The sequence below is a fragment of the Oenanthe melanoleuca genome, chromosome 5 (assembly GCF_029582105.1).
Source record: "Oenanthe melanoleuca isolate GR-GAL-2019-014 chromosome 5, OMel1.0, whole genome shotgun sequence".
NCBI lineage: Eukaryota > Metazoa > Chordata > Aves > Passeriformes > Muscicapidae > Oenanthe > Oenanthe melanoleuca.
Window position 1 is genome coordinate 14406152 of NC_079339.1, and position 133988 is coordinate 14540139.

At 40.9% G+C, this 133988-nt stretch overlaps 1 protein-coding gene across 9 annotated transcripts; it reads right to left on the reverse strand.

Annotated features, from left to right (window-relative positions):
- Positions 1–18471: 18471 nt before the first annotated feature.
- Positions 18472–92728, reverse strand: PTPN5 (protein tyrosine phosphatase non-receptor type 5). Of its 9 annotated transcripts, none has more exons than XM_056493707.1 (14): positions 92473–92728; positions 70843–70953; positions 51335–51501; positions 50308–50427; positions 48419–48502; positions 44589–44827; positions 41751–41940; positions 38827–38911; positions 36427–36506; positions 35801–35938; positions 32332–32442; positions 26719–26879; positions 23935–24048; positions 18472–20326 (listed from the first exon to the last, which is right to left on the reverse strand). In XM_056493707.1, the coding sequence occupies exons 2-14, from the start codon at positions 70940–70942 to the stop codon at positions 20233–20235; spliced, it is 1683 nt and encodes a 560-aa protein (XP_056349682.1). In that variant the 5' UTR covers positions 70943–70953; positions 92473–92728; the 3' UTR covers positions 18472–20232. The 9 variants fall into 9 exon arrangements, with proteins under 9 accessions (XP_056349682.1, XP_056349677.1, XP_056349683.1 ...); XM_056493702.1 differs by having other exon boundaries at positions 51335–51516; XM_056493708.1 differs by having other exon boundaries at positions 92453–92723.
- Between the last annotated feature and the right edge of the window lie 41260 nt (positions 92729–133988).

A 133988-nucleotide genomic window follows, 5' to 3' on the forward strand; every position in this document is an offset into this window, starting at 1 on the left:
TGTTTCAAGGTTGGCCATTTAAGAAAAAAACTCAAACATTTTGGCACAGAATCATCTGAGAATCTGCTATGAGCACTGCCCACCACTCACATGTGCTTGGAGGAGGTGTTTAGCATTAAAGGTTTGCTTCTGTCTCTTCCTAGCTGGCTGGTGAATTCTGCAGTACATTTCCTACAACCTGTTTTCTATGACTTTGAGACCCTTGTGTCTCTTCTTGTTTAATAAATCCCTCCTACAGTCCTGTGGGAAGTAGTCAGGTGCTATGTGGACTGGGATTAGGGAATGTGCTTACTGACTTGCAAGATCCTATTAATGTTCTTCAAGTTCATTTGCCAAAGATTACAGTACCCCTAATTAATAGTAATTTAAAAAAAATACAGATCTTGCTTTTTGCTCTTTAGTCCGCCTTGTAGCAGCCTCCATAAAATAGGAGAAGAACAAAAGATGGACTGTTAAAAAAGCTGTATGTTTTCAATCAAAATAACTGGGAGTTGTGTATCCAAATGTAAGTTCTGCTCTGAAATTCTCAGCTAAAATGCAACAACCTTCCCCCTGGCACCAAAAAAAAAATCACCCAGTGCAGCATGCCACAACAAACTTGATGCTAATGACTTTTATACAAAGCACATTTTGAGCACAGGGGTCATAAGGAAAATAGTGCATATGGGCAGAGGGTATTCTCCTCTCCTAAGCCTAATGTGAGATAATGCAAGTCTTCAAATAGGAGAAGGATCATAGCTCCAGGCTTTAAATTGTTTTTTTTTTTTTTGTTGTCTTCTAATGCAAAGGAGCTCAAATGCTTTCCCATCTGAGCAACTATTTAACCTCAAGGCTTTCATCTACTACATAGAATTCTCTGGTTTTTTAGCTTTACTGGCTTCCACACTTGGCCAATTTTTTTCTGAATTATGTGCAACTACTAAGGCCCTCTTCAGTATCTATTACAGGATTCCATCAATAGTTTAGGATATTTATTGATGGCATTGACAGTCTTTTGTCTGTAAAATGCTTCAGTCACATAGAGTAAGAAGCCTCTGTTACTGGCACAAAATAAAATTTGCCCATTTCAGCATTTCTGAGGCTACCATAAATCTTTTGGAATTTGTCTGTGGTATTGATCAGTTCAGAACTAGGCACAGACACTTTACTGCTAAAAATCCAGTATTAAAATAAAAGAATGTAAGCAACTTTCATTAATTTCATGGGAATTTTCTTTTCTTTTAAAAGGGTTGATAAGCATAGTAACATGTAGGACAAATTATATTCTTTGGCATACATTATGGCCTTTGGCAACCTCTATGTGAACCATAAATACTAAAGCTACCTACAACACCTCAGAACACCTTCATCACATTGATCTCTGCTGTTTGCAGATACTTAATTCCCCCCAACTGGGAATCCCTGTGTCTTTGTTTTAATAGTTACACAGGGATCACTAATTTAATTTTTTTATTGCTTTTGGACTGAGATAAATCAAGAAGATGAAAAGGAGAGAGAGAGAGAGAGAGGAAAATAAAAGCCAAGAGATGGCTACAGTTGCTTATCACCCTCTGAATGAGGCCCAGCCTGTCCCTTAGCAGTGACTGGCAGCCCCCAGACATTTCTCCCCAGTTTATATACCAAGCATGATAATCTATGGTATAAGAATATCCCTCTGGCCAGGTTGGGACAGCTGTCCTTGCCATGCTCCCTCCTAGCTTTCTCATGCACTTGCTCACTGGCAAAGCATGGGAAACTAAATAGTCCTTTAATAAGAGAAAACACTACTTAGCTACAAAATCCAAAGCAGCATTGTACTAGCTGCTAAGAAGAAAATTAACTTTATCCCAGCTGAAACCAGGACAATACCACGAGTGATTACAATTTAATTAACATGAAATCCCAACATTTTGAATGAGATAGAGGAAAGAATCCAAGAAAGAACCAAAATATTAACAGAAAGAGAAGAGCAACAGTCTCGTTAGTCAGATGCTGCTGCTGATAGGAACACTCCCATGTGTTGCACAAGCTGTGTTAAACATGGATCATACGGCTGCTATCTGATGGATAAAACAAAATCAGTCACTTCTTCAAGTCAGGTCTGGTCTAATTTAGTAAAAAGCAGTCAAAATTAGCCAAATCCATAGGTGTGACTTTCAGAGGTACTGAATTATCTGGTCTCTCATTGTTGATTGTGGGTAACAAGCCATTCAAGCAACTTTTGTGGGACATCACTCTCAGAGGCTCTACACAGAGGAAAATCAAATTAGCACAGAACAGTCACAATTCATTGACTCCAAATTGTGTGCATGTGTTATATTTGTGTGTGTAAAGAAATATATGTATGTAGAGCAGGAAGTCAAGGAGGGTAACTTATATGTTTAGATTTATTAATAGTCTTTTCTAAAGACCATTTCTTTGCCACCTACTTCCCTTGGTCATTTCAAACATTTAAACATTACAGTTATTGCACTTATTCTGAAAATAAACTCTTTCTTCAGTGCATTACAAAGCAGCTCAGAAACATCTTCCCTAATCCATAGGAAGTTTGGACAAAAAATGTGGAGCTTTAAGTGAAAAATGATATATATTGCTTCAAGCTGTTGATTTTCTTTCTTAAATGTTTCAATACCCAAACTTGCTGTTTGCCTTGTATATCCTGTGATGCACTCTGGTCTTGGAAATGGGGACTATAAAATTGCTTCCACTGGGGATGAAATATAGGAACAAGAGGTCTCACAGAATAGTTTGAGCTGGGACTTCTAAAGCTCATCTATCCAATCCCCCTGCAATAAGCAGGGACATCTTCAATTAGATCAGGTAGGTGAACTATAATTCCCAGAAGATAGTTCAGCAGTGTTTTCTAAGTAAATTAGTTTTTCATAGAATGGCTTTGGTTGGAAAGAATCTTAAAGATCATCTCCTTCTGATCCTCTGCCATGAGCAGGGACATCTCCCACTAGACCAGGTTGCTTAGAGCCCTATCCAACCTGGTCTGGAACACTTCCAGGGATCAGGCATCTCTGGGCAACCTGTTCCAGTGCCTCATCACTCCCACAGTATGGAATTTCTTCCTAATGTTAATCTAAGCTTACCCTTGAAGCCATTGCCCCTTTTCCTATCACTACATTCCTCTCCAGGCACAGTGAATTTTCAAATTCAGCACAATGGCTCCACTGTCTTTTCTCACCAGGGTTTTGGTTGTAACGCAGTCACTCTTTTTTTCCACCACCACATTTTCTTCCTCTGTCTCCTCCATGTTGTCCTTGATGTGACTTTGGGCCTTGGCTTTGCCTTGGAAGGGACCTCGATGCTTGCAGTGCTCTCAGTTCTTCACAAGAAGAACTTGTGTGTTGCAAGAAGCTCGAGGAGAGATTCTTCAATAATTGGAGAATCTGGAAAGAACAGAAGACACCTGAAGGTTGCAGGTGCAAATGTAACTTGGCATCTATACTGTATATGTGAGTTCCCAGAAAAGTGGTCCAAAACTGGGCCCTTCATACACTCCTTCATGTTTTTACTATCAGAATTTGTATTTTGTGAAAATCTTCAGGGACACTCAAAATGCTGTCTTATGCTTTGATTGATTATGTTTTGAATCAGCTGATTTAGTTCTGTTTCTTATACATTGAGTCACCTGCCCTACTTTAGTTGTTCACCTCAGCAGAAAAAAAGGGAACTCTGGGAAGTAGCAAATCCCAAAGCCCCACATTTCCCCAGGACATGGAGATTTGATTCCAGGCAGTTTTCTCAATTTTGTAAAGCATCTTTCTGCTGTTCTTCCCTGAAGTCCCATGGGTATATATCCAAAGATCATGATAAAGATACTAGAATCAGAGCTGGCAAAGAAAATGCTTCTCCTCATTTGTAGCAGAGCAATATGGGGGGCATGATAAGGAAACCCAAAACAAAACCAACATGTTCCCAGTACCTGAAGGGAGCCTACAAGAGAGATTGGGAGAAATTATTTACTAGGGCATGTAGTGTCAGGACAAGGGATGAAGGCTTTAAACTGAAAGAGAGTAGGTTTAGATTAGATATTAGGGAGAAATTCTTTACTGTGAGGGTGGCAAGGCACTGGAACAGGTTGCCCAGAGAAGCTGTGGATGTCCCATCCCTGGAAATGTTGAAGGCCACAGGAAGGATGGGGCTCTGAGCAACCTGGTCTAGCAAAAGAGTGGAAATAGAGGATTTTTAAAGTCCTTTCCAACCTGAGGCATCCTATGAGTCTAAACATATTTGTTGTTTTTTTTTATTTCTTTCTTTATTTTTGTCACACAGTGTGTGACAATCACAATTCTCTGCTGATACTCAGGAAAACCCAGTCTCCCTATACCAAAGTTTTGCTGTGGATGTATTTTCACTGCAGCACAGGTGTGACAAACATTCAGTGTGGCAGACACAGCACCTGTACTCCTGTTTGTCCTGCCTGTGGTCTAATCCATGCTGCCCTGCTCCAGCTGGTAGAAGAGGCTTTTTGCCATGCTGAACGCCCATCTGGCGCCATCTGCCTGCCAAGAGCCGAGTGATAAAAATAAAATAAAATAAAAATAAATAATAATAATAGAAACATTGGTCTCACTCTGTTTCAGCTGTAGATAAAGAAATAGGTGAAGGAATAAAATTTTCTTAATAAATATCCTCCTTGTTGCATAAATATAACAAGGAAGTTCCTTGCTTCTATTCATCATTTCAGAAAAGGAGTTTTGCTTGTTGCTCATGACATCAACGTCTGAAGCAAAAGCTCAGACCAAAATTCTTGATCACTGACTTACTGACTTAAAACCAACCAGTATGACTGTTGGATTTTCTCCCCTCAGGGAAAAAGAAGCAGCAGGAAGAGGTTTTTCTTGTTACTGGCCCAGGTGAAGAGGCTGGTGAAGCACTGATTCTGCAGGTGTTTGTGTACACCTGGTAAAGAACAGGAAGGACACAGGGTGGCTGTGTCCTCTGGCAGCTCTGCCCCCCTACTGTTCTCCCAATCTGTCAGTGATGGGTTTGTGGATGGTTCCCTGCTTCACTATCCAAATCCTTTTCAAGTCCATCACCTGACAAAAAGATTGAAGCAGGACACAACACAGACTGCAATGAACAGAATTTCCAACAGTGTCCCTGAATCCTCTGATCAGAGTTTCCTGCCCTAAGATGTCTAAGCTGCCAGGATTTCTGGCTCCTGCTCAGGTGAAGTGATCCACAGACAAAATGAATCCAGCATTATGTGGATCTGTACCTAGATGAACCATGAGGGTGTGCATTCGCATGCAGAGGACACATTTACTGATTACTCTGAAAATCAGAGACCAAAAGGAGAAGGGTGGGTGGTGAGAAGCCAGCCTTAAGGGAAAAAGTGTGAGCCTACAGGCTGAGAAAATAGGTTAGCAAATGTGAGAGCATCTTCACAGGAGAATGCAAAGGAAAATTTTGACAAATCCAAGATCCAAAGCCAAAACTTAGTAAGACTGAGATAGCAGTAGTGTGGGACAGGTATGACCTGCTTTTTGTCTGATCTGTCCATCTGTCTGTCCTTAGCTGGAAGCCCTTTATCAACACCAGGCAAGTCCCATTAGAGTTGTGCAGCCTTTCATTATACTGATCATCCCATGGGCATTTTACCTATTTGCCACCTTATTGCTGAGCCATATTCCTCCCAGCTTTGCATCATTCAGGAAAACACAGCTTGTCAGGACCCCCAGTTAAAAGTATGAACATCACAGTCTTAATGGTTGCAAATGCCATAGAATCATAGAATAGCTCCAGTTGAAAGGGACCTAAAAAGGATCATTGATTTCAATTCCCTGCTCCTTGCAGGACTAACCAAAACTAAACCATATGACTAAACATCAACCAGACACTCCTTAAACACTTATAGGTTGGTACTGTATCTCTGGAAAAAATCGCAGTGAAAGCATATGAACAAAAACTGTTCATAATTATCAGCTGAGCTCTTCAAACACCAAGGTGTTTAGCAGCAGGGAGATTTCCTAACAAAATGGATAGATCACAGGATGAAAGTGGTTTAGTAAACTGGAAGAAATCCTGTGGAGAAAGGGGGATGGAAAATGATTGTTACTAAGTAGTTTTTACTCTCCTTTATGTGTGTTCACTGAGGGGAATGCAGCTATAGAAATCCAAAAGCCGAAACTGAAAACTGTCTCTTGGCACTGCTCCATTCCCATAGCTGGTCCAGAGGAGCTGTCACATCAGTCAAACACTTCCTCTACTGCCTACACAATATTTGTATCTGAACCTGGACTCTGAGGGTCCACATCTAGCAGAAGTCATCTCAAAGAATAACACACCCTAACCTTGAAATTCTCCTCCAGCCTATGCTGAGAGCATGAAGCCTAACTTCCAGCTTTTCTTCCTGGTTTTCTAAATAGCTGTGTGTATATCTGTAAAGATCATAGACTGAAGTTTACAGCATCAAAAATGCTACTGCAAAATTAAGTCACAAAACAAATATGATATTAAATATTTACCAGCCTCCTGTTATGCTGCTGGTCCTCAGCAGACTGCAGTCAAGTCCAAGTCCCATGGGTCACTTTAAAGACTCAGGATAAGAACTCATTAGGGCAATCCTGACTAAAATAAAACATGCAATACATTTTACAGGTCTGTTTTAGGTGACAGGTGTAAGGACTTAAATGGAAGATTTACTGCTTTATGCTTCTACCACTTCATACAGCAAAAAGTCCTTCATTATTACCTTCATACTACCAATAGAATAGTACAGACTAATGGCTTATTCCATGCTAAACAATTAAAAGATTACAGATCAGTGTTATTTTACAAGTTTCCTAGGTTCCAGCAAAGCAGCACTGCTCCACTGGAGAGTTCACTGAAAAACAGTGTAAAGACTAAATATTCCTCCTCCTCTTCCTCTCTTGAGTCATCCCCACTTATCACCCATGGCTGCACTGGCACTGCTGTACTGCCCATGAGGGTCACTGACTTGTGCATCCTGTGGTCACTGTGCAACCCTCCCCAGTCACTCAGCTCAGCAACATTAAATGGTAAACCCTGCTCTCTTCCCTTCTTGCCTTCTGTACTCAGGAGACCTCTATCACTCATCCATTCTTCATCCCCTTCATGTTGACACCGTCAGGAGTTAGTGTACACTAACAGGCTTTTCCCTTCTTCACTTGGGTGTCTAACTGAATTAGAACCCCTGGGAAATGGGAAGGGATGGGCAAGAAAAAAGGGCACACACCAGCAAGTGCATTATAAACCAAAGTAGGTGTCTTTGTAGGATATCACATGGGCTCTTGTGCAAGAGAGATTCCTGGCTTGGGACTTTACTTCCAGTGTGAAAAGGAGGCCTTGATGCTCCTCTGCTTGCCTACCACACTAGCTTTAGGAGACTGTGGATTCCAATTTTGTCAGCCCAAGCTCTGGGGGTTTGTGTTTTCACTTTATGGATTTTGCAGCTCAAACCTTGCTGTCTCACATTTGATCCACCCACTGTGCAAAGATGTTTACTTTCCATCACTTATGATCAATGAAGAGCAGAGTGTTCTGTACTAGACCTCCAGTCTTAACACCCAAGCCTTTAAAGTAACTGGGCTGAACACTCTTAATTTTCACAGTGTGGGCCAATCCATCATCAGTTGAATCATCATTCATACTTATCATCCCACTTTGACTCTTTCCCATGGAATTTCTAAGTGAAGCTTTGCACTTTCTTTACCAGGGGATTCCAAGCGCTGCTGTCAGCTGTTCACTTTTAGTGGCTCCTGTTCTGTCAGGAGTTAGGGAGCACATCTGTTAAAATACCAAAAAGACGAACATTCAAAAAGACAAAAGACAAAGAATCTGTTATTTTTAGTTCTTGATATCCAAATTCTTACACTTAACAGCAAAATGTCCGTGAAATACTTTTAATTTCTCAACTGGCAGCAGAAAGATCAGTTCACTCCTTCAACTTCAGTAGAAATTAAGCTAACTATAGCTCTTAATGCTCACTAAAAGTTGCATGTAATCCTAAAAAGCTATTTACCAACAGACGCATTGTTTTTCTGTTCAGTTCTTCTGTCCCAGCTCTGCTCTTTCTCTCCTTGTCATTGTAAGGTAAATGGTTTCAAGCAACTGAAGATGACATCTGCAAGCAGACCTGGAACCATTTTACAAGTTGAAGGATGATTGCCATATTACTGTTTTACCTGCCAAGAGTGCTGCAGTGCCTTGAACAGGATCACTATTTGTTTAAATAAGGTAATCTACCACTGCCAAACAGCCTGTGCCCAAGCCCTGCCTAGGGCTTCATCAAAAAGGTAAGTATTATACTTAGAAGATGATGCTTATGGCAAAGCTTATCTTGGAGAGACGGTCCTGCTGTAATAAAAGGTAAGGCAAGCAGGCAGGCAGCATCACTGTTACTCAGCACTGATTAAAAGCTAGCTTGCTGCATAAAATGTGGTTGGTTTTATTTCAAAAAGCAGGCACACCTTTGTTTGGTCATAGGAAGCACATGCAGATGAAAAAAAGATAATTCTCATTATGCTCAGGCTCATCCAGTCACTCCAAAGTGCTGCAACAACAATGTTTGGGCAAATTTCGCTGGCACTTGACAGTGCCAGGGTGCATTTTATCATCCCCATCTACTTGGCTAGAACTGGTCCAAATTCAGTAGTGACTCACACCCCTTCCACACTGACGTCAGTAGAGAATTTGGCTTATTATGTGTAATAACCAGGCTTCAAACTGAAATCTGCTCTCTCTTGAAAGGTGTTTTCATATGGGTGCTGTGGTAATTGTGGGTTGGTTTATGACTTGTACAAGTTAGATTTCTGTTTGAGCCGAAAAAGACCAGTGAATCATGAGTGTTGTAGAGACATGTAAGAAAAGATAGTTACAGTTTGGTCCACCAATTCTGACCCTCATGTTTGTTTGCAGTTGATGCTGACATTGTACTAAGAAAGTCATGGGTCTGAGAACAAACATTACCTATCACTCTCTGCAAAACAGAGTTTCCTGTTAGCCACAGAAGACTGTAGGTGCTAGGTCTGCCCCATTCCCACTGGAGATGCACAACATGTATTTCAAATATGCTTTGTGTTATTTTTTTTTCAGGGAACACAGGGAACAAAAAGGCTCTCCTCCATAATAAGCACAATGCTTGCACCTGTGCAAACACATCCTTCTTTTTGTGCAGTGGGCTCAGAGGGCAAGAGCCACAGAGCTCAAAAGCCAGCAGGGCATAGATTATTCCATCCTGCTTCACCTCCCTCTACTTGGAGCAAATCTGCCCTTTGCCTAACTTTGAAATTTTTACAAGCTTGGTTGTTAGTAACTGGCCTAGCAATAGTGAAGCCAGACCTCTAGAGCTTATCTTTAGTCATGATCAAGGACATTGTGCAGATGGCATCAGTGCAGGTACAGGACACTGCAGGCTTGTAGTTACCTGTGTCATCTCAGGAGCAGCATTCAGATAGGAAAGAGAAAAAACAACCACAGAGAAATAATAAGCAGGACCATCCAGCAGGCTGGGGTGGTAGGTAGTGGGTCTGACAAATGTATAAGTGAAATCCTCTTTTTATTTGTGTTTATATCAGTGGTTTTTTAATCACTGAAGAAACTGACCTGTTGAAAATCCAGGATCTCTGAGGGCAGAAATTTTGAGGCTAAATCCAATAACCTCTCATCCCTAAAGGCTACTCACAGCCTTCCTAAAATCCAAGACACAGACATAAGTCTTTCCACTGATAGTGATGTATTTTGGATCAGGTGCATTCTTGGCCTAAGGCAGAAAAATGAAGCCACCTTTCTTCTCAGAGACAGCCTTTTATTCTGATGCTCTGCACTGGCAGTGAGTATTCCCCCTGCACTGCATGAAGAATACAGAGACCAGAGCAGGGGGAATGGAAGCTGTTAGACTTAAGACTCTGAAGTACTGTAGGAAGAGTTTGACTTGGCTTGACTGGCAGATTTGCAAAGGACTGCCTGAGAGAAGAGGTGAATTAGGATGAACTAAGAATTAAGGAAAGAGGAGAGAGAGGGACAGAGGAAGGGAAGGAAAAGAACAGAGGAAGAGCAGTATTTTTGCAACCATGGGACATCACAAATTAAACCAGGATGAACTGGGATATGTGTCCTGAATAATACTATGAATTATTAAGATTTAACATTGGTTTTGCCTGACTGACACTTGAAGGAAGGACATTGACCTGTTGGAGCAAGTCCAGAGAAGGCCACCAAGTTAATTAGAGGGATGGAGCATCTCTCCTGTGAGGAAAAGCTGAGAGAATTGGAATTGTTCAGCCAGGAGAAGGCTTTGGAAGGACCTAATTGTGGTCTTCCAGTACCTGAAGGGAGCCTGAAAGAAAGATGAGGCAAGACTATTTATAAGGGCAGTAATATAGTGACAAAATAAGGAGATTGGCTTCACACTGAAAGAGAGTAGGTTTAGATCAGATATTAGGGAAAAAAAAATTATTGTAAGTTTGGCACTGGCACAGGCTGCCCAGAGATGCTCTGGATACCCCATCCCTGGCAGTGTTCAAGGCCAGGCTCGATGGAGCTCTGAGCAGCCTGGGATAGTGGAAGGTGTCCCTGACCATGGCAGGGGGTTGGAACTGGATGATCTTTAATGTCTCTTCCAACCCAGGCCATTCTATGATTCTTTGACACACAAGAGGCATTAGGGCCTCACTATTTTTAACGTAAAACTAAGTAACAACAATAACCCACTCTATCCTTTCCAGGTTACATTAGGACTTGGTTTGCTTTTAAGTTTAGCTCAGAATATTGCTTTGTCTCCTAAAATTAAAGAAGAAACATTGGAATTAAGGAATGAATGAGTGAAATGGAGCAGTGGCCTGATACTTACTTTGAGTTTATTTTAAATCATGGTTTCTTTTCCTGTCTGATTTATGGAAGAGATTAGATTAACCTTGCTTTATTTTACTTACTGTACTTCTTACAACTTTACATCCATCACAGATTCCACTCTAGAATGAAATTCTTTCATTAGCAGCTCTCTGCACACTGACAGGAATGATTTGTGACTTTTTGTGATAATATATCTCAAAAAAATAAAGACTAATATGATCTTTCTGTCACTTTAGACAGTCACAGATCTGTCATATGGGAGAGATTGATTACACATGATGGAAAGGCTTATTTACTTATGCATTAAAGGTCACATTCTTCCAGCCCTAGCCAAATCACTCAATCATGAGTTCTGCATAACAAGCACTGCTGCATTTAAATCAATAAGGACAAGTCTCCAGCAGCTTAAATGAACAGCAGCTTTCCCACTGATCTGACTGATCCATGAAAAATCTGTAAAAACAGTGAGGATGGATATAGCTAACTCAGTTTGCACCTCTTTTTGTTTACCCTTCTTTTGGTTATGGAAGATGACAGACTGTATTTCCTTGCATGAGATGAGTGCATATACCTGAGAGCACCTGGAAATAGTCAGCAAATAGCATGTGCTAGCTAAAGGTCTCCCAGAAAAAAATATTTTTTACTCACCCTTGGGTTTTTTCAGTGGACAAGGTTTTTCCACAAATTCAGGAAGGGTTTCTTCAGCAAGGATCTCAAAGGCTCATATCAGCATGCTACAAGGCTCCAAAAAGGCAGAAGACTTCCTGGAAAACACTTCTTTGGTTGGGGAAAAAGCATGTTAATTAAATGAACAGCAAGGTACTCTTTGCAGGATTTATTTACCAGGAATTTCAAAGACTAGATACAACAAGAAGCCCCAAAACATAAAGCTACCAGAGAACTGCTCATCACCTAAAACTCCTAAGAGAGAAAGGTTTGTGCAGAAGGAAGAGTTCTAGCTGTCTGTAGGAGGCTGCTGATCAGCTCCTTGCTTCTTTCCTGAATTTCTGCAGGATTCTGGGCAAGTAATTTGCTCTCTCTATATATCTTGTCATCTAGACAATGAGAAAATGGGGCTGCCTTGCTGTGCAGGAGTGCTGTAAGGTGCTCTGATGTCAGATGTCATTCAAGAAGGCTTCACAGCTGGATGTGTCAAAAAATCCCATTAGGACTTACTCTGTTCTGCACAGGCTGCATTAAACTCTTCAGTGCTGCTCAAGCCCTATGTCTAGGTAAATGTTCATAATTTAGGACAAATACTTCTGCTTTAAACTGCTTAATTGCAGAAAGATTCAAAGAGCTACATTTTTCTATCAAAATGAAAATATTTAGTTTTAGTTTTACAAATTGTTTAGTAAAACTGGTTTGGTTTTTTTCCCCAAAAACTGATCAGCAAGGAGCTGTCCCTGAATACTAATTTCTAAAGCTCCATGAGAACACCACTCTGAAGCCAGGTTATTTTTCTGTGGTTAAGAGACAAATGTCTCCATTTTGCACCAAGAAAAGCAAGATAAACTTGACTACCAGCTTCAGTTATTCCATCTTATTAATTTGGATTATTTCTGAACTTCTTTCTAATCAAGGACCTCCCTAGCTCTCCTAAGTATGTCATATAGAGAGGGATTTTGAATTCCACAAGGGCCTGTGCACTACATGCTCCCAGTGGATGCGGCTGGGATCTGTGTCATTGTCCTCACTGCAGTGACAAGACAGTAAGAAGGTTGCTTTAAGCCAAGATAATCCAAGATTGGTCTATGTGTGAAAGGCAGTTTGGGGAAACTGGACTATCTGATTGTAGTCCTCAAGGGATGAGTATTAGTCATCTAGAAATTGCAGCTCTCTAGTTTTAAAAAGTGGTCTGTGACAAGTGCAGTAATTGTAGTCCCTGACATGGTTGTTTGGGCTGCTGAAATATCTTGGGGCAGAAGAAAATCAACCCAAAAGCCTTTCCAAGATTTGGGGACATAAATGATAAAGTTAGGATTATGCATGGCAGCCCAGAAAATACAGCCCACAGCAAAGACAATGTTAATACCATATGACCTTGAGAATTTTCTTTGTTGCCAGCAGGAATTACATATGTGCCCAAAGTGCTCTGATCTCCCAAGGAGATCCTTTTCCTTAACATAATATATATACACCCTGATGTCTATGCTGAGCTGGCTTTTGCCTCCAGGCTGCCTGTATGATACACAAATGCTCTGTTTCCTTAAGCCTGCCCAAAGGTGTTCCCACCCCCTTTGCCACCCTCTTTCACTGTCCTGTTCTCACCCCTTCACTCCTGTGTACCAATGGTCATGGGTGTTGGTGACAGCTCTGATTTGGGCTGGTTAGGAAGAGACAAGATGAACCCTATAATTCTAAAGGCCCTGGAAAACAGTGCTGTGTATTTGTCCCTCAACCCTTGTGGGGCAAATCCACAGCAGCATCACCCAGTGCTAAAATGAGAAGGGATATAGGATGCTGCTGCTTGGCTCATTGACCCACTGCTCTGCATGCCTTCAGATTTGGATTTTCAAATCCTACAAAAGCTACGGTGACACTGCTTAAAAGTCAGGCAACCACCTTTACAGTTCATCCTTTCACCTCAAAAATGGAATTCCCTTTACTTAGATTTTCTTTTGCCTGATCAATATTTTCAACCTCGGCCACAGATTTTTTTTTAACATGAAAATTAGTTACAATTTGGAATGGTATTTTATAAAGTTGCTTTCTTTGCAAGGGAAGGAAAGGAAAAGCAAAGCAGATGTGAGTCTAAAGGTGTTAGACTCACAGCCAGTTTCTAGCCTGCTTGACCACAGCCACAGAACACAAAGTATTATGATATCCTGAGAATATAGGTTTATATAGATGTTACCTTTTTATCCCAGCTGATAAGGTCCTGGTCATTCCTACCACAGGAGCATTCATGACCACAGGACCATTACTGACCTTTCAGTGTTCCTCAGCTCACATGAAGTTGTGTAGCTTGTTGCATTCCAAAGAAGATGCTTGGGTCCCTTTACACTGGACAGATATGGCCTTGAATAGTTCAAAATTTAAATACATACTGGCCTCTTGTGGGCTGTGTTGTTACATCCTTTACACTGCCTTCAGCACTTTCTTGTTCTTGGAATAACAGGAATATAAAACCTCAAGTATTATATGCTAAAAGGAATAAACCTTCTGTAGGTCAAAAGGATACCTTTTTATTTAAAAATAAACATTACCCCCCAATCCCAGGTTTTCTAATGATTGATTTTGACACCATTTCAGAACTTTGATCAAAGGCAGACTATGAAATAATTTACCAGTTTTTTTTTCCCCATGCTAGAACAAAATATGTGGGCCCAGATTTTGAACAGTTGAACATTGAAAAAAATCCTGCTTTGATGTTTAAGTCATTTCTCAGTGCTGCTTTCACACCTCCAGGCTTTGGCTTTGTTTACTTATATATATAAATTAGATATTCAGCATTTTCTCTCATTTCCAAGTCCAGCCAGTTCATTCAGTTACTCAAGCAGGGACTCAGTGCTTTAGATCAGTTCATAATTTCAGATTAGAGGTCATTCTTTAATCAGCTCTCTTCTATTCCTTAATAGTCAGATTTTGCCACACTTCTTATGGAGGACTTCATTCCCAGTGGGAAGGGTACTTCTCAAGGAAGGAATGAATTACAATTCTCAGCTTGTGTATTTAGCTTTTTTTGCATTACTCGTGTTAACCACAACATTGCTGACATAGGGACAGGAGATTGTTTTAGGTGGATAGGACCAATCCATTCTGCAGGACACAAACTACCTATCTTGCTTGCAACAAAAACTTAACAAGATACAGAGGCAATAAATTACTTAATTGACCACATTTGATTTCTGTTTGGAACAGAATGCTGTTATCTACTCCATATTTATGTTAAATTCAGCTGAAAGGGAGTCTAGTGCAAGAGGCACTTGGGTTAGGCTCTGCAAAACACAGGAACTGAGAAAACCAAAGAACACTAAAATCGAGCCAATCTACACAGGCTGATGGGAGTAACTCTACAGCTAAACTCTGGAAAAAGCAATGGACACCCCAGCCTCCCACCCTCCTCCACGAATAGACCATCTTTTCCTGATGATTTTTAGGTGATTTCTGTTAAGTCTAGGAAAGAAAGAGGGAGGTGAAAAGTTTAACAAAAAACAAGAAGAATCAGTACAGGCTGAAACATTGTCAGCTTTTCCAGTGAGCAAAAAATACCACATACAGCCAGCCAAAACAAACATATGCTGTTTCACAGGCTAAAGAAGGAATCCAGCAAGACAGACACTCTGTGCTCTCTTGTCTGGAAGCTTGTGTTCTATTAACACAGATCAAATCAGAAGTGTGTGGAAATAGGATTGGTCTTGTTGTGAAGTGGATAAGGCGTTTTTTACTGCTTATTTAACAAAAGCATGAAGAAACCAACCATCACTTACGTCTTCAGTATTCTACTTCAGGACCAAGAGCCAAACTTAGCTACAGAGAAACTTGCTTTCTGCACTGAAAGTTGTGTTTTCCCCAACAAAAACCAAAGCACTGCCAACAAAATCCAGTTCCTCCCACCTATCCAAACTGACACCCTGACCTTTATGTTGCTTGAATATTTGCTTTCTGTACTCCTTACAATATCCTAAATACTGAGAAGACAACAGTGGATGTAGTAAAACAAATCACACCATGGCTTTTATTCTTTTGTGATAGAAGGCATCAAAGCTAATTTACAAGAGGAGGTTTCCATTGTGTATTTTCAGTTTTGACTTAATTCCTCACAGGTTTCCTAGTATCCACTTCAGAGGCAAACAAGTTAAACATGGAAAGGAGGTCTATGCAGGATTTTTTCCCTCTGATTCATGGAAATGTTGCCTTTGCCTTTTCAGAGGAAAGTTGCACCTGGTACTGGGACCAGGGGAATAAAAAGCTTAAGAAAAAAAAAAAAGGCTCAGCAAACCCAACTTTTTCTTAGTGGAGAAATGCCATTAGTAAGATGCACATAACTGCAGATTTCTACCCCAAAATTCTGGGATGAAGATGTGTGCAGAAGAAGTTGAGCTCTCTGAAGGGTGTCTAGCAAGACAAGCTCTATCCAAGGAAAGAGATGATTTCTGGAAAACACTATCAACATACTGGGTTAAAAGTAGTGCAATACAGTACCTTATTTAATTCTATTTTAAGCATAAGCAGCAACAGGCAGATAAGAGATAAAGAACCAAGAGGGAACATAAGTTGAGTAGCATGGTCCAGCAGAGAGAAAGGGCCAGGAATTGCAATACCTGAATCTTTCGCCAGACTGTTTAAGCTTTATATTCTCAAATGTTCAGAGCCATATTGCCAGCTTTGGTGCCAACATGGCTCTTAATTCTGAGTAAATAATTCAGTCTCTCTCTTCATTCAGCTTTGCCATCATCTGAGTAAACCTGACACTGCTGCCCTGCTGGGTATTACATGGCCCAAAATCTTGGGCAGGGCTAATCATAATCCCTTCTGTGACTTTCACACCACGCCACGAGAAGATAGCATCTGTTGTATTCAGGTGCTGGAGCCTGATCTTTATCAGTGCTCAAATGAGAGTGGATGCTTCTCTTTCCTTGCATGTAATTGAAGAAATTAACTTCTTTGTGAATATGTGAAATTCACAATGAGACACTAGAAATCAATGCTTGTGTTGCCTAGAGCACGCAGATCTTTGACTGGCTGTACCTTATGCACAAAGCTGAAAATGCTGCTTTCATTCACTTATTTCTTCTGTGCTTTTGAATGGAGATTTTTTAAACTTGCAGGGAGAAAAGCTTCCTTGAGCTGCCCTACTTTATCCTAAGCTGACAGTCACTCTTGCAGACACCAGGAAATACTCATTTACAGACTTGGCAGAAGAAACAAGGTTATTTCAGAAAAAGTGCTTTGTTTTTTCTCCACAGAAAATCTGTAAAGCATGATCATCTATGTGCAAGCTGCATGATTCCTCCACTGAAGAGACAGCAGGGAAGTGACAGGAACCAAGTCCTGTTTAGTCCTGTCTTCATTCTTAAGTCCATTTTGCAACTTCACATGTTAAGATTTTTCCATTGTAGAGGAAAATATAATTATAGAGGAAAAGTTCAGAATAAATAGATACTTTTGAAAGTCTTGGAAGAAATGCAGTTATCTTCCCTACATGACTACTAGGTAGCTGACAAATAAGAATAATTTGACCAAGTCAACTTTATCTTGATCCTTCAGAGAGCGAGTTGTGCTTTATCTGAGGACAGCCCTTACACTCAAGTGCAATCTTAGTTTTTGTTTTTACATAATTTTGTTATCTGCTGATCTCAGACTACCTGCATGAGGACAGAATGTGCCATTAGTCTGTTACCACAACAACAAGGATAAAACTGCTTAAGTGTGGTGACCAAATCGACCAAACGACCAGCAAACAATCAAAGCACTGAGCTAGGCTCTGTCCTGTTCAAAGTGTGAGAAAGCTTATCAAACAGAAGACATCACAGTTGGTTCTAAATAAAATAATCTCATGTTGGTTATATGCTTACCCACCTGAGGAGAGGAATTCAGTCCTCAGGGAAACAACTCTGTTGTAGGTACTAATGCTGTGGTCTCTGGTACAAAGAGTCCCGGGCACTGAGCAGGAGAGAGTGGACGAAGTATACTTGGAATTTTCATTTAATAGAGAAAGAATAGAAAGAAAAATCTAGTCAGAGACACAAGTTAGTTTAGTTCTTATTGTCAGCTCAGTTTCAAATACACTTATTACAGAAGCAGCAGCCCCACTCGTCTCAAGGGCTTGCATACAGCCAGAGCTCCCTTCTGCTAATCTTAAGCACTTCTTAAGACTACCTCTGCTGCCAGAAGAGATCAGAACAGCTGATAAAAGGTCCTTCGGATCTCAAATTCTATTGAAAAAAAAGTAAAGAAAAGAAGAGACAGAAATGTGTTAATTATGATAAGGCCAAAGGATTAGCTCCAAATCTGTTAGACAAAATAATACTTTAAGAGGCATTTAAATATTTTGATCCTGACCAAGCGGCATTGCTCTTGCCTGGTATGAGGTGGCAGCAGTGCAGCCCTCATCACCAGAGCATGCAGTGAGGCTGACATGTGTTTTGTAGCTGTGAATTGATGCCAAACAACATAATTTTATCAACAATCACACTCTCAGGACATTCCACACATGTAGAATGGGAATGGACAGCAGGCCAAGTTTCCTTCATTGGCGTAAATCATTCACTTCTACTCAAGTCAGTGAAGCACTGCCAACTAACACCTGCTGAGGATCTCTGCAAGGACCTCAAGGCCAGTATCTTTGAGCCCTTTATACCTTGTTTGCCATAAAGTTATTCTCCTCTAGAAAATCTCCTTGTGCAGGAGGCAATTTATATATTGAACTTACCTCCTATATGCACACTGCCCTCCAACCAGCAGGCATTCTTTAGCAGATGAATAGGAAGCTGATGACTGAGAAAGTAGTTTTACTCACTGAGTCAGCTTTGACATGGAATTGCACTGAAAAGCTGAAAAATATTTACAGGGAGTTCCACTTTCAATGTTATTCAGAATATCAGTGGCTATTTTGGTATTTTTAGGGAATGCTTAGATAAAATAGTGTTACCCCTTTGAAAAAGTTGGTAGCACAGAGAGAATATAGCTATCAAGATTTACATAAAACTAACAGTCATGTTATGCTCAAAAGCTTAAGTTTATTGCTCTCTTTAATGACTATCACCAGTATTTTAAAAAAGAATGCCAGTTCTTTCTGCTAGCTTCTCACTGAAGGAAATATTTTAAATACAGCAATAAAATCAAGTGGTTTAAAGATAACACATTTTGCCACACATTCATGCAAACCCTGCAGACAGGATTTTTACAGGTTCATGGATACAGAATAAACACAAAGATGTGTACTGAAATATTGGGAAACTTTTTCCCCACAGTGATGAAGTTGTAGGTGTAACATTTCAGGCCTTACCCTGCACCTGCTGACGTCAATGGCAAAACATCAGTGGGAGCAGGATCAGCCCTTATTGTTCTGAGAGCTGCTTTACCTTCTCCTGATTAGGAAGTGCAGTAAATTCGCAGAATCTTCTGCACTAATAGAAGTAGTGGGGTTTGGTTATTGTTACAAATAAAGAGAAGCAAATATATTTTTAGTAGGTCATCAGAGCTCCTATTCACAAAACATTCATCTTTCATGTTAAGGATCCTGTGTACCTCCATTTTTCTCTGCTCAGTGAAGCACTAAAACATGTGTTCACCTCTAAGCATTAAGCACAAACTACAATGCTCCTAGCCTGATTGAAATCTAAACCAAAAACACAGGCAGCAGTCTGTATTATTGGAAAGGAAACACTGTTGCCTGGGCCATTGGTTAGAATGGGCTAATTATTGTCTAAATTTGTTTTGAGGGCACATTTATCACAAAGCAGCCAACAAGTTCACACTGATTTTTTTTTTAAGCTGCCTTTAGGACTTGCAATAATTTTAATAGGCACTAGACATATGGTAACCCTCAAAGCTTTGAAACAAGTATAAATTCATAGAATAAAAGTGATTTTATTATTAGATTTTTAATAAAGATGGACTAAAAAAATTCCTCACCTGATTTAGAATCTCAGATTTCAGGAGAAATTGTATTCCATGTAAAAATAGAAATTATTTGCAGAAATACAATCTGGTTGCCAGATGACTAAGATGCCCTAATATTGACAAAGAAAAGGTAAAGCATGAAGCATTTATGTTCAGATTAATATCTACTCAGATTGACCCCGCTGTCATGATACTGGGGTACACTGCTGGTAAGAATTCGAGGCAAGGATTTGACTCATGTCATTGAAATATTGTTTCCCCCTTAGTTCTGACAACACTGCTAGTGGACTGCTTTAGCAAAAATAAACAAGCAAACATGAAGTGTGAAATCATTTCAATGCGAATCTACTTGAGTCTTTCAATGCAGAGGCTCTGAAGGTTTACAATACACACAGTATTCGGTAATTGTATATGTAAAAACAATCAGAAAGAGGCAAAAATTTACTTTCAAGCTTAGTCAACATACGGCACATTTCAGCATGACAATTCAAAAAGTTTCACACTGTATTTGGATACATTAGCAATGACCTTTTAAAAAATAGCAAACTGAAGACAGTGGATTTTTTTTTCTGTTTTTTCTTCTTGCTTTTGTAACAAATGAAGCTACTATTATTATTTACAGTATAAATAAGCCTTTTTTGGTGAAGATTATGTCCTGTCACATATGTTTAAGACAAGGCGTACCTCAGCTCTTAAATGTCAATGCAAACAAGAGCATAAAAGCAATATCAAAGTAAAATATTATCTTTCCAGCTAAAACAGCCAGGTTACCATGTGTCTCTTATCAGATCTGAAATATATCTGAACGCAGTCAAAAGTTCTCCTGGCTTTAGCCTTTAGGAATATCATGAACACTTATTCTTCTGCTGCTCTAGAAAGCTGCTTCCCGTACAAGCTCATGACATGATGCACAAATTGATACTGTTCACAAGTCTGGATCATTCCTCCCCTGAAAGGCAAGAAGAGAAGGGGAGGGAAACAGCAGTCTTATTACTTGCAAACATATGAGGAAGTAGCACAGCTAACATGAAGCTTGTGCTCCACAAGCTTTGTGTTCCAAAGCTTTCTGAAATGAGTGAGAAGCACCCTTTGATTGTAACCAGTTTCAAGTCTGACCTTGAGCTCCATTTTGAAAATCTCTGCTAAGCAAGGAAGATAGTGGAACAGGAATAGGCTTTACATTCATTTTCCTTGGCAGAGGTTCTCCTCCAGGAAAGCATCACCATCATAATTTACTCTCATGTTATCCAAGCACCCTTCTGTGAAAAGTAATTCCCACCCCAAAGCCCTGGAGAGATAGATGGGAGCAGGGGAATAAAGACGGGAATTAGCTTATCCAAGACTTCACAGCTGCATTAGGGACGGAATTTGGGACCAAAGAGGGTCAGGCCAGGCTAAGCCAAACCAGCCCAGAAAACTGATGCAATTTTCCCATTCTGCAATGAGGATTCTTTCCTCTGTACCAATCCACAGGCTTTCAGCAAGTTAACCAGAGAACTAGGGATGGCCAGCAAGATTTTGGAGCACAAAATATTACTTTAGAAAGGACTACTCAGATTTGTAACTGAGTTAACTACCGTGCACACCTTGATAGCAAAAGATCCCCCAGCACAGTAACCTGTTTTGGCTCAGATTATTTTTCAGCTTTTACAGTTCTCTTTAAAACTGAAAACCTGAAAGGAGATGCAAGCAGGAGCAAAAGTAGTTTGATTTCCATGTGTCTAGCCTGTGTCTTTCTGAAAGCAGCATATTAACCAACATATGACCACTACAGGGAGAGACAGAAACAAACAAAAACAACCAGGCTAAAGTTGTTAATTTTAAGCAGATTCTACTAACATTCGAAATTTTTCTAAGAGTACCCCATTGAAAGTGATACGATCTCTTGACAATCCATTATGAAGACAGTTAAAACTTTTGTCTGAAGCTCAGGGAAATTTTATGCAGAATTGTGCCAGCACTGGTACTGGTGCACAGATCCTGGCAGCACAGTGCCAAAAGGAGGCTGAAATGACAAGTAGAGTTGAGCAACATGGTAACACATGGGTAAGGAGAACCAACCAGACTGTGTCAGTCTGAGGAAGAGCATTCCCTCAGAAACCTCACCAGGGGACATCAATGAAAAGTTGCTTCCTCTAAGCCAAATGGATAGCAGACTGCTAGCACCCTCCTTGGGGGTGGTCCTTTTCTATGAGGTCCAGCTTAACCATTATGGGTCACACAGTAGCCACACCAGTAAGGGGGAGATGAGTGGGAAAGACAACCTTGTTCTTCAGCCCTTTGCACTTACTTTATTAAGTAGCTGCTTGAAATAACATTTAACAATGAGCAGGGAAGGGCAGGGACCTATTCTCCAACCTTTCATCAACTAGCAAAAGTGAGAAACACTCACTGTATTTCTAAAAAAAAAATATTTCCCCATCTGCTCTTCTTAATACAAGCTCACAGTTGATTTGTTTCTAAGTCCCTCTGTGCTCCACACAGCACTGAAATATATCTATGTCAGACTGTAACACACAAGGAATATTAGTCACATCTGACAATTTCCATTAACAGTGTGGTTGCACCCTGAAGTTGTAGCAACAGAAGCACCAGGGTGGCCATTGAGATTCAGACAACAGGAAATTATTTTCCTTTTCATCCTGTTTCCTGCTATGTGGTGGCTTCCTCCCTTGCCACACATATGCACACCATGGCATGTGCTTGCTGTCCAGGCTTTGGCACAGAATTGTGTTTTCACCCCTATTTGCCACAGAAACCTTTGAAATCTGAGTTGCATTGCGGGCAATGACAGCAAATGTGTGTCAGCACTGTGGGAAGGATGTAGGAATGATTACTTCCTCTCCTTAGTCATACTAGGTTATTTTAGGACCATCTGTTGACCACTGATGCAAAGCCCAGTGCACAGAACTTTTCCAAAGGATTTGTGAGGGAATGAAAGGAAAAACCTTTGTTCTCTCCATACCCATGGCAAACTCAAAGGTGGTTCTCAGGGCTAATGTCAACCTTTCTATTCATGTAAAGCAGGGAGGTGCATTCCTTCAGACATCTACTCTGGCCTGCATTTATCCTTCTTCCCCTAAGTCCCTGGTGATTCCTTGCCATCCTAGACAGTAATGATCAAGCAAGAGGAGGAGACACAGTCTTCCCTCTTATGGCTGCTTGGACACTATCTCAACCTCTCATGCTACTTTTGAAGTCTCCTGGTGATTTTGGGGGGAGTTAGTGAAAATGAGAGTGGGTGGCAGCATGACTTCCAAGAGACTACAAGCCCTATTTTTCAGTCCTTGAAGAAATCTGTGGGAAGGATGGTGATCTGCTTTTCCTCGTCAGTATTTTACCCCATGACATTTAAATGGCTTTTATCTATTCCATCCCACTCCTGAGAGCTACGTGGCAGCTACAGAGGCTCCTGCAGTCTTCCTTTCCCCCATGGTGTCCTTTAAGTATGATTTTCCTTCTTCAGATTCTTCAAGTGACTGCCAGTTCCCCTCTCCCTTCAAAGCTAGTATTTGAATTGGCCTGCTGTATCACACACATTTGTAAGCAGGCGCCTTCAGCCTTCCTTTCTGCAGCAATTTTCCTGTGTAGCATTAGTCACAGAGACAAGATATTTCACATCCAGACAGATATTTAACTGGACCATGGATAATCAGCACTCACTGTTCATATTCTGGTTTTCTTTTTCTCAAGAAGCCTTCCCTTGTCTGGGCTAAAATCCACTGAAATAGCCAAATCTCTAAGCCCCTGCAGGTCCCTGTCTATCAGAGTCTCAGCAGGGCAGCAAGCATTTCATTTTTTGCCTCCCACTGAGCATAATTTCTTCTCTGAAATAAAGTTCAGCGTGGGGTTGAGGTTCTTTTTTTTCCCCTCAGAAAAATCTTTGGTATGTTTTTCGTGACATCTCTTCCCCCGACTACATTTATCATTATCATTAGAGAGAGCACTGAGACATGTTTTGATGGCACTTGAAACCAGTGGGAGAGGAAAAATAACATCTCTGCTACAAAATTCAAGTCTGTTTACTTCATAATCAAACTCAAGGTGGTGTGTTAAGAAATGCTCAACTGGAACCATTGAATTTGTGGAGATTTTTGCAGCTCCTTTCATATGTCTGCAAACACTCCAGGCTGTGCACTCTCCTTCCCCAAGCAATGTCTCTCCTATCATGGCTCACCGCTCCAGTATGAGAGATGAATTTTCAATACTCCTTCTGGGTGAAAAGTGATGATCTGTGGCTCTGAACTTAAGTACAGCAGATCTTTGAGCCTTTGCTTTTGTATGAATATGGGGCCAACTCTTCAGCTGGTAAAAGGTCTTCCCTTGCTGCATGGAGGTGGGCAGCTGGGCAGACTTTGATGCCAGCTGTGAACATAAATCAGCTCTCAGGCTGTTCACTAAAGTTTACTGCTCAGGCAAAGATTATAAGTCAGAGGAACATTCTTTCTTGGCCTCCACTTGGCTTGTTCTTCCCCTCTCATTCGCTTCTCATTAAATAAGGGGAAATATTGCCATTTTTCCTTTTTATTTTTCTGGAAAGAAAACATGCTTTCTTACCTGTCTAACCGTAACTGGCAGGCTGTTCGCAAAATGTCAACTATGCCCTCGTTCTTCAGCTGTTTACAGCAGACACTTGTGGCAATAAAGCAGCCAGTCCTCCCGATGCCTGCACTGAGGAAGGGAAGAGCAGAGAGAGGCAGTGGAGATGTCACAAGGAATTTGGACCTTTCTTGTCACATGATTGCCACTAAACCAGCACAGACCCCATCATCCCTTTTGTCCCTCCGACCTTTGCCAGCTGGGTGCTTCCAGATGGAAAGTCATAACTAGGAAAAGATATCAGCTTTGCTGGATGACATGATTAAGTATGAGCCACTCACAGCAAAAGGGTGAACATTGCAGATACAGTGCTAAAAATGGACTACTGGAGACTCATTGACCCAATATGTTGTTGAACCTCTCACTGAACCATTGAAAAATGCTGCTGCATTTCTTAGTAATATTTGGTTTGACAGCAATGCTTGCTTTGAAGGCAAACTTGCTTTGAAATTCTCAATTCTAACAGCTTCTTTGAAAGCTATTTTCACTCACAGGTAGAGTAAAAAAACCCCAACCCTTGGTTAAATAATTAGAGCTAACAGCATTAAAGTAAGTGTGATGCCATTTCCTGATCAGATCTTCAAGATAGTAATTTGAATTAGAACAGAATACAACAAATTCATTATCAAAAAAAATTCTTTATGTTTCCCTGAAGTCTTTTTTATAGGATACATTCCTTAGGTAATGACCAGAACTGAGTTTATTTTCAAAGGCACAGTGCTGTAGAAGCTGTGAATTCTTCTCATCACCTAACAAACTACCAGCAAATTCTGGAAGCCCTTCTTATGCATTAAATAAGTGAGTATACTCAGCAATAATTACTTTACACAACTACAGGAGATCCTGCTTTCATTTACGTTGTGAGAAAATCACAATGCAAAACCATTGGCAACAAATGTTCAAGCAATATTGGAGTTCATGGTTCACAGCTGCCCACAAGTCCTTCATCTTACACTTGATCATAACCAAACAGACCACAGCACACAGCTCCTGATACTGTTTACTGCCCAAGACCTCAGTGTTTTGCAAAGGGAAGGAACAACACCCATTTTTAGCTAAAGGAAACAGTACTTGTCCCAGGACAAGCTGCAGGTCTCTCAGTGGCTGAGACAGTGTTGGGTGGCACATTAGCCACACAGAACACTTCATAATCCTATCACCATATCTCTTAGCACCTTTCCCCCCCCCAGATAAAAATGCCCCGTTTCTCCCCAGATTATTACTGGTCATGGGGATGACACCATACAAGAGGACAGAACAAATATGCAAAGCAAGAGTGACATGTTAATCAGCAGCAGATACCATAGTTCTCCAAGGAGCTCCTAGAGAGTCACAAACTTTTGTGGACAAAGAAGACTTCCTTAAAAACAATTTCTTATTTTCATCTCCCATCTGGAACGCTCCCAAATATTTCCACATCTGTTTTAAAACACAGGCAGGAAAAACTGGACATGTGGTATCACATGAGGCTTTTAATAGTGATTACTCCATATTAGCTTACAGTTGGATCTCTGATGATACCAGGCTACCAACCATTTCTGCCAAGAGACTCTTTAAAAACATTCTCATTGTATAATACCCATTTACTATGGCTTTTGGAGAGCAACCATCTGCTGTTTCCTAGAAAACATTATGCAAAATTAAGCAAAACTCCGTACAAAAATAAATTTGGCAAAATGTATGTTATTGAAATTATGGAAATTACCCTGGCAAGATAAACTGCATCTCTTATCAGGCTTTCTGCTATTTACCTGGAACAACTGCTTTGAGGACAAAACAGTTTTTGTAGTTTCCAAGTAATCACATTTAACCTTTCTAAACACTGGCAAAACAGGCCTCCCTTTTAGACCCCTGGAACCCCTCCAGTTTTCCAAGAACTGTAATTCATCTATACTAAACTTTAATGGTTTAGAGTGTGTGAACCAACTTTTTTAAAACACTCTTGGATGAAAATCAACTACCATGTCTGATTTAATAGTGGTTGCTGATGCTTAACACACTCCCTAGTTAGCAGTGCAAAAGAACATACTTCATCGTGTCTACAAATGATAAGTACATCATCCCACTTCTTTCTGAGGATAGAAGAGAAGTATCTATCCTCATCTATTTTTATTCTGCTCTGATTGATAATTACAATTTTCTCATCAGGCATCAAACCACTGTAAAGACTTTGCTCTTTTCACAGAAGTTTTCATCTTTGCCAGGGATTTTTACTGATACTTTGGTTTTACTATCAGTTGCATACATTTTCTGACTATTGATTAGTACTTGCTGTAATCAGCTTTGTCACTCTTTCAGTAATGTGTTATATTTAAATTATTCTCTTTGGCCTAATAATGATTTAAAAAAAATACATAGAAGGAATCTACAAAACAGGGGGGGTTTGATGCTTAAAGTTGAATGCTATAATTTGTCTGCTTGCATGTGTCTTCCTACTTAATTTCCCTAACTCACATTAATCTTTGCTAACCTGGCCCTTAAAAGATAATTAAAGGCATATATTACTGGTAAGGCAAATGAAATGGAATTATTCTTACAAATAACTGAACCACTGCCAGCTTCTATGTTCAAGCAAGTCTGAATTTGAATGCAACACTTGAAAATCATTGTCATTAAAGCTTTGAAATTCCAAGTATATTTCAAAGAAGCAGTTGGGCAAGATTTCATACGTGTGACCGATGGCCTATATGGCAGTGTCTGCACCACATCACTGCATGTGACTTCAGACACAACATTATTTACCTGCAGTGAACAATCACCGGGGCATTCTTCTCCTCTGCACTCTGCATGGCCTCTTCCACTTCCAGTACTAGCTGTAACAGAGGAGGGGCCTGGTCTGGTGTCTTCTGGTCTGGCCAAGATGTGTACCAGTAATGTTTCAGGTTTCTGACTTCTTCTCCTTTCTGCAAACCATAAAAGTTTTATAAGAACTTCTTCTTGTAAAATTGATACTGAAACATGGCTTTCCCTTTAAGACTGAGAAGATTAAATCAATCTGCTGGAAAGACAGCATAGCTGGGCACACACACTCCAGGGGACTCCTGCAGAACTCTGATGAGAACTTTTTGACACAGGTGGTGGAGGAGCCAACAAGGAGACCTTGTATTAGTACATAGTTGGGCACATGAAGGCTGGGGGCAGCCTTGGCTGCAGTGATCAAAAGATGGTGGAGGATCCTATGCGGAAGGAGCAAGGGAGTAAGTAGGATTACAAGCCTGAACTTTGGATGATATAACTTTGATTCCTTCAAGGACTTAGTTTCAGGAATCCCTTGAGTTATGGCCCTAGAAGACAGGGGATCCAAACCAGCTCATTAATATTCAAGCATCACTTCCTCCAAGCTCAATTTCCATGCATCCCTCTGGGTAAGAAATCATGCAAAGAGGGCAGGAGCCATGCATGGATAAGCAAGAAGCTTCTGGCAAAAAAAAAAAACAACAAACAAAAAACAAACAAACAAAAAAAACACCACAAGAAGGAAATTTATGGAATAAGGAAAAAGAGACAGGGCACTTGAGAGAAATACAGGAATGTTGTCAAAGTATGAAGAGATGTGACAAGAAAGGTTAAGGTCCATTTGGAATTAAATCTGGCAAGGTATGACAAGAAGGGTTTCTTCAGTTGCATCAGCAGCAAAAGGAAGAGCAGGGAAAACAAAGGCCCACTGCTGAATGAGGTGGGAACCCTGGTGCTGGAAGAGACAGAGAAGGCAGAGTTACTGAATGCCTTCTTTGTTTCAGTCTTCATTGTCAATGCTGGCCCTCAGGAATACCAGACCTTGAAGGCAAGAAACTCTGCAGAAAAAAACCACAACTTGCCTTTGCTTGATGAGAATTGGACTAGAAAGAATTTAGGTAAACTTGACACCCACAAATCCATGGGCCCCAATGGGGTCTACCCATGAATGCTGAGGGAGCAGGCAGATGCTACTGCCAAGTCACTCTCTATCATCTTGGAAAGATCGTGGAGAACAGGAGAGGTGCCTGAAGACTGAAGGAAAGTCAATGCCACTCTAGTCTTCAAAAAGTTGGCAAGAGCAAGCACCCAGGGGTTTACACACCCTACACACAGTAAGCCTCAGTTGCATTCCTGGAAACACAATTTTGCATATCCCCTCTAAATATGTGAAGGAAAAGAAGGTATCTGGAATATTCAGCATGGATTTACCAGGGTGAAATCATGCTTGACCAATCTGAAAAGTTCCTATGATGGTATGACTGGCTGGGTGGATGAGGGGAGAGCAGGAATATTGTCTATCTTGATTTTAGCAGGGTATCTGACCCTGTCTCCCATAACCTCCTCATGAGGAAAGCTTAGGAAGCATAGGTAGATGAGTGGACAGTGAGATGGATTGAGAACTAGCTGGGTGGGTTCAGAGGGCTGTGATCAGCAGCAAAGCCAGTTGAAGCCCCATAGCCTGTGGCCTTCCCCTGAGATCAGTACTGGGTTCAGCACTGTTAAATTTACTCATCAATGACCTGGATGAAGTGGCAGAGAGTGCCCTCAGCTCATTTTTTGATGATGATACCAAACTAGGAGGAGTGGCTGACACACCAGAAAGCTGTGCTGCTGTTCCATGAGACCTGGGCAGGCTGGAGAGTTGGACAGAGAGGAACTGATGAAGTTCAACACAGGAGAGTGCAGGGTCCTGCAAGTGGAAAAGAACAACCCCAGGCACCAGTACAGTCTGGGGGCTGCATAGCTGGAATCAGCCTTGTGGAAAAGGACTGGTGGACAACAAGCTGCCCACGAATCAGCAGTGCCCTTGTGGCCAAGGAGGCCAGTGGTGTCCCATGGTACATTAAGAAAAGCAGAGTTGTCAGGTTGTGAGCTGTGATCCTGTCTCAGCCCTAGAGAGGCCTCACCTGGAGTGCTCTGTCCAGTTCTGGACTCCCCAGCTCAAGAGAGACAAGGCACTAGTGGAGTGAAGGGCCATGAAGATAATTAGGGCACTGGAGCACCTCCCTTAGAGAGAGCTGGGCCTGTTTATCTTGGAGGAGAGAATGAGAGGGGACCTTACCAAAATTTATAAGTATCTGAAGGGAGGGTGTCAAGAGGATGGCTCAAGGCTTTTTTCAGTAGTCCTTGGCTACAGGACAAGGGCAATAGGCACAAACTGAAACACAAAGTTCCATCTGAATATGAGGAAAAATGTTTTGAGGGATTTTTTTAATTTTTTTTTTTTTTATTCCCCAGAGCACTGGAACAGGCTGCCCAGAGAGTTTGTGAAATCTCTTTCTCTGGGATATTCAAAACTCACTTGCTTTAGCAGGTGGGTTGGACCAGATGATCTCCAGTGCTCCCTTCCAACCCCAACCATTACGTGAATGCTAAATGGAACAGAAATCCAAATGGGAAGCCACACAACACAGAAATCTGGACTTCAAATATCACGATTGCAATTCAGTAAACTGCCTTACAAAAAACCCCCCAAAAATTCCTCCCCCTGCAAAGTATTCTGCTCTTTTAGTGCCAAGAGCTGTGTGCAAAACACTCCAGGCAGTCTGTTCCCTCTTGACAGATTCATTCAGCAAAGCCAGAGCTGTGCTTGTGACATAATTGCTTTCATAATGTATTTGACAGACAGAGAGCCAGGAGCCATATCTCTGTCCCTGATAGCTAGATAAATAGATGAGGGAGAGAGATGGGAGCTTATTTTTCTATCTCTTCTGACAGGCAGACTTATATCGGTCTCCTGTCAATTCTACTCTTCTCTTAGACATGGCAAGAAATTCAGAGGCAATATGGAAGGTGGAAATCGTATCTAGCTGCAGTCCAGGTCTTTTTGAGAGACACAAACTCTGATTCTCTGGCTCACCACGGTTATGAATTTAGCAAATGCTCTGTTTCCTTTTTGGAGTGCCAAACAGCACTGTGAGCTTCTGATTTTGTGTGTTCAAAGTGATATCCTTCTGTCTGATTTCTAAAGGTGGAAAATAGTAACATGGTGCCCAGGGAACCGGCCTTACCCTTGCAGCCATTACACAAGCCAGCTGGCACAGGGCAAAGTAAATGTTTGCAAAAGGTCCAAGAACAGAAGTGTTAGCTTCCACAACCCTCCCTTCAACACATGGCTGGCTGAGTTGAAGAGGGGGAAAAAAAAAAAAGACAAATATAACTCTTTCTAAAGAACAAGGCACAAAAATCTGAAAATAGTTTCTGTCATGCATACTCCCAAGTCCCTCCCTATGCTTGTCAGACACTGGATGCTAAGAGTGCTCGGTGGTTGTGCATTTTTCTTCCTTCTCTTTGGATGACAGAGCTTTTGAACAGCTTCACAGCAAACTAGATTGGGAAAGCAATCATTAAATCTTTTTCCTTTCTTGAGATGGATTAATTTTTGGATGGATCAACCAGTTTCTCCCTTTGGCTTGGCACACAGTTACAGGGAACATGGGAGATAGCACAAGGGTCAGAACAAGAGAGCTGGACAAAGGGAGGCTCAGCTTCATTGAGCTGCTGTTCAATCTTATACAGGATTTAAAGTGCTCACTGAAGCATAGCCATAGGAACCTTAAGGCTGTGCCTAGCTCACTTGAGGAAAAGAGAGTCTTACTATAATAGCACAGAATCTGGCCTTAGGTTATTTATCCTAGGGAGAAAAAACTTTGTTTAAGAGAGCATAACTAGTTATGAATAGCACTCAAGCTTTCTACAGCAAATCTGATCAACGCTGCTTTGAAACACAGTTGCTTTTGAATGTGTGACTATGAGTGAGTCACAGAAGTTATGAACACCCAATTCTTAACTCAGTTGTGAAAAATTATAATAAAAATGTTGTCAATAACACTGAGGGAAATGTAAAAGTCATCTGCAGAAAAACATGAATCACTACATAAGTCATTTAGTTGACAGCAAAGGAAAACAGACAAAGTTCTAGTGATGAACTCTAGATGCCTTCAGTTTCATCTGCTGTGTTAAAAGTTTAATGCTTCTGCTTGGAGAATCCTGAATTCTGTGGTTCTCTACACTTCTGTTTTGTCTTGAACAAAATATTCTCTATTGATGGTTCCATGAGACAGAGAAGACTTGGGAACAGCTAGGAGGAAGCAAGATTTAACTGACAGTTTGAAGTCTGCCATCACGTATGCTGTAGCTGAGATCATGACTCAGTGGCTAGACACTGGTAGCTTTCTCTGGTAGAGAAAGGAAAACAAGCCTTGCCTACAACCTGAGCTTCTTCTAAATTCCCAAAACCTAATAAATCTTGTCCCCTATACTGAGAGAAAAATGACAGTCCACTCTGTAAAGCATGCAGTAATCATGTACTTCTGAACACTCCTATTTAAGGGCAAACTGAAGTCAATTCATGGCTTCTCCAGTTTTCACTACCAAGTCACTTAATGTATGCCTGGTTCAGAGCTGCTGCTCCACTATTGCTATTAAAAGACAAATGTATGGCTCTAGGGAATGGTAACTTTTATGGAACCTTTATTTCAGATCTAGAACTCAGCAGTTCACATCCCAACATTTGGGAGTGGAGGAAAGAGACATTGACCCACTAGTACTGAAAACAAAACCATTGTCTAACTGAAAACCAAAAGCAGATGAGCCGCAAGTCTGCAACATGTAAATATTCTTCACCTCCCACTTGTCAGGGAGTGTGATTTTCTCCTTGCTGCCTTCGCCAAAAGCATGAGTGACAGACTTGCTACACTCTGAATCCAGACATGGGATGTCATATGCTGGCTTTCTGCCCATTAACATATCACTTAAGAGACTTGAAACTGGTTGGATAAAAGGAGAGTTTTTCCAGCTTGGAAAGAAATTGTCATGTTGTACTGAGGTCGGGGTAGATCTGGCAGATGCAAGATGTATGAAGTTTATGTAAACAGACTGCTACTAAAACATATAGCTTGATATTCTAGAACCTAGCAATGAAAAGAGTTGTAGAATAGGACTCTGGTACTTTAGATTAAGTAGCATCTAAGTACTAAAAATATTAAACCCGTGCTAAAACTTTCTATTCATAAGATGATAGAATGGTCACTGGTATTTAAAACTACACTTGCAAAGTAAGAATCTCTCTGCGAGCTGACATTTCATTCTAAATGATCAATGAACCCAGAGAACAAAGGCACAGAATGAGTCACTGGTTTCTTACCCAGTGAACTTTATACTACTACAACTGGCCTGGTGGCTTTCAGACTGTACACATGCAGCCTGGACCTCTGACTGCTTATTTTCCTGTAGCTTTCTTGCTGGTGAACTAGGCAAAGCTACAACACCTTCAGTAATGAAAAGTGGTGTTTGTATGGCAGTACACTGTGCAGAACCTTTCGACACAACTCCCCCTGAATCTGCATTTATAGGTTTAGACAGCTAAGCTACTGTAAGTACATTGGAATGATTTACCTTTAGGGTGATGAGCCTTAAACGGTAATCGTCTGCTTGTATGACTCTGTTAACTGTGATTTCTATTCCTTCATAGGTGACCTGTTCCTCTGGCCAATATTCTGTGCATTTCTGTGTGCAATATAAAACAAATCCAGTTAAGCAGGTATCAAGGGAGGCTCGGCTTTTTTCTCCTCTGAAATTGAATATAGCACATGCATAGATGAATATGAATAGACTTTGTTTCTATAATAAGTACAAGCTTCCACTTACTAAACAGGGACCACATTTCAGCTGATTTTTGCTGCATCCATAATCGCCTGATTGCTTGATTAAAAATGCACAAATCAAGTAATTACTAACCAATGCTTTTAAATACACACATCCTTATTTATCTTTATGCAACTCATGTGCATTTTGAAGGTTCATTAGAGAGGCTGGTGGCAATGTGCTTGCATTTTTAAATGAATCCTTTTCTTAAGATAACAATGATTAGTATAATATGCACTAGTTACCAACGTATCTGTGCTGTGTATATACTGATGTAGAAACACAAAATACAGCTTTTCTATTTTTTATAAAGGCTCAATGCTCTCTGAATATAAAATTATCATTTGCATATATTTTTGCACAAAATAACATGACTGGGGATGTTTGGGGAAATAGATTATGTACCAAAATCCACTTAAAATTGTCAGTGAGAATCTTTCAAAGCTAGGGAACTAAAAGGCAGCAGTAGCTGTCAGAGAGATCAGACTGCTACATTTGATTTTGCCAAAAACCAGCAAGAGATGCACCCAGCACAATTTGACACTCAGAAGCACAGAAACTATAGTCCATTTGCAGGTCTACTTTGTGGTACTGATACATTAGAGATGAGCCAGTGAAAATTTGTAAGCACTCTGATCCTGGAAGAAAGGCTAAAAGATTGTGATTTTGTATTTACTTATAGAAATTAATCAATATGCAAAGGCAGAGACAGACATTTCAAGATGGTGCACAAATTAGTTCATGGACAAGGAATGACGTGAATGAGGCAGAGTCTGAGGAAAAGGCTCCCTTGTGATAATGCAAGAAGCTATTTCATTATCACAGGGGAGTAGGTATCTGCTAGTCAACAAACCTCAGTAAAAATGATGCTTGTGAGATTCCTCTTTTACACAGCTGTACATAATTTTGAAGGAAACAAATTGAATCATTTTGCTCTTCCCCATCAAACATAATTCCACTTGAGGAGAAAGACCAACAACAGAAAAGTACCTTACAAAGTTACTGAGTCAAAATTTTTGTGTGGGAGAACCAGTGTTGTTCCATCTGCACAGTATATCAGTTAATAACCCACTGGGAGTGTGGCCCACTGTGTCTCTGTAAAGTTATTTATGCAGATTGTGTTTTTTCTTCCTCTACTCATAAACTGCAGAATTCATTGCAAAAATTGTTGATTGCTACCAGCTATCAATAGCACAGACATTGCTCTGCTTAAAGGAGTGGAGTAAAATTGCCCACTCATTTCTGTGGGCTGTCTGTCAGTTCAGATTAGAAGTGACAGAGGGCTGAGGTGCAGAGCTTTTAATACTCACATTAGTGATGTAATTGCACCGAGGAGGAACACAAAGCCTCTCTTACTAGCATCATTGTTAAACAAAACTTTTGGGTTTGAATCTATGTACTTTGAGTCCTGTTATTCATCTATTAATATAAGTGTTACAGATAAATGGAGTGAGTATAGAAGACATTTCCATGAAAGGACCCTATATTTATGGCTGAGATTGCTGATACAAAATGACATATTTTGACCCAAAATGTATCAGGAAAGAATCAGCAGCTCTTGTGATATACAGGCTGTAGCAAGCTCCAGTTCCACAGTGCATCAGGACTGCAGTGCAGTGCTTCCCCAAGACTGATAAGAGGAGTGAAACACTTGGTCAGTGTAGGTACAGAGGCAGTCTAGACATAAAGGTTATTTTGCCTCCATGTACACAATCTTGTTATGAAAACTACAGTGGAAGAACATATCACCAAATGTGTCGTTTAGGGCCAGCATTTCCTCTGCATCTTCTTTAAACCTCAAAGTCCTCAAAAGATTGTGGTGCATTGACTGTGTCATGACATTTTAATATTCTATGTGCCAGAAACTGGCAACTTTGATTAATGAGCAAGTTATTGCTTCAGTGCTTCTGCTCAGATACAGGCAGGTGCAAGTTTAGAACATGAGTGAAAACAAAGCATTCAGATCAGCAGCATACTCTGCTGTTGTGCATCTGCAATGCCTTGACAGGACATGTCCAATGAGCCAGCTGTAATAACTGACCATTTTTAACTTGCAAAACATGATAATTCTGTGTCAGTCTTCATTACTTTTTTTTCCAATGAAGCTGAAGGTTAAATTTATTCAATTTATAACTTTGAAAAGCTAAAGGTTTGTGCATGTACTTGATTATGGGCATTTAACTTCCAGCTAGCAGACAAGCCATTACAGCTCCATATGCAGAACGTATGCCCATATTTTTTGGCTTCTAAGCATCTAAAGCCTCTTCTCAAAAAAAAAAAAAAAAAAAAAAAAAAAAAAAAAAAAAAAAAAAAAATCTCTAACCTAAATTACTAATTTATTCTCAAGAAAAAGCCTGAGTTACACTGCTGCTGCAGCTTAAGAAACAACATTTGGATCTCTCCACTCAACCTTCCTGCTTAGTGGTGAGGGAGGATGCAGAGTCCAACACATGCCCAGACTACTTTCTGACATCTTACACTGCCAGTAAAGGCAGATGTAAGCTCAGCTACTTGTCTGTGAGCTGAAGCCCAGGCACAAAGTTCTTGCAGCTCTGCTATGGGGGAAAGATTTCAGCAGGTAAGTAATGAACAGCTGCAGTATTATAAATAGCAAAACCCCAAAAATAATTAACTTTAGGTGGCTTAGCAAACCATCAATACAGTTTAATTATGGAAGTAGGTGGCAAATAGAAATTTTCAGCATCCTATTTTCAGTATTTCATAAGAATTCCCTAGACACATTCAGGGGAAGGTCCTCAATATTCAAGTCAGTTCTAATTGCTCATTATCATACAGAAATCAGGTACTTCCTCAATGAAATGTGCACATAGAAATCAAATCATAATAAATGCAAGATAAAGCAGCAACAACTCTACTGATTAAAGATATTCAACCTTAACAATTATGAGGTACTATTGGTTTTGATTCCTTTAGAAAGGACTTCAAAGGCTGCCTGCAAATAGAGCTGAGTTAGGAGGGGTTTCAGGTCAGCTGGGAGAGGAAAACAGCAAAACCAACAGTAGGAGAAGCCAGACAGTAAAATAGGACTTACAGTAAACTGATTTGAAAGAGAAGCCCACATCTTCTGAGCCTGAAGAATTTAATGCTGGCTCTGATTGCACAGGCCACTGAACTAACTTCTGTTTTCTGGCTTAGTGTGTAGGATGAAAATATCTGCTGGAGTACAGATAAAAATATAGACTGGATGTAACAGCATTACCTCATTCATCTCTTCTATATTGGTAATCATGACAATGATGGGAGAACGCTCCTGCCACACCATTCTCCAGAAGTCAGTGACAGTATTAACTATCGGTCCCTGAGTAGCAATATACACCTTTTCCTCTCCTCCATAGCCCTGCCAACAAAAGAACAAGAGATCAGTTTTAACAGGGATGTCCACCATAACCCTGAAGGTTCGCTCTTAAAAAAACCAGAGAGCTATCCTGGTTGAAATGCTGACTCTGTGGCACCAGCTCTCCTCTCTCTCTCTCCTGCACATGTGTATGTGGAGAAAAGGCACAGTATGGACTCAAGTAATTCCAGCAAAGAGTGTCCAACAGCCTTGAGGTGACCGGCTAGGTCATGAGCCTTGTTCAGGCTGATTATCCTGTGCCTTGGTTAGGCCAGCTGACAAGGAATTTTGCATCAAGAGCTGCAGAAGTATGTTTCTGTCTGGTTCTGAATCTGTACAGGTGCACTTTGAATTTGGGTTTCAGCTAATGTAAGCAGGAGAGAAGAGCTACCAGATCAGCTAGGATGCCTTTAAAAGCCAGTGTGTGCTGTGATTCTGTTTACATTGGCTGATAGAGGCTGGGCAGACACACGGGGCTATGAAGCTCTTACCCTGATGTAGTTAGCATTGATGTAAGAGCTGAGGGGGTCGTCCTGATCAGCTGAGGTAAGGCACACTCTGCTGTGAGGATCTGAAAAGTGCAAGGAGATCAGGAATAGTTTATCAGTTGCTCAGAGGAAAGAGACACAAAGGATTGTTTAGTGCAGCAAGACATTTACATGCAATCATGGCCATCACAAACAGATGTGAGTGGCCTTGGAAAACTCCCATGTTAAGACCATTAAAAAAGGGGAAGGATGGTTGGGGCAATTTGCAGTGTAACTTCTGACAGTTTCACCCGCTCTCTGAAGCCTGCCTTAATTGGTCCTGATGCAGTTAGTTTCTCAGCATTACTCTGGAAAAGCAGTTTTCTGCTCCAGGAAATTATTTCTCAATTTGTTAGGTCAACAGACTCATTCTGGATTCAAAGACATTGGAATATTGTTTGTGAAATGACAGCAAAGAGCATTTCTACCAAAACATAAGCATGCATTTCTTGCACCCAGGCAAGCCAGATGACAACTCTTTCTCTGTTTCATCTTGCAATGAACTCCAAGATGTGCTATTAACAAATATAATGGTTATAGAGAAATTAAAGAATATTAACAGGTCTCTTGCACTGTAAGTCTCTTCAGAACTTGAGTCTCCTTCACTGAGGCTGTTTATGAAGCATTATTCTTGTTCTAATAAGATGACAAAAGAAAACATTATTCCATTTAAAAAGTTCAGTCCAATTCCCACTGAAGTTAATGGCTGTTTCATTGATTTTAATGGGAACTACCACGTTTATCAGGGTACTTCCCAGTTTGTTACCATTGACAACAAACAGCCTCCTGACAGAGGCCTCAGCAAATAGCAACAGTGTATATGACCAAGATAATATTAAAAACAAACTATAGGTGCCTTTTTCATAACTTCAGCTGGCTTTGAAAGAAGAATAAAATAAAATTTATGCAAAAATTGTGCTTTACCCAATATCATATTAAGGACTAAACACACAGTAATTTTTACAGTACTACAAACACAGACTCAACATGAAATGCTGTCCTCAAACAGAACAGACTCATGTCCACTGGGATCTTTGGCTTTGAAGCATAAAGAGAATGTTTAGGTCTTTTTGCTACCCCTCTTTACTGCCAGTACCAAGCCCTGTGGAATGGAGGCAGTAGGGTAAGAGTGAGCACACTCAGCCCTCTCCTTTCCTCAGCAATATCAAGCCACAGTCAAGGACAAAGTTGCTAAAAGTTGATTCACAAAAAAAACCCCTCAGATCATAATAAGACCTGAATAAAGCTGTTAGCCTTTAGAGACATGGTTGGGTAGAAAGCACTTATCTGAGATGAAGAGGTCAAAGTGACAACAGTGGCTGCTGGCAGCTACCCATATGGCTGAGATGAAGGGATGCTAAATTCAGAATATAAGATCACTTAGAGATCTGGCACCTTGGGCATCTGAAATCAATATCTTTGCAATCACTTTTGCAATCTTCCCATTCCAGCAAAACCAATGAATTAATACTTGAGTGAATCACCTCAGCCATTAGCACAGCAATAGTGAAAGGCGATAAATGCTTTTAGACTTCTGGTCTGAGGTAGAGTACAAAGTCATCAAAAGAGTTGCACACATTGGACTGCAGTTGCTGGAGTTTGAAGACATATTAAAAGTCTTTTTTGAAACCATTTCCAATCCAGATTAATTGACAATTAGGCACAGCTGGGGACATTTTTTACTTCACTGCATGTGTATTTGCTAGTCTGACTCTGAACCTTTTGGATTTTGCAAAAAACTACTGTGGATGGTGGTACCATCTTCCAACAACAGCTTCGAGAAAAGAAAGAAAAAAGGCAAGTCATCCAATCATACTACTTTTCAAAGAGGGGAAAATGATGACACTTGTAAAAATGTGTACCACAATATTTCACAAAACTCCTACTCCTGCCTACAAATAACACTAGTGTAATAGAAAGGAAAAATACTTTTCTGTGTCATCTTAATTCCATCAAGCCAATTCCTAATATTCTCAGTCTGCATTTGAAAAAAACATCAGTCAGGAAAATAATGTTGCTAGAATTTGGTCTTTCAAAAGAAACTTAATCAAAGAAACCATTAAGTAACATCTTAATAAACCAAATTCTTAGGTAGAATTTTTAAGCAGCACAAAATGATACAATTCTAATAACTAAAAACCTATGTTTCCCTGAGGACCAGCAGTATTTTGGTTCTTCATGCTCTGTACGTCTTTGGAAATTTGATTTATGCTTTGAAGCCATGCTGTTGCTCCATAAACATGTCTTTTGGACAATACATTGTGGTGACACTATACTTCGTGCACTCTGGAAAGGAAAATGCAAAGTCCTCCAGTATGTGGAATAGACCACCCTGCCTCAACAACTTCAAGAGCAGGAACTTACTTGGGAGAATTGTTTTGTAGCGATTCTTACGGACTAAGCCTGGAATATCATACTCCTTTGGATCAACAAAGTTCATTGGAATTTCCTGTAAAAAAAAAAGAACAACAAAAAACCCACAAAAACATAAGAGACAGTCAGTAGTATTATTAGATTCACAGGAGGTATAAAAACCTCAAGCCCATCATGTCCTCCCTGCAAGGGAGGCAAAGTGATAAAGTCAGCTGGGACATATTGTGCAGTACCTCTAGCAACTTACCACCAAAGTATGATTGATGTTTCCTTTTACTGTCACTGGCTTTCTTTTCTGAAATCCATCATGTGAAAACGCTCCCAGTGACTAATTCATTGAGTAACACGCATGACATGCTCACTCCTAATATTATTAGAATTGAATTGCAAGTGTAGGCACAGAGCGATGCAAGAGGTGGAACGCAAGACACTGCTCCAAGAGGATGGACCTCAGCACCCTCCTTTCTGACTCACATCGCTTCCTCTCCGAGGGTGGGAGTTAATAATTTGCTGGGGACTTGCACCAGCAACAAAGTATGACACACATTATGACAGGCTGGTGTGCTGACCTGACTCCATGGAGCTGGGGGAGCGTCACTGCTTTGCTCATCGTGCTGTTGAGCTCCATGGAAAAGCACAGCAAAGGGGCATTCAGGGATTGCCTGTGCCCTGTATTGCTGATGCAAAGAGCACACAAAGATGGAGGGGCTTCCTGTTCCCCACTGCTCATCCCCTGCCATAAGTGGCCAATGCCAGGGGGGAGCAGACAGGAACCTTCCACCAGCTGGAGTCAGTAGAAAAGAGAAGGGATGTGTTAATAATCTCATATCTCAGCAGAGACATGGCTCATGGGAACCATGAGGCAGAGCTGGTCATCCCAGCTGCTGCACAGTGGATTTGAGAGACCACTACAGCACAGACTGCTAACAGGAATAAGGGTTGAGTAAGGCAAGTCTCACTCTGGGAAAAAATAAGGATGAGCAGAGCTATGGACTGTAGAAACAGAGTTTATTAAGGCTGAAAATGGACTCTAAGATCATTGGGTCCAACCTTTCACCTAGCGCCTCCATGTTTACTGCGACAATCCACATGTTTACAAACACTTTCATGGATGGTGATTCCACCACTTCCTCAGGCAGCCTGTTCCAGTGTTCACCCTTTCAGTGAATAATTTTTTCCTAATATCCAATATAAACCTGCCCTGGAACAACTTGAGGTCAATTCTGGAACCTTAGAAGATTATTTGCACTCCATCTCTTACAAAGCACTGAACACACTGTTGGCTTTAACCAGAGGCAAACAAAGACAAAAACATTTTGTTGAAGTAATTTCCTATAAATTTCAAGAACTGCACCGGAAAAAAATCTTCATATTTTTCTCAATTGTTCCTTGGTATTTAGTCGACCCAAACACTTTGTGAGCCAAGCTCCATGGGCTGCTTTTGGGTTTTAAGTCATTCACCACACTACCCAATTCTTGGTGAAACCAACAAGACTATTGTCTGAGTAAAAACTCTAAATCTTGCATGAATTTCAGGATTTAGCCCTGTTAATGTCCTTCTTGACTTTTCTTCCAAAATGAAACAGCTGCTTGCTTCATCTGGAATCTGGACTTTGAAAACCAAGTAGGTTAGACAGAGTGAAAATACATGATGAAGAGTTAGCTGGTTGTAACTGTTTCATAAAAAAAAACTGGTTTACAATTTTTAATTACAGAAATGACATTTTGATTGCACAGCATTTTGTGCTCCTTCAGTTTTCATTAAAGAATGAAAACAGCTTGGAATGGCTTGGCTGCTGAATGATTCTACGAACACCAGGAAATCTAATTCAAAAATCTCTCAGACAAATGAAGTGCATTTTTTCCTAATTTTTCCTATTTTTTCTAATATTATTTTCTTTACTTGAAAGCTACAGAGTAGCTAAAGACTGACGAAACTCTGGACTAGTCTAGTAGTCAGTTCAGACACCAAGTGTATATGCCCTTCTTAAAAGGGCAATAGATGTCTTACTTAAAAGAATCAGAGCTTTGCTTACACAAAAGCTGCTTTCCTTCAACGTGCACAGAACTAAAGGAATTAAGCTTCACAGATACCTTGCATTCTATTTTAAAACAGAAACCCAGACTATCCCCCTGTTCTTGTAAATGGAAAACACCTCCTGAAACTGCAAAATAAGGGAAGAGAGCAAGTGATAATCAGAGTGGTCTTTCCCTTTCAGACACTTAGAGGTCATGAAGAGGACAGGGTGAAAGGGCTGTAATCTTGCAAAACAATCTTCCTCCTGTTCTGCTGAGATGTCAGGCTTAAGAGAATATTTGACTTGGCAGAATTAACTTCAATAGTAAATTATTCCTGTGCAGAGAAAAACCCCAGTAATATGTGTTTTCTATAGCTCCTGCTGAATGACAGAGCCACACTGTGTTTCAGGTAACCAGAGAATATTCAGATTTGGAAAGTAGCTCCACATTAGCCATTCAACAGCAAAGAGGGTGGATTAGGACTAATTTCATCCCTAGGGCAACTCCAGACACATTTCAAGAAGTTATGCTTTTAGCAAATGTGGCTTTTTTCCCCAACTCCAGTGATTTTTTTTGTTGCTATTGTTGAAAAGGTAATATACGTCAGGAAAAAAATAGAAAAAAAAAATTAATCAAAATCTTGTGAAACAAAGACTTGTTGTTTTGTTGCTTTTGCCAGAACTAATTCTCTAATTTTTAAGTGACAATATCACTGAAAGCTTTCAGACATTGTAATTTAAAGGAATGATAAATTTGAAAAAATTCTTCATTGACAGAATTGGAGTTTGCATGTGCTACTTTTAAAATAGTGGTAGAAAATAATACCAAGGTCTTCTATGGAGAGACAACATCCCATTTTTATTGATTCTCCTAGAAGAGAGAGGTCAGACACTCACAAAGAACTCTGCCTGGAGTATGAAAGGATCCAATGCTTTCTTGTGCAGCTCCTCTTCAGTCAGGATGTTCGATGCTGTCTGGAGATATTCTCGGGCTGACTGTTCCCGTGGGGACATGACATAGCCAAAGCCTTGCTCAGAGCAGCCTGGGGTGCACATATCCAGTGTGAGTGAAACATTTGAGCCTCTCCTGCAAAACAGAGCAGTCAAAGTTTGCTTATAACAGACCCATCACTGCCAGCAATGACAGATGAACAACTTCAAGAAACCAATCACCTGGTTCTGATGGGGACATTTTGGTCACTACCTGTAAGAAAAGGGGTGATGCTTCTTGTGCGGACAAGACCTGAAGATGATTTTGTACACTGAAACATCACTGGGGTAAGACCTTGGGATAAGCTACCAGTTCAATGTTAATAAAGACATGAAAAGCCAACCACTGCACTGAATAACTTTTCTATCTGAAAAATGTTCTTTCCATAACTGTACATCATCAGAGGGGTAAAATGAAGGTCCCAACACTTTAACAGTTACATTATAAACAAAGATACTGTGAGTGCAGAATTTTTAGTCTTAGTTAGCCACATAACAAACCAAAGAAGTCAAAATGCCTACTATGAATAAAGTTTTAAAGCACTTCTGAGCTTCTGTTAGTTGCACATATGATAGACAAAAGGAAGATTGAAAAGCCATCAGCAAATCTATATTTAAATGTCTTTAACATAATAATAAAGTCACATAATATGATGATTACTAGGTAAAGGTTCTATACATCCACACAGTAAACCTATTTTTGATTAATCTCAACTAGAAAAATGCAGTTAGAAGGTGTGTACAGGCACTATTAAAAACCATGTAAGCACACAGGCATGACCAACTCACAGAGAGGACAGAAGTCATCACTTGGATCACAGCCCTTTCCTGGACTCAGGAGTTTGTCCAAAAGAATTTGCAGCCAGCCTCCTGCTATGATTCACAGCCATGGGGAAATGCCACTAGTGTCAGACATGGATTCTCTAGTGACACCTTTCAGAGGATTTCACCTTACCCTCATGTGTGATATTAAACAGCTACCACATTTCTCCCCCAAAACAGATGCATTTGACAAGGACTGCTTTTGGTAGAAGATGTAGAAGAGGCTACCTGCATTTATAGCTCTTCAGCATGAGGGAATGAGATTATTTCTTCTTCAGCAACATTTAGTGGTGTTCAAATCTAGCTGCTGGCCTCCATTATAATTGTATAGGTGGTTAAAGAATGAGAGGGAAGTAAGGGAAAAGCAGAATGGATGCAAAGGGGCACAGGTAGGTAATTTAACACATCACCAAATAAAGGAAAAGTGACCAATGTGTAATGTAAATGAAGTTTGTAGGAGCACAGCTCAATCCTGAAATGATGTCTGTCTTCTCAAGGACACGTGTATGTTGAAAACAAGTTTATATCTTAAGTGTTCACATTGTACCTAGTCTGAGAACTTCAAGCAATTGCTTTCATTCTCCCACTTCTAGTTATTTGACAGGTTTTTCATTGCAATTCATTACTTTAACCAATTGATTATTCCCCAAGCAATACTCCCCAATTCTCTTGATACAGTGAGTATCTTACATGTAGGCTAGCAGTCACCTGAGGAGAAATGTCACATCTTTAAAGTGACAGAAATTGAATGAAATCAGGGATAGTGAAGAGCACAAATGACTCACATATTTCAAGCCAAATCTTGCCTATAATGAAAAACCAACAAAGCAGCAGCTTCAGGGACAAGCCCCAGAGATTACTGTGATCTCATATAAAGGCAGAATAATATAATAAAAGGTGTAAGATTTAAGGACAATGTTATAAGGAACCATAAAGTGAGAAAAAAGATTCTAAACCCACAAGAGTGCAAATTGAAAGCTTCTCCTGTAACACTCCTTTTTACTGTGTTCTGAGGAGCTTTGGAAAAATCAGCATTGCATTCTTAAAATCTACGTTCTGTCTTTTGTTTTAAGTTTTAGAAACAAGAATTAACTATGGTTAGCACTCCAATTAAGCTTGAAAACTGAGAAATAAAAAAAGGTGATACTTTGCTATGCTGGGCCCTTCAGTAACTTCCTTTTTTTTCATAATATTGCTGCTTTTGCAGAATTTCTCCACAGGAATTCTATCAAGACCTTTGTTCCATTTCATTAAGACAACTGAAAGGACACAAAATTGAAAACGATTTTCCTTTAATCTTGAAACTGCCCTTTCCTAGCTGTGAACCTCTCTGAGAAGCTCCTGACTTAGGTACCTGAGAGACTCCTCTCTTTAAGCTGCCCTTATGGTTCAAGCAGTGAAGACCAGCCCACCCAAAGTTTCATTACTGGGTTCATTTGAATCAAATTCTGGATTAACTCATTCATATGAGGAATACCAAAGACTATCACTTGTTCTGTGGTTTGGTTTTGGAGAAAAGACTAGTCCCAGTATGAGTGACAAGGAAAAAAGGAATCAACAAGACCCACCTCTTCCAGAGGTAAAGCTTTCACTGCTCTATAGAGGATTTCATGCAAAGCAGTTGCTGTCTTGATGAATGGTGAGGAACTGATCAAACACATATAGATGTATTCAATGGAAAGAAGTGATGCTTTAGAACAGCACTTGTTGACAGCTGTCCAGAAACTGTGTGCTGTTAAGCTAACATGCTTGTATTTATGACTGGATTGAAAACAGGACAGGAAATAAAGCAGGTGCTTGACTTTACAACCACATTTGAAAGTGACATTCACAAAGGCAAAAAAACTTCCTACTAGGCACAGAACTCCTAAACCCACAAAATCTGGGAGCAGACTCTTCCCTATTAGTCACATCTCCCCCTACCTTTCTTGCAAGCCCACGGATTTAACGGTCAGAGTAGCTGGGTCTGTCTCTGCTTTAATGTCCATTACGCAGTCAAAGACTGGAGTCTCTGGTACAGGATCCAAATCTAGGAAGTCATCCTCATTTTTATCCTCTGTCCACTCTGAGTACGTGAAGGAAGGCTGCCGGCTCACAGACTGGCGTCTGTCCTCTTGCAGCGGGAAGGGGGGGTCTTGTTGGGCTCTGAAGAGGTGCCAGAACTGGAGGAAACAAATATTTTTAAAAGTTTCTGCTTGTAGCCAGCATTTCACACAGCCTAGGGCATAGGACTTTAGGGTAGCATCCCAGCTATCTGTGTTAGAATTGGAGAGTACTGAAGAGAACAGGAATGTTCCATGCAGGAGTGGCTTTGTGGTGTGTGTTATAAGGATTCACATCTATCCATTCAAACCTGCTTTCAACCACAGAGGTTTCCACAGAGCTAGCCAGGCTTAACTCAGGGATACAGTGGAAGTGGAATGTGCTTATGACCATCATATGCAAGCCAACGTGATACCACTGTCCTTTTGTTCAGTTTCTTATCCTTCCCAGGCTTGTTTACAAAACAAAATCCACTATAGTATTCTACAAATCATATCTTTCCTTGATTTAATGACATTCCATTTGAAATTTACATATAGTAGTCTTAATATAATTGAGCTGAACATCTTTAATAACCAGGTACTGTACCCCAAATTTATTCATAAACCCATCATTTTTTGAAGAGGCCTCAATTTTGAAGTATCTGATCCTGGGGCTCAGAATTCCCAAATTAGTTTTTGGCCCAGGGCAAAGACTGTTATAAACTTATTATCTGATCTGAATATGGTATAAACATTAAATAAGGAATCCTGTGAAGTTCTAAGACACAAGTGCATTGAAATTGCATTAATCTGAAAAAAATTCTGCATCATACCAATTTGTACAGATGCTGTGATAGACTAGATGATTTGGACGCTAGATCAGTAGAATTTAAATCCTCCACACAGATTTCAGTTAAAAATTTCAAACCCACCTCTGAATTCCAGGATCTGTACCCCTAGGCCAACTTCATCCATGTAGCATAGAACTAGGAGTAGTATCACTGAGGCAAATGCCATACAAACTATACTGCATTGTCATGCATCCTTTGGAGACTAAGAACAGGTCTTATTTTCCACAGTAAAAGCCTCTTCTGTCCTTTCCTTACACAACTTTTTAAATAACCAGTTGAATTTTTAAAAGTGCCACTAAAAAAGGTCAAATTTCTCTTCCTAGGCTACTAAAGCACATTAGGATGTCATGCAGGATAGTGTCAATTTCAACATTGGGAAAGAAAGGCTTGGTCATAAAGGCATTCCTCAAAGGAAAAGATCCCTTCAAGATCTCTTCTGGGCAGCACATGGCTTAAAATCAATTTTGAATGGAGAGGGAGAAAGATCACTCAGCTGAGACAAAGGGAAAATAAAGAAAATTGTCTTCATGCAATAATCTGTTGCTCACCAGGCTGGGATTGCAGAGACCCTGCCTGGTTCAATCACCATTTTCACTGCTCTGTCAATGACTGTTACACCTTATTATGCAAATACTGATAAAAGCAGATATTTTCAAATTTGCAAACTGCAAAGCCAGATGACCTCAGAAATCTGGAGGATGGTGACAGATAGGCAGGAAGGCACAAGGCTCATGTGCTCTCTCTAAACCACCTCTCCTTCCTAATGCCCATGTTAGAGATAACATACTGGGCAAGATGGAGCACTGTTCAGAAATCACAGGACACCTACACTTGGCTGCCCAGCAACTAATCCAGAGAACAGGGTGACACAGAGTGACATTTGTGCCTCTATTCTAGCTAGAAAACTCTTAGCACAGACCACAGGAATACAAACCAGTACAAACTCGCCAACATGGAAACTGTCAGAAAGTGTTTTTCTATACACAAATTTTAACCAACACAAAGATGGGCCAAGTCTTCTTTAATCTATAGTGGTATTCATGCTCACTTGCAAGGAGTTCACATGCAAAGCTGTCCAAAGAGAGATCAGAACTTTTGGTCACAGAGAGCTTTCGCTTAACTTTACATTCTGTGCTAAGAACTGGTCAGTTCTAAATGTTTTCACCCATAAAGAAATAGCTGAATATGCAAAAAATCACACCCCTGCTATTCAGATTTTTAGCCCAGAATGTTTGCTACAAATTTATCTGGAACTCATACAGTTCTTGACAATTCTTAGGTGTCTTTTTTTTTTAAATATTTGCAATTACAGAATTACCAAAAGTTTATTTTTGATGACAAAATTAATCTGGATAAGGTACAGCAGCATCAAAAACCCAGAAAATTGCATAAACCTCACTATTTTCCTTGCCTACATCAATGATCACAATAACAGAGCCATTAACTATAATTACTTTGCCTTGTGAATGGTTTTTAGAAAGTCCATTTTCCTGACACATTAAACAGAAGATTTTGCCACTGTGCTTCCTCTGAGTGAATTTAACCATGGCATATAATATGACATTACTTCCTAGCAGGGAGTGTGGCCAGCAAATCAAAGGAAGCATTTCCCTTTCCTTGGCACTGACAGAGCTGCACCTTGAATACTATCTACAAATTTAGTTTCTCCAATTTAAGACAGATATGGAAAAACTAGAGTCGTCCCAGCAGAGGGTTTCAAAGGAGGTCAAGGGTCTAGAGTACAGGAAAAGGTGGAAGGAATTGGGCTTGTTCAGCCTGGTAAAGAGGCTGCAGTGATTTAACAGTGGCCTGCAACTGCTTGAAGGGCAGCTCCAGAAATGCAGCCAGACACTTCTTGGTAGTGTCAGCTGATACCACAAGGGACAATGGCCACAAGCCTGCAGAAATTTCACCCGGACTTCTACATCTGTGAAATTCAGATGAGACACTAGGAAATGTCTTCCTCAAAAATGCCACATGGTTGTGGCACAGGCTCACAGAGAGATGATAAACCTTCCTTCCCTGAAGGTTTTCAAAACATGTGTGGAAAAATTCATAGCTGACTTTACCAAGCGTTGGTAACAGCCCTGCTCCAAGCAGAATGTTAGATTAGCAATCTCTGTCCACCTACAGTCCCATGATTCTGGGATGCATTTTATTATGCTGTGCATCACTCAAACAGCATGTGCAGAGCACAGCTTCAACTTCCTGAGCTACCTGGGTGCACCTCTGGAAGGACAGGAGGTGATGCTCTGCCTGCACATTCAGTAGCTGCATTCCCACTGTAAGAGAACAGTGTAGAGGGGTTTGAAAAGCCACATTCAGTTAGAGCTCCCAGATAAGACAGAGTTCTCAATAGCTCTCCCATCTATCACACAACTTTGTGCCAGTTACACAATCCATGGAGAAACACAACACAGCGCTGCTCTCCAACAGCTAACTAGATTAATTGTAGTCATGCTACTTAAGCTTATTCTGCAGCTGGGGCCTTGGTCTACATCTAACAGGACTTCACATTCAGAAGAACAGGGGCACTCTGGAGCAGCTCCTTCTGCCACTGAAATCAAAAGATGATAGTCCTGTTAATGGACCACATCCCTTCTACTTCAGTGCAAATAGTTTGCCCATCTGTGGATGGAAAAACTAAAAAACAATTTCATACACCTTTCTACTTCTGTGCAATCCCCAATTCATCAAGAAATTGAGTAAGGTTAATTCCTCTACATAAAGCAAACAGATAATTATGCAGAAACAGCACCAAAAATGATGCTTTACAATCAACTTGGGCATAATACCAACAACTTTGGATAAATTAGACATCTTATAAAAACTCACTGAAAAAGGGCATGAATATAGTTTGTGCTGTATAATAACTTACCAGCGATCCTAGAAATAGCAGTCCTAGAGAAGCTAAAGACAGCAAGATGTAAGATACCACAACACTCCCAACTGTAGTCAGGCTCTGTGGAACAACAGAATAGACAATGATTCATGAAGAATTTAGGGGCACAGTGCAGTGTCTGCATGCATGCCCTTGACCAAGTGTGTAATATTTCCATGAAGATTTACTGATATCATACTCACCTATGGAAAAGCTGCCATTGCTACCAAAAAAAAAGCCAGGCTTTGGAGAAGATGGAAACTGAAACCATCTCTAAGCCCCAGCAACTCAGCAGGTGTAAACCCTAGATTTCGCTGTGAAGGCAAACAGGAGTTCTGCTTCCTACCCTCACACTTTGCCAAAGTTGAGATCTGAACCCACAATTAATTCTTCAGACTAGACCAATGCTTTATTGCTACAATCTGGGTGATTTTTATACTGTGGCAAAGGGCTTTAAATGAAGTTTAGTACTGTTCCTGGGTTTGGGATTCTTAAAATAGAATCCAGCCACAGAGGAGTTTTCTGTGTTTTCTACACATTCAGTGAACCACCATCAGGTTAATTCACACCACTGGCAGTGGAATTAATTCTGATGTCTTAGTCATTTCATAGTAGTCTATAGTTCAACCTGTTCTCTAGTCGAAGGTATAAAATTCAGTTCTAGTGGGCTTCAGTGAGCAAGGAATTTTACTCTGTTTTTCTCCTACTAGACCTAATGAGAAATTTGGAGTTAAGAGCTTTCATTTGCTTATTTTAACATCAGAAGATTTCTTTGCCTATACTGTTTTCAAGTGAAAATTTGCACAATAAATAGTGTTAGAATAAACAGTCGTCAAACATATGCATGAACATCTGCACAGAGCCGTACTTTGGTGTTCTTGTGATGCATTCTAGGAATCAGTTTCCTCCATGAAGGACAATTATTGTATGTCAAAATTATACAAATCAGCGATTTTCTGGTGGGAATAACAATTTGTTAATGACTGAGCCACTGCAAATATGACACAGGCAACAGTCTGTAAAGAGCTCTGTGCATAATAAAGTCAACTGCAAAAGGGCAAAGAAAAAGTGCTTCTTTCAAAAAACCCCAAAAGAGCAGGTGACATGCAGCTCACGAACACTGAGAAAACAGAAAACAGTCTCCACTGTACTTCAATCACAAGAGGCACTGAATCAGATTTTCTATTAGCACTGCAAAAGCCTCTGCCTCAAAGATAATGTAGAATGGATCTAAGCATTCTGGTAACAAATATATTTAATCAGATTTTTGAAAGTAGCTGTTCACCACTTAAGTAAGGCTCTGTCCACACTAGAAAAATCTGCACTGGGTATAATTACCAGTAATTTATCAAATGAATCATTCTGGCATACATGTCATCATGTCATGGTAAGAAGCTAAGCAATTTTACTGGGGTAGCTCAGTAGATATAATTGAACCTGTGCAACTAGTACACTTGAAATACATTTCCTGCACACAGATATGTTCTAAACACTCAACAAAAATGTATTTTTGAGACTATGGTGCAATTTTCTCCTTCTATATGGGTTGATCCATTCTTCCAGAATTTAAGCTTCTATTCATCCTAAGAAATTAAATTCCAACTCTCCCTTTACTGTGGGTTAAATCTTAATGAGATAACTTCTTATTGCTTTGTTTCATTTGCAATAATTTGCACATGACAAAAAAACTGCTGTGCTGACCTAACATCATAGCCAAGAATTCAGCCCAATAGCTCAAAATATTCTTCTTCTTTCAGAAGACTCATCTACCATTTCAGGGCGTACACATGAAATACACACATTATACGTATCAGAAGAGATATTAGAAGCACCACCCAAGGCTACTGACATCAACTATACAACCAGAGAGGAACAGAGGGACTTACCTCCCCTTGATCTGAAAAAACCTGTTTGAATGGGGTAAGCAAGTAAGAGAGCAGGTCGAAGGCATTCTGAGCTGCTGGGATGGTCCCATAAGTGCTGTACCACAGCATCATGCAGAGAAGCTGCGCAATCAATCAGAAAAAACATAATTAGCATCTCTCATTATACACGCATTCATTTTCATTTCAAGACTGCATAATTAACTAATTTAGTTTGCATTGATTTCACGTTGATTATCGCTTTTGCTTTAAGAAGTCAGGTATTTTCTAGGCTGTAGCTTAACAGGAATTAAAAGACTGAAGGCTCCAAGCTCAGCCACTATTAACTAGATGTGCATCACTGAGTTACACAGGCTCCCTCTGACCCTCACTAGCAAAAGAGCTGTCCAGAAACTGCAAGCGGAGCAACACTGAAAGAGTAACAGGTTCCTCTGGCTACTGAGCTTTCAGGATTACTAGTTTTAGATCAAAATTAGTAATTCCATGAATTTAGGATGCTATTAAAAGACTCTTAAGGCCTCTCTCAAAGCTCTCACAAATAGCCATGTACCACATAGGCATCACTATAAATACACACACACAAACATACACGCATAGAAACTTTTCATTTGAACTTAAGGGTGCTGCACATGCCACAGTTAACATAAATCACATAGGCAGTGACTTTATATTTAACACACTCACTGAGAGGTACAACTTCATCCCCATCTATGAAGGGCACACCCCAGCTTTAAAGAATACACCTCCTGCTCCACTTGTTAATGACATAGGTCTTTAGTCCCATACATATCAGCTGCAGAAAATTGATTTGGTGGGATATTGTTCATTTGGCAAAAATTTTCAGAGCGGCAGGAGATGGAATGGGACTCTGGGACACTCTGTCTCATGGCAAAGCCATGAGAGGCGGCTGCAGAAATGGGGGCTGCACCTATTGCTACTGCTACATCTACAGTGAATGAGGAAACCTCCCGAGCCAGCACAGCCTAAAGGAAGGGTCCCAGCATTCCAACGCTATGGCACGATGCCTTACCAGTATCTGTGAGAGGACAAACAGATACATGCTGTCTCCGGGCATTAATCCATTCCACTGGGGAGGCCAACCGAGCCCTGCTGTTTTCTGGGAGGCTTTCAGGGACTGCTCCTTCCTGTTCAGCTCTCCTTGCCGTCCTTCAGCTTCATCCACCGACTCCATAACAGCTGGATGGGAACAACCTTCACGTGAAAACGACATGTGCAGGGATGAATGGGATGTGACCCCGCAGGCACCGCGGGGGCTGCAGGGCTATTGTTTTCCTGGAGACGCTGGTTACCTCTCAGTTCCGCCTCAGCAAGCGCAGCTCAGGATTGTGAGCGTCACACTCTATTAGTGCAGCTTTATTCACCTGCCTTCATCAGAAAAAAGTGTGTGTGGGTGGATAAATTATTTTCCCTTTCTTTCCGGAGGTGCAGATTCTGAGCTTTGTTGTTAACAAATTCTCATTTACATTGCTGCACTTTTTCATTTTTACTTTTTACTGTGCTATTGCCTAGCTACACACTTTCCAGCTACACTACGGCAGAGAACCCATTTTGCCCCTTCCTCTCTCACTTTCTCCATTTCTTTTATTTGTCTGCTTTGTCTAATCCGATTATAAATTTCTGAGGTAGAGACTCTTTCATGTAATGTGTCTGAATAGTGCTCGGGGACTCTGGGTTTTGGCTGAGTGTCCTAAGGCACTAATAAAATAGACTTTATTCCAATAACCTACTTCTTGGATGAATTCATACTCAAGAGCTATTTAATAATGTTGCAATGCTGCTCTGTTCAGTGGAAATAACCACTGGTGTGGCTATTCTCTCAGTAACAGTATTTTGAATAGAATCAGTGCAGATATAAATTCCAAATTACAAATGAGAACGAATGAAAGATCAGAACCATTGGGTGTGAGTATTACTAACTTACATCTTTGTACATGAGGAATGCCCCAAGGTTGGCCTATGTATAACACCGTAGACTTAAGTCCAAACCAGCCTCCTCTGTCCCAGGGAAAAGCCACACCGTTGGTCCTTACATGATTTGTTGAGGTCAGGTTTCCATAAAACATTCCTCTCAGCAAACATTTCTCTAAATGTCTCACAATAGTAACTCTAGCCACAGTTCCAATCAGGCAAATGAAATATATCTTGTTATCAGCTGAGGGTCTGCCCATAGTAAGAATTAATCTTTTAATGCTGCTTTATTTAATGCTAGATAACACAGGAAGTCTATTTCTCAGCCCTTAAAGTTGAAAAGTTTCAAGCTTCTAAACTGCTTCATGTCTCGCTAGATTTGAACAAGAATTGAGAGGAAAATACTTGTTAATGATTGCCAATTTTTTCCTGCTATTTTCGTGGGATGTTTATGTTCTGTGTTTCAGAACAGGAATTTAAAATTTAGCAGGGACAGATTCTTCGTGTCAGAAACTATTTTTGTCATCCTTGCAGAGAGACATGCACCTGTGGCTGAGATCTAAAGCTTCAAAAATACCTATTTCTTATAGTTTATTAGTTTGCTCCTAAAGTCTCTAACATTCCACTTTCACTAAACATAGTTCCACTTTTATCTGCATTAAATAATGCACTTCTATCACTAAGAATGATTAATGAACATATTTACTGTTTTTCCTAGTTCTCATGATTTCCTGTGTTGGATACTCCTCCCCAAATCTTAAGATAAAATATACACAGTGCAAAAATAAAAAACTTTGGGAAGACAACCAGACCAAGGAATGCAAGGAGCCAAGGAATGCAGATTTCACACTCAGCTTTCAGCTGGTTTTTATAAGTCATAATATTTCATATTTCAGAACTTTTTTTTTTAACTGACCCAAGATGCTGCCTTATGTAGCAGGTAAACAGCATTTTTTTGTTTCATACTTGTAGCAGTCTGAGATTTTACAAGGTCATTTCTGTTTGGAAACACCCCTGACTATAATACAACAATGTGAAGGCCACTTAACTGCATCTTCTGGAACAAAGATGTCAAACTTAGGGCGCTGCTCTGTATCTGTAACCATGGGAATCTGTGCCTCTCCACAGCCCAGAAGTCCAACTCCTGGAATTCCAGTGTTGTCTAGTAACACCTGTACAACTGTAGGGGTCACATTCTCTTTCTTACAACTGCCCTATGTGAAGGACAATAGATCACTCTTACTTTCAATTATTTTCACTGCATAAGGTAGAGACCTGGCCTGTGGACCTGGGAGCCCAGGATTCCAGCTCTGCTGAATTGACATTGTTAGCAAGAGATATTTTCACTAGCACAACAGAAGGCAAAAGGTATAAGAACTAAAATAATGGAGAATTGGCTGAATCCATACATATAAATAAACAGATACATGTCTTGGATATACCAAGAGAAGGTCTAGTATTAACTAAAGTCCACTCAAAAATTTTCTCCTACATATCCCAAAAGATTAGATTCTAACAAATATAATGACACCCACCTTGGTTCTGTATTGATTTAACTATGCCAGATTTAAACAATACTTCAATTAGCGCTCACACATCATCTTGCAATCCTATATTCCTGTATTGTTTGCCCTAATGGGCCCAGGATTCTTACAGATGAGATAGCAAGTGAAACATCAGTAAAGCTTTCTTGTGTCAAGGTGAATGTGAATGTCTTGAAAGAGCTGGCAAGGATGACTGCATCCAGGAATGAACTGAGCCCCTCCCCTGCAAGTGATTTGACTGACAGTGAAATGTAGCACCCATATGATAGCTTCCTCATTTCCTGCATCACAGAGAATGGAGATTCAAGTTCTATGCATACTTCTGCTTTGGTACAAGACTACACTTGCTATGGAAAAAAAAAAACCCCTTTTGGCAGAAGAATTAAAAGGTCTCTGACATCTGTAGCAGCCATATGGCTTGTGAAAGCAAGTTGAAATTTCAAAACAGCACCATAAACTTAAACTCATCCTTGCTGTTCAGGGAAAAGCACTTTCTGGATCATGCCAGGGATCCATTCATCCTGTATTCTTTCCTTAAGTAGTGCCACCAAAACAAGCTGTCAAAAATACACAGCACAGCACTGCACATTATCATAGTATGGAATAACATATATAGGGAAACATCTTTCTTCACTCAAGAGGTAAAAGCTGGCTTCTGTAACTCTGGCAATGCCCATTTTAACCTCCCTGTATTTCTCTATCGCTTTTTTTCTGACTCCATACATGGGTACATAACAGGCAGAAGAATGAAAAAACACCTATATAACTATCAGAAAAACAAGTGCTTAGAGCACCAGTCTTAGCTGAAACATTAAAAAGCACTGCAGCAATAATAAGCAAGTCAACAAAGCCTTACAGTAACAAACATGCCACGATCCCATCAAATCCTGCTGTGGGTGAGGCATTAGCAACTCTGTAACTCAACTGATTCATACTCAAAGTTTTCAGAGAAAAACAAAACAAAAAACAACCTCTCAGAACCTCACAACCTGGCTGTATCTCCTAATGAAGTTAACATTTTAAAAGGAACTTGTGCATGGGTGCTAAGTCTCAAGGAATTGGCACAGCTCCCTTGGCAGACTTAATTTAACAATGTATTTTTGAGAGAAAGGCGGCTTGTTCCTCAACAAAACTGTTTTTATAAAACAGAAAAAAATGCACCTCAACAATAAAAAGACAGTGCTCATACAGTTATTGGACATTTATGTAAATCCATCACATTGTCCCTGTGGGAATTATGCTTCTGGGTTGGATGGTACTGCCATCCAACTGGAAAGTACAAGTTTTGTTAATGGTGAATTCTACCTTCCAGACACACAAGACAGGAGGGCAAAAGAGGCCTCATCTGTTCTGCCAAATCTCAATCTGCAGCAGCCAATACACCATTGCAGCCAGCTGCACTGCCCCTAATTGTTTTAGGGGTGTTGAGGTACATACCCCTCTGAACCTGTCCACATCTTCATGATGGCTATGTGTGGTGAGAATTTGTCGGAATGGACCACAGAGTGGAAGCACAACAAAGTATGAGGTATGCCAGAAATACCTCACATCCATCAAGATTACCAGCATTTCAGACCAGAGTAATAAGTCTATTTATGGCTTCTGCATCTTCAGATGTCCAAATGCAACTGCCTACTGAAATCTCTGCCTTTAATTTCCATCTAACTGGTAGGGAGAACTGCTATTGATAAAAGAACAGTAGATGAAAGTACACTATTGAGATGGGTCTCAGTCCACTGCTGACAAGAATTTTAAGATGCTCCTCAACTGCACACACCCCTTGGCATCGCAATTCACAGATCTGGTCAAGACCTTGTTAATACACACATCATAAGATATCCTGATTGCAGGCAAGTCCAGGTGCTGGAAAGACACATCAAAGCTGAATGAGCTGCCTCAGAGTGCACATGATTGAGAGGCAGCTTGCACTGGAGGGTAAAAAGCCTGTTTATCCAAAGAACAGAGCCTTAGGAGAACAGAATTGGCTAAGAAAACAATCTTTTGGTTGTCACTGCAGCATGAAAAAGATGCAAACTGAATAATTAGCTTTCTTTTGCGCTGCAGTGGTATGGGAAGTATTGGGTAAGAGGAAGGGGACCTCTCATACTTGCATGGCAAACTTGTGTACTTACATTGTTCACTTGGCAGGAAACCAACTAGTGGGTCACTACTTTATAACTCTGAAACTTCTACTGAATTTCTTTATCAACATCAACCTAATTTATTAAGTAGTAAACATGACAGAAGCTGCATCATTACTGTTTATAGGCAGCCAAGGAAAGTCTGTTTCTTCTTGGTTCTGTCTGCACTCCTGACTCATCAGTAAGTTGTGCTGAAAATTTACACTAAAGATATAATGATTGGTGTTGAAAACTGGGGATGCTAGCTCCCCCATTACTCTTTCTTTTTGACCTTTCTAATCACGACTACTGCTACTCTGCATGATCCCTGATCTGCTCTGTTTACAAGAGTCCAATACATTTATGTTTTTCAAATGGCTGAGTAAAATGCTGCTCAGAAGGAGATCATCTAGGCCCCGAAAGTATCCAGATTAAAAGCTGCAAATCAAAACATCCCCAGATGCACCCCACAGCTACCTACTACTGACTGACTAGAGACAGAGGGGATTTACACCAGTGTAATCTTCTCTGTACCTCCAATTCCATTCTGGATAAAGTCCAAGTTTTAGCTGCCAAGAGTTTGTGGTTGGTAGATCTTGCATTTGCAATGCAAAACCACATTGAGAGCTACTTCAGAAAGTATCAGACAGCTTAATTCAAACACAAGCAATAAGCCAGGCAGATCCATGGATCCCACTACATTTACCACTATATAATGCAAGGCACCAAAGCAACATTGAAATCACTTTGATATTTAACTGGAAGCTAGTTAGATCCATCCTGTTGTCCTCTGTAGGACTGCAGACTGTAACTGCAGACTTCAAACTCTTCTCTGTAACAGAACTCGTGAAGAAATAAGCCTGACATACCATCAATTTAAGCAAGAGGTCCAAGAAACTGGAACTACTCTCTCTGACACAATAGAGAGGACTGGAAGACTCTTCACCAAGACTGAGCCTAATCACCAGCAACATGGGTGTCAGTCTTCTATGCTACTTAATCTGAGATGAACTTCAGCTTATGATTTCTAATGCTTCTAGTTTGCACTAAGTGTATCTATTCTGGACTGTAAGAACAAGCTGAGCCAGGCTACAGCTATTCACAGCTGTGTGAGGAACAACTGAAATTTCTAACATTTAAGGATTCTGTTTGGGAAAGCTGAGCATTTTTTGCTAAAAGCATCACACTGGAAATATTTGTATTTCATTCACACCGATTCATAGGTTGATATGCCCATCAAGGGGAGCTCAGCTGCCCAACAACTCTCCAGTGACACTGTTTCAGTCACCACCCCACAGCTTGCTTTTTGTGTGTGTGTGTGTTGGGGAAATTCAGTGACAATGATGCACACTACAGCTTTAAAACTGAGCTTTTAGTAAGTACAACCACTGATATAAAATGTCTACCTGCTGTTGATTAGTCTACACAGAAAAATCTGCTTCAGTCCTCCATTCTGAAAGACAAACACAGAATTGGTAATAAAATACAACTTTTTCATTACTGCAAAGCTGCTTAGATAGACACTGCAATGACCCCTCTCTAATAGTGAGTGAGAAGATTAATTTACCCCCTTAGGACAGAGGATAGCCTACAATTATCAACTTTCCTTTGTGCTTATTTGTCCATGAGGGGCATGGGGAAAGCCAGAAGTCCCCTTCTGAAGAAGGCAGGCATTCTCTGTGGAGTTCTTTGACAGTGCAGAGGAAAAGGGCTGTCACTTACTTGCCAGGAAAAGTACTGTAGACTTGTGCTTCCCAAGCTCAGCTGATGGAGTCTGGCTAATGCCAAACTGCCATTACCAAAAGGGAAAGACACATCAAGAGAGAAAGAAAGGAAGAGGGAAAATCATGCAGAAAATCTGTGAACGACTCACGCACATAACCAATGTCTACGTATTTCCAGTCTGATGCTCCTCCCTTTTCACTAGCAACATTTCTAACAAACTTGAAGAAGAAACTTTCCTATCTACTTGAAATAAGTTCTGCTGAAAAGAATACGCAGCCCCTTTGCCATGCTGGAGGCTGCACATCTCCATCCTCATCTCATCTCTGAGGGAACAGCAACCTGATGCCAGAGTGTGAAAGGAGAATAGCTGCCTTTCCGCTCAGCAGCTCCCTGCTGAACTGCTGAGTCACACGTTTTCTCTGCATTGGGTTCACACTGCTCCCACTCAGTCCACCTGCTACTTCATCTGGGATGGGTGGGAGGAGAGAAAGAGAGGTGAAGGGCAGAAAAAATGTTCATGTTCACCCAGGACCATTATTACGATACTGCGGGGTCACATAGAAAAGCAAGCCTGCAAGCTGCTGGAGAGGAATGGAGAAGAGAAATATCAGACTGCAAGAAAAACTGCCTCCCCCTCTTCTTCACCAGGAGGAGATTGGCCATCAAACAAACTGCAAACCTCATCTGATTCCAAATCAATCACCAATGTTACGTGCTTGGTGATATGTTCTGTGAATTTCAGGGTACAGACAAGGCTCTCTGCTGTGATTTAGAAAAGCTTTCAAGTTGCTGTGATTTTTTTCAACAGTCCAACAGCTACTGTGTCATAATTGCCTGGCTGCCACAGGGAAGTGCCACAATGATAAGTGAAAATATCATCTGGATAGATTCCAGTTCCTAAGGGCATCTTCAGCTGAGTTGCTGCAGTGGAAGTGTCCACCTGTTTCAACTTTCATCATTAAATAAGATGAAGAGAAAATCCTAGCCATTTTATTGCAGTTTCCATAAAACTCAAGCATAACATCTCCTAACCTGTTAAATTCCTGTACAGAAAAGGGATTCTACTATCAGTGGTGAGAAGCAGTTTATCACAGTTACAGAGGGTGCAGGCTACCCTTAGGTTGGGCGGTACACATGGAAATAAACATTTAATTAAATTTCCAAGGTAGTATTTTTTCTGTGATTAGAATTCTGGACAGCACATTTCATAAGTCATGAAAAAAGAAAATGCCTAGGAGTTTCCTAATTTATTAAATCCATTTCTAAAACTAACTTTCAGATTATACAAGGACAACTGTGACTCATTTTCAGACTAATGTTTAACCCACTGCTACCGTTAGCAGAGAAACTGAGGGACTGTTAGGAGCTAAATAAGGACTTTGTTTTATTAAACAGAATTAATGATTCAAAAAGTAAGCCTGTTTTTCCGTGTGAGAAAGAATCTGTTCTTAGTTAATGTTAAGTTTTATTTTTTAGTGATTCTAGTGCAAATCTCTGCAAATGTGTTTGTGCTCTACCTGAAATGCAACACAAAATCCAGTCTTAGAGGGTGAAGTGACATAGCATTAAAATGCCTTTCTATCTCAACTTCCACTGCCCACCCCACAGAGTAGCTCACTGTGGTGTTGCTCAAGAAATAGCTCATGAAAAAATGATAACTGCAGAGGAAAAGAAATATGGGGAAGATAAAACCAAAACTCACAATCTCCTCAAAGTCTCCTGCTTCCATACAGTCATTTTTAAATCCAATTAATCAAAAGAATTTGAAAAACGCAAAAAAGACAGGATGCCAGCCTACAAAGTCATCCCTGGAGGAGGAAAGGTTCAGCCTGGCACCAGAGATATTGTTTTACTCAATGGTGAGTCTGGGGGAGCTGTCACCAACCCCTTTCTGGAAGAACTAAGTATTCCACACAGAACTCATCTCATACCTAGGGTCCTACACACTGGTGTTGACCAATTTATGATACATGATTAATGTTTGCTTAAAAAAAAAATTAAATATGGCGTCAAGTTACAGCTCTTAAGTGAATGCAGACTCTCAGAGGGCAGAGATACTGAATATTAACTTGTATTGCACCCACACAATCCGTAATTGCCATCTTTCAATCAGGCTCAATTCAAAGCTTTTGTTTGATTTTGTCTTCTCTCCTTTTCTCTTAACGCTCTTACAGAAGGTCCATCTGATTACCATTGAGTATTGAATAAAATTTTACGTTTTTTTTTTTTTTTTTTTTTAATAAAGAATAGATTTCTTTGTTATACTATTTTCTTCATTGAACAGTTTCTAATGCCTGGTGATAATTTTGGGGCTGTCTTGAGCTTTTGCATACAGACTACAAGCTTGGTTGTCCCAAATCAATCCCAGGCTGCAAGCTCCCTTTAACACTGAAAATCAAAACCCACCATGCAGCTCTGTAATACCAGAGTTAAAGAGATAAAAGCTTAGACTGCTCATGAATCAGCCTTGCACAGGCAACACAGGCAGGGAGAACTGTCAGTGGCTCAGCGATGCAGATACAAACAATAACCAACTCTTCCTTTCCAAACCCTAGTTGTAATTTTTGTGCCTTTACACTTTTTACTGCAGGATATACTTAAATGTGCCTGAATGCATAATCAAAGAATAGCAATAGTTTAGAACCAGACAAACATCCTCTTCAATAAAAGAGTGACTCTGACAATTAAGAGAAATAAGCACATACTAGTATCACACACTTTTGAAAGTATTTGCTATTCATATTATTATAATCTGTATTGGTGTTGCCATAATCCTCTCTTGGAAAAAAAAAAAAAAAAAAAAAAAAAAGAGAGAGAGGACGTTTCTTTTGTTAAATTAATAACTTCTACAGTCATAATGCTAATGTGTGTTTCTAATGTCTCCTCAGGGACTGGCCAGGTATTCTGTAGGTATTAGATCTGCTTTCTGCTCTGGTGAATGAGAGGTTTTGCACCTTGAAGCAGAGGGGTGATTTGCTGGCTTCCTGCCAGGTTCAAATGGGAACATTTTGATGTCATTCATTTGGGGACAGCCTGCTTTACTAAGTGACGCAAATCTTATACCCTGGAGTCTTCACAAAAAACATATAGGAAAGCCACTATTAAATTGATTTCAAAGACATTATTTTTTTCCTGAGCAAGTAAATTATATCATGACCAGTCTCAACAGTCATCTTCAGCCACAAACCTGATACATGCCCCAAGGGTATTATGCCAAGGATAAGCATTTTACTTTCTTTCCTGCATTTAAAAAGGCTATGCTTGCACTGCTTGGCTTCCTCAGAAAACAACAATATCACTCAGACCCTGTAATTTAGGCTTTGAAATAAACACCTGTAGAGATAAAGGTGTGGACATCCACAATCAGGATCAATTTTATCTCTGTATTAGAGCCCTATTTTCATTCAAGGCTATACCATTATGGGCCCTAATGGACATTCAGCACAATTAAGTATCATAGTTTCCAGTTCAGTACTCTGCTACCTCTGTAACTGTAGTTCCTTCATGTTAGAGACATGCTTAGATTACTAAAATGCCACAAGAATAATAGTTCTCTCTATCTATCCCTACAGAAGCAAGAAAAGTGAACAATGCAAGTAGAAAGTGGTAACAGTCCCGTGTCTAGTCTGTCTGGGTTCCTATACTGTGCTCGTCAACATGGATACACAGCCTTAAATAGTACACTAAAAAGATGCAACAGCTTGCCTTCTCATCCTCTTCCCAGGGAGGAAACATGCACTGAGCAATGTTTTGTCTAGATAGATAAGCAGACATGCACAAGTTGTTACAGCTCTCTGTTGGAGAAGGTGACATGAAAAAAGCACATGCTGGTGATGAGCTTTGCGATTATTCCGGGAAGATTTTGCACCACTTGTTCTGGAATTGTGAGCTCCACTCTACAAAACAATCCAAAGAAACAAACCTTCATGGACTCATGTATCCTAGAGCTCCACTCCACCTCACATCACACAGCCTCATGCTGAGTTACCATAACAAGAGCTGACATTAATCAACAGGTCACCAAGGTGGTAAGCAAACACCATTTTGCATCCTGCATAAGCAGAGCGTTTCTACTTCTGGCTCCAGACTGAGATCACAGATAGCCTTGAGATTTTCATTCTGTACTGCAGCAAATGCTGCAGAAATTATAATGATCTGAGTTGCATGGTGTGCTGCATCTATGGGAGGCAGGCATACCAAGGAGGCATACTTAGAACCTCTCATTGCTTCAGGTTTAAAAGGCATCATATGCCTTTTTCTGAGGATGTCCTGTTTTGAGAATGGAAAGACAGAAATTTACTTTCTCAAATATGCAACACAAATCAGAACTGTTAAACATTGTTTCATCAGGTCTTGATTAGAGCATTTCTTTCTTTTCAGAAACTCCTGATTTCATAACATTTATAATTCAGGTCACTAAAAAGGCACCAAACATATTCTTAGGGACTCTTAGCTGCCCCACAGTTTTGTCTCCATGTTGAAACATATTGTGTATGTTACATATTTTGGAATTGCTTCCTTTAGGATGTTCTTTCTGAAGGGTGGGTGACCACATGTGTCAATGGGAAGCAAAACTTCATCCACAGAGCTGCATTTCTGCTGTGCTATCCAGAACACTTCATCTGCATTAACAGGAGATGCCAAACGCCTCATACCAAGTCTCCTCCCACGCCTGACTTCAAGATGAAGAATAAAGTACTGAGTAATCTTGAAAATCTCATTCTTAGCTTCTAAAGACCAGTGGCAGCACTTCCAAACCATCCCACCTCGGTCTTCCTCCACATTACTTCAAGATTCTACTAAAAGAACTTTTTTTTGTTTGCACCCCTCATCTTCCAATGCCAATTATTAACAACAAAACTGCTTGGTCCTTTCCTGAAGGGTTTGTGTAGCAAGTTTTGGTCACAGGGTGTGGGGGGCTACAAGGATGGCTTCTCTGAGAAGCTTCCCCATGTCTGACAGCTCTAATGCCAGCCAGCTGGCAAAGGCCAAGCACAACAGATAATAGGAATGCTGCTGGGATAATCTGTTTAAGGAGGAGAATAAAGTTATGGCACAGAAGTAAACTTGGCCACGGAAAAAAAGGAGAATACGTGAAAGGAACAGCCCTGCAGACACCCACGTCAGTGCAGGAGATGCCAGAGCTGGGACTCCCCTGCAGCCCACAGGAGCAGAGATTCACCTGCAGCCTCTGAGAAGTCCACAGCAGAGCAGAGAGATGCCCAAAAGGAGGTCATGACTCCATGGTAAGCCCATGCTGGAGCAGGATCCTGGCAGGGGGACCTGCACACCCAGGGAGAGAGGATCCCATGCTGGAGCACCCTATTCCTGAGAGACCACAGCCACAAAAGGAATCCATGCTGGAGCAGTTCATGAAGGACTGCAGCCTGTGGGATGGACTCACGTTGGAGAAGTTAATGGAGGACTGCCTGCCATGGGAGGGATCCATGCTGGACAAGGGGAAAAACTCTTTCATGAGGAGGAAGTAGTGGCAGAAATAGATGCGATAAACTGACTGATAACCCCCACTCTCCATCTCCCTGAACCAGTAAGAGAGAGGAGACAGAGAATCAGGAATGAAGTTAAGACCAAGGAGGGAGGGGTAGGAACAATTTTAAGACTTGTTTTACATCTCATTATCCTGCTTTCATTTTGATTGGCAATAAATTCAACTGATTTCCCAGAGTTTTACCGGTGACAGTAACTTGTGAGTGATTTCTTATGGTCATTACCTCAACTCATCAGCCACTTGTTATATTTTCTCTCCCTTATTCAATTCAGAGAGAGGGTGACAGAGCAGCTTTGGTGGGTGCTTGGCCTCCAGCAAAGGTCAAATCACCACAGGAGCATTAATTATGCTGGGAAGATCATAAAAAGAATGGGCAAGAGTTACATTTTATCCATGGCCCAGGTAAAAGCCCTGTGATCTATTTCAGACATGCTGAGCAGAAGCACAAAAGACAAAAGCATAAGCAGGGCAGTATCAAGTCCTATTTTTGAGGGATAACTGTAACATCATAGTTCATCCTTTCATTTCCACAGATCTTGAAATGATCTTATCAGCTGAACAGACAATAGTATCCCTAAATCCATATGTGCATCCAATAGGAGCAGCACTTTAGTAGTGTGTAAAAAAAAACCTCAGGAACAAAGAAAGTCTCACCTTAGAGCTGCTGCAAAAGCATTTTTCCATACAGAAAATAACACAGGCTCTTCAATGTGCTGGCAAAGGACATTCAGAACCATCAGTACCAGTGAGGACACAGGATGCTAAAAGGGGCCATTTTGAGAATGCCTGCACAAATCTGACAGAAAGAAAAATAACCTATTCTGAAAAATAGGTCTGTATTTATCTTTGTCTTCCACAGAATGCATACAAAATGGAAGGCATTTAGTGTCTTTCAGGAGTGCCATCCCTCTTATCAAAAGTCTTAGCAAAATTGGTCAGATGAAACTTTTACCTGTTTCAGCAGGAATGTTTCCTGTGCAAGGAAGTTAGGACCAAGCCTTATAGTGTCTAACCAGCTTACCAGCTTTCCTTCAATTTCTGTAGAAGACATTTGACATACATAGAGGGAAGGTAAATGCATTCAAACTGCTAAAGACTGCAAAGCAGCAGCTTTGGACTGTCATTTGAAGGTCAGTCTCCAACACATGGTATTTATTTTCCTACTGTCAAAAGGAAAAAGTAGAAAAGACTTTTAACAGAATATACTAGTTAATTGAATCTAGAACATTAATAGGTTTTTCACAACACTAGCATTTTTTCTATGAAAAGCAATGAAAAAATGGTTCTATTTAAAAGTGGTAATAGCTGTAGTCTTAGAACATATGCTTAATGAATAAATCTGTTAGGGAAAAAGCTTTGTGTGTATTGGAGGGGGGCAGAATGTTTGTTCTCACTTAAAGCGTGCCATGATGGCAGTCATCAACAGCAAATGGCATCTATTGTTGGGACTAAAACAAAAAATCCCTTTGGCCATTTACTTTCAGGTGAAATTGCTCTTTTAAATAACACATTCTTTCAGTTAAACAGCTGAGTTGAAAATAAAGCACTAGCAGATCCGCGTCATTAAGGACACCTGATAAGCTCTTTGGTAGGTGCAAAGAACCACAACAGTAATATCCAGGCAGCTTGCTGCCACAGCGTGGGGTGCAGCACACAGAAAGCCAAGAGCCCACAGGGAAGAGGTATTCAGATTCCATGGGGAGAACAGCCTAACAATCCAGTGCTACCACCTACTGCAGCGGTGGGAGCAATCCCAAGGATGAAATTATATAGGATACAGCGAAAAATGGGACCTGAGCACAATAGACTCTACAAAGCTTAAATGACAACCAAAAATCTGTGATGAAAACCACATGAGAACAAACACAACCTACTGTGTTGCCATTTGCATGAGCAGGTGGATAAATCTGATAAGCTGGTAGATTTGTTTGTGAAATTAAAATGCCAATTCCATATACTGGGAAGTGTGAAAAGTATCTATAGTCAAACCAGAGCTGGCTGGGTATTTTTAAAGGAAGCATGACAGATGTTGTGAAAATGAACTGCAAAAGAGTCAAACCTGTCAGTATTTACTCAACTCTTTTGTTGAAGAACTCCATGTTCCTCTCATGGAGTGGCTGAATCTCTCCTTTCTTTACTTAAGCAGAGTTTAAGCTCCTCAATTCCATTCTGAATGCAGGTTCACAAAGGCAGATTCCCCCTCCTGTTTTTTTTTCAATAACATGCCTTGACTAGGACTCTCTTTTGGCAACACAGCCAGATCTCAGGTGGAAGGTTCATTTTGTGGTGAAAGAGCCACGGGGAACTCCCTAATTGCATTCAACCAAATCTCCTGGTGCAACACACTGCAGTTGGAAATCTAACAAATCTAATGGGTAAGACCATACAATGATCATCTCTTCTTTGACAGCTCTTCTCAGGTACCAGGGTTGGAATACTGCTTCAGCCAAACACAAGACAATACTTGCTCTCCATCCGTTTTTCTAACTTCTCAATCCTTGCAGTCCCCTCCTCTCTCCTTTTAGAGTTTTCCTTGTGAAGATGCAGAGCAGGCCCAGACCTTAACAAAGATCAGACTGCATGTAGGTGGAAAGAGAGAAGAGGATTCACAAAGCAAGTCTTAGGTTCCCAAGATTTCTCTTCCAAGACAGAAGAGTGATACAATGAAAAAAACATTCCACCATTAAAACCCCTTACACTTGAGGCTGGTACTCCACAGCTGCTCACCTCTTAATGCTATCCTTATTGAAGTACTTTGTTTGTTGAGGTTTCTTGCACCTCCCCATGTTGATGTCACCAGCAGGCATAAGGAAAGCATGACACCTCAGTCAGCAAACTAGTAAAGCAGAGATCAAGAAACCATGATTTCCAGAGACAGTGGAGGTTTGAGATATGGTGACAATATTAGCCTTCCAAAAGGTGTCAAATTCATCTTCTGTGACAGTCCCTATTGCTGAAGAACAAGCTTAAAAACTAAGTTTATAAAACTGCTGCACACTGACCATGTGACACATCAGCAAAGTTCTGTTCTCAAAAATGACTAATTGTTTTACCAGCTGATTTTCAGCTTATTTCAGCTATGATATGAGTCTGTCCATTAATTAATCGCTTAGTCCACCAAATCAGTGCCCATGAGGCATGCATATAATTTAGTATGTATCAACATGTGCAATTCAAAATACTGCACTGTTTTGGATCTCACATCCCTGAAACAAGCTCTTCAGTATTTCTGACTTACAATATGTGTGTTCTGTGGCATTAAACTGGGTCCTACACAACCACTCTCATCAGTTAAGCTAGACAATGGACTAACAGCAGTAAGAAGAAAGGAGAAGATAAAATACAGATGTCAAAAGAAGGTGTATGTGTATAATGTGTATAATGGAAAAGGGAATATCTGATAAGAGAGGAAAGAAGTAAAATAAATACAAGGCCATAGAAGAGAAGCCCACAGGAGGAGGAGGAGTGTGAAAAGCCTGACAGAAGGACTGAGTGGAGACTAAAAACAGTATCTGGCAGTAGCTCAAATCAAACAAGGTAGCATATGCAAGAAGTACAGCATACTGAAAACTTCCTTCCTCTTGGGTATTAAGTAACCACAGAACTAAGATAGAGAGTTCCCTCCCTCTCCTCTGAAATATCTTGCGCTAAACTCTGAAACAGAAAAAAAAAATTCTAGTTAAACTTTTTGGTGATTTTCATTTCCCAATTACAACTGTGAGCTCTCACTGAAAATTTTCAGACATAAAACTGCAGAAACCAGGCATTGATTTAGATTAATTTTTAGTGGGAAACATGATAGTGGGTATCAAATGCCTAACAGACTTAGGGCACCAAGAGGCCAGATTCTCAAAAGGCCTAGGAAAATTATCAAAAGCTCCAATGCCCCTAGATAGAACCCTAGTTCTGCTGAAACAATTTCAATTGTTCTTCAAAAGATGGGCTTAAGTTTCATTTTCAAAAGCAGCTTAAAAATATGGATTAAATTTCACATTGACAGTGAGACAATACCACACATTTGTTTTTGAAACTGAGACCGACATGATTTTCAAACTGCTGCCTACCATGTGCTTTTGCTTCCTCTAATTGGGTCTGTGAATACAGCACATAAATGTGTCTGTTGTCACTCACAATTAATAAAATCCAGGTACAGTTGTGAGAATATAAAATACTACAAACTGGGCAGTGTGAGGACACCCCAGCATTCCAAATCTTACACTGCAAGTGATGTTTATGATATTTGCACCTGCACAAAAGCTGAGAAAGTCCCACATGGGGAAGAGGTACAGGGACTGATAACACTTCAGTTCTGTCAGCTCTCACAGGTGTGGAACTTGGCTTTATGGATAGATGTGCCAAGACAAGCAATGCAACTTGAAGGAATATCCCCCCATTCCCCACCTGTTTTCTGTCATTATGCACAGGCTGCCACATCTACATCTGACTGCACAGCAGGAACAAGCTACAGCCACAGTCCTTCACTCCATGACCATCTGGAGCAGGGCTGTGACTGGAGCTTGCTGCTGCTCTCCTCAGGTCCGTATGCCCATATTTCCTTCACCAGAACACAGGGAAACAAGGATGAAAAGTTGATGCTGCCCAGACCTCACTCTAACAATGAGCATCTGGTCAAATTTATATTCTGTGACAGTCTCCATTGCCAGAGAACAAGTTTAAAAGGTAGGTCCTACACACAGAGGCATAAGCAATGAGGGGACAACTGTCCTAATATGAATTATGAAAGGAGGATTGACAGAACAGCTCTGAATAATCCTTGGAGGGAAGTGACAGCCCAGAGATACTCTTTTTCTGCCTGTGTAGCAGTGGAGACATGGTAGAATGTACTTTTACCTTGGACTTAGCATGTCAATCTCCATTTACCTTGGACTTTGGCATGCCAATCTCCATAGGGACTGACAAACTGTTTTAAAAACCCAACTCTGTGATCTACCTTTGAAATACAGCTGCCTGCCTGCTAGAGGTTCTGGACCTAGTATGCCCCAATGTTCTGTCAGTATATGCTCATCATTCTCCATACACCGTTAAACTTTTCAAATTATATTCTTGTATTAAGGTTTGAAGACTGAAACCCAGGAACATATCAGCAAATGATTCTGTTGTCTTTTCATGAAGTATGCCTGAAAGGTATCAAAAATTCCAACTTTCACTGGAACTTCTTCAGAAAGCAAATAATCAGTTCCCTTAAGTGCTGTATGAAATCCCAGTGTGTATAACAAAGTAATACCCTGGGTATTCAACAATAAGATATCCTTGATATTGTGACTGCTGGGCTGGGCTAATGGAGCTGGCATAGGAGTAAACATATATCAGGGGACACCATCAACAGTGTCAAGACTTTAAATTACAAATGCCAGTTTAACAATTACCTTTACTTAGTGTGAAACAAGATAACAATTTTTATGCAAAGCATAGAAGGAGAAAGAGCGTCAAGTCAACTCGCCACATGTCTAGCTTGAGAAAGAGTCAAGTGCAAGAAGAATTAACAGAAAAAACCCTAAAAAACTAAGAACTTATCCAGACCTTAATAAAGATATGATAATACTGAAAGCGACTTTACTAAAACTGTTCTAAATCAATACGGTTGATAGAACTAAAACTGGCACATGATAATTCGCCAAAGAGATGCTTGTCAAAAAAAATGGACTGATTTTAAATTTAACTCTTTATTGAAATCAGGGTCCCTGATTGATACCTGTAGATAGTGTACCTTGGCACTGCAAACTGCCTCATCCTCATCATCTCTTGGATTCTTAAATGCCATTAAGAGATTAACTGAGATTTTAATCAGTTTAATTTTCTACAGTGATTTGTGTACACACTGCAGAATAAATTTGATTCGACTGAAAGGCTTCAACTTCAAACTGTCAACCCAAGTGCACACTCCTTCAAAAATAGCATTGTAATTTTGCTCATCCCCACAGACCCATGTGACCTCTTTTATCTGTATCCTGTTTCCCACTCGCACAAGAGCAGATCGTGGCTCTGCTGTGCAGCTACAGCAAAACTTTTCAAGCCTCCAGAAACACCATCCAGTTTAATTTCACTTTCTCTGTTTTTTGCTTCATGTACTGTGCTGAATGTGAGTATGTGAACATGAGGCAGTGCTGTGAAATAAAAAGACCTCTGGTTACTTAAAATGACCATTTTTCAACCTAGTTCATAATTTTATGATTTCACCATCTGTAGTAACTGGCTAACAGTTTCTAAAGGAATCTTTCAGAATTTTAATTTGCACTCCAACCTACTCTAATCAAGCCATGCCTTAGAAGTTTTTTATTAGCTCCTATGCCCAGCAATGAAAGCAGTATTTTTTTTGTATTAATATAATCAATAGATCAGCTTAAGCAATACAACACTGAAGACCTTTGCCCACATTCTACATGGCATTTTGTACAATACTGAAGCTTATTATTGTGTTTCTGACAGCTGAAGGATATCCTTCTTTTTGCCAAGTTTGAAACAAGGGCTAGTCTAAAGTCCTATGACAATGCCTGGAGAATGACTTCTACTTCAATTATTCATTGGAGCATCTTCTATCAGATTAAAGACAAGGATCTGAATTTCATACTCCTGGGCTTTTCCTGAAATCAGCATCACTGATATTTTGTAAATGCCTTTGCCTCTTGTGCCAAAAGCAGTTTGTTCACTCACCTCAGACTGAGACCTTTCCAGGGTACTTTTCAGCAAGCACACTTGTCAGGGGTAGCCTACAGACACAGAATTCCTTCCATGGTACTTTAGCAATGCTTCCATGCTGACTCTGTCAAGTTACCATGAATGCAAGTGCATGACCTTCAACTCACTTTCAGCTGGAAAGTTTTAGCACAGTTTCTTTGTTGGAAGTATTCCACTTTGATGTCACATGATAAATGACTGTCGATCTTTTCTTTCTCCCCTCCCACACCAGGTTTTTCCAGGCTAAGATTTTCTGCAAGGCAGAACTACCCACGCCTTATTCTGCAATAAAAACAAAACTGCTTGAAAAACTTCCCTTTGTATTGCCCACATATAAAGTGTAAGTCAGTAATCACTGCTGGATTAGAGATCTTTTTGATGAACAACCTCCAGGCTCTGTGCATGAACACTGGGCATTTTGGTCTCAAGATGAGAGAAAGGCGGTGTCAAAGCCTATGCAAAGACACAAGGGGAAGAAGAAGCCCCTTAAAACCAGAAGGGGAAAATAATAATAAATAAATAAAATCCCTAGTTGCTCTAAGAGCCCTCACTATGCTGACAGGAGACACTTTCCTGTAAGAGACAGAATATGTTTAGAAACACGTCCAGAATGGCTTGAAAACACCCACTTCCTTGATGATTAAGCAAAGTTAATTTGCTTACTGTTTACCACAAATCAATTAAAAAGAAAAAACTGTTTGAGACAGCTATGGACTAGATTTAAAAGGACTTCCTAAGGAGTTTTAAGAGCCAAAGGCTCAATCCTTTAGGCTTCCTTACAAATCCAATCTAGAAAGAATTGCAAGTGGACTCTGAATGATGAGAACCACAGCTAGGTTAAAATATATACTCCACCATGAAAAGATCTAGCAAAAATGACCTTCTATGCTGACTGAGTCTTGCAAATCACTTAAAACCTGAAAATTAGAATAAGTTCTAAAGAGTGTATGGTGGATTTTTTTCATCTGTACTGAAGTGACAGCATGATATATCTTATCTTCCCTGTCTTACTTACCATCTGACTTGCACTCAGTCCTTTCACTCACATAGTAACTTGGTTCCAATGCCTGCTCCAGGACAGATGGTCCTCTGGGATTATCATTTACGTCCTTCATGCACTAGAATCCTGAAAAATAAAGGAAAAATCTAAGCTTTAACACTATCAGATGTCTAAGAAGCATTCAGGGCTTTTACACAGAATTCTTTTTGACAATACATTCCAAAAGGCCATGACGAGCTGTTCATCCATAAAGAAGGAGCCAACCCACTGATGTGTGGGGCGAGGTAAAACATGGACAGGAGATGAACATATATAAAAATAATAATATTGCCATATTATGATTGATGAACACGCTTTTTCTTCCTGCATAAAGGAACTTGACTCTACCAGGACGAAAGGGTACATACCATAAAATGTTTTAATATTTAAGGAAAAGGAGGCAATTAATAAACTAAGCTCTCTCAGGAGCCATCTGCACCATACTGAAGAAGCCTTCTGCTGAAATCATAATGCCCCATTTCACTAAAATCTCCACGAGGGCTTGAAAGTCTAAATATAAGACAAAAGCCCTTATTTGTGAAGGACTGTTGAATGTGTCACACCTGTCACACAGTGGGGCTAACTGAACACATAATTTGGAAACAGTCCATCATAACCTCAGAGACCATACACCAAACATGCCACTAAAAGCATGGCAAAAACATGGGAAAAGAAGGTCATGCAGGCAGGTGGAAAGAAATTCACCCCTAACAAATTGCAAGGATCTTTTCCTCCTTCACCCATTCAGCTAAGGGAGAGGCCAGAGATGACTTATTTGTCCAGATTATAAAGTGCTCTGCCTTCGAGGTTTATGTGATTTTTCATCTACTTCTAAAGGATCTTGCACTGTGAACATACACAGTCTCTTCTAAAGTCCACAGAGACAAACAGAACTCTTTATATTGATTCCAATACACTGTGCCTCACAAGCCCAATCAAGAAGTCTCCTAAGAACATGAGTTTAAAATCACTAAACTCTGCAAGTGTCCTCTCCTACAGAGGTGCTGTTGAAATTCTTTGGCTAGAAAATTATCTTTCTTGTTCTGAATAGGCTAATAAATCCAAGATTATTTAGGTATGCAGATTTTAGCTCAGACACTGGGACACAAGGGGATGACTGCATATATATAGCAGCACATTTGTATGTTAAAGAAGAACATGTTTAAAAGTAAGTCACATTCTTAGAAGACACCAGTATACAAGAAGACAGCATCTAGGTAAAAGCAAAACAGCAGAGCACTCCTCAAAAAAAAAAAAAAAAAAAAAAAAAAAAAAAAAAAAAAAAAAAAAAATCACTTAATGCAATATAGCACATCTTATCACTAAGCAATCCTCTGTTGCTCAGGACAAGGGATTACTAAGGAATCAAACTGGCCTGGACACATGCTGTCTCTTTCACTTGTAGTAATACAAACATAGTATGTAAGCTCAAGAATAAGAATTACTGTCTGTGTACACAGTGTGTCTCCAAACATAATCCAAAAATTATTCCTAAAACCAGAAAAAAAATAAGAATATGTCATACAGATGGTATTTATACTTTTATAGCCACTTAGAAACACCTCTCCCTCCGTCCCAGGAAAATATGACAACCAATTATTTTCAACTAGATGTTTTTATTAAGTTAGTTTTCTGATGTGATTTCTTCCATCCAGGCTCAAACCAGAAAAATGTATTGCAGGCAAGTCCCATAGGAAGTCAACCTTCTTTTACAGAGCAGGTGCTACTCAAAACAACTTAAAGGCACCATAAAAAGATGGTGTGGGCAGTTCTGAGTCTACCACCAGCACCCCCACTGCCCCTCAAACTTGTCAATGACATAATTGCCAGTTGTGTGCAACGACTCCCAAGAAACAGGCTCTGCAATGCACTCATCCCTCCAGCAGAGCTGCTATGAGGTGCAGAATCAAGGAGTAACTGGATTTTGCAAGAGACTTCTCTTCTGGCTCACTACTGAAGGCCAAACTACATCCCTAAACTACACCAAGTGATCTAATAAAGGATGTTCTACCTCTCTATACAGCCCTTCTCGTTTTGACACGAAGGGCTCTGGTATCTGAACAGGTTGGCCCAGCAAGCAAAGGTTATTACTTTTGCTAAGTGGAAATGTAATTAACTCTGCATGCCCTCAGTCCAATGCAAGCAGAAGACAAGGGCTAAAATTCAGAAGTGGTTTTTGCTTTTAAAAAAGTAGAGTAAGAATGTTTACATTTAGTCACTGCGGCTCAGCTGACACAAGGTAACTCGATCACACCTAGTTTTCAGTATAGATCTGTTTACAATGACAGTAGCCCCAAATGCTTTCTTTGACCTCCCTCAGTGCCTGCAGTTCTTCACAATATTCAAATAGTGGTATAAAACTGTTTTCTTTACACATTGCATACAAAGAACTTGGTATCACATTTCCAGAGACGCCAAACAAATAAGAATTAATGTTGAAGCTCTATACTCTTCTATAAAGAAGGAGTTGCCTCTTAAACTATTTTCTACTGTTGTATACTGCATTCACTGCAGGTACCTTGCCAGACTCCATACTTAATTCCATTCTTAGGGACAGGTGTATTTATACACTGGTGAAAGAAATGCCTAGTATGCCCCATCTTTCTGTCTCTCCAACAGCATGTGAATGATCAAAATACCACTAAAGCAAGGCAGGAATCACTCCTACCTCTGAAAATACACAAGGGCTTATTCTCAATTAACTTACACCTTGCAGTTATTATCAGTGCAGAACTGATGTGAAAACAATGCTGAGATCTGGCAGCATTTTACACCAACTATACATTGATGTAGAAGAATAATTCCATCTGCGCATGACTACAGGGAAAACCTTTAAGGCCAAGTAGTTTTACAGAAAGCAATTAAACAACAAAGGCAATACAACTGCATGACCTTCCTTTTGAAATGTGTGTCCTTTGTTATTCTGACACAAGCAGCTAAAACCAGTCACAGGAGCACTCACTCGTGCAAAAGTGCCAGCAAGATCTGGCTCCAAGTTAAAAGAAGATTTCAGCACCTAATTTTGGGCTGTGTGAAACCCCTAGAGGATGCGCCATAGAGGACTGAGAAGCAATTGCAAAATTTCTGGTAGCAAATACACAGAAGCACATTAAGACTACATGGAACCAAGAGTGACTTTTATTTTGTGCTATGTATGAGGGAAAGCCCAAGTTTTTAAGCTACCAAGTTAATTTTTGCTGAAAACAGTGACATGGTCTTCCCAAATGCAAGTAAAAATTGTACACACAATTATCTGTATTACATATCCTGGCACTGGCAGGGTAACAAGGCAGGTTAAATTTCAGGAGCACCATCACAGAACAGTAATGCAATTGCAGAGGATGGAACACAAAATTATATAATGGTTCATTGCTACTGTTCATTTCTTCCCTCTTCTGGGAAGGATATAGCATCTATTCCAAAGGACATGTCATTCAGACAATCCATAGTGATGTTGCAAGATATTCCCTCACTCAATCTACAACCCCTAGACAAGACTATTTGTCCAAAATGAGACTACATGGAGCCACACACTCCTCTTTTGTCCTTACATCCCCTTTTCTCCCTCTTGAGAATGAACAAACCAGAAGAGAGGGCTAAGACTCTTGGGGCAGAGGAACAGAAACACATTATTAAAATGAAGTGTGCACATAAGTGGTTTCTGTCTTGGGATCTGAAGACCAAGTTTAATTAACCACCTGGGTGGAAAGCACAGTTTATATAATGCAGACTATCTGAGGACTGCCATCCCTGTCATTCCACACAACCCCTTCTAGCTGCTAGTCCACATAAGAGCAAGTTTTACTGGCAAAACCAACATAACAGCAATGAGGGATCTGGATGCTAACTCAGAGACCAAAAAAAGAAGAAATAGGTGTCTAAAATAGAGTAAATGGAAACCAGTCCATATTACACAGGCTACCGAATAGCTCTATAAGGAAAATTTGGCTTTGTTCCTTCTTTAACTCAAAAATTAGTTTGTCATCAGATAGTTACTCAGTGCTAAATAGATACTGACAGATTCTACCACTGTCAATGAGAGGGTGTCCTGGAAAACATTTGAGGACTTCAGCTCTCCTCTCTACCTGTACTCTCGAAGTCTGCTTTCCACAGTGCTGTATTCTTATGTCAGTAAAAAACATGGTAAACTTGAAGAAATTTTAGCTCTGGGAACAAGAGAGGTTTGTTCATTAAACATCTGGTTGTGAGGCCACAGCTCTGTATCTCAGTGACTTGAGAGTCTGCCTTTGGTTTCCTGTTCCTCCATTTTTTTTTTTTCAGATCCAGCTCAAGATACTGCCTACCATTCTGTGGTTATGTAGTTCTCAGCTCAGAGGGTCCTTCTGTTTCTGGAGGAATTTGTATGAGTCCACCACCCAAACCATCGACACCTGAGGTTCACTTTGTCTTGTATTTAGCATGATCTGACCTTTCACTGTTGGAGAGAGAGACGGGTTTGTTTCATCCTATTCAATTTCCTCTACTGCATCCTATCTTAGCTACCTATGCAGCAACAAGGCTGCCTCTGCTTGCAGAACTGACAGAAAAATGATTAGTTGGGTGGGGTGTGGATCAGCCATCATTGGGGGAAAGAAAAGGGGACCCTTTTCAGAGGATGCTCACTGCTAGATTAGATGTTAAGGTGAACTGTTCTCTGCTTACAGGGGTTTACAGGACATTGCTGTACAATTCAGCTCATTGTACATCCACACATTGTAAAACTAAGGCTAAGCAAGTATCAAATGAGATTCAACTCCTTTGTTACAGCATAATTTTGTGAATTCCTCCCACCAATTTTACCCAAAAAAGAGTGATCAAAATTCAATCAAGGCAAAAACATTAATAAAAAAAATTAAATAGGAACCCAAACATTAAATACAAAACTTTATAACAATATTCCCACTGGAAAAAAAAAATTCTCACATTCTTTAAAAAGCTACTTTTTAGCCACTAAATAAAGGTAAACTCAGAAAATTATACATGATATGCACAACCATCCTAGAGAGCATTTATAGCAGTCACTTGAAATTCTGATGTCACTCACAACAGATATATCAGCTGGTAGCTCTAAAAACTTGATCGTATATTAAAAACTATGACCAATATTGTTTTCTGTGCATAGAGATAAACATCCTGCTCAAAGATCTGAACTCCTATTTAAAAACAAAACCAAACATTAAGAATAAAAAGCACCTGGTATGGTTCTGAGACACATATGTGGCTGCATTGCATATTCCCTGCCTACACTGGCAGTGTGGGAGCTGTTAGTCATCTAATGCGCATATTTGCTTGGCACCATGCCTTTACTTTTGCATGCAGGCAGGAAAGATGATCACCCATTTATTGTATCCTTGCATCTCCACTGCATGCTCATCAGGCAGCATGACCAGGCCCTCCCAGTTCAAACTGCAGGCTGCTGGGAGGCAGACCAGTTCAAAGTGAAGCCCAGGGACTGGGACGTTGTTAAGCACATTCATAAAGGAAAGGGCAACTTTTAAATTCATGCTGTTTAGACATGTTCTCTGTTGGGACTTAACAACATGTTTATTTAAGAATAAGGAACTTTTTCATGAATAGAGGCTCAATTTAGTTTTTCTTTCAACCCTGGCACAGATCCTTTCACTATTTTCAAGGGTATGAGAGACTCTCAAGCTGTTTTGCTTTAACTGTCCTGCTCTGCCTTTGTTCTGGAGGGGCCTGGAACAGAACCTAAACATAGTTTTCAAGTAAGGCTGTCATAAAACTTCATTGCCCAGACTACAGCAGCATCAGACACCCCATCCTTTGGGGATCCCAATTTCATTTGAGCTATACCAAAAACATACAAGAAAGGTGTGCTTTTCCAGCGTAATACTGGTGGTGAAATCTGAAGAATAAGGGTGCCTCAATGTTGTCAGACTTGGAAGGAATAGCTCTGGCCAGTTCCCTCTCAATGTCCTTGAATACTGCAAGCTGGTATTTTTCTGTGAGATACTTCACGTTACAACCTCCTTTGTACAGAATTAACAAAGCACCAAAGCAGCTGCTTTCTGACACGCAAGGGGAGAAGCATTTTTGAGTGGAGGTACATTTCATGCCATTGCTTGGATATCTCAGTGGTGAAACCACTTCACACTGACTACTGCACCTACATCAAAGAAAAGTCTACACTGCTCCACTCCAATGTAGAAACTTGGCAAGGCCAGCCTTCAAGGGTAATCTGGGACTACCTTGCAGGACTTCTCTAAACCCCTTGCTTACTCTGCTTGCCTTCAGCATTATGGGCTGCCATGTCCCTACTGCTTTGACCCAAATGTGCACAAGTTTAGATTCCCAAGGACTGCAGCGTACTGCAGTTACTTCCTGGGTGTAATGTCTGCTGACTGCACTTGGTGTTCATACCTAGCTGAAGGGAACAGCTTTTGACAAGCAAGAGTTCAGAACGGGTAAGATCTGGCCTGATCTACTGGAGCTCTGTCTTTAAATCTGATGACAGTAAGAAGGAATATGTGGGAAGCATCCACAATAATCAACCATCTCAAATTAATTAGCAATTAATTTAGTGAGCTACTAAAGTCTAATGAAGAAGAATCCTGGGAGATTATGGTCACAGTTTCCCTGATGTAAATCTAGATTAACTCCTAAGAACACCAATCTTCATGACAGTTACTTCAGATTTACACTCAGCTACTCTGAATTTGTGCACTTGTTTTCACAGCCGTGTGGGAGATCTGTCTCAACACAAATCAGCCCTGCTCTCATGCAGATTCTGCAAGATAGAGTTACAGTTCTGTAAAAATCCAACCTCGGTGAAATGGGGAAATTAAATTCTCCACTGATGAAATCTAAGCCTCCCACATAACAGACAAAAACTCTCCTACAGAGCCTGCCACTACAAGTGGTCACAATAGCTTCCTTGGTTCTTGGTCTTCACGCACTAAGGATAATTTCCCCTCACTGAATTGCACAAAACACAACAGCAAGCATTGAAATTACTATAGTCTTCTGCCTAAGACTCCTGAGAGTATTAAGGATACCAGATCCACAGAGCCAGTTTTGAGTCCAGTCTTATAATTCCAGCGAAGTCCACACAATCATTCAAGGTCATCTTTCTAAGAGGCTGCAGAGAGGGCAAACCCCTTCTGGCCATTAGTGCTGACACTTGTGATGCAGACTGCATCAGAGAAATTTGATATGAAAACAGGAGATATTGCCCAGCCACATGGCCTGTCACTCTTTCACTGGTTTTACTCAGGTCTGCATCCACTTCTCTGCACAGTCACAACTATCCCCTTTCTTTATCCATAAGTGAGCCACTGATATGATGCCCCTTCCCACCTACATGACTCAATTTAGTGGTGCAGCCCTGGTCATGAAATTCTGAGCCAATTCAGAGAAGGTATATGCCCACCTGTGTGCTTCCTGGTGAGCCAGAGTATAGGTCACAAAAGCAGCAAAGAATAGAGTGACTGGAAAGTTTTTACAAGAAACAAGTTGAAAACAAAACAGTAATGGTAATTTTAAGGAAAGTAATCTTATAAAATATGGTATTTTCTTTAAGCAGTTCAAGACAAAATAATTTCTTCTACACAGGCCACCTCAGCTCTTTCAGCTGGAGCCCCCCAAAACTATGTAACATTCAGGTGCCTTTTCTGAACTTAATTGATCTTCACCTGCAGGTGAGATAGGAACTCAACTGGTTACTGATGCCTGGGCATAAATATCCTGCATAATTTCTAGAAGAGTAACTGGCCTCAAAGAAATCTTTCTTTGTACTATTTCTCAAAGATCACACCAGCTGACTCATCCTCCTGCCTAAAGTACAACATGAAAGTAAAGCAAAGCAAAGCAAAACAGAATTTCTCAAATTATCAGAACGAAATTGCTTTCTATAGTAGTAGGAGATAGACTAAAAACAAAATTGGATGCCAATTCACAAACTGCCATTAAATTTCCAGGAAGCCAATCCACCAAGGAACATACTGCACCCTAGAGAGTCCTTAATGAATAGTGACACATTTGCAATAGGCTAGTTAAGGTTTTGCCAGCATTTAGGTTTTAAATCCCTCATATGTTAGCAAAACAAACCTCAAACCTAGTGAAAAACTATATACAGGGTTCCAGTCCAGGAAGACAGACTCTGGGAGGGAGGCAGGGAGAAAGTGTTGGTGCCACAGTAGATTGGATTTCATGTTTTAATTTAAAAAATAAATTAAAATCTGGGAAAAATAAAAAAGCAAGCTTTGAACCATTACAAGCTCCAAAGGCAGAAAACATTTTGGCAGGCATTTAAGGCTGAATCTTTCAGGTAAGTGTAAGATTCAAGTAAGTGTACTTGAATTTAATCTCAGTGGGATACAAGTTGCCAGCATCCCCCCAAGGAATGAGGGATCCCCAGCATCTGAGTACACATTTACATCCATGGGTCTCAGGACAAAGCTGTTTCTGTGATCTGGGTCACTGTCCATCTATACTTCCTCTGTTATTCTTGCATTAAAGACCTTGATCTTTCTTCCATCACATGGCCAATGATGTTTACAGTCCAGGGCACAGAAGATAAACACTCTAAACTTCCAAATGCTATGAAATATATAGCACATATAAGAAGCTTTACACACTGAATATAATTTGCATTAGATGGAGCATTACCCTCTCCCTTGATGTTTATATGTGGAGTATTTCACGGTATCTTGGCACTGTTTTTTTAACTAGAAGCTATATAGCATCCAATTTGGAGCCCCTACAGTTTCCAACCCCATCAGCTGGAACAGACTGCACACTTCTGACTTGGAAATGGATTGCAATAGTGTAGAGAAGAAGCAGCATTAGACATTGTTGATAGAACGGACAGGGCAGACAGGCACTTCATGACCGTCCAAATCTGCATTAAATCATCTCAGTACTCAAGTAAGGCCAGGAGGGTTAAAAGTAAGGATGGTAAGCTCAAAGTAAAGCCAGTAAGTGCTTTCAGTACCAAATGGAGGTCCATCAGTTGACTGCCTCCATCCTTCACTGCCCTAAGTGCCTCTAAATGTTCTGTATCCTTCAATACTCCTGCTACCTTCACAGCTGTGCTCATGAACCAAGACCTGCCTGCAGAGTGCCTCAGGCCACAGCTGCAGCCAGGTCTGTCCCACTCATGAGCCCCAGCCCCAACAGTGGCTCATGCAAGGATCCCCATTTTATCCTGCCCCATGCACTGTGGCTTTGTAACAGGTGACAATAAACAGGTATTGGGGCTCCAGGGCCATGCCACAGCCTCCCCTGCTTGCTTATTGCCATCTCAGACTTAATTACAGCCCCTTTGAAGCACCTACCCGTTTTAAAAAGCCACATGTTTCTCAGAGTCCAGGCTGTGCCTTGGGAGGCAGTGGAAGTCTGCTATGAGTTTTATTAGAAAGGAAGTTGGGTACAACAACTCAGTTCCTAGGTTGTTAAGTACTTGGACATTACAAGCTACAAAAGAACCATATATACATGTACCTGAAATATGACCACCTTTAACATATCCAGGTTTGAAAAGCTTATCTATTCACAACATTAAGATCCTGCAAGTCAACAATCAAGACTCATCCTGACTAGCAATTACTGAGGAGAAATCAGTGTAGCTCAGAATCTTGTCTTTCACACACTTTTGTCTCCCCAACATAAACCATCAGGCAAGAGCCTGACCTTCTTGCATAAACCCCTTTTCTACAAAGGAGTGGAGTTTACTAGCAGGGTAAATGAAACTTAAGAGGATTCAGAGAGCAGACAACGCTCTAAAAAGAACAGTTTTCTTGTTTCCATTATTATACCAAATGGCATCTTCCTGTTTACTAAGCAGCTGCCTTCTCACGTTAGACTGACCCAGTGATCTTGGGGTGCCGCACAATCTCTGAAGGAAGCAGAACTGCTTATCCCAAAAGGATGAATGCACTATCTCAATCCTTCAGGGTATCACTGCTGTATCCATTTAGCCAATTGCTGCCACTGCCTTAAAAATTAATGAGTTCTCTAGGGAACAGACAGACATAATGCTCAAAGCAAATGAAGCTGCTGCCAACAGTGTTTTCCTCTTCCCTTGACACCACTTCAAACCAAAACAGAAGAGCAGCTTTTGCCACTCAGCTGAGTATCAGAATCCTTTCAGACAGAAAAAAATACCTATGCATATGTGGACAGACCTTGAAACTTCCCTTCTTACCAGCTAACACCACATAGTCTGACCTTGTTCCCTCTGCCATCCAAGTTCAACATGAGGAAAAATTAGTCTTCATTTTGGGTAACGTCTGAAGTGATCGTGGTCCAAGTTTTCTGAAGATGCTAAATCTTGCTTAGAAATTGTGACCTGCATCCAACTAAAAGGGTTGCTTACTTTCTCCAGCCCTGAAACTGACTTGATTTTTCACTTTTTCTTTTCAGTGAAGTAGTTAACAACATGTCCACAGACATGATACTGCATATACACAGAAACACAGGTCAGCAAAGTAGTTTATGTAAGACCCTCTTCTTTGAGGAGCTATCTCACATGAAAGGGAACATCAGCAGATAGAGCTCTGCTTCTGCATCACACTCTTCAAATGTGAAGGTGCAAAGGGGGATAGGAACAATCACTCTCTCACCCTTTCCAGCTCTTGCTTTCCAAGGCACCACTGCACACAAAAGAGAAACAACTTCTTCTGCCTTCCAATCTCTTTGCTTCCTCAAAACCACTCCCTGTATCAACCAGTGTCACTGAGTGAGTCTGCCAGGAAAAGGTTTAGAAATCCTCAAACAAATTGCATTAAGCATCCAGAATTATCCTCAATTAACAGCCCAAAAACAATGCAAAGAGGAATTAGCACAGCTTTGTCTAGCCTGACATGTTAGCAGGATCTCAGATTTCTGCTCATCTCTACTGCTTGTGATTTATAAAGCATCAGCTCCTAAAATCATGCAGCAACCAAGGACAAAAATTAGCAATTACAACCAGGTAAGTGCAATGCTTAAGTTCAGTATCATAGGAAAAGGTCTAAAAAATGGCTGGCTGGATTAATGAGGCATTTTCCAGGACATCAGGATGATGTTTCTGAATACCTGCTGTGTTCTCAGAATCAGAATGATGTCCCTAGCTATCAGTGGTAGAAGAGGAACAAAAAAAAAAACCAAAAAACTGAAGCAAATGACTTTCATGTATCCTGTGGTGGTGGCCATCAACTCATTTCAGCCCACAATGAAGTCCCTCATAACCATGGGATTTCACAGCTCCTGGTAAAGCTGCTTCTTTCATACTTGGCAATATCACTATCAATCAGAAGCTGCTAATCTGACAGGATGTAGTGGACAAAGAGGGCAGTTTGTACTTCTATGGTCTGAAACCTTTGAGGCAGAAGGTTACTCTGCTCTGAGAGGAAGAGAAATAGAGCTACAGGAGCTGACACTTGGGCTGGAGAGGTCACAGACACAGATGGACAGGGTGGAAGCCATGTACAGAGCAGCAGAGATTGGTATCAACCAGGAAAAGAAGAAAGAAGAAAAGCTTGTAGACACAGATATGAAACTCTATATTCCAAACTGGAATAAACATCTGGTTTCAAGGACAGACAATAAATTAGCTTAGAGACCTACTCTCAATTTCTGTTCAGCATCAACAACCAAGGGAGTAAGCTGGATGCCTTAATAAAGCAAATTCCCAAATGACAGCAGACACTATTCCAGCTAGCTTTGGACTGCTTTCTCTTCCCAGTGTAATCAGCAATCTCATAGGCACAGCTTTACAAATCCCAGGCCACTAGACTGTGACAGAACACAGTGAAGCCAGAGTTAGCATTAGCAGGACTTTGAAACAAGCTTGCCAAGAAGAAGAGAATCTTCTCCTAAATCCTGGATACATGGACAATAAGTTCTTCTGTCTAAACAATGGAATCAGCATCATGCCTACATCGATATCTTACCTCTGGCACCATTTTTTTGGGTTAAAAAACCCTCTTTAATAAAGTTAGTAAATTTAACATTAAAGTCATGCCCAGGGCTAACAAAAAGCAACAGCTCTCAATTTAAACTAATATAATGTAATCTAATCTACTCATGGATAACAGACTGAAAATTGTCCTGAGTTGCACAGACTACAAAAGATAAAACATTGTTGCTTAGTTGCTGGTTCATTATTTAGCATCACTATAAAACTTCAGAGCACTGAATCTTCATTTGTGATCTTCTCTCCACTGGCAACATACAGATTTGTGACAATGGCCAAAACTACATTCAAAATCTACAGCATTTCCAACCAGGAGTCTGAGGGGTTACAGTGCTAGAGAGCTCATAGGAAATTCAAAAGGGATGATGGCTTTTCCTAATAAATTCATACACTGTTGTACATGATGTAAAAAGCTCAAATGGGATAAAAGAGCAAATGTCAGTGCCTGCTTTGGGGACCATATACATAATCCAGAAATTTGGGACATTAGAAAATATACATAGCATGGAGAATCTTACATGTGCTAGCAGTAAATTACCACAGAGAGCAGAGCACCATCTGAAAACAAGGTTTAAAGCAATAACTAAGAGGCTGAAATACAGACAGCATTTGGGCACTCAGCTTATGTCTGTTGGTGCAAGTCAGGCATCACACAAGTATGAGAGAAGTCCTCTTCTAATTTAAAAGAAAATAATAACTATTTTAACTACGTGACCATTCCAAACAGGGTGTGAAGTGCAAAAGCAATCATCAACACAATAAAATAGCCATTACATGCCTTTTAGTCACAAGATTTGTTACAATAATTCTTGAAGCTCCCAGAAGTTTCATAACAAAGTAGTCACATCTGCAGTTTCACAGAAATTACCACATCTGTGCCAACGTTTCATTTTACGAATGTTTGCAGGCTCCGATTTCCATGTTTAGAAGAGGAATGAAACAAGGCAACTACTTAAATTATTCCACCTCTCTGGCTTGCTATTCTGAGACTTAAGGAGCAGAGGCTTCAGTCATGGTATTGGTATGGTGGCAGTGATCTCAACTGGCAAGGGAGAGATCTGCTCCTGAAGGAACTTCAGCCAAGCTCCAGTGTGATAATGTACACTGCTACTGATACTGAAAATGAGGGAACAGATGCTGTTGGAGTACCAAATGGAAGGCATTCTGCAAAAGAAAATAAACAAACCTAGCCATACTCAACCAGTCAAGGTACAGGAAGGAAGCAGCAAGTCCCTGTTCCTAAAAGTAAAAAAGGACTCTGCAGAACCACCAGAAAAAAAATGCACTGCCTGATGAATACAATGAATTCCCTCCCCCAGAATCTCTGGATAATGCTAGAAAAAAAAACAAAGCATATTAGGCATACTTTATTTACCTGTATTAAAACACAAAACCAAACAAACAAACCAATTAAAAAAACCAAACCAAACAGGCAAGTGTATATCAGTAAACTGACAGTAAATTCAAAAGTGATATCACATATCCAAGAATGCTTCAAATAACATCTCTGGTGAAACAAGCACTCTCTTAGGGAGGCTGAATCAAGAGGCCTAGCTTGCTTCTGAGTGTCCTGACCTAAACATTATGACCTAAATCTTGCAAGAGTGGAGAAAAATGAAATCTCAAGCCCATGTGGATTCTCAATGCCATTAGCAGGCCTGCAGTGGACTGCTTTCCTTACCATTTTATTGGAGTACATGCCTATATCTTAATTATCCCAAAATTTTGGTCAACTCCAAGACACCAGTATGAGCTGCAAAACAAAACACATGTAAAGCATCCAGGGAGATCCAGCAGCCTGTTTTTTGAGTAGTAGCTGATCAACAGCTAATTGTAAGAACAGGTCTCCAGAGTGTCTGTGTGGGAAAGCTTCTGCTGTTTGTGTTGTCACCACAGCTGCACGTGACAGCTGCCAATCTGCAACCCATGGACAGCTTGTAAAAACCCAAATTTCAGAGACCAGCTGGGGTCAGTGAGCAGGTCCAATAGGCCGTTCTGCTCCTCTGGACTTCTCTCAATCAAAGAAGCTCCTCAACTGTTGTCCTCCCCATGCCTTTAAGGTTCACTTGGCAACTCTCATTACATACAAGTCAAGTGAAGCTGTGCTCCAGGCAAGCTGGTGGGAGGCAAGAATGGGGCTACAAAACCCAAGCTAACTGTTGGTTTGGCCTTTTAAATCCTGCCTTGCCAAAGGACACAAAGCTTCCTATACCCCAGAGGAGCCTTTCCCTTATCTTGCATCCATGAAGTGGTCAACATCCACCTCCAATGCTGCTGGCTGCTAAAAATCTCCTGCCATTGGGATAGCAGGAGGAGAAAGAAGGTAATAGTTGGAATGACCTGCTTTACAGACTGCGAGTCATCTATTATGAAAATGGTTAGTATTTATAGCAACTGAGAGATAAAATTCAGAACAAATACACTCACTGTGTAAAACTCAGCTTTTTCCCCCAATGGTTTTGGTTATCCAACAATAACCAGAAAAGTTCTTTACCAAATGCCAACATTTGTATTTTCTAACATGCTCTAGGATACCATTAGAGGCTCATGACACTGGTGTTATGAACAGAATATGGTTTCCTAGTGGAGTAGCAACTATCTAGAGGGAAAAATGAAATGTTTGTCTCAGGGTAGAAACCACAAGGATTGCTATTTTCTGGAGTGCAGAATCAGGGGGGAAAAAAAGATTATCTTGAAAGTGAAGTGTACACTGGTCCAAATGAAGTCATTGCCTAAATTGATCTAAGCCACTCTCACTCAGAGGTGAAATCAGAAGGGAATTAAGCTAAGAGGATAAATTAGAAGGCAACTAAACTATATATGAAGCAGTAATCTAAGTAGTATGCTATAGTTTCAATAATGGAGTAGTTCACAAACCTCATGGTAGTAAATACAAATGGTCCTGTTCAGTCTTTAAGAATGTGAAAGTTTCAAGTGTCTACTTCTAAGAAAATCAGAAACAATACAGGTAGGTTGTTAAAAAATTAAATAACTGAAGGTAAACAAAACATCCTAAATTATATCCCCTCAATTTAGAAAACTTTTTCAATTTAAATTCAGTCACAGTTTTAGGCAATATTTTCTCACCAGCCAGACTTAATTTGTTGTAATATGTCTTTTGACTATTTTTGCAATGAGCTCACAGGCTGATGTGGTCCCACCGTGCAAATACTCCACTGTCAATTACTTCAGAGTGTGACATGAGAAACAAAACTTGTGCTTACTGATTTTTAACAAATAATTCACTCTTTCTAAAAAAGAATTTCCTTCAAGCATCTCATTTGTTCCTTTGCATCAATAGCCCCCACTGTCCCATGTCTACTCTTCCCTTACCAATTATTTAAAACAATTTTATATTTTACTGACTTGATTTTACACAGTAGTGCTATTCATATGCAAATTTTCAATATCTAATTCTGAACAGCATTTAATGTGAGTTATCTTTATCTGTACCCCTCACATTTGAATAAAGACATCTCCAGACACACAGAACTCCTGGGATCTAGGGACACTGGGATTTCTAGATATAATTGTGATTTCAGTAAACATGCATTTCAAAAAGTAACAAATGTTTATCACAGAATATTCTGAGTTAGAAGGGACCCAACAAGGATTGAGTCCAACATCACAGAGTCACTTTGCTGCACTAGTAACACAAGACACATCATTACCTGAAGAAACACCTGCAGCTGTAAATACAAAGTATTCCTCTAAACTGAAAATATTCTGTTCACTCAACATATACAGAACAAATTAAGGAGTGGATATCTAGGAGGATTTTTAACCTTAACTTCTCATACTGGATTCACAGATGAAAATGTGTATTTTTGCCAAAGCACATGACCTCAAAGATCTTTGTGCTCTTGCTACATCTCTACTTGCACTGATAAAGGGGTCTTTTCATTGTTTTATTCTCCTTTAGGTTTAGATTTGATTTCACCTGCAATATTAATTCAAATCTAAGAGTCTGTCTACACGGGGCTACACACCAGAATAGCCATTCCAAATATTCAGGCATATACATTTCCAGTTCAGTCTGATTGCATAAGGGCCATATGTGTGTAGAAAATAAGCTTGGTATGCTAATGTTTGTGAATTTCCATATGTAGATTAGCCCTCAATTTCCCAATTAAATAAATCCATCTCCCACATCTCTCAGGGTCACAAAGGAATGAGAGCATTTGATAACTGCCTACTTACAAATACAAATAGAACCCCATTTTGTTGTTTTTTACAGAAATTGTATAACAAAGATGAAAGGAAATATTAGGTAGAGATAAAATTCTTCCATGTTTTGAAAAGGAAAAAATCTAAGTCCAGTGGACTTGCCCACTAAAACATCCAGTGATTGTTTTTTCCCCAGAGCTGTGATCAACCATTTATCTGCCAAGAATTGTGTTGGGTCTATACTTAATATTGTAGTTACAATTGTGGAATGTATTTCAGGGCATCACATGCAGTGTTAGTGTCCTGGCCTCCCAACTTCCTACCTGTTCTCTACTGAGAGCAGCCTATGTCACAAAAGGCCTCAGTGATTAAAAAAAAGTTCTGCAAGGGTATGGAAATCATTATGAGATATTTTGCATATTTAATTACATCAAGTACTTTTTGACCTTCGTTAGCTGCAAGTTTCAAAGAGCCTTCTGCAAGTGCACCAACAGCTTTAGAACAGAGACTCCTTGGGAACCAGTGATGTTGTACAGCTTACACCATCCATTTCGTTCATTTACAAGCAGTTCTGGAAAAAAAGTCATTCAGAACTAACAGGTGCAGAACACAGGTTCACCAGGATAAATTAAATTTCTTCCTCTAATGTAGAATTTTTCAATTCACACTTACATGTAGAAAAAACCTAACTGTTCCATAGCCATAATAATGCAACTGAATAGAAACAAACATATCTACATGGCTCCTGAAAGCTGTTTCTTACACACTGTTAAGTTTCTTCAGTGCAAAAACTTCTTGCAAATTCAAGGACATCCAATTGTTCTGTAGACATACAGTTTCAGGCTAGACTACAGTGACATCTTATACTGTCGGTGTCTGCTAGGAACTCTACCTCCATCAGCTTCTTTAAGGAACATTCTTATCTTGCACAAAACTGCTGCCTTCAGAGTCCTGGGTGCTCTTCAGCACTTTTAATGAAACCTGATCTGTAGATAGTCATTCTAGCGATATGCAGACTGTAACATTTGAATGATTTTTAAAAAGCAGTGTAGTTAAGACTACCTGTGTCACAGCTTATGCAGTTTGATGAAGCAGTGAATCCACACAGTCATCAGTTTAGATGGTGACACATTAGCTGTGGGTGTGGCAGTGGTCAAAACTAGCAAGGAGCAGGCTCTGCACACCTCAATGGTTGGTAACTTCCCATTGTAGCTTTCAAAACCTGCCTGAAACTCTGGCCCATCTGGAGGTAACAAGTTTGCACACACAGGATTACAAAAAAAGTCATCATCCTAAACAAATGCATGTACATAAAATATATTACACTTAGTTTTCACTCTTGCTGGTACTCAATGCTCTTTGAGCCCAGCCTCACATATTTAATTCTTTTCTAAAAGATGGTCTAAGTGGCTTTATTATATACTGCAATAACAAAAGGCACTTATCTGATGATAGATAAGGGAGCTCACAATCTCCCTGTAACTTAAGCAAGTTGCTTATACCTGAAGGGTGAGTTTGTGTCAAAAATTAGTCCCTGTTGGCACAGGCAGTTGTGTCCACAGGACAGAATTGCTATAAAAAAATACAGAAAGCACTGTCTACCCACATACACAGAAGAAAAACACAGAATGAAATGAAATATGCTACTGAATCACAAAACAAACAAGAAAAAAAAATTTATGCCAGGAATCCAACTCCTAAAAATACTAAATATTTTTGGCAGCTACTCATGACCTTAAACCAGGAGTACCAGTTTCTATTACATCCATCTCCTAGAGCTACAAACAAGGATCTGAGCCCTACTGATACAAGTTAGGAAAGGCTGCTCCTGCCCCAAAGAGATTAGGAGTCAGGTTACATGCAGCAGGTCACTAAACAAGGAAGGACTAAGTAAAAAAGACATAAATCAATAACATATGACTTGCTGGCATTCTAGCTTGTCACAGATCAGAACTCTCACAACACAGGAGCTTGAGTCTGATTTCTAAGATCTTAATTATTACCATACTAGCTCTTTAATATGCTCAAAAGAACAGGACAGTCTGGTTCTGTAGAATTAAGAGGGGAGCCTGCAAAGGACATTAACTCCAACATGAGATAAAAACCACTGTAGCCTTCCAGAGATGTTCAAAACCCTTTCCTTTCTTGACTTATCATAGCTTGCTCTCTATGTGGTGACATGGATACATACTCTGCATCTCTTCTGGCCTTATTCTGCTAAGGATGCTTTAGTACAAATCAGTTCTTAAATTTCATTTGCATGTTCTCTTTGCAAGGAAGTCTCAAATATTTTCTAAAGTAGAAACACATTATCTCTGTAATTTCAAGATAAACTCCCTAAGCATCAGTTTAAACTACAAAGCCAGGTCCTATCGTAGATTGAATCTTGGGCCACATCAGTCACATGTTGCTGTGGCCTACACAGGGTAAGCAGGGAAATGAAAAAGAACTGTGAAAGCAAAATTCTCAGTTATAGGATTCTGTTGTGCACCTTTTGAAAAGCTACAAGAAAGAAAGGCTCTTCTACAGAAGCCTACATGCCTCTAGTCTCCACTGCCTCTTCTGCCTTTGGACCCAACATTCCAAAGGAGAGTGGTCTGCTTAAGCAACTAACAACCAACCAAACCTAGCAAAACTCTTTGCCTTTCAGAAAGGGTTGGCTTGTGGACAATTGTGAGAGAAAGCCAAGCAGGTGAAATTCTTCAGTGCAGTTTGTTAGGCCAACTTACTCATTTTATTCCTGAAACAGAAATTTCTTAACTGTACATAACTTCACTCCCTTTGTTGAACAAGCTTAACTTCCCTGTCTCATCTTTCCTGTTGACAAGCCCAAACCAGAGCTGCATGGCTGACCTTTTTAGACTGAGGCAGAAAGAACAGATTTTTTTTTTTTTTTTTTTTTACTGTTCTGCAAATCAGTGTAATTGCTCCTGCTGCAGCAACATCTGCCTTTCCAGATACTGAGAAAGCAGATACTGGAAATCATCCTGCTACATAATGGAATTCTGAGACCAGAAAACAAAAGAAATGCTTGTGAAAACTTCTCTGATCTTTCCCCCACCCCACACTTTTTAAAAAAAACATAAGCCACATAACACAAAAAAAACCCCACAGAAAATGGGTCTTCCATTTCAAACCAGTTCAGGCACTTAAAAGCTGTATGTGTTTATTTGCCTTTTGTGCTTTGTACTTAATCAATATTAATACCAAAAAGAAGCATGCTATAATTGTTCAGATTTGCATTCTTTTTGTGCATTCTGCCATTTATCACACTAAATTGTTACTAAATTGATGGTTTTGCTATTCAAAGGCTCTTGTTCTAGTTTTATATGCATGACATCCAGTTGGCAACTCTTTCTGCAGTGGAGTGACAAACATTTTAAAAACCCTTAAACCATAATACAGCTAAATAAGAAGTAAAAAACCTGAACAAATCAACAACACAATCCTACAAAGAATAATGCCTGTTCAATATAACAAAAGGAATAAATCTACTAAATGTGATGTGCTTACCTTTCTGCACATACCTACTGAGAACATTTGGAATGATTGTACACATATGTAGAGTAAGAGTTCTCACATTCATTTTATCCACATTCAAGTCAACTGGTTAATTTTCCCTCTCAATGGGCATGTCTTGAGCTCCTGAACTATCCTTGGCTTCAGATGTACAACACTAACTCGAATATATCAATGAGAATATTGGCAAAATCACTACATTCTGCTACACCAAAGGAACAAACTGGAAGTAGAGCAAGCAGTGAGAAAATTTGCTTCAGCTATCCCACACAGTAAAATTCAGCACTCTTGCTATGTACCACACAACTTGTGTTGAAATCAATGTAAGCTCTGGGTCTGTCTGAGATTTGAACTTGATCCATTAACGGCACAATTTATACAACAAGGAAGTTATCATCTCAAACTGACTAACAGAACACTGTGATCAAATTTTTAAAAAATGCTTCCTCAGTATACACAACATTTTGGAAGAAAAAAAAAATAGGGTAATGCAGCCACATTTTATCTGAATCTGATTTGCTGCTCTAACAAACACAGAACCTGACCACCAGATGTAAATCATTACCAACCAGGTGGCAGCCAGAGGAGCTGAATCTGAACCTCGGCAACTTTGTAAATAACGGTGTAATACAAAAGGCTTAACCTACTAAATTTGTTTCTCCTTTCTCTCATAACGTAACAATCACAGTCTCACTGAAACCCAATTGCATAACAAGATAACCATATGTAAAGTTTGAAGAAAAAAATTGTCTTAATTTCAAATAAGCTCAAAGGGCACATGTGAGTGCTGTTCCATTCCACCCATAACTCTGCCAAAATCCTGCACAGGTCTCCAGATTCCCAGCACTTTATTGCCTACACCGGCAGCTATCCTGCTCTCAGCACTGCCATCTAGGAGAGAGCGCCGGAGTACCAGCTCCCAGGCAGCAGCATTCCCGGAAAGCATCGCAAAGCTGTTGCTGCTACTAAAATTTTAACTGCAGCCGGTAGTTAACTACCGGCTGTGCCGGCTCGAAAGCAGCCTCCCCCAAATCCCCCGGCCCTTCCCGAGCGAGGTCCGCTGGGCGCGTACGCCGGCATCTGCTCCGCGTACCCCGGCGTTCTGTGGCGGGGGAACACGGGGGAAAAGCCCAGCCCTGTGCTCGCCGCCGCCGTGCCCGGGCCCTGCGGGTGCCCCGGGGGTGCGAGCGGCGCCGGACGAGCCGGGCTGCGGCCGCCTCAGCGCTCGGCGGGCTGCTGCGCGGACACCGCGGGACCGGCAGGGCACCGCCGGCTGCTCCCCCCGACCCCAGCCCCTCGCCCGGCATCCCCACCGCGCACCGGCCGGGCTGATGCCACTCGCCCACCTCCGAGCCCCGTCCTTCCCCGGGGGACCGGGCTGCCGCTGTTGCATCTCTCTGAGCGCAGCAGGACGAAACGGGAAACGGCTGCAAGAAAAGCCGAGCAAGGGACGCGCCGTGCCCTGCCCGCCGCCCCCGCCGCCGGCCGGAGGCGCAGCCCCCGGCGTGCAGCCGCCCCCCGCAGCCCCGGGAGCGGCCGCCGCAGCACGGCACAGCCTCGCCTTACCTCCCCGCCCCGGCTCCGGGGATGCGCCGCAGCTGCTGCCGTGCCCGCCCCCACCTGCGCCGTCCCTCCCAGCCTGGCGCTCAGGTGCGGAGGGAGCACAAAGGCAGCTCTGCAGCGCGGTGGGGCAGCGGGCTCTTCCCCGGCTCCGCTGCACCAGAGCCCCGTTCCTGCCGCCGGCACCGCTCGCTCTCCTCCCCTGCCGGTACCGAGCGCCAGCCCACCTCAGCCCGCTGCGGGGCCGCTCCCCCGCCCGAAACCGTGCAACTTGCCCCGAGCCTCCCCTCGCCAGCCCCCTGCACCACGGAGCGCCCCTCAGCCTGAGGAAGTTCCCCGGTCCTGCGGGAAGCTGAGGGGCACACGCTGCCCCACGGACACCCCCCGGGCTCGCCCCACTCCGCTGCCCCGGTAGACACGTACGGGCAGCCGGGGATACGGACCCTGCGCCCGGTGCTCGTCAGACAAGGCAGCCGCTGGCCCCCGCCCCGTCGCCGCTGGGTGCGTGTGTGGGGAGGGGGGTACAGGTGACGAGCGGCAGGAAAGGTCTGCGGTGCCACACCGCTCCCGCCTTCCCCCCACCCCGTCTCTGCAGATGCCCCCGGGAAAGGCTGCGAGGCTGGCAGCCGACAACAGCCACCCCCTCCCCCGGGAAAGCTGTTCTGCCTCCTTCTCCCTCGCTCGCCGCCTTTTCAGCTCGGCCGCTTGACTGACAGGGAGCCTTCCAGCGGCCGCCCACGCGCGCTCCCGTTTCCCCTCAGCCGGAGAGGGAGATGGCGAAGGAGAAAGCATGAATGAAAGAGCCAGGCAGCGAGCGGGAGCAGCCGGCCCGGCCCCCGGGAGTGCTGCCGCCGTGGTGCCCGAGGGGCAGCGGGCCCGGCCGGCCCAGGCGGGCCCCGGGCTGTGGGGAGGGAGCCCCCGGCTGTGGGGAGACCCAGCCCCGCGCTGTGGGGAGCCCTGTGCCCGGGGCTGTGGGGAACCCTCGGCTGTGGGGAGGGAGCTCCCGGCCCCGCGCTGTGGGGAGCCCTGTGCCCGGGGCTGTGGGGAGCCCTCGGCTGTGGGGAGGGAGCTCCCGGCCCCGCGCTGTGGGGAGCCCCCGGCTGTGGGAAGCCCCAGCCCCGCTGTGGGCTCCTGAGGGAGGGGGGCCGGCGGTCTCTGACTGCCAGCCCACCCCCCGCATCTCTGCTCAGAGCCGGCCGAGAGGCCGCTTGAAGACACTGCGATGCCACTGCTGCGTTTGTTCCCACAGGGCAGAAGGTGGAAGGCTGATGTCTCAAGCCAGAGACACGACTGTGGTCTTAGAGATGCCACAACTGCTGGTTGGTTCCTCATCTATAAACCCACTTTGCTTCACCAAAGGCAATTCATTTTGTGCTCATTAAAACCCAGCACCTAATACCTGAACTAGGACTCTTATCCAGAAGTAATAGGAGGGAGGAAGCAATCTCAAAATTCATTTAAAGCCCACTTGGTTTTCCCAGTGATTAGCTGGTAGTGTGGTGTAGCCTTGTAATCGATTTTTTCCCTCAGATCCGTTGTCCAAAAAATGCTTGTGACTTGTTAAACACACACTTTGCAATCTCTGGCTGGAGGACAGAGGTTGTCCCCAGTGCTTTGGCATGACTATTGTTGAGTATGGTTTGTGGTGTTAGTTTTAGTAGCCTTACTGCCCAGTCAAAGCATTAAATGTTCAGGTAGTGGGGGCCTACAAAATAAGTGGCTAACTCACTATCTGTTCACTGAAAATCACTAATTCATTTAGTTAATATTTTATGTATTTTCTTGATTTTATTCACTGGAGTTCTTCATTTGAACACCCAAATGTATGTATTTATTTATTTAAATATCATAAATTTAAATTGAAAATAACAGTTTCTACTTCTGAATATGCATGGGAAATTTTGTTATATGCTGGTACATACATTGCATGCTGCAATCTGCATTTGCAGTTATATAATCAATAAACATGGGGTTTCGTCCCATGAATCTAGAATCACATTCTGTTTTAAACCAGTATGCCTCCACAAATTTAATGCCTGCCAGAAAATTTATATCAGCTAAAATTTTAGCCTCTGAATGTAAAAAAAGCTGCTTTTGATTTCTGTGGGGAGAAGTGTCTTAGGAGCTTCATTTTTTAAATTTAGTATTCCTGAAAACTGAGTGGACAATATAGCATTGTCAAATCTTTTGCTATAGAACAAAGAATGTATCATGTATTATGTATTTGTTTTATAAGGTTCTTATGTATTTGGTAATAGTTCAACATGACTCACCTACAGTACATATCACTGCCACAGCTGTTGTAAACCTTCTTCTGAGTCAGAGAATGACTTTATGACCCAGAATTCTGGCAGTGAGCACTATCCTAGTGATTTTCCCAATTAAGAGAGAATTGTGAGTTGGTATCAGAGCAGGGTGAGTCAGTTTGATGTAAGGCAAAACCAAACTTGTCAGTTACTACAGCACTAGGTCAGTTTCCTCTTCCAAAAGTCAGTGTTATGAAAACCTGGCATCATCTTATGATGGGACCTCCTCTGAGAGTTCAGAAACACTGCAGTAGATCATGGAATCAGTTTTCCTTATGTCCAAATGCTCCAAGCTACCATAGCAGCCATTTATTTCTCACTGCCGTGGGGTGCACAGTAGCTTTGCAGGATTTTGGGGCTGGCAGCAGTGAAGAGCTGAGAGGCAGCAGGGTTTCTCTGCTTTGTTCTAAGAAACCATTTTGCTTCTTGAGCATACCAAAATGCAGCAGGTCTGACATTAAAACCACATGTGGTTCTCTGCAATATTTCACTGAAAAACATCCCAAATCTGCATGAACTGATTTTGAATAACAAAATTTGGGTATCTTGTACTCTGCAGAGAACATGATAGAATTGGTCAGGCACCTAGTTGCTGTTAAAATTGTCTCAGAAAAAAAGGGGCCAGAATTTGGGACTGAGTACATGAATGAGCTATGAGGGCATGATGAACTTGGTGGCAACCTGGGTTTGCTCTGGTGTTTTGTCACCATGAAACAATTAGTAAGGATTTAAGTGTGAGATTGTGGTGAGGCCAACATCATACACAGGGTAGAGAGTGGAGACTCAATGACCAGCAAGCTGGGTGTATTGCCAGCCAAGCCAGGGACTTCAGTGTTGACTCTGGCAGCAGCTCCCTGCTGGGCAGGCAGAGGTTCCCAACTCAAGATTACAGCTGGGATCAGGATTGAACTTTGGGTGAAGCACAACTGATGGGGCAGGTTTGAAATAGTGCTCAGAAAAATAATTTCAGGGCACCCACCGATGCAGCTGTTGAACAGAGGCTATTGGTGAATTTTGTATAAAAGTCTGACCTTGCTTAGAGTGAAGTATTTGCACTATACTGTGTCTGAAGCAGCTGTTAAGGATTCTAGTAAGGGTTAAGGTGAGAATAGGTGAGAATTTGTAACATTTGAAGCTGATGTGCTCCTGTATTTGTACCCTTGTTATTAGTCTACGTCCATTTGATTTCATGCTCCAGAAAGTAATTGAAAAATCTAACCCATCTGGTTTCTAAATCACTTTGGGTTTTATTTTCTGTTTGACCTGCTGGACCCTGCTGATCTGCAGGGAAGTAACTCTGTGGAGAAGTATCTGGGGGTCCTGGTAAACAACAAGCTGTCCATGACCCATCAGTGTGTTCCTGTTGCCAATGGTATCCTGGGGGCATTAGGAAGAGCACTGCCAGCAGGTCAAGGGAGGTGATCCTGCCCCTCTGCTCAGCCCTGGTGAAGGCTCACCTGGGGTACTGTGCTGAGCTCTGGGCTCCTCAGAACAACAGAGACATGGAGCTCCTGGAGTGAGTCCAGTGGAGGGCTATGAAGATGGTCAAAGGTCTGGAGCATCTCTCCTTTGAGGAATGGATGAGAGAGCTGGGCCTCTTCAGACAGAAAAGGTTATGGCCAGAATCTCTGGGAAGAGTCTGTGCAGTGGATTCTGGTTAGAGAAGGAAGAATAAGCATGTGAACCATCTGCAGGAAGTGAATTGGGTTGGTGTGGAAGCACAGGCAGAATGCAGGGAGCTTTGTATGAAATGCTGCCTGCTTCATTGGCCCCTTTGTTTTGTAGGACCTTCCACATCTTCCCCTCTGACCAACTTTCTTATATCTATATGCAGAATACAAATCCAGACAGCTTTACTGAAGTGAGCAGAGCCACACCACATTTGTTTTGGTTAAATATGAAATTAAAACTGGAGGGTTGTTTTCATGCAGTAAACTTGGAGCATAAGGGAGAAATGCAACTTAAAATAGCATTTGGGAAATATATATAGCAAAATGAACAAACAATATGCAGTGAGTCATGTCCAGCGGTTCTTGCAGTAAAAGAGAGGATCTTCTCTGAGGAAACTAGCTGGGAATAACTTTTACTTTTCTGAAGCTGTAGCTACCCTCTGGTATAGTGTTTTGGTGGTAGCCACTGGATTCCTCTGTGGGTGCAGAGCAGTCTCTGGGCAGAGCTAATTGCAGGACTGGACCATAGGCAACCATGTACTGGGAGACCCCGTACAAGCTAGCAAAGAAATCTTCCAGCACAGTTAAGTAAAAAGTATTTAAAATCTGGCTTGTCTGGCAAATGGAGACCAAGAACCACCATTTTACTCATGGCCAAGGGCTATACTGGAGGATGCCCAAGGCACATGACAAATGCCACTGTCCTGAGGGAATCTGTTACAACAGTTATTCTCTTACCTGCTGCTATGCAGACCTGTCTTATAAGCTGGTGGCACAGCTGCCCTGAAGCAAAACTAACTGTACCAAGGCAGAAGGCAGCAGCATAGGGCAGCTCTGCTTTTATCAGCTTTGAAACCATGAAGCCAGATAGAATTGGCCAGGATGGGAGGCAGCAGTTTGGCCATCTCTATTAAATATAAAACTCAACACACAGCAGAGAGAAGGGGCTCTGATGACACTATTTCAGCTTTGTTCTCATGGTAACCATTATGTCATCAGGATACCATGGTTACTGTAATACTACTTATATTTCAAATGTTAAAAAAGGCAGAAGGAGGAAAAAAAACTTTCCCCAAAGTTGAGAAAGAGATGTGTTTATTCAGAACCAAGTAGTCACAAGGAAGAATTAACCAGGAGTTATTAATACTTCCTGGAAAAGCCATTTTGAAACTGTGAAGAATTGTTTATTTAGTAATTATTGTTTCTTACTATTTCTGTTGCTGTCCCTGTCACCATATGGTGCATGCCCTGGGGTTTCCCCTCTCAGCTTTGTCACCAGCAGCTATTTTGATAAATGCACACTGTGAAAGGTTAACATGGTCAGATTCAAAACTTTGGGAGCATGATTTGTTCTTGAGTTATAAACCTCAATTTGCACAAAAGTCAGAAATAAAAATATCCAGAAGTATAAGATTAGGACTGTGAGGTTATCTCATTTGAGAGGTTCACGCTAAGCAAAGGAAGTCTTGGCTTGGATGCTTTCAAGATGCTGAAGCATATGGCTCAGAGGAAATCAGAATGGCAGCTTGCTATTCCTTGTTTGAGGACAAAAAGTATACTGATGGCAGGAGGTTTTCAGGGGATCAGGCCTGCAGACCCCCTGAGAGACAGCATGAGAGACCTTTGCTGCAGGAGAGAGCAAGAACTCTGACACTGTAAGAATGTTTGATTTTGAAAATGGTCTGATAATGAGAAGTGCAAGAGCTTTAGATAATTTTATGTGTAAATCTTAAAAGCAGGAACTAAAATAGACAATACACAAACTTCCAAGAGCAGCTGGTGTTTGTGGGACCTTTGGTATTAGGTAGCTGCTCAACTTAAGACTGTTTATAGAGGTCACTGGGTGTTCCATGCATTGTTGATGTCGGGTCCTGGGAGGTAGTTTGAGACAAAATCCACAAATGCAGTGCATTTAAAATTTCAGAATCACTTTTTGGCATGTTTGAGAGGTCAGGACTGCTCATTTAGGCAAGGCTGATTTTCGGCTATTAAAAAAGATTAACAAAATATTAGGTATTAAGATCTGATAGGGAAATTCAAAAATCAAAATAATTTTGTTAACTTATGTAGTTGCTTGATCTTACCACCTGTATTGTTCTTCCTCTTTCCCCTAATACTTGTTATCACTGATTAAAGTAAATTTTTAATTATTAAAAAATTACTAAATTGGAAAGTAAATTTTTGCAGCCAGGGTTGTAGTTTTCTATACTAACTGAACAGGGTCATAACAAAGCAGGTCAGATTCTTGCAAAAGCATGAAACTACCAGATCTGGATTTTAGATGCAATCTGAATATATTTTTATATGTGTATACACTCACAGCCATGAACATTTGTTGTATTAGCCAGTAAGAAAAAGGACAAATGGCTGCTGTGTAAACCTAACTGTGAAGAAACCAATGAGATGTGTACAGTCAATTCTAAAATATTTCCCTTTGATACACATCGAGCTTCCTGAAGCATTAAAGTACCCCACTTATCCCTAGATTGATTTCATCTCTCTGCAGGATCCCTCCTGTCCATATCACATTGTCTCTGCATGCATTTTTCCTTCTTGCTGTTGCATATTTTACATACAAATAGTCAAATAATGAAAGTTTTGGTAAAACCAACAGCAATCACCATGTAGACCTTCCTGTAAACAAAAATCCATAGTCCAGCTTCATCAATTTTGGGGTGAAAAAGCACAAATCTGAAAGGAAGGGATGATGCTATAGAGAATACTCCTTTTGACTATAAAATTTTTCATGCCAGCAAACAGCTAGTGGTGTTTCTAGCAAATTCCCTCTCTCTAGATTAAACAATCAGCTGCCCTTTCTTAATGTTCACTGTAGCCTAGCTCATTTTGTACATCTGTTGTAGTCTTGCAAATATTAGTAAACAAGCCTCTCACAGCATGCCTTGCTGCTAAGCAGCACTGACAGACACTTGAGATAGCTGGAGTCTCTATAGCTGTGTATGGCTAAAGATTTTTACCTGTTTATCTGTCTGATTTAATAGTCCTCTTATCCAGAATCGAGAAAATTTATGTCCAAAATCATCCAAAACCACAAACAAGTACATTTGGTCCAAGACTACCATAGAAAAATGTTCCATAGAAGGTATCTTCTGACTTGAAATAGTCCTACCAAGGTCAGAAATATTTAAAATATGGGAATTCAGATAATTCATTAATAAAGTGATCATTTCTGTGATGCTTCCTAAGTTTTCCATGTGTCTGTGATAAACATCCTTTGCTACTGGAGTTCATTTATTGCCAGTATATGGCAGCAATTATGGTTGTACATGGAGATGTAAAGGATGTATATGAATAATGGGGACCTTGAGGGATGGCAGGCTAAAATACTGAACCAGGGAGATCAAATTGATTAGGGCCTTATAATCAATACCCTGAGCAGAGATAGTTTCAGTATTGTATTTCTACGAGATCACCACCATAGAAAATAACTCTTTGTGTTTTAATAGTATCTTGATGTCTCTAAAAACGCTTTTAGTATATTGGCAAAAGACAAGATTTATCAGTGGTTTAATTAGATTTCAAGGCATATAACCAGCTAAGAACTTTAATTTATACATCATGGCAGGTAACATAAAGACAAGATGTATATCCCTTTGCTGAAAATAACTTGATTAAGAAACCAAGGACCTACATATTGTGTGTAGTCATCAGAAGTTGGCATATGCTCTGCAAGACTGCTTTGTCTGGCACCTGAAGCTGTTGTCAAGCTTTTTCTTTGAATTCTTCTAGTTGGTATTCGCTTCCAGTCTCGTTGTCACTTAGCTCTTCTGAACTGCCAGCAGCAGCGCCCTTTCTTTCTGCCTGTTGTGACAAAGCCAGTTCACCAGGCACTGCTCAGAAGTTACTCCAAGCTGTGACATATGGGAGCTTATGAATCAGGTTTTCCCAATTGGAAAAGTATCAATAATCAAAAATGACAATGAAAAAAACTAAGAAGAGCCTTATTGCTATTGTTTCATATTAGCATTAACATTTAGCATTGTCTGCCATGCAATTTTTTACTTCTCTTCATGCAACATATGAACACTGTTAAAATTTATATACTGTAAGAAGCATAGAATTTTAACTTTTTCTGCTAACCACATGAGAAAGAAATAAGTCATTCCCGTTATCCAGTGCTTGGGAAAGCACACCGGTTGGTGCGTGTGACACTCACAGTGGGAGTAGCTGACATGGGATCCATATGGCACTTCAGCATGGAATTCAGCAAGAGAAACTGAAAGGTCATCCAAACTTCAGCTGGAGAGAGAGCTTCATCTTAAGATAAAAAAGAAATTAGTTACCTGTGGCCAACTGTCGTACCACTACCCTGCATCTTTATCCATATTCCATATCCATATCTTCTTAAAAGGAAACAGAGGTGGACTGTCACAGGCCTGAGTTGGAGGAGGCAAGAAGTAAACAGGTATTATTAAAGAAAACAAGTGCACTTGCTCCAAGCTCTGGGAATTACTGATGGTGCTGGTTTTGGCTGGGCTAGAGTTAATTTTCTTCCCAGTAATTGGTGTGGGGCCGTATTTCAGATTTGTGCTGGAAACGGTGCTGGTAATACAATGGTAATATTGCTGAGCAGGGCTTGCACAGAGCCAAGGCCTTTTCTGCCTCTCAACCCCCCCATCAGTGGGGAGGCTGGGAGAGAGCAAGAAGTTGGGAGGGGACACAGTCAGGGCAGCTGACCCCAGCTGCCCAGAGGGACATTCCTGACCATGTGGCACCAGGCTCAGTTACAAAGCTGGGCAAGAAGAAGGAATGGGGGGAAGTTTGGAGTGATGGTGTTTGCCTTCCCTAGTTACAGTTACATGTGATGGAGACAGGCTGTGCTGGACTTGGCTGAACATCTGCCTGTCCTTGGGAAGGAGGTAATCCATTTTGCTTTACCTATAAAACTATCTTTATCTTAACCCATGAGTTTACCCACTTTTATTCTTGTGAATGCATAGGGTTGTTTGAATGCAAATAGCTGTTGGAACAGCTCAACAACTAGGAAACAAAAGATTTATGAATAAGTTCCTGTTCATCTGCCAAACTGTCAACTGAAAGATTCCTTCCAGTTTTTATTGCAATGTGATGGTGAGAGAGTTGCCTAAAGCAGCACTGAGGCATGACTAGACCTATATTCCAAAGTCAATTCTATCTGAGATCCTTTTTGCTTGTTAAATTTATGGTATTTTAATCCCTTCATTTAAATGTCAATTCTGTGGACATTAACTGTTTTACCTGTCTATATTTATTGGTGCAATACCCCAAAAGAGCAGGAAAGAAACAAAAGGGCGACTTTCAGTTTCAATTTAATGTCACCAGGACTCAAGTGACCTGATGTCTCTTTTGTTGATTCAGAGCAGTGACACACCTCATTAACATATTGCAAACACACACAAAAGTAACACAGGAGATACTGCTGCTTGTGTTATTACTCACTTTCTATTTCCAACTTAAGAATATATTAGTAAAGAGTGTTACACAAACTGTTAACAAGAAATGTAGTACAATGCATTGTAGGAGTATAGAGTGATACAATTTTCCTCTGTGGGTTGGAGAAAGTATTTTTCTGAGTGTTTGGATTACACAGACTACATAAGATTATCCTAGCTGTTGCTAATTGTTCTAACGCCCACCTTCTCCTCTTACATGGTTTTATCATGGCTGGCATCATTATTCAGTCAGTGCAGAAGCGGACAAAGAGTCAGAATTCCTGGCTCCTGCAAGTAATTTGGGTGATTTACTAGGTTTTTGTGTCCTTGGATCAGTCAGAGCTCAGTCTCTTTGTGCTTCCATCCCTCCATAAAAAAGCAAAAGTAATCTGGAGGTTCATATATGTATGTCTATTATTCTTTCCCACTCTCTGCAGTAAAAGAGAAAATAAGTGTAAATATTTTGTCCCATGTGAAAATCTGCTACTTGCAAATTTGTGTTTGTCAGAAACTGGGCCAAACTTTTTCCCTTCTCACCACAAATCAATTAATGCAAAACTAACATGCATGGTAATATTGATATGCTTTCCTTTCTGTGGGTTGAAAAGTTACAATAAGTGCTGATTAGGAATTGGAGGCCTCAGATATTTCTGTAGTCCTAAAATAAATTGGCTGTCTTATGTTTCCTGAACTTTAGATTTTTTAATTTGATTTCAGTTTGACTTGTCTCTGTTTTTGACTTGTCACTGTGTCACCCAAGTAATTAGTGTTTGTCATGCTAACCCACTGGGTCTCCCTAAAATTGCTGAGGGCCAGGTGAGTCTCAGGGCATACTGTTGGTTGTCCTACCTTGTGCCCATTCAAAATTAACAGGAGAACTCATCTGGGATTGAAGTGAAAAAGCACGAGGCAGCGGTATTGGAGTTCACAGGCACAAATTAACGTTGATATGACTCAGAACCATTCCAGTTTCACTCAAACACATGAAGTTTATTGGTGAGAAGGAGCAAAGGCCGGGGTCCTTGGCATCAGGAGACTCAAGCAATGCCTTCATCTACTACATTCATGACATGTTGTTGGGGAGAAATCCAACAGAACACGTGGCAGTACAAATGGGAGAATGCAAGATATACAAGAATACTGCTAATATGAGTTTGGAAAACTAGATGGGGTGAAATAGTGCTTTGTGAGGAAAACAGTAGTTAACATAAAATCCTGTTTTCTGTCGTGGGCATAAGTGGTTCATGATGCCTGAAGACAGACTATATTTTTTTCTGGAAAATGCCTTTCAAAAGCAAAGTCAATGACTTTAGTAATCTGCCCCCATCCCAGGGGGCATTTGATAATCAGTTTAGAGATGTTTAAACAGATCTGATAAGAAAAAATTCAGTGAACCTTCACGCTGTCCAAATATTTTCCAACATATCAAATGCAGAGACTTTTCAAAAAGCTTGCTTAGAGATACGAGAACTACAAAAACCGGCCTGGACCTTCTAGAAAACTGACATCTGAGGAAAATATGAACTAGGACATGATTTTTGAAAAATGAATAGTGTATTTTCTTGCAGTACAAGGTTAGTTTTTGGCTGCCACTTTAACTCCTTTGCAGAAAAGCAAAGAATTGCAGCAGGAATGGCTGGGATTTCACTGATTTAATATTTAAAAATTGGTTCTCAGTTCCTACCTCCTGTCTGAGTGGGCTGTAATTCTGTGTCCTGAAGCACTCTAAGCTCTCAACTGCACCCCCAGTAGGGTGTTCTAAACCTCCTGGTTTGTTTTGCATCTAAATGTCACCTCTGGCTCTGAAAACCACTTAGAGTACTTCACAAATGTTCTCTCAAGGCAGCTGTCACCTCCTGGGAGAAAACAACAGCTTCCAGTGAATGGCACTGAATGATTAGAAAAGACTCAGAAGGAGAGGGAGTGGGGGAAAAGCTTCGTCAATATTTTTTTGTCACTTTGGTTTTTGGTTTTTGTTGCTGTTATTGTTGATTTTTTTTCTCCAGAGATATTAAAGTGTATGGTTGCATCCCGTGTTTGAATGCTGTTGTACTGGATCAGAGCAGAGATTGTGAAGCTGCTTATTTTATGCCTGCTACCTTTAGGAGCAAGACAAAATCAGTGGGAATTTTTTATATGGAGTTATTGATATGTGTGGCCAACAATGAGCAAATTGCATCCAGGTCAGAAATTTTGGGAAGCTCTTCAAGAAAAAATAGTGTTTATTTATTTATTTTTTAATTTGCATAGATAAACCTGGATGTTCTTGTGACTTGTTGTGTTATGGTCAGACTGCTTGACCTGGGTAATTCTACCACATATTTCTGCAGAATTCCCCAATATTTTGTGCCTGGAGTAGTTTGAAAATTCTAGGGTGTTTAGAAACATGGCTGCTTCTTAATGCATGGAGTTTTTTTATCCAGGGGCCTGGATATTCTCTCTCTTTCATATTACTCTCTCAGATTTGATGTAGGCTCTAAGCAAGGGATACTGCTGCGTGAGTCTACTGGTTTTGTCTTTCTGTTATACTGTGCTTTTAAATAATCATCAGGGGTGCCAAGAGCACAGGATGAGCACCTTTCCCATCTGGTTTTATAAGCATAAATAAATACTTATAGAAAGGACAGCTGTGGCAGTTCCCCCTCTTCTCTGATAGATCTCTCTTCAAAGCTGTGCATCAAAAGAGCAGTGCAAATATTCATCAGCAGGGACCATGACTCTTGAGTACTGGCACAGAAGAGTCACATGTGAACTTCTAAGCCTGCATAAGTAACCTTCCAAAATGCAAGTTGAAAAAATAATAAACACACTTACCTTGCCAGCAGGGAAAGCAAGTGCCTCCTGTCACTCAGAGCAACTCTCAGAGGCATTGCAGTCATGTATGGAAGCTAAAAGAAGCCTGTGTGAGGCCCTCTGCCTTCAGAAATGTGACAGAAATTCAAGGCTGCTTTCACTGAGACACCAGAAATGGCACTGCAAGAGACTCAAGAGATCCAAATTAAAATCCCGTCTCTGACACAGACCTTTGGAGTGTATGAGCAAATTACCATGTCCCTCAGCTCCTCTGGGTAAGAAAAAAGGATGATAATGTTTTTTCTCTCTGTCTTGTATGAGAGCACCAGACTGAGGCTATTTTTCACTAAATAGATGTATTGGAACTCAACCCCTCTTGGAGCAGCTAAGCAAGAAATACAGAAGTGAAAATAGGTGTAAGTAGGTAACTAAATTATTTCTAATACCTTGAAATTAATGTGAGATGTGCTGTTTTTGCTTTTATATACTAAATAAGTAACATTTATCATTTTATGAAGACAGATGTGATTTATTGAACAGTATAAAACTTACTTGGGAGAAATGCAAGTCTTGACTGTAGACAACTATTTTCCTTATATAAAATCAATGACACAAGACAGAATTTTGTAACTGCATATGCTCACAAAACAGCTCAAAACCAGCTCATCCACTATCCTACCTCTAAGCCTAGTGGCAGATCAGTAAGGGAAATTATCAGAAATGCCTGAACCTTACTGTTGTGCTCTGTAAATGTTGTTTTTGTTTTCAAATCTCATTTCAGCCTGTCTTTGGGTGTCAGAGGCTGATATAATAAGTTATCTGCTGGTGTCCTGAAACTATGTCTCTGGTTGGTAAAATTAGTTTTGTTTCCTTAAAGTTGGTTACTAAAACTGATATTTTACAGTAGAGAATGCATCTCCTCCCTAACCAGTACTCATCACTGACTTGCACTAAACAAACCAGCTGTCTCACTGTCCATCTGTAAAGAGCATTCCTTAAAAAACAGTAATCTACTCATGCAGGATTTTGTGGAGACATAAATAAATGTGTGAGGCAGTACAGGACAACAGATAAGCAGACTAGTGTTTAAAGTGTGGAATCCCACGCTGAGTAAAGGCTTGTTTCCTATCCTGAATGACTGAGGAAAGGAGACAGCAAGGGGAACTGCAGTAACTCCACAACTCCATAGATGTCGCCAGCTTTTCGCTCCAGCCTTCCCCAAACGTTTTGGTTCATACCTATCTCCCTCCAGCCATTTGTTCTGTAGCCCCAGAGGGACTGTTTTTTGGATGATGAAATACTTCAGAGTGCAAATTAAAAGCTGCTAGCACAGAGCTGTGTCTGGACAGAAGATACAAAATGGAAAACATAACAGCAACACAGTACTTTTTCTATTACATCTTAAGCAGAAATACTTAACAGGAGTCTTACAGCATTGTGAACTTCTTTTTTAGATATTGAGAGCTAAATCATGATGGCATTTCCTGAGCTTTGTTTAAAATGATTTGTGAAGGTTATTTGCAACATTTTGCCTCCTTCTGGAATTCTCACGTAAAAATCCAAACCATGTAATTTCCGTTCATGTAACACCCACAGCAGTCATACACTGTTCTTTTGGAGCTGGGAACTTGTCTACAAAATGGCAAGGGCAGTTCCAAAAAGGAAAAACAATGTACAGAAGGAAAAAGACCCCTTGCATCCTCACAGAGAATAACTCAGGTGCCGATTTCAGATAAGGAGCCAAAGGTGTGAAGATAGGACAAGGTGGAAGGGGAACAGAGAAGAAGGAGGAAAACTTGCTTGTTGAAATGAGCTTTATGTAGCATAAAGCAACTTCTTTAATAAACAACTTGATCTGTATGGGAGATTGACTTGTTAGTTAAAGAGCAGCACCTCAAGGGCTTCAGATTTGAGTCCCAAGTGGAGCAGCTGCTGCTGCACTGGAGAGGGTGGTTGTGCATTAGCTGTGCCACTGTCCCACCATGCACACCTTGGCTTGGTTGTCCTGGGGTCCATTGATTCTGGTAGTCAGAGCCCTGCTTAGGTCTCTGAGCCCAGCTTACCTCTACTACATCAGTGGGGAAAAGCTGTAAGTGATTGCTGTTGTGTTCAAGGGAAGATGCAGATGGATTGAAGGCAGGTTTGTGCTGCAGTATTTGGCTGGAGGTGTGGGGAGGCAGGCACCCTGGTGCAACAATGCTTTCAGAGAGACTTCTTTAGTCCTTGTATGACAAGTATCTCCAAGGGGCTCTGCCATCATAGCTAGAGCTTGGCTGTGGCTCCTGTGGGCCAGCCCAGGCCAAACAGGCCATGCCCCACAAGTGTACACTCACCAGCCCCAGCCCAGTGTTCTGACACAGGCTTCACTCAGTCCCTCACAAGATTCATTTTCAAGACTGCCCCAAAGACTGGTACTTTCCTGGCTTGGAGTTTAAGTCAGGCACCAGAGGCAGGATGGAGAGATCAGAGTGAGATTAGGAGAGGGGGAGGTCATGGCAGGGGGGACATAGGGTCTGGCTGCTGCGATCCTTGGGCCAGAGCTTTCTCCAAGAGATCACATAGCTGGCTGGCCCATAGTCATGCACCTAGAGGGGATGCAGTGCAGGATAATGCTTTTCTCTTGGATTTTGAAAAAATTTCTCAGGGTAGCAGGGAGAAATACTAAAAACCAACATATGCTCTCTTCAGGATTTCAATTTGTTTAACTTGTATCTTAAAATATATTTAAAGGCTTTGTTAGTAAGTGATCCTCAAGAATTTGAAAATACATATTAGCTCAGCTGGTAGTGACCTTACAACACTCCACTGTTAATAAGTAATCAGCACTTTTCATACAATGCCTTTCACCTTTGGATGGAGCACCATCCCTGAATTTGATTACAAGGCTATACTTCAGTGCAATATCACCACCAGTGCTATTGCTGTGAATTTACATTGGTGTAATGGCAAATAGAATTTGTTCCTAAAAGAGAAGCAGTGAAAAATGAACATATACTGTAATTTCCCAAGTGGTAGATTTTCATATTATTTATGTTCATTGAGAATTTGAATCTTGGAGATTGAATTAATTTCAGATCTCCTACCACCTGACCCAAAACAAAAACCAAAGAGCTGTGTTTTTTACTGCTTAGTAATATATTTTTCCAGGAAAACACAGCTTAATCTGGGCTCTGCTGAAGTAGCTGTCTGTTGTTCGTGCTTTACAAAGCACATCAGTAACTGAAAAGAGAAGGAATATCTGCCTACCCCAGAAAACATACCTTCTAACTTTGGTGCAATGCAACAGTGTGTCAAAAATGGGTATGGAACAAAGTTCTTAAACCCTGTTCAATGTAAAGAAAGGAGATGGTAAAACCAGGAGAGTACTGGGAGGAAGTGCTTAGTTTAGTTTATTGTTTGAAGCAATGTGCAAGAAAACGGGCAGTGACCCAAGCAAATGCAAATGTGCAGGAAGGAGTAGAAATTCTGAGCACAGAAGGGTCCACTTTCTTCAGAACTATGTAAAATAGGGACCAAGAGTAGGTCAGTATTCACCATATTGACCACGACACATGATTTAATCCCTAATGACATCAATTATATGGATCATTGTCTGATCTCAAAATTTGAAAAAAGCACTTGGGACCCAAAGCTGAGGTTTTGGAAGAAGTCAGCTTTTTCTGAACACCGCTACTGACAGGCTGGGTCCTGTGGGGGCAGAGAGAAATGTTTTGTCCTGCTCTAGTGCAGTCAGACCTTTGGGGATTCAGGCTTCTCTGCCTGGGAGCAGTAAGGAAATTGTCTTTTATGCTGAACTCTGAAGGTGGAAGGCAGCTGAGATCCCAAATGGCTTTAGTTGTTTTATATGCAGGGCAGAATGTCATGGTGACTGGAAGTGGAGCTTGTGGGTGGACAGACACAAAGTGCTGTGCTCTCCTCCATACAGTTCAGTAAGGTGTCTTGGGGCTGCTCTGGATCACTCCTTTCTGAACTTTGTTTTTTTAATGTGCAGTGATGCTTGGAGATGTAGATGGGCATATGTGTGAATGGGAAATTCACAAATATTAATATCTGTCTATATATTTAAATGGTAGAAGAAAATAAGTTTTTCATCTCTTTTATTTCATGAAACAGAATTCTGGTCTATTCTTTTCATGCAACTTGTTAATGAGCAGACAATAAGACTGTTATATACTTTTTATATTAATAGATTATGTGGTTAAAAAAGGAAGCATTATTTCAATTAGTTATGCCAGTTGTGAATTATAATGCAGTTTTAATTGAAGAAAAGGGAAATCCACATGAATATCCACAATATCCACTGCATTAATCAAGATGGGATGCCTTGCAATGGATACTGAATGAATAATAATGAAACACCAAGAATAAAATGTCACAGTTCAGAGATATTACATCTTACCTCTTCCATGCACCAGACTGTCAGGATTAATTGAACCAGTGCAAAATGTTATGGCTGGTGGCATATTCATTGTTGCTAAAAGGAAATAGAAGTGTAGGCACAATTTAGCTCATTTATCAAAAGCCGGTTCCTCCAGAACTTTTTACAAAACTCAGCTGATGAAGTTTCCTGAATCAGTTTTTCCAGCCAGTTACAGAAGCATGGACCTATCTTTGCTGGGTATTTTTGTACCGCAGTTCATTAAAGGGAAATATATGTGAGGACATACACAAACATTTTTAAACTTTTTTAGTTGTTTGGAGAGAATTATATGTCTTTTTTATGTGAAATATTTTTAAACTACCTCACAGGCTTTGGCTTCTGGAAGAGCTGATGTGCAAATGGATCTTTGATATTTCTATAATATATTTTGAACTTTCAAAGTTTTTCTCTTTTTATTGGAGAGAGAGGCAAATTCTACCTCAACAACTTTAGTTCATCACCTGAAATATGTCTGGAATCTTAAGTGGGATTAACCAGCAGAAATGTGGTAGTAAAACAGAAGAATTGGGGTTGCTGATTTTGCCTGTAAATGAAGCTTTATCCTGTTCATCCAAAATCACAACACAGAGCAAAGGTACTCATTCCAAAAAACCAGGAGGATAATTCACTTCTATTATAGCCAGTTTGGATGAGCTAATGTGAATATCAAATTATATGATTATACTAATAGATGAGTTATGAAAAAATGAACTTTTAATCCTGGTGAGTACAACAGAAGATTGGTCCACGTACCTGCTTGGGAAACAATGGAGGGCCCATTTCTTCTCTTATATACGCTGGACTGCTACAGATTAAAAAAATTCAGAGTCAGATTGAATAGGATGTTCTCTAGTCACAGACCTTAGACTGCTGTTCTCACAATGAGCTTTGTGTGTCTCCCTAAAACACAGTCTGCACAAAGCAGGCATCCAGTTTGGGCTCAGAAACAGAGAATTTGCTGCTTCCCCTGCTGGTCTGTTCCAATGGTTAGTCACTCTCACTCTTAAAAATGTGTTACTTATTTCCCATCTGGCATCCAGATAGGGGAATGTATGTTAGAATAGCTCTGCTGACTTTAATCTGCTACTTCTGATGAGAGGAGAAACAGACTTGAGGTCTGTTTGCTCCCAAGACCATTAGTGCTGCAGGTCTGAGTGCTTGGTGCCAGCTATTCCAGCCAGCAAGCTGGGGATGCTCCTTACTGTCTCATGACTTTCTTCTGCTTGTTCCCCTAAGTGAGCATTTGTTCACTGAGTCAGCCCTTACATGCCTGTTCTACCCACTCCTTCTCCCCGCTTTCTCCCCCAGTAGGAAATTGTTGCAAAATGCAGTGGGGCACAGTGCCTGCCATTTCCACGAGCAGGGCGGGAATTCATTCTGCTCATTGATAAGTTATTCAGATTTTTTGAAACAAACGTGCGTGTGCACACAAAACCACGAGCAAACCCACTCAGAGTCTGTCTCAGACATTCCTGCTGAAAGCTGTCGGTTATCCCACACCGACGTGAGCTCTCTTTTGGTCTTTTAAAGGTCAAACCTATCCTGTTGCAGAGGATCAGAAAGTCAGTGCATGACAATTCAGGCAGTTGCTAGAGAGCGATAATATTTTCATTTTGGATCAATAATGGTCTATGACATTGTCTAGGTAACAATTTTAACACTTCTACTACGACATGATTTTGTAACGTCGCAGCTAATTCTGTAATGATATCGCCACCTGGTGCCTGCTGCATTGTATACCAAGCTGCAGGAAACGCAGCGTTACTATGACAATTTCTGTGGCAGCTGCTGTGGGCTTCATGTAAAATATTTGGCTCAAAACGCTTCTTGTGAGGTGGGCAGGATGGGCAAAGCTGATACCAAAACGCTGGAGCCTGGGTGTGAGATGATTTTGGAATGTGGTGGCTGTCACCACAGTGCCATTTGTGAAGCCAGTGTAACCCTGTAGTTTACTGCAGGGTGTGTCTGCTGGGGGACACTGAGGTGGTGGGTGTGCCCCCTGTTAGCACCGTGCAGGTCAGTGTTCTGGCAATACCTTTCCACGTCTTCATCCCACTGTCCAAGAACTCCTCTTTTTTTGAATACTTTTCAAATGCAGAAGGCTTCATTTTCATTTCTATGGCTTTGGTGTTGGAGGGACATTGAATCACTTACAAAAAGCCAGTTTCTGCTTCACTTAAAGTGAGAACTCTCACAAGGTTCCAGAGCTAGCCTTTGCTATATTGCACACATAGGGAGGGCTGCAGGAGATAGATCTTCAGGACAGCATTGTAATCTCTAGATATGCTGGGCAGATGACATCTAGAGATCTGATTTTATTCTATAATTTTAGTTCATGGTTTAGGATCACCTCCTTGTAGGTTCGATCCAGAGAAGATTCAATTTCTGTGCCCTAATATGCTGTGAATCCTTCATCCACACCAACTTGGCTGAAGAGGTGCTGCTGTGACAAGCAACTCTGTTCCTTCTGAGTCAAGTGAGTCCTGGAATGGCCTCCTCCTCACATCCTCTCTGCACATTGTCTTGGAGGGAGTACTTTTGGACAACACTGGGACACCATCTCATGCTGTGCTTAGCTACAGAGTTTCACAATTGCCTCACTGTGCAGAAGGGAACCAGGAACTTGGCCACGACCGTTTCCTAAGCTCCTTATATTGTGCTGTGGTTTGCAAGAGCTTTTGTGTCCTAGGCCAAGCAGAGGTACCAGCTCGCTCTTCCACCCTAAAATGCAGGCTTTAGGCAGGAGAAATATTCCCCTGTGTGCTGTTGCATGAGGCCATATGATGGCATGAGAAGGGTAAGCAGGGCAGTGGGATGGGCTGGTTGTGAGCAGCAGGAAAAGGTGCAGCAGCTGGAAGAGCAAAAAAGTCCTGGAGTGCAATTAATTTTTCTGTGGGTTTTCCTCTGCCAGGGAAGAATGGGTCAAATCAAGGTACAGAAGAAGGTTGAACAGAGAGGTGGGGGCTAGAGGAGAGAGATTAAATTGGGGCAGATGGCAAGCTCAGGGGTCACATCAGAGAGGATCTGCTCCTGAAAACAGGGCTTGGTTCTTCACATCCCCCATTCCTCTTTCTGCCACAGAGCATGGGGAAGGAGAGCAGCACAATCTGGCCCTACCAACACCTTTCCAGAATCTCTGTTGTCATACCAGCTGTGGTCTGCCCATGGATGCAGACAGACCTTAGTTCCAGATGTCTACTGCCATGCTCCTAACAATTTCTCTTCCCATTCCCCAGCATACTCCATGTAGAGGAACTGCACTCCTGGGTGTGCACTATGCTAGGTGTGCAGGTACACTCTTACCTGTGTAGGTGACCCCTCCAAATATTAAGACAAGGTGAAGAGTCACCCTTGGACTCATCTCTCATCATTTCTTTGTGCTTTATCCTGGGGAGATGTCCATGCTTAGCACTTCTGCATTTCCTCCAGCATTCATTATTCAGCACTCCATAGGCATCTCTGTCCCACCTGACAGGACATGTATTTGTTCTGTTGGACATCTCTAGCCAGTTAGGGCACCAAGAATCAGTGACCCTATCTGGTCCCCAGCCCAAAACTTTTGATGTATTAAGTACTTGCAGAATTGATTGACTTTGGAGCTGCTACAGTTCAGGAGTTTGGCCGCCAGTCTTCCAATGAACAAACCAACACATCCAGCCAAACTTGAGCTTACATTCATCAGCCAAGTGAAGGGAATTAGGCATATTGACACCAGATGAGAATCTGGCCCTAAAATATCCATAGGGCAAAGAATAGAAAGCACAGAAAGTTTTCATAGATATTCCACTTAATGTTTGGTAAATTTTTCCTGCTATATTGCTAGGGGGATTTTAGTACATCAACTTGTTTAAAATAGATATCAGTGAGATGTTTGTAATTGGAGCTAATTCTCCCTCCACCCTGAACTTCCTTATTGTTCCCGGCACTATTTCATCTCCCTCCTGTCTGTACAAGACCCTCTTGCTGACCCACTTCCTGCCCCTGTAGCAGTGCTAAGAACTGCACAAGGAATCCTTGTCTTAATGAATTTGGATGCTGACATTGCATTTTCAGCTAGCCAGGCTTCATCTGGAAAGTGGTGTTCTTGCGTTTCCTGATGTGAGTCAGTTGTGAGGAAAGTGTTTAACCTTTTTGTCAAAGGTTAAACATATAAAAGGGGAATGTGAAGCTCTTGTATTCCTGTTGTTGCCACATTAAAGAGAGCAGCTTTCACGGCTGAGCAAAATCTTACTTTTCAGGAGGGATATTTCTTTCTGTATCAAATTCAAAGCTGCAGTTTACTGGACTTGTTAAGGAAAGTGTATGTTTAAACAGGACTATATAACAAGGCCATTCATTGACTGTTTCCATTGGTTTTTTTTTCATTTTGGTAGTCCTCTTCTGCCTTTCTCAAAGGATTTGAAGAGACTTGGACAGGCATTTGTATGAAGTGAGCCAATTAGAATTTTTCAAAATGGTCCATTTGTATAAAATATAAAGATCTTGAAAGCAAAATGAAGAGTAAACCAAGCAGTCTCTAGCTTGAAAGCAGAAAAATTGTCACTTTCTTATTGACACCACATTATTTTAATCCATTTTTCTCCACTGCTTGGCTGAGCACACTAGTTTCTTACCTGTAATTACCAAGACTGATGACTTAGCTGTATTACCTACAATCACATACCGCTTTCCCCTGACTAAAAAGTTAATGGTATGCTCTTGTCATGATCCAGAATACTCTGTCTAAGAGCTCATTCCAGTTTTGCTCTGTCTGTTCATTGCTTCTGCCCTTTGTGAAACATAGAAACACAAACCTATTTTTGTTGAGAGGTAATTCCTTAGGTGACCTGCTGGTTCTGCACAAATTGCCCCACTGATAATTTGTTAGTTGTTTGTTGTCTTTATGGTTGGGTCTGAAATACCCCACTGTAATCAATTGCCTATGATTATCCAATGAGTTTGAGAGAAAGCCAGGAACAGACTGGAGGTTTGCTCTTGAACCTCTGTTGCTCAAGGCCTCCATTCTAGAGGATAATTAAAATGCTCTTCTCTGCTCTGGATTCTTCTGCAGCTCTCTAGGATTGTGTCAAAAGCTCCACACAACAGTTTTTCTGGGCTGGAAACATATAGTCTTGAAAGGGAAAAGAGTATAAACAAAAGATAAAGGATAAAGGAAAAATTAGAAATGCCATTCCCAAGGGAGTGTTCTCAACAATCTGTTAACTTTGCATTGGTGAGTTCATAACTACTTCCAGAAAAATGTCACAAACTCTTAGTAGAGCAGCTTGAACCTCTGCTGATGAATTGAAGGAAATTTGTTCTAAAGAAAATACATCACACGAAGTTAACTCACAATGCAGGATCAGCCAAAACCAACACCATGAAACAGGAATTCCTTCATTTTAACAATACCATAATCTCATTGCAGGCTGAGCAGCAGCATTAGAAACTGCACATGTAACACCTTCCCTTACAGTTAAAATTTGGCAGCAGCGACTTAAAAAAAAAATAAATCCTAAAACCAGCCTCAATCTTCAGCCTGGATCCATTTGTTTCATCGAGAGGATTTATGAGTTAACCACTTACAAAATCCAATCAATGTAGTGTTAGGGTTCCTGTGTTTTATTCCAGGCGTATATGTAATGTGTTATTCAAAATACACTGCAGAACAGTTCAAAGCTGACACTCTTGAGTGCTGCATGAACTGTGGAGGAGGGCTGATTTTCCACTGCTCTGTTATGTGCTTCATCACTGTAGTTCTGTCTCCTACTGCAAGGCCAAGTTGATCTGACTGTGCTTTTCCTAATTACATCGCTTGCATTCAAAGGACAAAAGTAACCACTGTGAATCATGCTGTCAAAAACCCAGGCACTATCTTGCACGGTTCTTAATTTACATTACAATAAGTGTCTTTTGGTTCCAAAAACTAATTCCTTTCAAAGCTGGGGCAAAAGAGCTCTGTGTGATGGCTGCCTGGGCTCCAGAATTGGTGATAATACAACGTTAAGGCAGACATAGCATAGAGCAGCTGCATGGTCACTGCTACAGCTCCTGGCCTGCAGGTAGTAGCTGTGACCTCCTCTGCTCCTGTATGGAATGACTGTGAGAAACAGACCTGGTTGCATGTCAGCAGGATAAACACAGACCTGTGTCCTTGGGCACTCGACAGCTCCTACTGTTTGCCTGCTGCAGAAGGAATTGCTGCAGCAATACCTGCACATGGCTTCTCTGGACCTCTCACACCTCCCAAGCTCTTAGCCTCCAGTGGAAGCACAGAATGATTTGGGTTGGAAGGGACCTTCAAGGGCATGGGCAGGGACACCTTGCACTATACCAGGTTTCTCAGAGGTCCAGCCTGGCCTTGAACACTGCCAGGGATGCAGGTTATATACCAGTAATTCAGGAATATCCCTGAGCTGGAATTTGTTCCATCTGACTGAATGTGTGAGTTAGGAGTGCAATAACACCAGGCACTGTATATTAATGGTTCAAGATGTTATGGAGATCTTCTACAGCAATGCTGTGATATTAGCAGACCTTTTGGGCAAGGAGGAGCAGGAGCAGGCAGTTTATTTGAGCAGGGATATTTTCTCCCTTTCTTCCTTCCTACTCAGATATCTGCCCAATCAGATTCTCAGATATTGGACAAACACAAACACCAAAACACAAACAAAACAACTGAAAAGGCTTCCAAAGGTTTTTCTGATTTGTAGAAATCTGGTTCAAGCATTTTGAAAATAAAAACTTGATAGAACAACAGAAAGTCATGGGGCTTATATTAGGGATGTGAGGAAAAGCATGACAAAACCCACACTGCTGTGTCTTTTAGGACAGGAGGCTTCACAGGGAGAGAAGCCTGTGTGAAACAAAGTGATTATTTCTGCTGCTGTCATTCTGAGCAGTATGGGTAGTAGCCTCCATCTTTATTCAGCTTAAACAATATTTTAACCTTTCCTTTTGCAGCATCAGGACATCCTCCCATTCTTAGCTACTGACTACCAAAACACTATGTGTATTTGTCAGTGGTGCAGACCCTTTTTCCCTACAGACATAGGACAGTTTTCAATCTGTTTCAGCTAGAAAGATGAATTGGAATTGGATTTGAGATGAGAGAACATGGGCTCATTTCCCAATTCTGCCATGTACATCTTGCAGCCTTGGGCAAATCTTAGCTCTGTCTGTTCTGAGCTATTTGGGGCAGGCACTTTCTCATTTGCTATGCATACATGGAGTGCTTAGCACAAAGGGGACTCCAACCACTCATGAGTAACCAGTAACAGATGGTTATAAGTTGTCAGTGTGACTGGGTATTCCCACTCCAATAGTTTTTGCTTGCAATTTTCATCTTTTAAGGAATCTTGCCAACAGGCCAAAACTGGAAGTATGTAAAAGAAAAATTAAATGAAGGAGTCAATTTTCAAAATGTCTTCTTTCCAGATCTAAAATACTGAAAAGGCTTTCCACTGTAGGAGCTGAGACACATTGGACAAACTGGTAAATGTTTCTAAAGCCAAATGTCAGTGCTGTGCTTACTTAAATCCATGGTAAGCTCATTTTTTGACTACCAGAAATGGTGTGAAGAACTCTTTTGGGACAGATATTTCCTTAATCTCTTACTTGCATTCACTCAAATGAGCTTTTCACAATTAGGAGTTTCCCCATTTGGCAGCACTTCTGCATTGTCACAGGCAGAGATGACATAATGAACTACTCTTACGCATATTCTGGAGCTCTCCCGAGTAAAAATAGTGGCCCTCAGCTTTAATCTTTGGAACTTTGCATCTCGGTGCAGCTATTCTGATGGCAGGGGTGAGCAGATCTGGCTAAGGCAGGAAACAGATGTATCCTCTTATTCTTAACATAAATTTTGGGGGTTTATTTTTTGGTTAGCTGTAGTCCTAATCTCACTTTTGATCGAGTGGGGAGGAAAAGAGTAATTAGTGAAGTATTAGTGTTATTATTATTTCCTGACATTAACTCTCCTGCTACTTGTCCATCCTTTTCTCAGGCCCAGTAAAATGGTGTGTGGCTTTAACAGCCAAAGAGCATTTTTTATTGCTGGTCTCTCTCTCTGAGCTCTGAAGTTCAGTGCCTTCCCTCTGCTGAGCTATGTGGGTGGTAAGTGCCTTAGAACAGTATAGCTTAAGCAGGAAGTGGAATGAGCTTCATTAGTGAAGTTTTTGTCATTGGAGAACTGTTTTCAAGATGCACCATTTTGTTTTTTTTTAATCTGCAAAACAGATACAAATGTAGTTTATAACAACTATTTTATTGTGCAGCAATGTATAATAACTAGTATCTATTAACATGACTGTTGTGATTTTAAAATTAATGTGTCAATTTTTAGCATGACTCTAAAGAATGCAAAATTGCAATTTGGCTTAAGCCATCATAGAGGTGGCCAAGGCACAAAAAGAGAGGAGTCAATTTACCAGACATCCCAGCCAGGAATTGGCTCCTCATCCTCTGAAGGTGAGATCTACAATTAAGAACAGGAGGTTCATCCTGCCCGTTGCTTTCCATGAGAGTACCCCAGTATTTCTGACACCTCTCTACTTACCCTATTGCAAAAAGCATAATCTTTTGTTGTGCAGCGGGCAACACAAACACATCCTTCCCTCCTAACATCTGGTCTGGATAGATACTCCAGGGACCATGAGGAGATGGAGAGTGGTTTTTTTTCCTCTCCCTCTTTCACTCTTTTTTTCCCCTCCCCAGCTATTACATAATAGTCCATTTTTGGCAGCTGAAGTTATCCCTGGTGAAAAGTTTTTGTTCCCTAAGCAGTAATGATAGTACTTCAGCCCATATTGCAAATATTTATGTAATTTTTTTACACAAACCTACTACATATGTACCTTTTTATTTACTGTGGTATTGTTCTCAGTCAATCATAACTCTACAGTGTAAGATAGTTATGAAAAGATATCCCTCCCATAATTTCATTTTCTTAAGAACCAGAAATTTATTTTGAAGGCAAGAAAGACAAGTTTTATTTAAAGCATCTCTGTATTTAAGCAGAGATAATAATTTGAAAGATAATTTAGTCTATTTTCATAAAACTCTTTAGGTCTTTCATCATCATATTTAATTTGCTTTCATTATGCTGGGCTGCTTTTGTTACATTTTAGTGGTTTATTTAAAACCCACAAAATTATTATGGCCACTGAGGCAAATTCAGTTCTGAGGTAAGTCAGTGAAATCACATAATATCAGGGCTGTCAGGGTTGGAAAAGACCTCTAAGATCATAAACCCAACCATTAACTCAGCTGTGGTTCACCACTAAACCATGTCCCCAGATGCCACATCCACACCTTTTCTGAATACTTTCAGGGATGGTGACTCAGCCACTACCCTGGGCAGCCTTTTTCATTGCTTGATAACCTTTTTGGTGAATAAATTTTTCCTAATATCCAATCTAAATCTCTTCTGGAAAAAGTTGAGGCTACTTCCTCTTGTTCTGCCTTGTTACTTGGGATAAGAAATTATTTTGATTTATGTTTTTTTAAACACACAAATTTGCATAGCCAGATTCTTTAAGATCTTCAGTATTTAATCAGCATTGTTTGTCCTATTCAATATTTTTATTGAAAACAAGGAAGAAGAGGAAGAAGAACAGGAATGCTGCATAGAACAACCTGCTGGCCATTACTAGAAAACCAAGTAACTTGTGTAATCTGAGTCACAGCCCCCTGCAGGCTGGGGTCAGAGTGGTTGGAAAAAGCTGTCTGGTGGGAAAGTTCTCAACCAAAACTGTTCAATTAATCCATGTAGTTTAGTTTTGATTGCTGAACCAAATCCATCTACATTGATTCATTTCAATGACCCATTCAGAGGACCTGCCCATTTTTCAGCCATAGTTTTGTAGAGTGACTCTGATCTTTTGGATGACACACCTCTAAGCGAGTCAAAATTTTGGGGTTCAAAATGTGCTGGGTTTTTTTTTTTTCCTATGATCTTGTAACAAACACAGCATGCTTATTATTTTGGGGGTGTGATAGCATGATGCAGATTGGAAAGGCCTCATGTTACATCATTTTTGGTGATTGAAAGTAAAAATTCCTGAAGTGGGTGGAGAAAGAATTGTTACCCTGCCACCCTGAAATTATAAATGCTTGGAAAACTCCCAGAATTATATTGAAGTGCCTAAAAAAGTAAATATTTATTCTGCACATAAATCTTTTAGATCTGTCAGTAGATTAATTTGATTATTCTTCTGTTGGTTTCTATTATTTGACTGGGTATTTGCAGACAGATGGCCTCTTATAGTGTTAATAAAAACAACTTATGTAGAATGATTGGGCTGTATAGTAATTGGGAAAATACTGAGGATTAGTAAAGAGAATAGCCTGCCAAAACCTAATGTCTGTTTATACACATTTAATTCTTTCCTATAGCAAATGAAGCTTTTCTTCTTCAGATATGTTCAGTTACTCTAGTCAAGTAGGGCTATAGTTTGAGATACTGAGGAATTGAGATTTGTAGGTCCAATTCATCTTCCTGTCATATTTCACTGGTTGAACAAAGAAAAGTATATTTCTGAGTTTGATTTTAATAGCTAAAATCCCTGTACTTTTGAGCCTGTGTCAGGAAGTCTCTAAAATGCTATGAACTCCAAATGATGCAAGAAAAGCTAAGAAAAGGCTGAACTGTGAATGGAATTAACCAAAAGGCAACTGATTTTCTGTTCCCTAACAACGGGGGACCCCAGCCTCCCTTTTGCTTTGTACTGTAGCATCCATTCTGTTTGATGAAAATCTTTGGAATCACAAGTGTCACCCACCTTCACACAGTAAAAACAGAGATAAAGGAAGTTTAACAAAGAATTAAACCAGATAAAACTTTGTTACAAAATCAGCACAAATATTTGGTGACTTTACCAAGATGCAATATTTCAAGTTTGTTGAGGGTATGTAATGTGAAAAAAACACACCTCTGCTTTTGCAGTAATGACATTAGTTCCTCCCCCACTTCCTTCTCTTCCCTTTAAAGAAGAATACAAGCAGCTTGCTCTGTTTTATCTTTTAGGTAACACTGGAATGAAATGGCCAATTTTAGCCTGTATGCATGAAGCATTTTGAAACATACTCAGAGATGAGTGAGTGCAAGAAGGGACCTAGAGAAGCCTCCCTAAACCTACTGTGGCAAATGCAGGAAACTGGAAGTCAGATTATTCCCTCCTGATCACAGAGATCTGCAATGTGGCTGTCTACACCTCAGCTAATTTTCCACACATCCTTGAAAACCAGTGCAGAGAAAGAGGCACTTTTAGGGTAGCTAGGCACTTCCATCAGATGGGCTGCACTGTGCCACCAATTAGCCTTTTCTCTTCATGGACAGTTAAAAGTACCCTGCAGTGACTCATCCCTATTGCAGGTACCTCTGCTTTGTCACCTGCATCCCACCCCAGCTGCCTGCTGGTGGATGGTAGCTCTGAATACCACAGCATGTTCATGCTTGTGCTGGAGCATGAACTGGGCTTTTCCCTCTTGGCTGTTGATGCTCAAGACAGAATGCATTCTGTGATGAAAGGAAATCATGCACAATGCAGTTCAAAGTAGCAAAACTGTTTGCTGAGCTGGCAGGAAATTTAATTTAGCACATGGAACTTTATACTGCAAAGATTAAATATTCTTATTCAGATGAGAATGAAAGCCTTGTGATTGCCTTATCAACAGAAACATATGTAGTAACCAAGTAATAAAAGCACTTCCACTTGGTTACTTCCAGTAACCAAGCCATAAAAGCACTGATACACTTGTGCACTCTGAAAAGGTCTTCCTAGTCCTTCCTCTTGTTCCTCTGAAAATGGTATTGCTAAGACAGGATAATTGCCTGTACTACTGGCATAACCTCTCTCAGTTTGCAGTTTATCATATTATCGGTACCAATTCAGCTTAACCGTGTCAAATGGGTGGCGTGTAGACAAGGGAATATGAGATCAGGGCAGGCTGCTAAGTTTCCTCTTTCTTGCTCCTTAGTTTCTTTTTCCATAAAATTCCCCAGGCTTACATCAAATGATTCTGGTATTTAAAAGTCTGGTTTAACTTTTGAAGAAAGAATCATCTGTATTTTGCTTCTTGTTGAATTGTGTTCTTTCACACAGCAAAGTGTCGATGACAGGATCTAACCATGCAGATGCAATACAAACTCAAATATTTTCACACCCTAGAACCCTGAACTGCAGATTGGATGCAGCAGAAAATCTACTGGCAAAACTCTGGGAAACCATTACTACATTCTTAGCATGGTGTTATTATCTTTTCCTTTCCTTCCCAAGAGTGCTGCTGCTGGCCATTGTCATTTAGAGGATATCAGGCTAACAGGAGATCTGATGTCATCTTTCAGGCCTTACTTCCTGCAGAACACAAGCACCTGCCATGGTACCAGAGCTGTCACCTGTTTGAGACCCATTGTGACCAGTCCTATTAAACTTGTCAAATCCCAAGTAACACAGCCCTGAAGTGGCACACCACAGTCTCTGGGACAGCAGGGCTGGGTGCTTTGTGCTTAAATGCAGGGAGTCAGCTGAGGGACAGTTCCCTTGAGCAAGGCCAACAGCATCAATGCTCATGAGACTCAAGAGCAACAGAGTTGAGCAGAAAGAGAGCTCCCCACTTGCAGAGGTCCACTCAGGGTCCTGTGACAAGTGGTGTGGGTGTCTGAGCTCAAATTCCTCTTCCTGCCACTACCAAAGTGTGCCTACACTTTGGAGTAAGGTCCTAAAGAATGCTGCTTCAGTAAAAGTTACCTGAGGAAGATAATACAGAATTTTCTTACCAGCCTATTAAAAGAGAATATTAGTAATATTTATAAGAGTATTAAAAATAGCCATGTAATTTCCAGTTTTCACAAGAGATCAAACCGTTTTTAAGGTTTATGAAGTCAGTCTGGCATCATTTTCCTGTTGGGAAGTTAGAGCAGCTTTTATAGGCAACATACAGAAAGCTGAGTGCTCTGCATTATAGTTCAGAAGATCAATAGATCCCTTTGTTCAGGGGTCCTGATGTTAAAAGAAGAAATTTCTTATTTATGTACTGCCTTGGCTATAAATTCTGCTTGTTATTAATAAAAGCCCTTTCAGAGCACTCTGAGTGATCAGATTCTTGAACATCTTTCTATGAAAGCATTAGACAGAACAAAAATAGAGAAGAAAAAGAACCTCCGAAAATCTGCCTTTCCACAAGTAGTGTATCTTTGAGTATGAATTTCAAAGTGGGTAGAGAACATGCTTCTGCTTGGCATGGAAATAAATAGTGGAAATAATAAAAAAATCAGGAAATATTCTTAGCTTATCAGTTCTATGGGTGTATTAGCAACTTAGATGAGAATAGTTTTCATGATGAAAAGTTAACTGTGCATGTTTCTGAACTGTTATTGCAAAATAAGAGGAAGGGGGAAGTTTAATAACTACTTTTTTGGGTTGGGCTCCTTTCTGTGCTTTTACATATCTTTTAACAGCTGTGGGCAGGGGACCATGGAGCGGACATGTTTCTGTTCTCAAATGGAAAAAAATAACCTTCAGAAATTTTCATTGGACAATATTCAAAAACTAAGAGCATTTAAATTTTTCCTCAGGCAAGAAGCCATTTTACAAAAAGACAAATTGCAGGAACCACCCAAACAGACCAAAATTTTACATAATTTTTTTTTGAGGTTTCTTTTGACATAGTCTTCATTTTCACACTCAACCTACTGAGTGTGAATTCACCCAATTTCACAATTTGGGTGTGACCTCTTTCACAACCTAATCTATTAAACAGCACTGTGTGAACAACTTTTAGATAATGAGAAGAATCAGTTAGTAAAATAATATTTGTAAGCAAGGTCAACACCTTGCAAATGTGGATGTTTAAAATTATGTTAATAAATGTTTAGGTTTGGCCTCCTACAGAGAAACATATTGCTTTTTCATAAGTTCTGGACATGTGCAAGTCCCACTGGACATGAGAACAGATGCTACTTTCAAAGTCAAATTACTTTTCTAGAAACTTATAGATGGATTCTGAGGTACAGATTTTCTTTCTAGAATGGGCAAAGCAATGCTAGCTAAGCTCCTAATACATTTAAGCCTTCTAAAAACCTTTTCTCATGGACTCAGACTTTTTACATGCAATTTCAAAGTCTGCTTTGCTCAAGAGTCCACACTGTTGCTGCCTCTCCATGACAGCTGATGTGGACTGGTGGGAAATGTTTAGCAAAACTGCTGTGTAGGCAATGCCAGAGAGGCTCATTCTTGCATTCTTGGGAAGCACTTCAAGACAATAGTCCAGTAGAGAATTTAGTTTGTGTGCTATACTCAAGCTCAAACCCAGATGCATCCACATTGTCTTCAATGAATTGGTTAAATGATGCAAGTTAAAGAAAGAGCTGAGAGAACTCAGCCAGATCAGAGGCTGACAGGGCAAACAGTCAGACTCTGGCCAACTGGAGCTTTTTTCCTACACACTGGAAACCTCTGCTCAGCTTTGATTCATTCTTTACCACCCTGTGTCACACCGCCTCTTCAATTCCAAGCCTCTCCAGAAACCATCAGATCTCTTTAGTGTCTGAATTAGCTGTTTGTTTGTCCATGGCACAGTGATGATGTTTCCAAACAACAACGGGAGCTTTGCAAGCTCTCCTTTGCATTATTTGGTGCCATGCAAGGGTCTTAATTTTTATAAATGTTACTTATGGACACTAGATTTTTTTGCTAATTCTTGCTAATTTCATCTGGCTGGGGCTGACACCAACTCTCTGCCTTGCCTGACCTCTTGTGAAGAGGAAACAAGATGATCCTTTGTTGTGTTTTTTCACAACTGGTCTCCAGAGGAGAAATTCCCAATTCAATCTGCAGTGCTGTGCAACACAATTCCCTGCTGAAGCCCTCTTCCAGCCTCTCTTTACTGTAAATTGCAAGGACTTCATTGAGCTGGAAGCCTCCCCTGGCATCATACACGTAGCAGACAAGTGTTTTTCCTCAGCTCCTCCTGACCTGACTGTGGCTATGGAGCTTTGAACAGGGATGGTTGTGGAGACTTTAAATGCACAGGAGACCTGTGGAGGATGGGTGCAGTTGCAAAAACTGCCCAAAGCAAGGAAGTCAAATGTGCAAGGGAAACCAACAGCAACATCAGTGTTAGCACTACTGAGTCGTCTCCCTGTTGGAGCCAAGCACAATAGCGACACTGCCCAGCCAATGTCTTCCCTGCAACTAAGTAATTTATTTTTCACCCTCTGTAAGGTGAAGGTCTTCCTTTCTTTAAGCTCATGAAACCACCCTCAGTTTACTGAGTTCAGTTGCATTTAAGCAACTTGTGTGTGTTATGTTGCAGACGAGTTCCTTGGTATTTATGCAATGGGAAAAAATTCAGATGAGTAAACTCGTGTTTTATGACTCAGCAGACATCATCTTAGCTTCTGGCTCTCATGCAATCTCTTTCTACAACCTTAGGCAAGTTCCTTAATCACTTACTCTGCCATTCCTAAACAACTTCCCTTATCTATGTTTCCTATCCATCAGCTCCGTTTTGCAAATGTTATCCTAGATAATTGTGTAGCACCTACCAACAAAGAAACGATGCTCCTGATAATCCCAAGGCATCCCTGGAATTAAGAGTAATATCTGAGTAATCAACCATGCCATTTCCTCATCCTTTAACATGTCCTCTGGATGCTTTCCAAAAATTGCCAAACTAGAAACTAGAGCACTAATAAGAATGTATCTCCTGTCATGTAGTTTGGCTAAAGGCTCCAGAAATAGGGAACTTTCAATGCTGAAAGACTCAGCACAGATGCTGTGCCGGCAGGGAACAAGAATGCAAAGGGAGAATTGGAGCCATGAGCTGCCTGGCAGCTACTGCAGAGAGTGAAGCTCTATTTATTCACTCTGACATTCTCTGTCTCATCTTCTTCCTGCCAGATTGTTGTGCATAGGTGACAGAACCTAGAAAATACACTTTGTTGCCTCCCCATACCCTTAGAGTTGTCAGAAGATACTTTTCCCAGGGGTCTGCCTCCTATAAGACATTCCCAGGCACAGATCAAGGAAAGAGAATGTGAAATACTTCTTAAAGAGCTGCCTCTGGAGACATTGCATGAGGTACCATGAGGTACCTCTATACCTATATCACCTGTAAGCACAGTGCCACATAACTGAAAAGTAGTTCTGGAGTTCAGGAAAAGCTGACAGCAGCCAGTAACAGGTTTGAAGAAGAAATAAATGACAAAGACAGGACTAAATGAGAGCACCCCTCCTTTTCAATAGTTTCAGGTGAGCCCAGTTTTGCCACTGGAGGCAGCTGGGAGGGACTGATCTCTTTTGGCAGTACCTAAGGGCTTTATAAGCATATGCATGGCACTAGCTCCCTGTTTGATCTGCTCTCTGGCAGCATTTCTGAACCAAGACTCAGTGGATTCCTCAGCACTGCAATGTCTCCTGCAGCATGAGGGAGCTCCCACAATGTCCCCTTGGCAAGCTGCTAAGGGGCACGGCATAATTCTGCTTAGGAGGTAGCTCAGGGTTAGGAAACAAGAAGACAGCACAGCCTTTCCAGAGTCCTGCTCCGGTTGGAGAGGGGTTTCTGTGGTCTGTTATGAAGTGCTGGATGTTTACATTTTGCTTTTCCTGTTGGAAGAAATAGATCTGGCAAACAGCCAGCAAGCTATTTCTGGAAAACTACTTTCCTGGTAATTAAAAGCACCTGGGCAGACTTTCCTTGTCCAAACAGCACTGTCTGGCCAGGCCAGGCTTTTAGGGTCAGCGTTTCAGGCACTGAACAGCTTTAACAGTGGCAGGAACTCAAGAATTCAAGGTGTTCCTTCTTCACCTCATACATCTTGAATGTCGATTTGCAGCCCAAGTTAAAGATGACAAAGGACTGAATGAAAATCTGTGACTGCTAAACTGTCAAAAGTTCCTCAGACCCCAGACCTTCCTTCTAGCTCTGCCAGGTGTTCAAAGATCATGAGAAGAACTTAGAAATCATGTATTCTTTGCTGCACCCCTCCCACCTGCTGGGTTATGATCCTTTAGGGAGCTTTTGGATCAATTTTCAGGATCCAACCATATTTCATGTAAAATAAAAGCTTGGAGTCTTTCCCGCTTGTGACGCAAATGCAAGACCTTCCGCAAAAAAAAAAAACCCACTGTCATGAAGTTGGCAGTCACACTGTTAAAGGTGGCACTGCTGTAGTCAAAGTGAAATTAAATCAGAGAAATTGAGATGACTGCAATTATTTCTAGTTGGCTGCCAGCAAGATCAGACTTTGCACTGCATTTTGGCTGCTGCTATTTCCTCACTAGCTTTACTAGTCAATGGGTGTCTCTTAGAGAATGCATTGTGACCACCTCCTGATGTCTGAGGAGGGCAGGGGGACTGGCAGGACTTCCTGAGAGCAAGATTATCTGTTGTCTAACTGCTGTTTTTCAGCTTCTTATGCCAGAGCCTAGGTGAGGCAGTAAAGCTCACATGGCCAAAGCAAGGGCTGTAGCCAGTGGGACACCAAGAGGGAACATGGCCCACATTTGTGGATAAATGAGTTATAGAAGTAACTGAACATGGATGGCAGTCTTTTGTGTCTTGTGAAGGAAGGGCTGAGGAATAAGGGGATGCAAATTAGGGAATCTTCTTGGCAGTGACCCTCTACAAAGGAATAGCAGCACCACTGACTGCTAAATAAATTCCTCACCTCTTCTATTTCTCTGCTAAAGCTCTAGTTTTTCTTTTGCCTGTACCTGTCTTAACTTCTTCCTCAGTGCATGCTTTTATACAGACCCAAGCTCCAGTGACATCCATCAGAAAGGTCAGCTCTTACAAGAAAGGGAAGGAGTTACTCCATCAAATCTTTAATCCTCGAAAGAAAAATCTAAATTATTTCTCTTATTTATCAGGCTTGTTTCAAAAATCAAAACTTCTAATGAGCATGCAGAGAGCAATCAAGATTAATATTTCTGTATCTTAAGACCTGGGCAAGTTAAAACATGAGAACCTCTTGAGAAGGAGAGCAGCAACTAAAATTTTGATAATTAATCAGAATCTCTTGGCTCAAGTCAATATATTCATGGTTTTAACTTTAATTTTGAATCATCTACCTTCAGACAATGACTTGCTGCATCATGGAGATACATACCCCTTCTAAACCAATACTGGTTTATAGACTAGATAAGATTGCTGCTGCAACAAATCATTTAAATTGGGTTGTAGTTATCTCACCAAACCATATATTAATAGTAAAAGCAAGATCAAGTTCTGGTGAAGAAAAATTACGCTTTCTAGAAAAGAAACTTAATCAGTTTTATTCCCCAGATTAATTAAGTATGCTGGATATAGGAAATGAATTAATTTTGAAAATGCTCCATTATAATTCCCTCTGATAACCACTAAGAAGCATAAGTACATCTTCCATTATCTCCTGCTTTCCTCAGCTGCTGGGATTAGAAATCATTCAAAAGGACACACTGCTTTGAAACTACAAGAATCCCACCTGCCTGGGACCCAGGCAAGGCTGGTCACATCATTGCAGTAGATGGGCTTGGTGAATATTCCCATGAGAATTATTTTTCATTAAGTGTCACTCTTAGAATGCATTAGCATAAAGAAGCCAGTGACTGAGAGTGAAGAGCTTAGTCCTAGCGGAAAGCCTCAGCACTGTCTGCTTTGTCAAAGATGACAGCACAATCAGACAGAAAACCCATGCAATGTGCTTATGGCCTCTCCTGCAGTGCTTGCAGCCACAGACTGAGTCCTCCTCTGCCTAGTGCAGTAGCAGCTATGCTCCTTCAATAAGAAAACCCCCCTAGTTTCAATGTTTTCTTGCTTTTGACCTCCTGATTCCATGTTCTGGACAGCTGGTTTTATTCCTGATCAGCTGCTTTAAATTTTTATTTCCTTGCTTTGGTGTCACCTGGAGGTATGAGTTGCATGGAGAAATAAGGCAGAATTTTCTGCCATACCCTCAATATCTGTTTCCCCTTCACCCTGTTATCTTCCTGTTTCCATTCTCCCTGGCCACTGTTATTTCTCACCAAAAAGGAGTGTTTTTGCAGTGACACATGTTATTTAAGCAAGTGTACTGCTGTAGAATCACATATAATATTTACCTGAGAGGAGTTATGAACTTAATCTCTCAATTAGAAACAGAGGTGACAGGTACAGCTGCTTAGCCAGGCACTCAAGAGGACTGAAAGACTGCAAAGCCACATCACCTCTGGCAGAAAACATGGTCCATGGAGCCACTGTCCCTCTGCAAGCGTGCTTTGGAGTTAATCTGCTCTTCAGCAATGAGTAGACAGGACAAATATGTAAATTATGCCTTGTTTCATAGCCTGTGAAGCTGATGTAACAGCTTACATCTGTATAGATGTTCTCTGGAAAGTTCAGGATCTTCAAGAAAAAGGAAGTTTTCCCTTTTAAGAGGACAGATGATTCACCCAACTTTTAAGCTGACAGCTGTAAAATTAACTTGGATTGTTGCTGGTGAGTGCCTATTGAATCCAATCCATCAGTTTTTAAAAGGATCTGTAACTTCCACAGAGATTGTTAGTTGTGGATGTGACTTCCTTGCCCTTTGGACTCTTGTTTTCCTAAAGAGCAGAAGTACTGTTTAGAACAGCCTGAGGAATGAGAGGTGGAAGCATTGCACACACAAACTAATAATCCTAAAAGCAATATGCTGTTGCATCATTGTTCTCACGTGAGAAGAACACAGGGAAATAGAATTATTTCATTCATTATTTGATGTGTAATTAATTATTTCACTTACTAGAGTTTAGTTGAACCTTTTAAATGAAAGCTTTTCCCAGTAGCATCAGAAGGCTGTACAGCAGTGACTGGGTTTAAGTGGTAGATGGAAAGGAGTTAATTTTTAAAATTGATGTTTTAAAAAATGTTACCAAAACCCGGAAAGTGGGATTTTTGAAAAGCATGTATCAAACAAGGAACTTGGCTCTCAATAAGTGAAAGGCCAGCACAAGAATTTGGCCAGCTAAGCCTCAGCATGTCTTAAAGGATGTTTAGGACTGTAGTGTCACAGTAAATAGCAGGCTGTTGCCAAAACACCATTTCCAGTCAGACAGGACAAGTAAACGAACAAAGATCAGAGCACATCACCAGGCATCAGAATTGCAAGTGCAGGGATGTAAATTCAGAGCCAGAACCATGATAGCTGGGATGTGAACTGATATTTTTTGATGTCAGCGTTTGTTTTCTTCCCAGGAAAATGTCTTCCTAGCCTTCTTGCCATCTCACTGTTTAAGCTAAAGGCTGCTGCCAAGCTGCTTGAAACCATCCCAATTCAACTACAGTGGTTTGAGCACAGTAAATAGGACCTGACATCCACCTAGAGAAACGTAAAGACATCTTTCTCATGTACAGTGGTGGATACAAGCATTTTGGGGATTCAGTCTCACTTCTTCCTTTCTGCCTCTTTGCTTCCTGTCATTTTTTGCATACCTTGGTATGCAAAAAAGGAGATGTTTACCTTAAATCAGGCATTTGTGCAGAGAAGTACTGGTGTAAAACAGGCCAGTTGCATTCCAGCCAGTAGTTTTATTGCTCATAAAACTGCTTCTCCCACTTTTATGGTATTGCCAAATGTCCATTGCCATGAAAATAGTTCATGCTTCAGTACCATCTGTCAAACAAGCACAAGATTATGTGCCTGTATTTTAGGGGCAATCTCTGCAACTGGACCAAAAGTTAAATGACCTTGAAGATGCTAATTTCTCTCCTAGGATGTCCATAAGCTGTCCCTTCCTGATATAATTGGTATGCATCACACTTGGAAGACACTTGCACTTCTGCATTGTTTCTTCACATTATTACTTATGGGGAGAAGGGGAGGCAGGGGTAAGGTTTTGCTAATAAGCAAAACATTATAAAAACCCAGCATTCAAGCTGTGGTCCACCCTCCCACCAAAATATGTAATGTCAGAAGACAGGGAAAAGGAGGCTGACTCATTTTGTCAAAGAATTTTGGTAGATTTCATTTTTAACATTTTAACTTTTTCCTTCTGTAATGGATATCTGTCACCTTGGGATTTCAGTGGTCATCTGTGACTCTGGAAGGACAATCCTCTGATGTGGAAATCTTGGTGCTCTTTAAGCATCTGTATTTTTGCAAGTGGTGTCATAACCATGGTTTTTCTGATAAGTTTCTTAAGTTTTCAGTGCTTAAAGATGTCAGGGTGAGTTGTGGGAGATCATGGCATACAGGGCTTCTGGACAACATAATGTATCCAGCCACTCCCTCTTCTAATGCCCTTGACAGAGGTTGCCAGTCATGCACACACCTGCTGGTTTCCAGAGGCAGGTGATTTCACTCATTATCAAGGGCAGACTCAGCTGTTGTAATGTTTTGTAACATTTAGCTTAGCTTGGTGTTATTTCATTTGGATTATAGGGTGCCATTTATGGGACTCAAATAGTAATTGAAAGTGATTCCGCTGGAACTTTATATGCCAAGAAAAATTTATGCCTTTCTTTCGTGAGCTTGGAGACAAGGACAAAAAAATTGGCAGGTGGAGAAGCAGAAATGTTTCTGCTAGCTTCTGGTATTTCCCAGAATCCTGCCAGTCTGCTTCCTGGCTCTCTATGTTGCCTCAGAACTTTAGCTCCTGTGTGGGGCGGCTGAGCTACAGCTGTGGCCTTTGGTAATATGACAGGGACTGCCTATACTGAGCAGGGCTTTCCTCTTGCCCCTTTCTGCAAATCTGAGTAAAACTGATGTATGTTTATTGTGCTAGAGCCCTTTGCAACCCATGACATTACTCCTGGCTGAAACCAAGTTATTACCTGGTACCTTGCATTGGTGAGACAGGCTATAGGACCACAAGGTCTTTCTTACTGGAACAGTCCATTCATTCCTATGCAGAAGACAACCTATTTAAAAGGCTGGTGTCTGCTTGAACTCAAATCACTTACAAAATGTTCTGTGGCATTAGAAGTAGCTCAGGTGCTGTAGAAACGCTGAGTTGGAAGGGACCCACATGGATTCCAAGAAATCCAGCCCTTGGTCCTGAACAGCAGAACTTCCAAAATCATACCATGTGCATTGTCCGAACTTTGTTAGGCTTGCTGCTGTAACCACCTCCGTGGGGAGCCTGTTCCAGTGCCCAAACACTCTCTGGGTGAAGAACCTTTCCCTAATATCCAACTTAAACCCACCCTGACTCAGCTTCAGGCCATTCCCTCAGGTCCTGTCCCTGGTCACCACAGACCAGAGAAGAGATCAGTCCCTGCCCCTCCTCTCCCCTCACAAAGAAGTTGTAACTGCAGTGAGGTCTCCCTTCAGTCTCCTCCAGGCTGAATATGGACCAAGTGACCTCAGCTGCTCTTCATACAGCTTCCCCTCCAGGCCCTTTGCCATCTCCATAGCCCTTCTTTAGATGCTTTCTAATACCTCTATGTCTTTCTTATATTGTAGCACCCAAAACTGCTCACAGGCCTCGAGGTGAGGCCACACCAGTGCAGAGCAGAGCAGGACAATCACCTCACTTGACCTCTCCTCCCTTGACAGGCTGCTGATGCTGAGCCTGAGGCATCCCAGGACACGGCTGGCCCTCGTGGCTGCCAGGGCAGCTGACTCAATGCTTTGGAGTGTGCTAGTCTGTGGGGTTTTAATGCATATTTTCCCTTCAATTGCTATGTGAAATATATCCTCCCACTCACCTGCCTTCCCACACAAAGGAAGCTGGCTACCAAGTGAACTTAAGAGATTGAAGGCATTACCCACTTCCAAAAAGTGATTTTCAGCTACGGCACTTTAAAGTCTTTTTGAAAGTTGTGTAAAAAAAAAGAACAAAAAAATGTTTTCAGGTTTTTCTTCGCTGGCCTCCATAGCGAAAAATGTCTTTTCCTCTCAGTAAAAATAAAACCATCCTGTCTATTTTATCCTCCATCTGAAAGGTGTCTCTGCTAGCAGTCCAAGGCACCTTTAATTTCTTGGAGAAAGAGAAAAAAAAAAAAAAAAAGAAAATACTGTTTAGGAGTTAAAATACTACCCAGCAGTCCCCAACCAGTACCCCTGCAGCTACAGGCTGTGGAGGGCTTGTACCAGCAGCAACCAGGTTAGAGTCACATCCAACATTTGAAACATTCCTGCATGATGGTAGAGAGGACCATCCCCAGGTGAAGCATTTAGCTACTCACTGTTTTTTCTCCAAAGCTGCTGCTGAGGTTAGTGTAGCATTCCTCTGTTGTAGTGTAAAAAGGACTTGTAGTTCTGCTTGAGAGTTCTTCCCAAAAGACTCATCTCCAAGTTTGGTGGTACATGGAAGCCTGGAGGACCCTTTTAAGGTCTGAGGTGGTGTAAGTAAGAGCCAGAGCAATGTCAGCCAGAAAGATCACTTTGGGCTCCCGTGCTCCAGGGCACTGAGCAATGATGGACAAGACGGTTCATTTGGAATTCTGTGTGGGCCACAGATGTCCCATAATGTCTGAATCTGAGGACTTGGCAGGGAAAGCAAAGCCAGAGCAGATCTTGGACCTTGGTCTGAAATCCCAGCAGAGAGCGCTTCCTCCTTTGTGAATGACAATAGTAACATACCCTGCTACATGTTACCTGTCTCGCTGAAGTAGCAAGCCACATGCTAATACACTTGTTTCTTATATGTGCTCTATCCTTATGCTTTGCACTGTTTTCCTTGTAAACAGTAGCCAAGGCACGTGCTACTTGCCCAGACGGTGATGAATCCATCCAACCCAGTATCCTGTCTCCAGCAGTGGCATTAGGAGATTCGTTCAGGAAGAAAAAACAAAGCTGTCTGCTGTCTGAGTAGCATTCCTGGCATCCAAACATTACAGACTCATCTCTGCCTTCTCCCTGTTTATGGACATATTGTCCATGAATGTGTCCATGAAGTTTTGGAACTGCTCATACTGTTTGCCTTTAAAACCTGCTGTGACTACACATTTCAGAAGCTCATTGCCTGCCATGTAAAAAAGCACTTTATTATGACTGTTTAATTGGATTTAGTGAGCAAGTTTTTCCTTCATCTTATTTCCAGGGAGCTTTCTCCTCTCCTAATTGAAAACACAGCTTTTTAAGGCTCCCTTGATAAGACAGCTGCATCATCTTCCATATTTCTTTCCCTGCCCTTCTTGATACCTTCCCTCAGTCCATTCTGTCCCTCTTGCAATGCTGAGAGAAGTGACAAGCCTCAGGCAGGACGTGGGTGCACCTGGGTTTTACACATTGGCAAGACCATGCTCTCTGCATTGTTCTCAACTCTCTTCCTGACAATGCTCAACAATTGGAAGCTTCTTCTGGCTGACACTGCACATTGAGCTGATGAATGAAACTGGGAATAACTAATGAGAATACACTATTGTGATCAAGGCTGGCTGGGGTATGCAGTTAAATATGGCCATTCTGATTTTATTTCTTTTTAAAACCATTTTCTATTGGCAGTCTCAGTGAAAGACAAGTTTTACCAGCCAGGATAACTGCTCCAAATTGGACAGCTTTGGATCACTATATTTTTGCAGTCTTCCAATTCTGCCCACAGATTTAGTAGTGTTCCTTATGCTGTAAACTAGACTACCCGTAAGTAATATGCACATTCTTCCTGGATTTGTGTGCAGGGGCCCAATATGACTTTAAGTCTCTTTCAAAAATCTCATCAAAAGGATGTGGAACAACTTCTTTCTGAGACTTCCATTTGAAGAGGTTTTATGACTCAGATGCACAAATTAACTTCCAGTGAGTTGAAAAGTAGAAGCTTTAGCCCAGAAGCAACACCTACCCAGTTTCATAAGCCTGTCACACATATAGCTTTAATAAGAGCCTGTAGAATAAACAAAACTCACCTATAGAAACAATTAGGCAGTAGCAGTTGTAATTCAGGAAATTTCCAGCAGATTAGTAACAAGCTGTGAAGAGCCTGTGGCCTGAAATGCAACCTTGAGCCTCTAATTCCTAGGAAATTGTTTGTGTTGTGACGGTTATTGCTGCTGAAAAATTAGCACCTGGGAGAGCTTTAATACTTTTGGCTTTTAATTTCTCTTTTCCATTTTCAGCATATGAAGGCTCCAGTTTTGGCATGAATCACGGCTCTTTGAGATCCACCTCTTCCCTGAGGTGTGCAAGGCTAGCAGTGAACCAGAGCATGCTATAAAGGGCAGAAGCATTGATCGAAGTAAACATCAGGTACACGTGTGTTTCTTTCTCCATGGAACTCTCAAAATCTAATCAGGAAAGCTTTTTTGGAACCCTTCTCCCAGAATTTTAAGCCATCTAGAGGACACAAATATTCCTTTAGAATCTGTACATATGACAAGAAATGTTTAATCACTACAAATGGTTTTCTTTTTCTTTCCTCCAATGAATCAAACAGAAATTGCATTTCTGTTTTGTGTTACAAAATAATTACACTTTTT

Coding starts and splice junctions, on each gene's coding strand:
- PTPN5 (XM_056493702.1), bottom strand. CDS start 70,942: ATGAAGGACGTAAATGATAATCCCAGAGGACCATCTGTCCTGGAGCAG. Junction 48,503..50,307: donor TTTTTTCAGATCAAGGGGAG/GTAAGTCCCTCT, acceptor GTTGTTCCACAG/AGCCTGACTACAGTTGGGAG. Junction 24,049..26,718: donor CCGGTGATTGTTCACTGCAG/GTAAATAATGTT, acceptor TCCCTTCCTCAG/TGCAGGCATCGGGAGGACTG.